The sequence below is a fragment of the Vigna unguiculata genome, chromosome 8 (genome assembly GCF_037176805.1).
Source record: "Vigna unguiculata cultivar grain cowpea cultivar isolate G323 ecotype 2 chromosome 8, ASM3717680v1, whole genome shotgun sequence".
In the NCBI taxonomy this organism is placed as follows: Eukaryota; Viridiplantae; Streptophyta; class Magnoliopsida; order Fabales; family Fabaceae; genus Vigna; species Vigna unguiculata.
In genome coordinates, this window is record NC_140799.1 from 2,189,282 (window position 1) to 2,332,365 (window position 143,084).

Genomic DNA, 143,084 nt, shown 5'->3' on the forward strand with positions numbered 1-143,084 from the left:
TATTCATTGTAACACTTGTAACACTTGTAACACATAGCTCGGGGGTGAGCAGCTCGGGAGTGAGCAGAGGTATCCACCACAAGTGCAAGCATCCGCTGAATCCGACCAAATTATATGTATCCGGATGAGTCGAGTCGAGTCTTAGTGTTTTGATTGGAAGGTCATAACATGCTTGGATGATGTATGTATATTGGACTGTGAAAGTACATCTGATTGCATGATAAAACTAATTTTGGCTCTAGCTTACCCTTCTGTTGTTTGTTGTATGTTCTGTGGTGTGGTCTTTTCTTTTGTAATGATCATCAACTTGTTGATGTGAGCAGAAGTGAGAACTCCCCGTAATCATCAAGGTAATGGAGGTTCCGCTGCATAGTCTGCTTGGATTGGATCTAGGTTTACTTGGACTTTCCTTTAGGGCTATGGCCCATGTACCGCTGGTCTTTAGGCTTAAAATTCTAAATGTTGATGATTTATATTTTATACTTTGTTATGGCATCGTATGTGCCCTTTTTTTATTCGGGTTTTCTCTTGGATAATCGTGGGGAGTAGTGTCTACACTCCAGGACTTTGTTTCTAATACTATTTCACGTGACATTCTTTTAATTAGCGTTATTAATTAAATGGGGTGTTACAATTTCTACCTTTATGATCAACTATAATTAGTAACACAATTTCAAAAACTTTTTTTTTCTTGTAATACAACATGAGGGTTTGTCTTGTGAAAGCTAGGTTGAGCAAACCCACCATTAATGCACCTACTACACGTAAAGCCCGAAAAAAAAAATCTGTTTTGGGTCGAAGTATTTGTTTAACAACTCTAAGTAATAACAAAACATTAAACTAAGAAATTAAATGAAATATAAATTAAATTATTGAATATTAAATAAAATATTAATAAAACCGAATGTAGGATGTCAATATAATAATTTATATGTAATCGGTAACACATTTACAACTAAAATATCGAAGCTTTTGGTGATCTAGTAGGGAATCGGCGGATTCAACTTTGCCTCGAAATCAATTCAAAACCACATAATTGATTGAAACTAGGGATCCAGAAAAGTTGAAATTTCGAAAGAAAATTGAATTTGAAGATAAATAAACTACAGACAAAGAAAATCAACTTATAAAAAAGAAAAACAATACTCACAAAATAAAATTTCATGAGAAGAGGATTGTTTACAATAATGTTTCGATACAAAGGATATAACTTTCAAGAAAAAGAAAATATAGTACCACGTTAGGTAAATGACATTAGAATTTATTTCTTTTATAGTACCAACTCAATATTCACAACACAAATGATCAAATTAAACCGATACTTGATTGAAAAAAACATATATTAAAACAAAACAAATCAAAACTTAAATATGAGAATCAAAATATTAATTGAATCTATAATAAAAAAAACAATTTAAATTTAAATTAAAAATAAATTTTATTTCATTTAAATAAAATATCACAATTCAAATACATATTGTGTGATAGCAAAATATAAATAATAATAATTAGAAATAAAAAAGATGATGGTTGCTATTCGGTGTTACGGTTTGACTACCATCATGTCCTTGAAATTTTAATGTATTACGTCATCCTATTATCTTATAATTTTTTTTTTTTTATGAAAAAACACACATACCAATTTTAATTTTTCGTATAAAAAGTATATTTTAGTGAACAAGCTAATTATTTCTATTCACAAATTTGGCACTCTATTTATTTTATGGAATTTTAGTCTGATCGTTTGTTTCGCATGCATTTTTTTATTTTTAGGATTTAGTTAATTAAATCTTTTTTGTTGGATTTAGATTGATATATTGGATCTAATGTTTAATTAGAGAACAATAAAGTTCTAAATTACCTCAACCAAAATAAAGAAAAAAGCATATGAATTTCTTTTAAAAGTTCACTAAATTATAAACATTTTGTCTCTAGTTTTGAAAGTTGCCATGGGATCAGACAAAAATGTTTCAAACTACATAGTTTTTCTCATAATGTGTGACTACACAATGTGCTAATTTAATAAATTTAAAAATAATTCACTCATTTTCTCTCATAATAACTATAATTTTAGTTTTCTAGAAAGAATAAATTCAGTCATCATTGAACAAAAAAAAATAAAAAAGAAAGTATATTGATTATTTTTTTGAATTTATGAATAAAAAACTTTATACAACAAGAATAGTTTTAAGAAGAAGAAAAAACAGTCTAAATTGCATTGTACTGTACCTAACAGTCTTAATCAAGTTACTAACTAACATAAAATTACATTATTGAAGCTTGAAAGGTATCATCGAACGGTGCTCCTTGTACACATGGATGGACCCAATCCAACGGATACCATTTTGTCTTATATGAGTTGGACTCTTTCAAACCATTGGGCCACGGCCCAACTTGAAAATCACATGCATGCTACGTGCGCCACACGAAAGCATGCCATGCCATGCTACCATTGGTTTTTCTATGATTTCTTATCTTCTGGTTAGGAATTATTAAAACGAGTTTTAATTTTTAATAAATTATTCATATGCATAATTAGAATACAAATCTCTATCAATTATTTATCAATTGAATTGAATTTTGTAGGTACTCTTACGTAATTCAAAATTAGAGTATCTAAATTTATTTTAATTTGTATTAAAATAACTTTATGTAAAAAAGTTAGACTAAAATAAGTATATATTTTTTTTAAACCTCCATTGAGTTAAAAGATGGCAAAATTGAATACTTGGACTACAACACAACATTATAGTATTGGTTGTGACGTGTTGATTCTGACGTTTGATTTTATGTCTGTGATATCACATTATTTGACATTGCCACACGTTCACACCTAATAATCAATATACATTATTTATTGTCCTTTACTTGATCAACATTTTTACATGGGATATTACGAATAAAAAAAAACACGTGCTGATATTAGACAAACTAAATTAGGGAACAATTTTCTTACATAAAGAAATAAAATAACTTTAAAATGTTGGAATTATGTTTTTTTTAATTATCAAATAAATGGAAGTAAAAATAAATTTCATAACAAATAAGCTCATTGTTGCATGGATTCATCAAATGGTCTAGTTATAATAGAAATATTCATATTAGTATAATATGGATGATAACTTTTTTTTTTTAAATCAATACACGCAAAGACAAGATGTATATATTTTTTTAGTCTACTTTTTTTAAAAAATAATAAAATATTTTTTATATTTGATAATGTAAAATAAATTTATTATTATTTTTACTATCATCGTCGGTTTAGTTTCATTTAGAAAGAAATCAATCTAATCTTTAAAAAAAAACATTTTGTAGTTATGTATAATTGTTTACTCTTTTTTATAATTAATTTATATTTATGTAATTATTATTTTAAAATTTATTTTATTGTTTATTTAAAAAATATAAATATTTATTTTCAATAAAAGTCTAGTATAATTTAAAAGTAATAAAAAATATAAGGTTGATTTAGGATAAAAATTAAAACCAAAGGTGAGAGAGATTGGAAGTTCAATAACTCTAATAATATTTAAGAGATATAAAATTGATTAAAAACTTTGCAAAAAATAGAAAAAAATTTATAAATTCAACTCCCAAAATAATAAAAGCTAACTATTCACATTTGGTAATAAAAAAGAAAAAGTTAGAAGTAATGACTATTAATTGTAATTTATGATATCAGGATAAAAAAGTTAATGTAAAATATTTGTACCTTTTCTCTCTATTCTTCTCTCTCTATATATTCATGATAAATTTGAAGTCTTGATAATTAGCATCATTTTCGTAAAATAATATATTTGAAAATTTAGTGTTTTAATTAATTTATTACATGTTCTAGAGGAAAAAAGATATTTTATTATTTATTATAAAATTTTAAAGTTTTCTTTATTTATTGTATTATGTTTTAAAATTTTATATTTAATACGACTTAGATAAATAAAATATATTCAATTTTAAATATTTAATCATTAAAATATACGTTATTTAAAGACTGTGTAATTTAAAAAAAAGAGTATCTATTGAAGTAATATTTCACATTAAGAATTTTTAAAATATTATTATTATTATTATTATCAAAATTTATTAACTTTTTATCATAAGAAAATAATTATTTACTTGCACATAATAAATACTTTACATTAAAACATCAATTTACCTATACTTTGCAAAATGTTCCAACAACCTTGTTATATATATATATATATATATATATATATATATATATATATATATATATATATATATATAAGAATGGTATAAATTTTACGGTGTAGAAGGGTAGAAATTATATAAATCAAATAATTACTCACTAAAATTTTACAATTAATATTCGACAGTTGTATTATCAATATTTATTACCATTTTCATTTATCAAAGTATCATTATTTATTTATTTAATACAAATGCAAATGCATAAAGTTGAAATGATAACCATATTTAAAAAAAATGTTTCAACATGAAGATATTAATATTTATTACTATTTTTATCTAGTATTATTTATTTGACCACTTCAAATCCTATTTTAAATGGAAAAACAATTAGTTCTAAACCTTTGTTTACATGTATGAAGATTGAGTATGTAAGCAACCATAATGTTATTTGTTTGAACTTGTAAAACAGGTGTTCCTCTTGTAAATGACAAGTATGATGTTTGAAATTTAGAAAAAAAAGAAAAGAGTGTACAGAGTGGACCTTGTAAGTTTAGTTTATGTGACAAGGTAGGTTCCACTAACTGTTCATCCTTCTTGACCCTTTCTTGTTCTTTTCCTCACTTGTTCTAATTTTAGCTCCAACTTTTTCTCAATCTAATTTTAATTTTCACATTACATTTCCTCCTCATGATTTTTCATTGATCATTAATATGTCTCTATTCTCAATCATCAGTTTTGTTTCTGCTTAATCCGGGTATTTTCCTCTCCTTCTCTTTTCTCTTCTTTCTCTTTTGTTTTTGCTTCTTTCTTCTTTCTCAAACCACCATTAATCTGTTTTCTTCCTTTTCTTCATACCCTCTTTGGCCCTTCAATTCCTCCCCCATCCACTGTTTGCATGTTCATCAACACTGTTACAAAAAAACCATCTTTGTTATAATAACTTTTTTGGTTTGCAAAGTTTTGATTAATGTTTTTCTGTATCTGGGGCTGGATATAATTGTTTCCAATACAATTTTCTTGCTATCTATTGCCTTTTCCATAAGGTTTTTGTTTCGGTTTCTTTCTCTCCATTGACATATACATGTACCACAAGAATTTACAAATTTCATCAGCCCAGTTAAAAATTGGCGAACTTGTGTCGGATGCATGGTAATTACTACCTGAAATGTTAGTTTTTGTGTGTACCTAGGTTGTCTTTCTTACAACTTTCTTCGCGTGATTGTAATCTTGATTTCAATGTCAACGTGTCTGAAACGAAAGGATCTTTCAGTTTTTCATGCATCATAAGATTCTGTATTTCTATCATTGGTTGATGATGTTCAAGCACGATTGATATGATGGGTATGAAAAAAATGAAGTAAAGATTACATATGGGAATCGATTATCATTTTACCGCTTTTCTAGATGCTGTCAATGTCGTCATCACCCTTGAATTTGAAACCTCTGCGTGATCATATTTTATTCTGAATCTGATTGAATTTTCTGAAAAGGTTGTTTCATTTTTTTGTCACTGATTGATTCTTCATCATTTTCCTTTTAGATGCCTTTAACTCTTCCAGTTGCTTCTTACAAATGGAGGACGTTGAAGACAAGCCACCCCCAGAAACCTCTGTAATAATGGCTGAGCAGAAGCCGCTGGTAGAAACCCCTGAAGAAAACAGTGAAGTGATGATGGCTGGCACTGGTTTTCCCACAGAGTTCTCTGACTTAGAAGTGTCCCTAAATGCTTCTAACGATAAAACTATTGCACAAGTTGAACATCTTCCCACAGGTGATTCAGCTTCTACTCCTGAAGCTACAATTCATGGAACAGAAGAAACCCACCAAGAAGAAGATATCTTTAACAGGCAGAAGGAAGGAGTTTCTGCTGTCACTGCTAGCAGTGATGTTGATAATAATCTGATGAATCCCTCAACATCATCTTCTGAAACAAAAGAGTTGCAGAGTGGCTCCATAGAACTAATAACAGACTCACCTCAAACCATGGTTGCTGATGTTGCAGAAGATAATTCAGCTTCAACCTCAAAAGGTTCTGTTCATGAAACGGAACAAAGCAACCAAGGAGCCATGCCTGCAAATTCTGAAGCTGGAAAATTAGAAGATATGTCAAACAGGCAACAGGATGGCAGTGATGCTGATAATCAGATGGAGCCCTCAACTTCCTCTTTTAAGGAAAAAGAGTTACAGAATGTACCTCAAACAGTGGATACTGATGTTGTTGAGGAAGCTGTTGGCTCACATTCTGTTGCTGCTGGCAATGATGATGTTGATAATTCTTCTGAAAAAATAGAGTTGCTAAACGATCATAAAGAGCTAAAGATTGAACTGCCTCAAACCGAGGTGGAAGCTGTTGAGCCACCTGCTGCCAGTGATGAGATGGCTTCCTCTTCTGAACAAGTAGAGTTGCAGAATGATGAGGAAGAACAAAAGACAGATCCTTCTCAAGACAATGTTACTGATGTTGCTTTGAGAGGTGATGATTCACCATCTGCCAGTGATGATAGTGAGATGAAACTCTTGCAGGATGACCAGAAAGAACAGAAGACAGATCCATCTCAAACCAGTATTACTGATACTACTGTGGGAGCCACAGATTCACCTAGTTTTGTCAGGCAGATGACTGTAAGAAGAACCCTAATTGATACAGCTGCTCCATTTGAATCTGTCAAGGAAGCTGTTTCCAAATTTGGAGGCATTGTGGATTGGAAGGCTCATAGAATCCAGACAGTGGAGGTATACATGTCTTTCATTTGCTTAAATTTTCCAACTTGTTAAAATGCATTAGTACAAATATACATTTCTATACAACTCTATAACTTCTTGAGGAAAGAGTTCCATTGGAAGTTTTTCTTGCCATTATACTATGTGAAAAACCAAATAGTTTTCTTCAAACATGGAACAAAATTTATTTATACTAATGAGTAATGACTATGGTAGCTTCATGAACTAAGGAAAATCGGTTTTAACTTCAGTTTTTCTGATATACAGAGACGCAAACATGTAGAACATGAACATGAAAAGGCACAGCAGCTGATCCCGGAATGTAGAAAAAAGGCCGAGGCTGCAGAGAAAGAGAAAATGAGAGTGCTGCAGGAGCTGGATACCACTAAGAGACTAATAGAAGAGCTGAAACTGAACCTAGAGAGGGCTCAAACAGAAGAGCGTCAAGCAAGACAGGACTCAGAACTTGCAAAGCTGAGAGTGGAAGAGATGGAGCAAGGCATTGCAGATGACTCTAGTGTTGCAGCCAAGGCACAGCTTGAGGTAGCTAGAGCAAGGTATTCATCAGCTGTCACAGAGTTAACATCTATAAAAGAAGAGTTGGATGCATTGCGTGGCGAATATGCATCATTAGTTGTTGAAAAAGAAGAAGCTGTGAAGAAATCTGAAGAGGCTATTGCTTCATCAAAGCAAGTGGAGAAGACGGTGGAAGACTTGACTATTGAGCTGATAGCAACAAAGGAGGCACTGGAAAGTGCACATGCTGCACACATGGAAGCAGAGGAGCAGAGAATAGGAACAGTGATGGCAAAAGATCAGGATTGTCTTCTTTGGGAGACGGAACTTAACCAGGCAGAAGAAGAAGTCCAGAGTCTGAACCAGAAAATTTTGTCTGCTAAGGATCTCAAATCTAAACTGCAAGCAGCCTCAGCTTTGCTGCTTAATTTGAAAGCTGAATTAAGTCTTTATATGGAATCAAAGCCTGACCCAGAAGGTGGTGATGAAGGAGTCTCCAAAGAAGGGCAAGATAAACCAGCGAAGAAGACACACAGTGAAATACAAGAAGCAGTTGCATCAGCAAAAAAGGAACTTGAGGAGGTAAAGCTTAACATAGAGAAAGCCACCACTGAGGTAAATTACTTGAAGGTGGCCGTAGCCTCGTTAAAAACAGAACTTGAAAATGAGAAACTATCTTTTGCCTCCATGAGGCAAAGAGAGGGAATGGCTTCCATCGCAGCTGCATCTCTTGAAGGTGAACTGGAGAACACTGTATCAGAAACGGCTTTGGTTCAGATGAAGGAAAAGGAAGCGAGAGAGAAAATTGCTGTGCTACCAAAGAAACTACAAGAAGCAGTTGAAGAGAACAACGAGGCCAAATTGCTTGCTCAAGAAGCTCGTGAAGAGTTGCAGAGAGTGGAGGAGGAGGCTGAACAATTGAAGGCGAGTGCAAGCACATTGCAGAGCAAATTACTAGCAGCAGAAATGGAGATAGAAGCTGCAAGAGCTTCTGAAAGGTTGGCAATAGCAGCAGGTAAAGCATTGCAAGAGAGTGAGTCACCTAAGAGCAGCAAAACTGAAGTGGATTCATCCAATTGGGTGACACTTTCAGTGGAGGAGTACTATAATCTGAGCAAGCAAGCACATGATGCAGAAAAAGAAGCCAACATGAGGGTTGCAACAGCAAATTCTAGAATTGAAGCAGCGAAGGAGTCTGAACTGAGAACCTTGGAGAAGTTGAATGGTGTGACTAGAGAAATGGCTGCAAGAAGAGAATCTCTGAAGATGGCGATGGAGAAAGCTGAAAAGGCGAGGGAGGGAAAACTAGGTGTAGAACAAGAACTAAGAAAATGGAGGGCTGATCATGAGCAACGAAGAAAAGCTGGTTCAGCAGTAGGCAAAGAATTGGTTAAGCATCAAAGTAGTAAAAGTTCAGACGGTATTCTTGAAAGACACAAAACTCATCGTTTACCTATGCCTCTTCGTTACTTTTCCAGTTCAAAGTCTTATGTACATTCTAACGGTGGAGCGGCGGTGTCATCGCCGGATTCCAAGAGCGGAAAGAAGAAGAAGAAGTCATTCTTCCCATGGGTTTTGATGTTCTTTGGGAAGAAAAAGTCTCACACAACACATTCAGGGTGATCCACTATGGAAGAAGATACATGCATTGTGATGCTCCATTACACTTATCTGAACATGTGATCCTTTTGGAGATTATTGAAAACTATATCACACACTTGTACATGTTAGTCATTGCTGTATGTATGGTTGATTGCATCATACTCCATCTCTCTGAGAGAGAGAGAGAGGACTGTGAATGGTCTTCAACTCACCGATTTATGACAACATGAAAATAAGCTCTTCATCACTGGTGAGAAAACAAAAAATAAGATCATTCTCTATTGTGTATAGGCTTCTGATATATTGAACCTCCGTGTAAAGTTATGTATCAGATTTCATCAAATCAAGAATTTTGAGTTTGAGATTTGAATATGAATGGCACATTGGAAACATGTCATTCCACTCAGCTGGTACAAGTAGGAGAGATTCTAAGGCTGCGTTTCAAAAGGTGTTACTTTGAATGGCACGTAAACACAAACATACACTACATGGTTCCAATTCTCTTCTTTTTAGTAAGATGGTCTTTTTGGATCTTTCTGATGAATGGAAAATATCATCGTTTAAATGCCTTCTTCATCTTGTGAACTGCTAAACTAAAATGATGGTAAATATCTTGTAAGCATTGCATTATTCTTACAAACAAAGCACAAGAACTGAACTAGAGCATCTGTAACTTAATAATTTTCACTAAACTTAATAATATGGGGAAGTAAAACAAGATAACTAATTGCGTCGATATTAAAATGTGGATTATTATATTTGATCCAACATAATCAGAAGAAAATATATTAAACTAATATGGTAATCAAACCTTTATGTTTTTAGTTCCAAAATTTGAACTTGAAATCTGGATTTGTCTCTGTTCATTAGATCTTTGATTGATGGAATAATACTTAGTTTTGCAGATATGACCTGTTGTCTCTTACATCTTTGTCTTCTGTCTTTTTTTTAATGAAGTTAGCTAGTTCCTGTTACTTAATCTTTGTTCAAATCAGTTTTTAGTTAGTCATATTTTCATTCTAAATAAATATTCTCCTTTTATTCTATTCTATAGTAGAAACGATAATACAACAGTTTTTTTCCTGTTTGTATTCTTTTTTTTTTCTCTCTTTTTAACAGTGATACCTTTGTTATTCAATATATAAGAGTTCTTCGCCTAGCGAGCTCTGTTTCGCATCTGTTTTCTTTTCTTTGCCAAGATTTCTTTTTTATTTTCTTTTCTGTTCTCGTTTTTGTTTCCTGTGGTATAGATTTTGCAGCATAACATCAGATTTTATTCTTGATGTGATGTTATATCATAGTCATGTAAAACATGATTCTCATAATTAAATTTAGATTAGGATATAGTACATAAAAGTAAAATCATATTAATTATTCATCACATTTATTTACATTAGAAGTAAGGTTCTTATTTTATCATAACATCATAAATAGTTGTAAGTTTAATCGTGTGATTGATGATTGTATTTAAACTGTGTTCATTAGACAATAGAGTCTAATGTTTTTCCAAACAATTATTCTATCAACATCATATTTTCTTCATCTCTCCTACCCGGCCACAATTGAAAGTCACAATTTATTTGTTCTAATAGTTTTATTATAAAAATTAAAAAGAAGTTATCAGTAAAAAATAAATAAATAATTATAGTAAAGTACTTGTAAGGTGGTTTAACCTTTTTAAAGCAATATACATGATATCTCTGAAATAAGAGATGCAGAGAGGACAGAACATCATAAACCACAAAAAAACATCATAAAAATTAAATATTTACGTTTACTTCTTTTCAAAAAGATACATATTTGTATTTATATTCATACATGCATCTCAAAGTTTCAACATTTTGATTACATCATATTTTCAAATTTTGGTGAACTGGAATAGTATAGAAAAGATTAACGTGTCAATATTACTAAAAGAAAAACTAATGGTGATTGGTACGGTGATAGAAATATTTGTGTCTCATAGAGTTAATAAAGATGATTCACGTCGTATGTCACTATATTATTTTGTCATGCATGATTTGAATTTCCACCTTCATTTTGTTTCTTTCCCATGTCTCTTCACTACGTGTTTTACAAATAATGTAAGAAAAAGTCATAAAGTTTGTTGGTTTTTGTTGTATTTCATGAAATAAGAGATCAAATAAGGTTTTTGAATTTGTTTCTTCTCTAATTTTAATGAATGAAAGTTCAATCTCTGGTTTTTTTAGACAAAAAATGTTAAGCAGAATCTTTGATCATTTAGATGGTAGGTCGACTAAATTAGAGTTGAAGGTTGAAGCAGACATGAGGTAAAGATCCAGACTTATTAACATGAGCTGAAAGTTAGAATAGATTAACACATGTTAAAGGTTAAAACAAGTCTGTCATATAAAATATTTTATATACCTAATGTTAAAATAAGTCGACTTAGACTTAAGTTCAAAACGTGTTGATCAAATCGAATATTGAATCGAATCGGTTCAAAAACTAATGGTCGAAACAAATTGATTTGAACTGAAAACTAAGATGAATCAACCATAATCAAAAGTTGAATCAAGTCAGGTAAGATAAAAAGTTGAAAGCTCAAAGATTCAACAACTTTTTTTTAGTCAAACCATAAAAAAAATGGGTGTTAAAACAAATCAAAATCATGCTTTATCTAGACAACTTCTCCATTCATATAAAAGTCATATTAGACTACCACAACTTCATTTTGGAAACTCTACATTCATAATTGCATGAAACGACAATGTAAACACGATTTATTCATATACAAATTTTTTTAAAATTTTGTCCATTTCAATAATTTTGATGCATATTATCCTACCTTTCTAGCATGCACGACATCAATGTTTTGTGGTCATTCTCACTGCGATTTGAACATAATCATATTAGCTTTTATTGGCTCCAAGGGTTCAAAACAAGAAAGTAAACTTTACTGTTCAACGCATGTAAGCTATTGAGTAGAAGTAGCAGTTTGAATAAGAAACGAAAGAGTGAGTAATGAAGAAAGGAACAGTACAAGATAATGAACCAATTGACAACAAAATCAATTTAACTATCGGAAGAGAAGGACAAGTTTCACAACACCCGACCCAGTTAAAGCTTTCACTGTGCCGACAACATTGCAAATTTCGAGCTATCAGCCCCAGAAATGTGTACGAAATAGATTTGAAACTCTTGTTGCCTGATAGGCAGTGACCCCTTATCAATATCGACAGGGTGTATGCTGTGCGACACAAGGAGATGGAGATTTCTCCTAGTTTATAAGGATAGACCATAAGAGATATAATATATTTGAATTAAAATGAACCATGTATATATGAACCCTCATTCCTTAAACAATAAACTTGTATTTTTATCAAGGTTAGAATGTTTTCAATTTCTAATCACCGCAATTTCGCTAAAGAATTGTTCGACGTGGATCATTTGAGTGCCACCATAAGCTCAATACAGACTTAGTGCTAGCACCCTAATAATACGTTTCATCAGTGAAATTGCATAATGGTTTCACTCCCAACAGGAAAATGAATGACAGAATAATACTAGTTAGTATTTTTCAGCACCACCTAGGTCACAATAGATTATAATAACAACTGCGTAGATCTTGACACTGGAATGTCATTTGAAGAAAACTTAACTGTAATATATCGTGCGGAAATAAGATAAAGATTGATAGAAAAAAAAAAACATTAGTAAATTTGGTTGATAAAATTAGCATTAGCAAAATCACTTATGTAGCGTGTAGACACATGATATAAAATCCAACAAATAGTCAGAAACCAATGCATTGATCCGAGAATTTATGGCAAAAAGAATAGAAAAGTGGTTGTAAACAATGCATGATGTACTATTTTCATACATAAAACATCGAATTACAGTGCAATAAAGATATGGCAGATTTGCGGGACAATGTAAATATACTTCAATATTCAGAACAAAATTAAAATCATGAACCGCCTACAACCTTGGTAAAGATGATCCATGTATTACCTAAAGATATATAATTATATTCCTGAAATGTTGATGCTATCTATTTTGGTTGACTGCATCAAACGATAATTCTTACAATCTTAAGTAGTTGAAAGCATCTCAGCTCAAGCATCTCAGCTCACAGCTTGGAAGGCTTTGGGAAGATATCTGGAGTAAATTTTTGAGCAGCACTCAAACTTCCCTTAATCTTCATCGCACCCCTACATTCGTTCACCACACATCAAACACATGAATGCATTAACAAAGAAGAAAAAACAACGAAAAGTAAATTGGAACGAAAATATCCATTGAAAAGTTGAACCTCATGAAAGCAATCTGCGGATTCATCTTTCCCAAGGCAACCTTAACAAAGTCCTCATCCTTAAATGAAAAGGTTGCATCAGGTTTTCCTCCTTCGTATGGCCCTAAATACACACAAACCCAATAAATACTCATACAGGATAGTATTGTCAGAGAACGCAATAAAATTTAGTCAAATCAAGTAGAATTGTCAAAATACAGTTCTAAAAAATCCTCTGATTTCCAGAAAAAATACATTTCAAAAAATTCACAAGGACAGTTTAGCAATTAAACTCTATAACGATGAAACTACACAGTCAATTTACTAATCAATGATAGGTGCGACTTTTAATGTAGTTAACACAACAAATTGTACATAACAATTCGTCCATAAAATTTTACACTGGAATAGACTGTTTACTCAAACAAAAGTTCAAAGCTCTAACAAGTTAAGATAGTATACTATGTTCTGTCTGCTCTTGTTACTTATCACAAGATAAGGCAGCAAGCCTCGATACTCATCACAAAAGATGAGAGGAAAATTCTACGATCCTGATCTCCCTCCGTAACCCACAGTGCCACAGTGTAAAGGTGAAACAGTGCGTTTGAACGAGTTTCTCGAAGAATTTCAAAGATAAAAATAAAAAGAAAAACCGAAATTAGTTTCAACTTAAATTAAAATGAGTTTATGCATCAATTAATTTGTAGAAGTTTTCTCTTCTTTAGTTTGTGTAAAATTTAATTTGTTAACTTCTGGAGAATCTCTTTTCATTTTCTTCTCCTTATTTTTTCACCATAATCAATACGGTGAATACTGTACATTGATTATCATTGAGATCACAATACATTGCATGCATAGCAGCAACATTTTATTTCACGTCTGAGAGTGAATTTAAAGGTCCATCGTCATGATTCGGGAGACACGTGCACGTCTCCGATTGCAATTCATATCGAAAACCTAAGTATAAACAAAAACAATTGAAAAGTGAAAACGAAAGAACGGAAGCATGCTAACCTTTGGTGACCTCTCCTTTCTTGAGATCAACGGTATAGACGACCTCATCGAATCCAAGTTTCTACAAATCCAAGCCATTCAACGAGACGGTAATGCAATTCACAACAATTAGGTTAAACGAAGAGTGAGAAGAAGGAAGGTTACCTTCGGAGCAATGTGAAACTGATAAACGAGTCCAATTTTTTCCGTGAGCTTTTTGCCAGCGTCAGTGGCGATGTGCTGCTTCATCTGCTCCATAATCGCGTCGGATTTCAGGTTCGAAGAATCCGCCATGGCTTCGCGACGCAACAATCACACGAAACCTACCAGTTCAAGTTTGGTTTAAGTTCGGGTTTGTTGGTTGGAGGAGTGGGACCGGCACCATCTGATTTCAACTTTCCAGTAACCTCTGCATTTATAGTCCTCTCCCTGTTTCGTTACGTTACGGTGTTGTGCATTGAAAGGATTAGACATAAAAGCGTTGAACAGTTTTGGACACTGTTGTAATGAAAGGATAAGAATGGGTTCGGGAATGAATGAGGCCCATTTAGCTCACGCGTTTCCATGTGGATCAGATAGATCCATACTCTGCATTAATTATATATTATATTATATTATATTATATATTCGTTTATTTATAGATTTTAATTTTCTTAGTTTAAACTAAAATATTATTATAAAAATGTTTATGCTAACATATGTTATCCACTCTTAATATTGTAAATTGAATCTCTAATTTAAAGAGGGAGATTTGTACATCTTCCCTCTTTAGTTAACGATTAATAATAAAAAGTACCTTATTGGAATAATAAAAAAGTACCTTATTCGTACATTTCAAATTATCTCTTTACTTATTTTTTTACTTATTTTTCTACCTACGTATACCCTTTTATTTAATTTATATTTTTATCTTATTTTCAAAAGAACTTACAATGGTTAAAAGTAATTTATATCTCAATGTAATTATTCTTGTAACATATTTAACTAATTGGATCTCAGTTTTTTATAAATAAATATTTAGGTCTAATTTTAGAGAATGAATAACATACCAATATACATGTTTTAATGCATTGAATGAAGTATTGTAGGAAATCTTAACCTTAACATGAGATGATAGATTGTTTAAGTACAAGATTAAGGTGTAGATCTTAACTATTTACAATACCAAATGAAGACTCTCTTAATTTGTGATACCTATCTTGTGAAAAATTTACATATAAGCACTCACAAATAAAAATGTAAGTAATGAGATCTTTGTTAAATACTATACTATTGTCTCCTTAAGTATTGTTTTTTTTTTTTTCTCTCTAAGTTTTAAAATCATCTATCTCTAATATGTTTCAATGCATAATAATGTCTACCACCCTTCACCCCTTCATCTTCCTAATCTCTCTCTTAAGTAAGTAGTTCATTCAAATCTTTTTATTTATATTTTCATGCCTTTGAAGAGCATAAACAATCATAATGATTTTCTCTTATATTACTACTTGTAATGGACATCATCAATTTGTTTCCTTTTTTATTCCAACTATTCTTTTACTTTTAGATATTTTTCTCATTCATTTTATTGATAAAAATAATTTTAATTATAGGAAAATATTTGTCCCAAATTTGTTTTCTTTTATAGTATAAGATTTTTTTGTAATTATTGATATTTTATTGCTCTTTTATTTTAAATATTTTTTTCCAAATTTCTTTTATTTCATAGTATAATATTTGTTCACCATTAATTATTGATATTTTACTATTTATAATTTTTGTGTTAATTATTTCATTCATTTAAATTTAATTGATAAAAATAATTTTAATTAGAGGATAACATTTAATCCAAATTTATTTCTTCTGTAGTATAAGATATTTTTTTCACCATTATCTATTGATATTTTATTACTCTTTCAATTTTTGTGTTAATTAATTAAGTAATTAATTTAAATTTTACTGGTAAAAATTATTTTAATTATAGGAAAATATTTATTCCAAATTTTATTTCTTTTATAGTATAAGATTTTTTCACCATTATCTATCGATAATTTGTTACTCATTTAATATTTGAGTTAATTAATTAATTAATTCATTTAAATTTTATTGGTAAAAAATATTTAATTATAAGAAAATATTTATTTCAAATTTTATAAATTTTATTTCTTTTATAGCATAAATTTTTTCACCATTATCAATTCATATTTTGTTACTCTTTTAATTTTTGTGTTAATTAATTAAATAATTTTAATTACAGATTTATTCCAAATTTATTTTCTTTTATAGTATAACATTTTTTTATCATTGATTATTAATATTTTATTACTCTTTTAATTTTTAATTAGCATTTGATTCATTTTTTTTTTCACTAAATATATTTCAATATATGTGAACTAAATGATGTTGATTCACTTTGACGAGATCATATAAGTTTAGGAGTGATAAAATGGACTGGGTCCAACAGGACAACCCGTAAAGAAAAAGGTGAGTTGGGTCAAGAATTTTGGTTGGTTAATCCATATTAATCTGGCTTGTTTGGACCGTCAACCTTTTGGGCTGTAGGACGGGTTGACGTTGGTTGGCCTCTCAATATCAAGTAAAACGGGTTTGCTGCCTGTGGCCTGTATCAATGTTTTTTTTTTTTTTTTGCTTCTTCACTTTCATTAGTAGTTAACATGAATAATGAAATCCAAGTTCTTAAGAGTTTATTTTCATGAATGAATATGTGATTTTTATCTCTATATATTAATGTAGTGTTCTGCTCTTCATCTCTTATCTTCTAATCAATAATTGATAGGGGTGGAAATATGGGTTTGACCCGACGGGCTGGCCTGTCTCCAAAAAAATGTAGGGTAGGCCAAGACATTGAGCCCACTAGCCCGCATGAGTCCCACCTACAAGAGCGCACAGCTCGTACGGCTGGACCGTTGGTCTGCAAAAAAAATGCACTTGTATATATTAGTTACTTTCTTTCTAGACTTTTGCATGAACGTTCCAAATTCTTGTATGACTTGAAACAATAAATATTATGTATTTTTGAAAGTGCTAAAATTTGAATAATACATTGTGTATGTTAAAGTACAAATATGAATATGATGAAAATGTTGAGTTATCAATTCATCATCCAACTTTCCAAAGTTTTTGTTTAATTTTATGAACTTGTTAAAATTTTCCAATTAATTGTACTTATGCGGGATGAGCCATAATTTTAAATGCGGAGTAGGCCAACTAGTCTGCCTTTTGCAGGCCAAGTGCGAATTGGGCATAAACGGCCCGAGCTGGCACGCATTGCCACTATCCCTAATAATTTAGTAGATAATCAAGTATAAAAAAACAATTTTTTTTCTTTAGAAAAAAGGATAAACTAAACGAACTAGTCCATTAACTCATCAACCTAACACAGGATGGGGTGAGTTCCAATTTCTGACCCGTACTATGTAAACGGGTTAACCTGTCCGGACCTATTTTCAATGCGCCAAAAATGAGTCGGGCCAAAACGGGCCGTTTTGTCACCCCTGTATAGGTTCCCTCCTTTAAGTGAAACTCATTTCGGAAAGTTAAAAAAAAAAACAATATCTGTTACAAGTGTTAAATAAACAAGTCCGTCTCATTAGTACTTTTGAATGCAATATCAGTTTCTCTAGTTTAGAACCATAAACAAAAGAAAGAAGAAAAGAATACGGGAGATGGGTGAGTTTGAAAAGAGGAGGAGACAATATTTCATGTTCAGAGGACCAAAACCTGACTCAAAGAAAACAAGTAATATATAACAATGGGAATCAATTGAACGACAAGGGCAGGTTGAGGTCCACCCCATATTATTTGGGAGACTGGTCCTCATAAGTCTGATAACAATGTTAGAACACTGGTCCCCATTAACAAAATATCAAAACATTGCCACAAGAGACAGTACAAGGAGAAGCCTTCATAAAGCTGCCACCAAGCTCATGTAGCTAAGTCCTGCCAAGCTCCTTCACCAACACAACTACTGCAATATCTATGTGTTGCACATGACTCAAAACAAAATATCAACACAGAAAAAACAAAAACCGAAGGATCAGTCCGACCTGACTTATTAGTTCATCTTGTACATAGCGAGTTATGATTATCGATCGATTTCTGTTTGACGAACCAATCCAGTTGTGTTATTTTTGACAAATCACAAACAAACTGGATTAAAAAAATCGGACCGAGTCGTTTTGTCACCCTATTTTAAATATATAACCGATGACACCATAAAAAATCAGTAAAAATTTTGCACTCATCTATCAACTACATAAATGAAGAACATGACCAAAGCCAGATATATGTTACATGTTACTTTGTCATGTGATCCAAACACGCACGTCTTATGTACATGAGTTGTTGGATACAAATTTTTTTCCTTAATTTGTTGCATTATTGCTCCCAATTTTGATTCTGAATGCACACACATAACTTAACTGCATTTATATGTAACAGAAACATATAAAAAGTATTTTGGCTCAAAAAGATAATTGAAACTGATATGCTTGAAGCGAGAAATACAGCAGCACCCTCTTTTTGTTCTTTGTTTGAGGGGTGGAAAATGATTAAGGATAGAGGGGTAACAATTGAAGTGCCCCAACATGGAAAAATAAAAATCAAAGAGTCAAACTAGAAAAAAAAAAAAAAAAAGATAAAAGGTTGAAAAGTGGGTTGCTTGTTCTTCCCATGCTACTTTTTCTCTAGCTGGTAGATTCTCTCCAACATCTAGCTGGGAGTCCATTCAGTGGCAAAGGAAATGGACCATACTGAATTCCACACTTGGATCCTACCACTTCCCACCTGTTCACACAAACACACTAATCACATATCACATTTATTTTTATCGACAAATATTAATGGTTAATTTTTGTTAATGAACATAGTTGAATCCGTAATTTTTTTGAATTTTTTTCTAAATTCATCGAATCAATCTTTTTTCTTTAAATTGTTAGCAGAAGATCGAACCGATTATCTTTCATTTTTATGCTACATGCTTTTATTCACATCTCATGTTACTAACATACTCATCTTCTTTTGTTTTCAATGTTAGTATATGTCCAAATTAACACTTATGGTTCTGCTTTATTCACCACTTGATTCATTTCCAAAAGCAGAAACTACACATTCTTGAAGCTTTTGTTTAGTTCTTCAACATTGCAATATATAATTAATAACAGTGGGGTTGATGTGTATAAACCTTATATACTGATAAAATTGTCCATTGGTGTGATATATTGATGCATGTAAACCTGTTATATCAGTGCCTATTTTACTTTCATTTCATTGTTAATAATTAATGAGTTAATTAAAATACAAAACAATTAGTGTATATAAAATCGTACCTTTTAGTTTTTATAAAATCGTACCAATGTTGTTTTAGAAAATTCAGCATTTCTCTTTTCTGACAGACATACTTTACACTCAATGACGCCCAGTTCTGTCATGTGAGGAAACATTATTACGATGATACGTGTAATTCTTCAAACAGGTCTCATGTAACTCAACCCTACCAGAGCAACGTGTTCATTTTTTAGCTCTTACCAGTAGGGTCATATCACCATGTTTGCTTTCAAGAAAAAGGTATATTTCTACTTCTGCACACTCAGATTCTCTCATCGTTCTTATTCTTCATTTTTTTTTTTTAATCTAACAATATTTATGGTTTTTTTTGTTACAGTATATATAATAACTATTTTAAAAGTAATAGATATTCTCTTTACAGTCTTTGTACGAATGCATATCATGCAAAAACTTGATATTTTCATATTCATCACATTTTTAGATTATGTCAAGTTTTCTCCCTCCACTTTGAACCTTATATGTCTCTAGAAAATAAAATGAATATTCCGAGTGATGTTTGAAAATGATAGTTTGAACGTTCAATGCAGAGACAAATCTTTGGTGGAGTTCTGGGGGCAATTGAAACTTTTTTATTTTTTCTTAATGTGATGTTTATGTGTTAATACAAATGTCTTCATAACTTGAAACTCAGTATAAAAAGTCAATCAATAATAAGAGTGTTTCCCCACAAATTTATATATCAGTATTGGTCCCCAACATAAAACTTTCGAATCTGTCATAAGAAAAAGTATCACTTTATATGCCAAATTTTGTAAATGAAGAGTATGAAATAACAGTTAACAAATTAAAAATTAGTATTTTGAAAACATAGTTAAATGTGTGAGTGATACTGAAAAATTGATTTTGGCTGTGATTTATATGGGCCCTTTTAGTCATTATTTTTCATCAGTTAGTATGTACTGCTATAGATGCTTTTAAGCTGTCTCTCCATGGTGTTAATAATAATAATAATAATCCGTATGATTATTCTTCTCTTTTTCTCTGTTTTTGGCATATTCTTCTCTACTAATTAAACAACAGTACCTAAATTTGGTGACCAAATGATGGATCATAATCAGTGTCTCCAGCTTAGCAAGCTCATTGCCAGGGCAGGCATGTACTCCACTGCCAAATGGCATGAAAGTATTGGGCTTTGGTGCAACCTATGCAAACAAAAAAAAACATAAATAGTTGTTCTTTCCTGTTTCAAAATGATGAAATGTCTTTTGCTGATAACATTGATTAATCAGCCTTATCCATGCATAAACCATTACTGTTTTTTCTTCCAGCAAATATACCTCAAACCTTGAAGGGTTGAATTTCTGAGGCTCCGGAAAGAACTCAGGATTGTGGTGAATATTTCTGAATAGAGGCATGGCTTTCCACCCTTTTGGTATTAAGAATCCTGTGGTCAGATAAATTCCATGATCAGACCATAAGTTTTCAAAACGAATATGTTTTCACTTTAGGCCTTTGCAGAATGTGGTTTTTTTAAGAGCTCATAATATGAGTCACTTTGCATGGTGCATTTTTGGACCCCTAAGAAAAAGTTTGAAATCTTGCATATATGTTAAATATTCTTCTTACCCTTGTACTCCACATCAGCTATTGCCTCTCTGAAAGGAAATGAAATAATGCTTGCCATTCTCAAACTCTCTAACACAACCTGACCAAGGTCACAGTTTACCATTATCAGTCACTTGCAACAAACTCACTCAACACTTACTTAAACAACAGGAATCACCACGGACTCAACACCTTTACTTTTTGTTTTGTTGGACCAATTGTGAATGTATAAGATGAAAGAACTTTTCCAAAAGTGAAATATATGGTTGCTTTTAATCTTGGAATATGTAAAATATATGACTTTTACTTAATTGAATAACCTACCTTGTGAGTGATTCTCATGTTTCTAGTCTGATCCCAACTCAGTGGTAGATTATTACCTTCATTAGACTTGTGAATAGCCTTCTGCTCTGCCTGCAAAGCCAACATTACCACAAATTATAGTCATTATTACTAACATAAACATCAAATACTACACACCCTTTTCCTCACAAAGAAGATAAGCTCAAGTTAAAGTTTCCTTTTTTTATATACCTTTACTGACTCCAGAAGTTTCGGTTCATCATGCAGGTACTTTACAACCCATGTCATGGCACTAGCTGTGGTGTCCTGAGCAGCAAAAAGCACCCCAATAATGTTATCTGCAATTTGGTCATCAGATAACACTTCTCCTCCTTCACCTTTCCAATTCAACAGACAACTCAAAAGATCCCTTTCGACCAACTTCTTCTCCTTCCTCTCACAGATAATCTCACTTATAATCTTCCCGAGTCTCTTTCTAGCCTACAAAGAACATATACACGTGTGTGTGTGAGTGAGTGAGTACCTTTTCATACTTCCATTCAACCCAATCACAGTTCTTGATGCAACTAATGTGATCCTTATAGAAAAACCTTGAAGTTGTAGTCAAAAACACGTCTTAAAACCTTCTAAACACAGTAATCAAGACATGAATTTGTTGAAGAGAATTAGTATTACTTACCAAAAGTGCTTTTTGGTACTGTGTTCCTGGAATGCAAGTTGGGAAGGAATTGTAACCAGCATCCACAATACGGTAATTCTTCTTTAGCTCCTCCCTCGAACGTGGCTCAAGATGGCCAAAAGTAGTGAGGATTCCAACTTCAAAAGAAATCTGCAAGAAAGCATTCAACGGTGGACCACTTAAATTATTGACCCTTATTACACCATACAGCAAAAGTATACATAAAAAAACGCAGAAAATGCCAGACTCACAGTGCTAGAATATGAATAATATAATAATGGATCCAATCATTCGTGCAATATAAAAACAAAACAACAGTGCATATATAATGTTGCAGGAAAAGTGAAGCTACCCTTTTCATTTCCTTAAACATGTTGATGACTTGACCATCACCCCAAGAGTTCATGCCAGATAACACTAAGGCTTCGATATGAGGCACCAAGTTGCGAAGTGCTTCAAAGGAAAGTGACCTCTGAACAAGCTTCCTCAGACGAGTGTGGTAGTCTCCCTGATGGAAAAACAAAGCAAAAGGACCAATCAAACGCTCTTTGCTTTTCGGGTATGTTGGTTTGAACAAGTGAGCTTGAGTCACTAGCACAAAGCGTGCAGCCTCAGGGCTGATCAGCATCACACAGGGACAACCCAGGATGTTGGTCTTAAATATCTCACCAAACCTAAAATCAAACATAGTTAATGTTCTGTCGTGTGCATTAAAATGTGAACAAACATAACTCCTTCAAGTTATGTTCAAAACATGAAAAATCACATCTGAACACGTTTTTCATGTAATGTAATGTAATATAATATAATATATATTATATATGCATGTGTGAAATGGAAGTAAACCTTTTGTGTTTGGTGGAAAAGTAGACATTTGGGTCTTGGGAGTAGAGTTGGAGGGTTTCTCCTATGTACGGCCAACCCATTGAACCTGGAGGGAGCTTTGCGGTTGTTTGGTTCTGAGGTTTTCTTCTGTTTAGTTTTGGTAAGAACATGAATGAAAATAAGGTAAGAAAAATGACAATGATGTAAGCGAAAATTGCATCCATTGAGGGTGTTACTGGACTCTCTTCTTTGGAAAGTCAAAATGTTAGGCTTTTCATATAAAAAAGGGAATAAAAGAAATAAGAATTGCAGAATAATTTGAGCTCTGCTAATTTGGAGTCATCAAGGGGGGGAGAAGCAACCTTATATAGAACAATAACACCACATTCTCATCCTTCGTGTTCATGTGGGACCGACCAACTAAGGAGTTAACTTTATCAACATAGAAGTGAGACAAATGTGTATGAAACCTCTAATGTTAACATAAATCTCATTAGTTTAGGTGGCTCATGAAAAGCGAAGGAGTGATAATAAAAAATAAAAAAATAGGTCGGAAAGTGAAAAGTGTTTGTATTGAGAGTACGAGAAGATAAATGAATGAAAAAAATTTACAATTGGTTATGATTGATTCAAAAGAATAAAAATAGAAGATGATCTGGTTATTTTGTATTCATAGGATCCAAATCTTTTGGATCATGCATATACTCTTTCTGTTATATCAACTTGTAGAATCTAATAATTAATGTGAAGAGTAATCAAGAGATTGGATGGTGAAACATTTAGAAGGTCGCAATTCTTATAAATTTAAATATCAGTCAAAATTTTATATAGAGTAAAAAGAAAAGTTGAGTGTAATAAAACAAAAAATACCGGTAAAGTTATTATTTTAAGTTTTTATGTCGAAACTAATATCAATTTTTTTATGTCAAATCATATTTATGTAATGCAGTATTATAATTATGTTAGTTTGTCTTTACCAGTGACTTAGATCTTTGTAATAAAATGTTGAATTGAGAGTCTCTTATATCTAAATGAGTGAGATAAAATATAAAATTTATTATTTCAAAATTTTGAGTCTCATGTCAAATTTGTTACATATAATTAGAAATTCATTAATTAATGATAAAATAAGATAATTTTATAATATAATATATATAAGTGAATGTAATTATATGATCTTAAAAATTATTTTATATAAATTATTTTATATAAGATTGAATTAGATTTAAAGTTTATATGTTTTGGATCTTTGTCTTATTATTGTTTACATAAATATAAACAAATTAGATTGGTTTGAAACAATTGTTCCTTTCATGATCCCGGCTTATAAGATGTGGGACTTTCAACACACCTCCTCACGCCGAGATATATTCATCTCGTGCGTAAAGCAAGAAAAATCCGATATTGGGTGGAACACAATATCTAAGAAAGTTCACTAGGATGACCTCTAACTTGGCTTTGATATCATGTTAGATGTGGGTTTTAAGCCTAACTCAACTCCACAAAATCAGTTTGTAAGGTGAGGATTGCACCCACTTATATATTGCGAATTGACTTTATGTCTAGTCGAGATGAGACTTCCGATAAGAATAGGAGAAGGTATGGCTTGAGGGTATTATTAGTCAGGGAAGATTGGGTTCTACTTATTATTTGCTGAAACCGGGGAAAACAATGATTTTGAAGGGTATTGAAGTGAGGTTTGAGGTGTGAAATAGGTATGGTTTGAGTTGAATGATTGTTTTGTTTAGATGAGAATGTGAAGGTTTTTGGTTAGGATGATGAAGATTTAAAAATTGCAAAGAGACAGAGTTGATATGACGAGATAGAGGTTGTAATAGAGGAAAATAGCATAAAAAGTTTGATGTTTTTGATGTTGTTGTTTGAAGATATTGAGAAGATGAAAAAGAGGGAGTGGAGTATTGGTTGGTGGTGAGCAGGGGCAGTGGCATCCAGCTAAGGAACCAGATATGGAATTCTTAAGATCTCCGAGGCTCCACTTCACTGCCTTCTACTTCCATCACCCTCCATGTCCCCACCTATGATCCTTCTCGGACCCACTTTCTTCTTCACTCACTCCCCATTTCAAACTTCTCTCTATTTTTTCATCTCATTTTTCTTTTTTTTTATCAATTAAAACTCTACATAAAGAAAAAATTAAAATACTCTTCTCCACCTTAAACTTTATTGTATCTATTTAGACACCGGAGCCAATATTTGTTTAAATACACATTTCAACCAAATATAAAACCATATGTAGTTTGATTTGTTTACTTTTCAACGTTAAAAAAATTAAACCAAACTAAATTAGTTGTTATGATTATATATATATATATATATATATATATATATATATATATATATATATATATATATATATATATATATATATCCGTGGATCATTAAATTATAATTATTATAATACATAGAAATATTCGTCGGTAATAAATTTGTTGGTAAAATTTGTTGATAACTTTTAATGTTTATTATTGATGGATACTTTTGTTAACAAATTCTAGTGATAAAATGGGTGCTAAATTTTTTGTTTGGGTTTTGACTATGTTGTTATAAAATCTGTTAGTAAATATAGTAGTAATGAATTTTATTTTTTAAAATTTGTTAGTAAATTTGTCAGTAATTATTTTTTTTTAAATTCATCGATAAATTAATTGGTAATTCAATATTTTGAAAATTCATTGGTACATATGTTGACAACAATTTTTGAAAGATTTGTATGTGAATTTGACGATGATTGTAATTTTATAAAATATGCCAATAATTTTGTTGGTAAATTTATCGTTAAAATAAGTGAATTTTTCTATTAAATCTGATAAAATATACGTTATAAATTAATTAGATTTTGATGAGAATAAGAAGAGGAGGAAGGAGGAAGAGGAAAAAGAGGAGGCAGTAGCAACAACAATGAAGGAGGAGGAGAAAGAAGACAAAGAAGAAAGAGAGTAGGAAGAGGAGCCAGAAGCAGTAGAAACTGATGGTGATGGTGAACTCAACAACACTGATGATAACAAACTTGATGACAATGATAATAGAGACTTGACAATAGTAACAACGTTGAACATGACAACGCTGGAACGATGAATACTATGACGACGATGAAGGAGGAGATAACAAAGAAGAAGAAAAAGAAAAAGAGGGAGAGGGAGAAAAGAAGAGAAGGAAGAGGAAAGAGGATACCGAATCTATACATTTTCACTAATGTACAAAATATATCAATAATGACCAAAAGATATTTGTCGATATTAATAATTAGACCATTAATAAATTTTTCTTGTAGTGTGAGTCTTTAGTTTAATTTAATTTCTTTTATTGAATAAATACGTCACATTAAACATTTTGAGGTTTCTAAAGTTAAGAAGTTATATTTTTAATATTCCATTAATTAATTAGAACAGAAAAATAATATTTAGAATGTAATAATGGTTATGGAAAATTTAGCATTACTAGTTTGTAACAGACAAAAGTTGACACCCAATGATACCGAGTTGTGTGATGAGAGGAAACATTATTATAAGGTTATGTGTACTTGATCAATCATGGTTGTTGGAAGGGAAGCCCACCATAGCAACGTGTTGATCTTTGTGCTCTTCTGGATAGGGTCCTTTATCACCATCTCTGCTTTCAACAAAAATAAAGCATATTTCCACTCACTCAGATTCTCTCCTCTCTCTACCTGCCAAACTCCACATCATCTTACTATTTCTTATTATTAAAAAAATATTCATCATACTCTTAAACATATTAATTTTTATATGTCAAAAGTTATACTTTCTTTGTTAAGAACTTATATTCAATCATTCAGATTTACATCAACTTTTGTATATAATGAATTGATTTTATTTTTAATTTTCACGTTAATGTATATACATTTTATCTGTGAGACTAAGTTCAATAATCATCTAATAGCAGGTAAAATAATAGATTCAACTCTCATTAACATAGGTTTTAACTCATGACTGTGATATTATGTTAAAAATTGAGCAAACCTAACTAAAATCCATAAAATTGATGTGGAGGTACGAGGTTAAACATTAATGGATGGTCGATGGTGGTCCAATAATGGGTAAAACAATAAATTCAACAAACAATAAATCTCATTAAGATAGACTTTAACTCATAACTATAATACCATATTAAAAAATGACTTTAAATCTAATTCAACGGCACAAAACTTCTCATCCTCCACTCGATGTAGAACTTCCAACCCTCTAGGTCCTTGATAACATTTTTTTTCATGACTTTCAATATTATTTACAATTTTTTAATACTTATCATAAACTTTAAAAATAAAATGTAGATTCTGATTGAAGTTTGAAAATGATAGTTTGAACGTTCAGACCAGAGAAGAATCTATTTGGTGGAGTGTTGGGGCAACTGCCCCCACAAACTTTGTGTATGTATATTTGTTAAAATATAATGGTTGTATAATTACAAATGTTTTCATAATTTCAGACGCAATATAAAAAGTTAGTTTATATTATATACGGTAGTTTTTCCACTATGTATGAGTGTTGGTACCACAATTTTGGATTTTGGATTTGTCTTCAAAATATCATTTTATAAACATATAAACTAATTTTAGTGAAATATAAATGTAAAAAAGAGACACTATCGATTAGTATATACTATTAAACTTAAATATACTGATTTATAACTAAATAACCATGTGTATAAATTTATATGGTCCATCCAAAAATCAGTTACTCTTAATTATAACTCTACAAGTTTATGAGAATAAAAAAACTCTTGGATGTAATACTTATTTATCGTCATAGGAAATTTTATTTATATCCAAATGAACTTAACTAATACATATGGATATATTAAGAGAAAATGTTAAATTTTTTAAAATGAAAAAAAAAATGTTTTACGTATTTCTCGAGGTTAAAAAAAATTATTTTCTATAGAATATAAAATATTAAATAAAAAAAACGTAATATTAATGAGAAAAAAAAACACAAGGCTTTTTAATTATGTTTTTTTTTTTAATTATGTGATTTAAGATCATTATTATGTTCTCCAAATTACCGTCCACGCTTTTGTCTTAGTTTTTCTAGAGGTACATAAATATGAGGATTTATTTATAAACTTAATATACAATTATTTTGAACAGTTTAAATGATTTTAAAAATTAACCTCATTGTTAGTTAAAACTAAAAAGAAAACTTAAAAAAATAATATATACTTTTTGGACACTAGTGCAAAAATCCATTTGACTTTGTCTAATATGCCTCACATTTAAGAAAAACGAAGTCCACAGAATGCGTTTTTTTTTTTTTTATAAAACTTTTAATGTTTAAAAATTGAGAAACTTTAAGAAGTTCACAAAATTAAGTAAAGATTTTGGGGAGCTAGATTATAAATTGATGATTCAACATTTTCATTATATTCATATTCATAGACATACACAATGTATTCTTTAAATTTTAGCACATTAATCTTTGCTAGATGTTGGAGAATGTTGTATTCTCTAGGTCTGACTAAATGAGGTAGAATATATCATTTGACTGACATATGATCACTTAAGAAAGGTTCAAAAAGTGTGAATTAATTGCACCAACTACCTTATGTCACTCGACCAATGCAGTTGTCACTCAAGCGAAGTATTGTATAGCTCAAAGAAAAGGTTGCAATGTATCTCTTCCTTGGAAGCATATAGCTCAAGTGTTGGAAAAAAAAAATACTCAAGCAATATGGCGGGTGGCTCAATATTATTATATTATCTCTAATGATGACTACACAAAAGGACATTTGATCGTCACACATTCTATTTGTTCCAATGATGATTAGACAAACAAGCGTTTATATATAATCTATTTTGTCTAGCAATAATAATAAGCAAATAGAAAGATATTTGAATATCACACACTCTATTGCTTTCAATGACAACTAAAAAGAAGGTTATTTGGATTAGGGATGACAACAAGGTTGAGATGAGTATGGCTAGTGCTTAACCACTACTCGTCTTATTGAAAAAAAATATTGTTCCATTTCTTACAATGTTACACATTACGTATATGTGAAAAAATATCTACAAATTTTTTATACTCTTATGGATATCCATGAAAGTGAGCAAAATTTTTAACATTTTTAAATTTTAAATAAAATTATTTAAAATACAATTCAACCAAAATTGCACACTAAAATATCAATGTAAATAATTTGGATTTTTTAAAAAATAAATTTAAATGAATTTCACTAAAGTATAACGTTTAAAAAAATCAACCCTTTTAAAAATAACTTCAATTTCATTGGTTTAAATAAAAAACATATAAATTCAAATTCTAGACATTTCTTAAAAAATTAATAATATTTCTCTTACATATAATTTTATTTTCTAAATTGAATTTAATAAAAATAGTCAAATAAAATTCACTAACAAATATTTGTGAGTTGATACATGGATATCCATAAAGGATATTCATTTAGTATCCATTACATATTTTAGTTGCATATGTAGGTATGGATTATTTTTGTTATCTCTTGTTTGGACATCATGTAAAGGTTCTCATAGTGACAAGATAGACGTCACAAACTTTGTCTAGCAATAATGACCAATTGAAAACGTCGAAAGACTCTATTAGTTCAGTTCAACCTGAAAACTAGACAACGAAACATTCTAATGGCACATATTTTATCAATAACAATCACATGGATATTCAAACCTCACACACACTCTTTATAAATTTCAATAACAACCAGACAGAGAAGTGTTCTAAGGTCACACACACTCTTTAACTATGATACAAATTTAATCCTAATAAACTATTATCGATGATTAATATATTTATAAACACTTTATTCTTTTGCATATATATACCTTATTAAAACCCTAAACAATTATGTTACTCTAACAAAGAAACAAAATTAATTAATAACATGTTGACAATGATAATAGTTAAGTGATATGTGTAGCATTGTCCTTATAAATATCTCTCAAAAATTTTCGTCCACTAAACTACCATAGTAATTGTTCAGAATATAGATTTCTGGTTGTAGTTTGACATGGTGGTGAAGACTTTTGTGAAGTTGAGATTATATTTGGAAGGTTAATGAATTTAGATTTGTTGGAATGGTGGTTGAACGTGCAGAATGATGCATGGGTGATGGTGATGGTATGATTCACATAGGTGTCAGGTTTAGATTCCTGATGTTTTTCTCATGGTTTGAACGTGTTAAATGGAGAATGGTTCAACGTGACAGGGTAATCTATGGAGATACTGAGGTATCAATTACAAGGAACACTTGTCACCTTCTCAAATCCTGTGATGAGGGCGTGGTCACCATCCACCCTGCACGTACCACTGCCATGCCACTAATTTTTCCCTCCACTCCCTGTTTTAGTATGTTTCATTCAACATTATACCTTCAAAACAAGAAAAAGTGTTCCATCACTTGCATGGATATACCTCAACTAATGAAGCAATTTCGTACGTGGGACCTCCTCTCACTCATCTTGCACCACACCAACAACAACAACATTAATTCATCGATGTCTCCACATGTTATAGTAACACGTTCAGAATACAGTATAAGTCTAAGTTGTGAAATATAGACCTATAAATTTATTTTTGATTTTGAGTTGAGAGTAATATCAATGCTTTATATGGTTGAATTCGATTTTATTGATGTTGTATCTTTCTAATAAATCTCTTTCTTCCTTAGATCTAACAAGTGGTGAGCCGATGGTTAATCTTAGTGATCGTCTCAGACAAGTACAATATCCCGTTAAAAGGAACGGTAAACAAGAAGAGTGTTTGGAACGAGTATAATATGCCGTGAAGGAGTGTTTGGAACGAGTATAATATGCCGTTAAAAGGAACGGCAAACGAGAAGGAATGTTTGGAACGAATATCTTCGAGGAATATGAAGACTAGTAAAATACCAATGTGTTTTTCTTTTCTAACTATCTATCGTCAGTGGGATTAGCATTACGATAATCACACCTTGTTTCGAAAGTTTTCTCTTTATATACATTTGAATTAACCTGATAGGAAGCTTCTGGGATTGTATTTTCACCGTTGTGAATGAATGATGTAGGAATCTTTAAAACAAATGATGGCCATGGTGGACTAGTGGTAAAAAAACAAAATATAAATTCCTTCAACGATGTTGATTATGAGATTGTACGAAGGAAACCCAAATTAAACATCATGTCGAGAACGAGATATCTTAAAGAAATGCCAACTCATCTCCCTATCTACACACGAAAAAAAAAACTAAACATTAATTCAAACCTAACACCAATGCTAAATTTTGCCTTTTTGCAAGCATAAACAACTCCTATTTAGGTGTGTAATATTTGTTAGGTTTATAAGGAGGAGTATCACTAGGAAGATACCGGTTTTAACCATCGGCTCTGATACCACTTGTTAGGTTTATAAGGAAGGGTATAATTGGAAAGATACAACACCAATGAAACCTGAGTCTAACCACATAAGACATTGACACCACTCTCAATCCAGAACCTTAAGACAATGAGTTTATGGGTCTTTTATTCTTATATAGTGCTCTACTTTCTCATTTCTGGTCAATGTGGAACTTAGACTCACATTTAGATTCCTAACAATATTGAATAAGAGGTTTATGATACATCAAATATTATAATATGTTTTTCGGTCAAATCTCTCTTCATCACACACTATATATTGTTTAGGTTGAACATGTTGTGTCCCTCTTTACCAGAATGATTATAAATTCTATGAATAATCCAAAAGATTATATATATATATATATATATATATATATATATATATATATATATTTTAGGTTGAAGACATGCAAACAGTTTTTCCTTTTTATTTTGAAATTTGTTTTAGAAAGAAGTCAACATTGCCATAATTTTTTTCATCTTCTTTGTGTCCTGTGTAAAGCTTAATAAAGATTCCTCAATTTACTCACCAAATCAAGACAATTCAAACAAATTGTTGGAATTGGATTGAAACAATTTACCTGGATACGTGGAATCAAACTAACAAGTGTGATGGTTGTTCTTGGGTTATCTGATATGTAGAAAGTGGTTTCATTCTATATATATTGATATCTTAAAATTTTTATTTTTAATGTATTTTTAAGTAGGCAGTTTAATTTCAGTTTTTATTTGAATTTAAAAATTAAAGTTAATAATTTTTATATATAATATATATCTATACATAAACATGATGATATGGGAGAGGTGTATTATTGTTGTTTAGCTTTGTCGTTATTGATTAATTTGATTCCAAAGCAGGAAAGTTGTTAGCTAAAGATTTGGTCTATATTTAGCATCTGGGAAATTAAAGAAAAGAAAGGATTATAATTTTGAAAGTTGAAATAATGCAGAGACTTAGACTTAGTGTGTTCATTTCATGGTGGCAACATGTGTTGGCATGTTGCGTCGCATGAGAGAGATAGGTTGTGACTGGTAAGAGCAGTGTCATCGTACATTGCCCCCTTTGTCTTGAAAGAGGATCCACCTTCATTCATTTTGTCTGCATGAAACGCTTCATCAGGACACAAACACCACATTCTTATGAACTTAACTCTTGTCTTCAAAATTATTTTCATTCCAACTTTCACTAACATTTGTACCATCTACAACCTGCCTGCCAATATATTTTTTCTTCTCCAAAACTCTGCATTTCATTTGATAGTGATATATCATAAGTTGAAGAATTTAGTCACTTTACGAATAATTTATGTTAAATTGTTCTCACAATTTTTTTATTTTGGTGATTAGACTTGTAAACTTAGCTATTTCCCATGAGTCTGTCTTAACTACCCTTGAATAAGTCTTTTTTTAAAAAGTCCCCAATTGAGGAGCCCAAAAACAATTAAAGCCTCTTCTCAAATGGGTTAGGATCAGGGTTAAGGTGAGTTTCATTCTAGTAGTAGACTTTAACTAAATCTTAAAATTTGGTTATATATTGAGCCAAGTCATCTCATTCCAAAGGCAGGTCAGCCTAGAACGAAGGTCGAGAAGGGTCATTTCAAATGAAAATTTGAGATGGACTCTCTCAAATTTAGGATCATGAAGGGTCGATTGGTGCTGAAGAAAGAGATGGGTTGGCCAGGACTAAAGGTCGGGATCAGTTGGCCAAGGTCGATGGTCGAGACGAGCAAGTACAGACCAAAGATCAATATGGGACGACCTGGGCCAAAGGACTAGACGGGGTTGAAGGTCGAGACAGGTCAGTTTGGGCCTAAAGTCAAAATTTGACCGAGTCAGCCTTGACCGAAATTTGGTTGAGTTGACACAAACCCAAATTCGGCTACACCATTAGTCGAAGGTCAAGACAAGTAAGTCTAAACTAAAGATTAAGAGGGGCTAAATCGGGTCAATGATCGAGACGATTATAGTTAAATTTGATTGTTATTTAATAATAGTTCAAAAAAGTAGTATTCTTCCGGTATCTACTTTTTTTTTTTTAAATTGTGAATGCTATTAAATAGGAAAACAAATTAGTAAATAACTAGAATAAAATGGTAGTTAAATTTGAATTTAAAATAGCCTTCATTATAGATTTAGTCTCCTAATATATTGGTTTGGTTCATATTGGTCCTCTTATTATTTTTTGGATCAATTTGGTCTCCTAATTCTTTAAAAAGGTTCAATTTGATTATTTTCGTTAAGTTAATGTTAATACCGTATTCGTACATGCCACATGTCATTTTGTGAAATTTTAATTTTATTTTTTTTATTTAAAAAAAATAAACTATCTCGTGTAACGTTATGATTATGTCATGTGTCAATTCGAGAAATTTTTATCTTTTTTACTTTTAATTTTTTTCAATTTTAAAAAAATTACCATGTGGTAAGTCATGATTGTGTCATGTGTCAAGCTAACAGTGGTTGTTTTAAATTTAGTCCCTCTATTTAGAATTTTGATTCAATTTACTCCCCCTATTTTTTAAATGATTCAATTTTGTCCTCTCAAATTTGAGACCAAATTAATAATTAAACTTAATTACAACTTATATATTCATGTTAAAATAATTTTGTATAATTTATACATCAAATCACTCCGTAAATAATCATGTTATGTTCTTCTTACATTTTTCCACTTGTAATTTTTTACACATGTAAAAAATAATAATTTGAATAGTTAGGTGGAATAATTTTTTACACTTTTTTTCGATTTTTCTATTTTAAATGTTGAAAATTAAAATTATTTTCCAAGTTGAAACATTATTAAAAAGAATTATCTATATATAGAAGAATGTAATCTCCTCGTATAACGCTTTCAAAATTGATCTAGAGAGGAAAAATAAACTCGTTTATTTAACATGTCTCTTAGAAAATCTCTGCATTACTAGGATATATATATATATATATATATATATATATATGTTTAATACCTGATATTTTAATTAAGTTTGAGAACAAGAATATACATGTAAATATTTATCTCGTCCTCATTCTCATATTCTCCCCATTATCCATTTGTTCTTGTTTCAATTATTAAAATATCCAAACTTACTAAGTAAGCTAAACAAATATATATATATATATATATATATATATATATATATATATATATAAATATATATATATATATATATATATATATATTATTCACTTAGTATTTAATTTTGTAATCTTTTTTTTCTTTTGCTACGCACTTTTTCATTCTCTCTTCTAATTGTTTGACTTTTTCTATATTCATAAAATTCACTCACATTACTTTTCTTCTTATCATAATCTTGATTGCATATTTTTTTTCTTTGTGTAGTTATGTTGAAATGTTGTATTATCAATTTCAGTGAATTAAATAGCTAAGAGACATTTGAAATATTTTTAAACTAAAATATTTTAATTTAATTTTCTTAAAAATATTTTTTAACTTTATCAATTTGAAATTTTGTATTATTAACTTCATTAAATTTTCTTCAAAATTAATGGATGTATTGGTTTCTCTCAAATTTTATTCATGTATAAGTGCATATATGATTCTCATATTTAAATTTATACAATTATCATTTATTTCTAAATTTTTGGCGTGAAATTCTTTTGATATTGAATATTTGATAATATCATTTTTTTATTTTTGGGAATTTTTTATTAAAATTAATTAATTAATTTTAAAATAATAAGAAAGCAGGTATGAGCACGAGTATGGATATATTTATTACCCGATAAGAATGGGATAGAACAAATTGTATGCTCGTTAGGTATGAAAATGAAGATAGGTAAGAATTTTTACTTCAAAGATGGGATGGGATAGTGAAATTTATCCCCGTCTCACCTCATCCTGCCCTATTGTTATCCCTTATCTATATCAAGTTCAAGACCTCTAATAAAATAGTATTTAGTAATTGTTTTTACTATCCATATTTAATAATATGAAAAAACAATAGTTAAACATAATTAGTTATTACAAAATTAATTTCTAGTCTTGATCTTTATAAAATGTTTTCTTTGTTTTAAATCCTTATAAAATTGAAATAATTATTTTAACTTTTGTAAAATATATGAATTTTTATTTCAATCCTTATAAATTAACTTTTTTTGAATTTTTTTTCTTCCATATTTTCAAATCATTATAGTTAATCTTTAATATTCATTCTGAGATGGATGTTTGCTAACTTATGAAATGTCAACATATTTTAACCATAAATGTTTTAAATATCGATGGATTTTGCTAATAAATGATCATCTATTGATAATTTTTTTTCTTTTTTCCTTGAATCCCTTCCAACTTTGTCATTGCCCATATCATTATCACCTTTTTTTCCTCCAGCTTATTTTCCTCTTCCTCCTCCTTTTTTTTTCTTTTTCATCTCTAATTAATTTATAACAAATATTTTGTGGGATTTGGTGAAGAAATCGATCCTCATTTTAGTGACAAATTAACTAATGTAAGTGATGAGATTACAATTTTTTTTTAAATTCAATTATTAATTAATGTACTAAAAGGTTTAAAAAAGATAGTTATCGAGAATTTTTCAAAAAATTCAATTATCGACGAATTTTATCACGAAATGGTGAAAAGTCAAAATGAGAATGTTGAGAACCATTTTACATACAAAATTTATTGACGGATATTTGTCAATAGTAAAAATTATAAATTACTAATAAATTTTACTGACTTAATTTATTGACAGATGCATTAGCGAAGAATATTCTTCAATATTAAAAATTCTAATTTGCTAACAGATTAAGATTATAAGATCTAACTATAAATTTTGTCAATAATTTAGCAATTTCTTGTAGTGCATGTTCTAACATTTTTCCAATTCATTTTTTTCCTTTAGATTATGTTACCTTAGGATGACCTTTTATTGTTGATGGAGAAGGAATTTTCTTAGAGAATCAACCACTTTATCCAACATTACCATTAGATGTTCCTTAACACTGAACCTAATTGGTCTTTTAAGGATAATTAATCAGGAAGATACAATATCAATGAGATTTGAGTCTAACTCACATAAAAGATTTCACACCACTTTCAAGCCCAAAATCTTAATAAGTTAATAAGTTTATAAGTCTTCTTCCTTATATCAAGAAAACAGATAAATCATTCACAACTTTACTAATATATGTTGATGATGTATCAGCATTACAAGAAAATCATTAAATAACAATCAATTTTAGAGACAAAAAATAATTAGTTGTTATAGTGATTAATTTATATATCAATTTATAAACTAAAAATGATTGGTACCTAACGTAATTTTTTTTCTTATGAATAAAATATTATAATTAATTTGTGAATTAATGTCTGAATTAACCTCTAACATTAACTACCAAAGAATGAGTGTATGAATTAGTCTCCGACTAATTTTAGATAACAAAAATGATTTTAATTAATAATGAAAAATCATAACTTATACATAAGATTTGTTATTTAAAAAATTTAGACAACGAATTGAAAAAAAAAAAGAGTTATAATCATGATTTGGATGACTATGAGCTAAACTATAAAAACAAAAAAGCATTTTAAGATATTAAAACCAAATTTCACTCATTTACGTATATATAAAAACATATTTAAAATAATGCAATTTTTACTTAACGCCCTAAATTTGTTGACTTTTTTTGTTTTTGGCAAAAAAAAAGAATGATAAAGCTATATCAAAAGAAAATAAAAGGAATGTTGGATGAAAAAACAATAAAGGAATGAAAATGACAAAATCAAGGGACAAATTCTATATAGTCATGCAACTTTGTGATATGTATTTTATTTTATTTTTCTTCTCTCTCTTTTGGTGAATGATTTTGTAATATTTGTGAAGTGATGAACTCAACAAGTATCTATTGAGATGAGAGTTTGGAATTGAAGGAGCATGATGATGTCGATTCCACCAATTAGTAAGATGAGAAAGATATAGTTCATAATTGTAAAAAGATTGTGTTGTGGTTGATAAAGCTACAAGAAAAGACCCTAATTTTTTTTATTTTAATTTTTTTCCAAATCCTAAAAGGAGAAAGATAAATCTAAGGGACCCAATTAGTTGTGATAAAGAATGTAGCATATGGCACGAACCACATCTCTCTTAAAAATTATCGCACATCACCATTTTTTCCAGCTGGAAGGAGGCATCTTGTGATAAAGTTCATGAATTATTGATTCAATCTCATGAAAAAGGAGAAGAAGAAGAACACGACATTGCCATGGCAGCCACCAATAGTTGACAATTTGGATAAAAAAATCGAACCACATTTTTTCTTCATACATTCTGTGGTTGTGCTGTTCCACAAAATGGACTTCATTAACTATTACTTTTTAATTATCATCATTCATGTCGGTCGTGAGGTTATAAATAGTAATTTTCTTCATTCAAATATTTCATTTTAATCATGGATGACGTGTGTTTAGATTTCTTTTCTCCATTATTCACTTATCTCAAATTTTATTGTGCATGAGATATTTAGATTAGAAGGATTGCATGTGCTTCAATAGAGTAGTATACTAGAGAAATTGCTTTTCAGAGACACATAATTTCAAAACTACAAGACTGTTTATAAATATGTATTTTAAATTTAAAGTATTTTAGGCCACTATTAATAGAAATTTTCATATTTCTTTTTGTTTATTTTATAAAATTTAATGTTGTCTTGTTCATACTACAAGAAAATCGTTGAATAATGACTAATTTTAATGATAATAAATAATTAGTTAATAATCAATAGATACTAATTTATAAATTAAAATTATTAGTAATTAAAATAGTTTCAAAAAATTATAATTAATTTTTATTTTGATAATTCTATCTAAAATAGTTTCTTTTTATATATTGATATTTAAATTAGTTATTGACATTAATTATTAAAATTTTAACCAGTAAAAAAATTAATTTTTAATTAAAAAATTAATTTCCAAACATATTTTTTATTATTAAAATTAATTATTATTTAAGAATTTTGTTGTATAATATAACATCAACTGCAATAGGATTTTCATTTAATTCTTTTTTAGGTTTCCTGTCACAGTCTTTATAATTTTTACTTCACTACAAGAGTTTTATAAGATTTATATTCTCATTGGTGGATATATATTTGCTAGATAGATTTTTTTTGGTAAAAGTCTCGTTATAAGAATTATTATAAATTTTGACACGATACTTAAATCATTAACGTTTTTAAATTGAATTTTGATTATTAATTATAATATAATAATTATTTTAATTTATCTAAATAAATACAATAATTAATTAAGTAAAAATTAAAAAAAAATATTTATATAATTAAATATGTTTTTAATATATATATATATATATATATAATCAGTTTTAAAAATAATTTTTCAAAATACAAAGTTAAAAAAAATTAAATATAAAATCTGGCAAGTTGGCTTGCAACTGACATGGTACTTGAGAAAGTGGATGAACATTTTTATGTTATGACAGGCTAATTGCGGGTCGGGTTAAACCAACCAATTGGGCCAATATGCACACCTCAAATAAAACAAACATGAGGGACTAAATCAGACTCATGCAAAGAAATATAAAATAAACTTCTTAAAAAAATACAGAACAAAACATCGTGAGTTGAAGTATATCATAGAAAATAATTCAAACTAGTAAAATGAGGAAGATATTCAAATCATTTGAAAGCTACTGTGTCAAATCCAAAATTAGTAAGCTTATCAATATATATGTAAGAAATCTTAGTCATTATCGACTTATAAAGTTACATACATTTTTCCATCTTCCTTTAAATAATTTTTCATTCTTATAATAAGATGCTGAATCTTAATTTTTATGGTATACAATTATATAAAAATCTCAAATATAAGACCCAAATTAGTCTTTACGACTTAATATGTATAACTCATACAACGTTTCAAATTACTCCACTTGCTATTTCATCTTTTGTCATGTACTTTAACAATCTGCCAAAGTGTTGGTCTTATAGGTTTGCAATTATTTTAAAACTCCACCTTTATGCCAATATAAATATATATATATATATATATATATATATATATATATATATATATATGTATATATATATATATATATATGAGGCACCTAGTGGATAACCAATCACTTGATTTTATATTTGATACATTAGTTACCAACTATGAACACTACTTTTTTTTGACAACAACATAAAATTGTAATCAAAATTATAAAAATCGTGGTCTAAAGATTAGACCACAACTTTTTAAGCGTGATATAAGTAAGTGTAGATATAAGTAATAAACAACGATTTTTTTTTAGTATGACAATACTTTTAAAATCGTTGCTTAAAACTCTCATAATAATAGACAATAGTTTTTGAGATTGATTTTAGATCTCACCAATATTTTTAAACCACATTTTGACAAGTTTTGCTCATATAGTTTAAAACAACAGTTATATAATCATGGACTTTTATGATATTTATACAATATTTATAAAAATGTTATTTATTATATGTTTAGGCCACATTTATTTAGCCATTGTCTAATTTAATGTGGTCTAAACTATAAAATGTTGTAGTGAAAAAAAAAATTTAGTCACCGCCAAAATCAACGTTAAATGAGTTAAATCGGTGACAAACATCTTTAACCACCGAAATAGCTATCGAAAATAAGTAGTGACAAAAATCCTAGTCGCAAAACAGTTAGTCACTAATTTCAAAATAGGTGGCTAAACAGCCATTGAAATTATGGTCGTTAATCAGTAACTAAAAATTTAGTCACATTCAAGTATTGAAGACCAATTTAATAACCAAACTTCCGATCGTAAATTCGATCTCTAATAAGAATAAAGTTTAATTTAATAAAATAGTTTTTGGTAACAAATAGATACGTTTTTTAATTTGATTCATATAATATCGGTGACTAAATTAGTGACTAAAGTGATAACTAAATCAATGACTAAATTGGTGGCTAAATCAACCTGCTTATATTAAATTTTCTACCTACTTATACATAACATATTATTTCACCAAAATAATTTCAAACTTTAGCATTACAATTTTTGTAAGAGATATGAACAAAGTGTGATTTTTTAACCACCATAATACGGAAAATCTACTAATCTCTACCTAAGAGTATGATTGACCATTCTTTTCTTTTAATTAAGTTTTTTATCCATATAACTTAAGTACAAAATATTTCTCAATAATATCAAATCTAAGTATCATTAGCATGCTAGTAATTGTCATTTGGATAACTTATAATCATTATAAATCATTACTTTTTTTTTCTTTTAAGAAAAAAAAAGTTATTCACTCATCATAATCAAGTCTTTATAATGATATTTTGTGATTACATGATAGAATCATTATCCCATTTTTTTTATAGGAGATGCAAACTATATCCATTTGATGTGACCACACAGAACAACTTACTGTATTAATTAAAGAATACACAAAATATTACACAGTACTTTTATTTATATTAATCATGGAGCACTATCAACAGATAACTAATTTATAACAAACTATATCTAGATAAGTATCTAACTCTGGAATAGAATTTTGGTCTCCTAATAGTGATTTTATACCATCAATGTATCTTTTCTTTTTGTAGAAGAAAAAAAAAAGCAATAAAGATGATGTTAGAGTTGAGGTGAAGAGTGTTTTGAAAAGTGAGATATTATCGAAAATGAATGAAGAGTAAGAGGTTGTTCTGTTATTTACGTCGACCATGGTAAACATTGTTATCTTGTTGAACCACGTTTTGCGGCTACTTTTATGCAGAGAATATGAAAAAGGACATGGTAAGTGTGCTTTACAACTTGAATCCACCCAAGCAGCCATAAATATTCTTAGCTTCATAATCCACTTTTAATTGTATAGTTGCATGCTGATACAAACATCAATTTAATTGTTAGAGTTATTGACTTTATAAATCATTACTTTAGTAAAGATGTTACAGAACATTGTTCATTTTATTTCTTGTATTATTGCATTTTATGTATACACACTAAGGACAAAAGATAAATAAAACGAATGATGTTTTATACTACTTCTATTCATATGGGTAGGATTTAGAAAATGGATAACTAGAAATTACACTCTTTAATCATATTAGAATTGTTTGAATCTACATTCAAGGTAATATCCCTAAAATTCCTTTCACAATGAATATCATGAATTTATGTTTAACTAAATTATCTTTATTACATGTACTAATACTATATAAGAAATGTGTTTTCTAAAGATTTTGGTCATTGGTTGTGGTGAAAATTGTTTAACGAGGAATGTTGATAGACCAATACATACATATATACCTGTAGGAAATGAAATGTATGCAAGGGCTCCCACAGTTTTTTAATTTTATTTTTATATATATTTTAAAATTCTATTTATATATTATTATTTTAAGTTATATATATATATATATTATTTTATTATTTAAAAAATAAAATAAAGATAAAATAAAATTTAATTTGATGGACATTGATTAATAAAGAGATTAGGGTTCTGTTTCTGAATTTTTTTCTAACTAGCAATCAAGAGAGTATGAGAATAAAAAGAAAAACAAAGAGACATATTGGGAAAGAGAGATTGGAAATCAGAAAGATTAGAAATCATTGGAGAATGCATTCTCATAATATTCTAGTATGATTTATTATGTACATTAAATTTATGATTCTCCCATTAGATATTTCTCTCAAATTAGTATGAATCTTAATTATAATTTTAGGGGTTCATTTATGAAATTGGCATAAACTCTAATTATATTTTCTCCAAATTCCAAATTATAAAATCCAGAGATTTTGTGATTTTCGTTGCTGCATATGATAAAATTTGTAAAATTTTATGAATGTATTTTAGGTTGCATTATGAATACCGCTGCACGTACTGAATTAGTTGAATAATCTTGAACAGAAATAAATATTAGAATATCCATGTTACATAAATTCAATGAATTAGTAATTGAAAAGTGTGTGAATCACGATGTAAAAATGGTTTAAATATAGGAAATGGAGATTTTTTTTAAATTAAAAAAAAATTATATATACAAATTTAATTTGGCACCCTCTAGAATTTTTTCTAAGTTTCGCCACTGAATGTATGTATCCAAAAACACTCATTAGTAGACCATGATGCAAAGCATAATTATGCAGATTATTTTTTGAAGAAATTTTACATGAAAAATTTGTAAAGATATGTGGTAGACAAACGATACATTACATTGGTCATACTACAATAAAACTTAACTATGTTATTTGAGTTATTTGTATTTACAATTGGACTATGTCTTGATATTATTTCCTTTTATCTTTATTATCACTCTAAGTCAACTCTAGAATATGGTACAATTGTCAAATTTTAATAAGTTAATATATAATGAATGACTTGAAAAACTCATTCTTCTTTCATTCATAAGACTTTGACCAAAGTCTTTATTTCTATAGAGCTCAAACTCATTGTCAATAGTTGATGGATCCTTTCTTGATTAACTACTAATCCCACAAGAATTTAATCATGGCAATAATCATTCAACCAATATCACGAAGCATTAGATGTTTAATATCAAAGTATAATAAACAACTTGTCAATAAGGAAGTTATATTTTTTTCTTCAAAAGAATTTTTCATTGAAAATTTAAAGGTAATATTAACCAATATGAATTCTCTTTCGAGTTGGTTCAATAATACCATTTATATGTGTAATTTAAAAAATGAGATCTTTTAATATTTACCTTATATAAAGACCACTATACATATTAATCTATCCAATTTAATGATGTCTTATCCTCAATAATCATATGATCAAGAATACTTTTAAATTAAAATTATATGAGACTTATTTTTTATTAGGCTTAAATACCTTTTTGGTCCTCATTTTCGTAGTGTTTGTTGCGGATGGTCCTCTTAAAATGGTCCTCATTTTTACCGAATGTTTAGAATGGTCCTCATTTTTGCAATTCGTGTTTTATTTGGTCATTTTCTGTAACGTCGTTTAAATCATTAACGGAACATTGTACAGGTGGCACGGTTTGTATTAGGGTGTGTTACGTGTACTATACAGGTGGCTAATTAACGTTAATCTCTCAATTTAGGGGAAATTTCTTTATCTTCGTCTTTCTTGAGTTCAGATTTGCAGAGGAAGCAGCTAATACTTGCCATTTCATCATTGGATTGTTGCACTCTTCATTTCAATTTTCTAGTTAATCATCATCAACGAGGTAAGTGGGTTCAGGGTTTTCTGGGATGTGTTTCCTCGTGGGTTAAGGTTTTCGTAATTCTATTTTTGGGTTTTTTGTCTTTCGATTGTTGTGATGTTCTGCATAGTTTCTAAATTACTTCCATGATTTTGTGTAGTTTGTGTCTGTAGGTGGGGTTCAGTGGGGTATTATTTTAGTTGGTTTGTTTGTCGGTTGTCGATGTTGGTGTAATGGTTTCCATTATTTTATTTGTAATTGATTGTAACAGTGGTCCCCCATTGCGTTAAAGTAGGCTTAATAATACATCTGTTTTATCTGTTTAATTTACTTTAGGGCAATGAGTGATGATAAGTTCAATGTTATTGTCCACCACGGTGGTGAAGTAGAGGCCCATGAAGAGGCTGCTGAAGTAGAGATTGGGGATGCCAGTGGTCTGAATAGTGATGTTGAAGTGGAAGGTGAATTTGAAGTGGACATCCTTTTCCAAATCATTAATCTGCCTCATTTGTGTCATGACATCCTTTTCATCAACACCATCATTTGAAAAAGTTGCAGCCCACATTATTAGAACCACCACTCTGCAAATCAATAAACCAAAAATTAAAACCAATTTATTATTAACACAAAAATAAAAATAGATTGTACCCAAAATTTTCTACCAATATTCTTTGGAGTTCTTGCCATCCTCAAAGCAGTCATCTCTCTGCAACTACAAATCGGGATTAATTCGTTTCTCGTTGAACCACCAATAGTGCACGAAGTGATACAACACGGTTGCCTCCAACGATTACAACCAGAGGTAAAGGAAGAAGAAGATTGCAGCAATACCAATTGGGAATGGAGGAACAAGATTGCCAAAACTCACCAACTGCCCAAACATTCCCTACCAAAACCCTAGCTCACTTATTTATCCCCAAATATCTAATTAAGTCACATGTACAGTACACGTAATACACCCTAATACAAATCGTGCCACATGTACAATGCTCCGTTAATGATTTAAACGGCGTTACAGAAAATGACCAAATAAAACACGAATTGCGAAAATGAGGACCATTCTAAACATTCTGTGAAAATGAGGACCATTCGCAACAAACACTACAAAAATGAGGACAAAAAGGTATTTAAGCCTTTTTATTATTATAATCTTTATTATAATAACAAGCCTTTAATTTTAATCCAAAACCTTATAATATGATATCAATAAATATGACAATTAAGTAAATAATAATAATCACCCATGGTTACAGTAAAAGTTGTTGAACAATCTTTTAGTAACAGTTTAATCTCTCATTATTAAAAGTTGCTCATCGATCTATGTAAGATATTAACCACTCAAAGTTGCACTAAAACTTATACGACAATCTATATTAAGAGTTAATCTCTCTAAGTTATATTAAAAGTTATGTAATAATTTATAAAGCGCTGTAAATTATACTAAACATTGTACGACCTTCTATATTTAAAGCTTTAGTCACTCTAAGTTGTGCTAAAATATGAGCAATGTTTTATATCAAAAGTTTTTTAATAACTCTAAGTTGTACTAAAAGTTAGTACAATGATCTATATTAAAACTTTAATCACTCTAAGTTATACTAAATTTTGTACAATGATATATAAAAATTTTAATTATTTTATTGTACTAAAAGTTGTTATATAAATGATTTAATCGTTCTATTGTACTAAAAGTTGTAACAGTTTATATATAGTGTAAAAACTCTCATATATAAAGGGCCCCATAAGCACTCGATTAATGCTAAAAGTTGCTCTCAAATTCAAATTGATCACTAGTTTATTTTCTCAAATCATGATATTGATCATCGTATATTAATCATAGTAGGAAACAATGACTACTGTTGAAAAAAGTTGAACACTCATAAGATGGATAATCTACTCACTGTTAATCACTTGTTTGATCTATTTTCCTCCTTTCCTTTCTGACCAACAAGTTGAAGATTGACATGCTTATTTACTTATTTGCTTTCATGGATGGTAATAAGAAACATTCTCAGTTCTAGCAATTTGCTCTTCCTAATTTTTTATTATCATACATAATAACTAAAACAAAAATTACTTTAAACAATAATATAAAAGTGTGACCTAAACTTTAGACAAAACTTTCTAAAATGAGTTTAAATCACACATATACAATTTTTTATTTTAATTTTGGATAGATTGCTTATACAAAGTTCAATATAAAAAAAATTATATGTTTTCAAATCATAATATTACATAATTAGACATCATATAATATCAACACTTCAAACAATATTCATAAGTAAATATTCATAATTAAATTCATAATAGATATCATTCTTACATGTATTTCAATGTTAGAATTCAAATTCAAATTACATAATTAAAATATCTATCTTCAAGTCATTACAAAAGATGAACCTTTCAAAGTTAAAACTAAAATGTAATATATATAAAAAGAAATTTTGGTACATATCAAGTTTCATATTAAAGGCAATAACAAAAATTCCTATATTTTCTAAGACACATTTGGACATACATATATACATATATGAAAGGCCATAACATAAATCCCTAATTTTTCTGAATTCCCTGAATAAAATAACAGAGTATAGGTTAGAACATACCCTATGATGCATTTATAAAAAGAAATGTTTAATATATTTTTCTCGATGCTTTTCTTTTTGCAAGAAAATTAGTTAATGCAAAAGCAACAAAACCAAACTTGGAAAGTTACAGGGCATACTTCTTTAACATAATGTAACCTGAAAAAAATAAGAATGAGTAAGATCAAGTTAGAAGTACAGAGCTCAGTAATATAATTCCTCATTTATTTTATGATTTGTTACTCATGACACCACTCTCCTTCCCTCTCTCTGCTCTCTTTCAAAAAATTCATTTGCAATCCCAGAAACTCTGCCATTTTACAAATATTCTCATACTCTGGATGTGACTTATCCCCTGAGGAGAAACTATGCAAATATAAAGAATCAACATCAGAAACATCCACCCAACTAAATCCCACTTCCTTCTTTACTCCCCTCCCTCTCATCTTTTTTCGCACTTCAGCAACTTTCTCCCACTTCCCTTTCTCAGCATACATGTTTGCCATTAACACATATGGACCTGAACTTGCAGGATCCATCTCTACCAAAGTAGCAACAACTTTCTCGGCCATCTTCAGATTCCCATGTATTCTACAAGATCCAAGCAAACTTTGCAACACAGACAATCCAGGCCCTCCTGGAATCTGGTGCATCAACTTTTTTGCCTCGTCTAGTCGTCCAACACGGCCCAACATGTCCACCATAATAGAATAATGTTCAGAGGTGGGCTCAATTGAATGTTTCTTCACCATACACTCAAATACTCTATGGCCTACATCAACCATGCCCTTTCTACAGCAAGCGGCCAAAACAGAAAGAAAAGTGATGGAGTCAGGACTGATTCCTTCCCTCTCCATCTCTGTGTACAAACTCATCACAGCCTCAAAGTCTCCATGGCGAGCATAGGCAGATATTATTGCTGTCCAAGCATACTGGGTTCGTTCAAGCGTCTCATCAAACACTCTTTGAGACTCAATAATGTGTCCACGCTTGCCATACATGTCAAGTAGAGCCCCTGAAACAGTTGGGTCGGTGTTTAAACCAAGTTTGAGCAAGTAAGAATGACAACGTTGCCCATGTTTCAATGATATATCTTCAGCAGCAGCAATTGCATTTAACACACTACTAAATGTATACTGGCTGGGTGTTATCTCCTTTATAGCAGACAAAAATGTACAAAAAGCTTCTTTGTACAAGCCATTTTGAGCATACCCTGAAATCAATGCATTCCACGATACTGTTTCACGACAATTAAGCTCCTCAAAAATCTTCTTTGATTCTTGAATGCACTCAAATTTGGCATACATGGTAATAAGGCTATTGGAGACAGTTTGTTCTGACAAAAAGCAGCTTTTTATGCATAACCCATGAATCATTAGACCTTCTGTCACTAAATTCCTGACTGTTACAGAATGTATTAGTCCTATAAACGTAACATCATTTGGATATACTCCATCAATTCTCATTGCATTAAAGAGAGACATTGCATCTTCTTCATCAATAGAAATCATTGTCGTCCAAGACACTACATTCCGATTACTAATGCTCTCGAAAACAACTTTGGCATCATTAGGGACCTCACATTTAGAATAAGTTGACATCAAAACATTGCAAATTGACACATGTGTTCCATATCCAACTTTCTGGGCCAAACCATGTATTTGCCTCCCGAGCTTTAAGTTTTTCATGTGACCACAAGCTGAAACCGCACCTGTAAGTGAAATATGGTCAATTAATATATGGTTACTTAACATGTTGACAAACAATAAAACTGCTTCCAACCCATAACATTCCCCTTCTTGAGCATACCCTGAAATCATTGCATTCCACGAAACCAAATCTCTTTTGGGCATTTCATCAAACACTCTCCTAGCCTCATCTAACATTACCCCCCTTGAATACATTGTTACAAGCGCATTCCCAACAAAAACTTCACAACCAAATCCACACTTAACCACAAGAGAATGCAATTGCCACCCAAATAAAAACCCATAATCACCCCAACAAAATGAAAGAGCAGTAGTATATGTCACCTGATCAAAAACTATCCCACGAAAATGCATAGAACGTGCAAAATGCAAAGCATCCAAACTCTCCTCAAACCCAGAAAGCACAGTATTCCAAGACACTATGTCAGGATGACTCAAATTCTCAAATACAAGCAAAGCCTTCCAGAAATTCCCAGATTTGCAGTACATTTTCATGAGAGAATTAGACACGGAAACAAGTGAAACAAACCCACTACTCACCAGGAGTCCGTGGATTTGACATCCGAGTTTCACCTCTCCTTTACATGCCTTGAGGGACAAGCCAAGGGTGACCTCGTCAACATTTTGAAGAGAATGCAACCGAAACTGGTCTGTAAATGCAGCAAGAGCTTGAAAGGGAAGGTGGTTGTGCAAATGGTTGAGCATGGAACAGTTAACCGAGGCAGCATTTGGTTGGTGAATAAGGTCGAACAGGTGGTGTTCATGTTTGAGTGCATGGAAGAATTTGAAGCCATGCTTGAATGATAATTGTGAGGGCACTTTGTGGAGCATTTTGAGAGGGTATGGCATTACTATAAACACAAAAACTTGAAACTGGTTAAGGTTATCAGATGCTGGCACAACACTGTTACTTCACAGAAACAAACGAGTTTGAGTAACCACTTGCACACACCGCTAAAAAGTTCTGCAATAAAACACATTTACACACGAGAATTCAAATGTTAGTTACAGCCCCATTTAATACAAAAAAACCAGTAGAATCGAGAACCAGGATGTAGTTTCCATCTTTCCTTCTATTTCCAACAGAATAAAACATAACCAAATATTCCACCCAAACAACCAAAATGGAAAACAGAGCACACAACACACAGACCATTCATTATTTTTAATTTCAAAACACAATACCCCAAATCCAGCATTCCAATCCCACTAAATTCGAGCATTCCAGTTTCTGCTCCCTTAGAACCCCAACAAAGGGCACATCAAACAGTTTATTAGGACAATCTTTGTGAACTAGCCTTGGTAGAGTTTCATTCTCCTTTACCCCATGATTCATTTGTGAACCAGCATCCCCACTACCATGGTCATGAACAATTAATACAGTTCCATTCCATTACACTCACAAGCAGCCTCAGTATTCTCTGAATTATGTGTTCCCTTTAGAAAAGTTTTATTTGAATCATTAGAATATAATCATAAAACCCTTCCATCGATTGTTATTTGACTTGGGAAGCTAATCACAAATAACAGGAACTGACACAATGGTTGTAATCTCTAGAATCATTATGCTAACTTGAAATCAGGGGAAATGTTGATTAAATAAGACCTGGAACCCACACTGCATAAACAGCACAACAATAACACCAAAACCCTAACCACATAACGAAACAATAACCTTGCTGCATCATGGCGTCGCCTAACTCGCCGGAGATGCTGATGAATCCCCGGGCCACAACTGCGCCGAGCGAAGGCGGGGTCTGCAGAAGGAAACCCTCACCCCAGAGCAAAGTGAAGGAAGTTCCCCTAAATGCTAAACCCTAGCTACCATATGCAGATGGGGCCATTCGTGGTGGAGAGTGGAGTGAATAACTTGAAGAAGGAAACCAATAGAATGGATTGAAAAGGGGCGCCAAAGACCGGAATGTTTTTGGGTGAGTTTAGTACAAATTAGGTTATTCATGATAATCACCAAACTTCTAATTATTATAAGTTTTAATTACTTATAAATTTAAATATTTCAGATTGAGTTTTTATTAATTTTTTTAGTTTTTGAATTTTTTATATTTTTTAATAAAAAAATTTACTATTTAATTTTTTAAATTATTTACATAATGTGATTGTTAAATTGTCTCATCGTCTTGTTGATTTGTTTCACGTTGAGAAATGTGTATCTTGTTTTCTTATATTTATATGTTAAGAAATATGATATTTTATAATTAAGACACGTCACAAATTTAATAAAAAACTTTTAGCATTAATGGGCATGAGATTAAGATGAACATACTTCTACGTAAAGAATACAATGCTCAACACAACGTCTTTCGTCCTTTTACATTCACTTCTTAACATAATGTCCCTTAAATGAAGCAGAGAGAAATAAAAAACACATGGAATCAACTTTAAAACGTAATAACTAATCTCTATCGTCACCAGGTTTCACTTGTGATGAGAATTAAGCTTTGTCTTCCATTGAAATCCAATTTCAACCATGAATTGAGGCTAGGCATGCAATTCCCTTAAACGAATCAAAGATAAATGTTTAACACAAGAAATAGACTTTAAAACACAATTATAAATCAACTTTCTCACCTAGGTTCAGTCGCGATAGATAACCTAGGATCATGTTCTTCGATTCAGTTCCAACTTCAATGACGACTTCAGATACGCAAGAAATTTGAGGCAAACGAAAAAATTTTGAGGGCACACGAGAAATCTTAGATTCAGAGCACACTGGTTAGGGTGTGCAAGCAAACTTCTGTGTGTAGCGATGAAGATTTATGATTGAGCCTGACGACTTTAGTCCACACCACAAATTTGCAGCTCAAACCACACGATCTACGCGATCTTCAACTCATGGCACGAGATATTCAACTTAGGACACGCGAAAATGTTGGGGAAAATTGACTGCAAAGATGCTTATGGCTGCGAGAGTTTACTAAAGAAGTCTTTTCTATGCAATTAAAAAAACATGTTTTAATATTATTTTGCCTTTTAAAATTTTATGGGGATTAGTAGGTAATATCAATAGGTAAGAAATAAAATATTTACCTGCTGACGTAAATACGATTACATACGGATAAAATCCTTCAAAATTCTTTCCCGGTTAAACACGTTAAATTTATATACAGACACTACTGCCTATAAATCATGTGCGCTGAAATAATACACTGATACACACTGAAAAATATCGATAAGTAAATCTGTAAGTAAGTCACAAATTACATAAAAAATATAAGGATTATAATCCGTGTGTGATTATAATTATCAGTAAATACTAACGAATTTCTTGTAGTGACGGTGAAATTGTCGCAAACCTAATTAAGGATTTTGCAAAGAAGGAAATGAAAAAAAATAACTGATGAGTGAGGCTTTGCTTTGACGAAAATTGAATTTCAGAATAGTACCGAACTTGGTTTTAGATAATTTGATTCACATATGATCTGATTTTATATCTTTGTTTTTACTTTAACTATAATTTAATATTATTTTATTCTTTAAATTAAATAGTTATTTTTATATAATAAAAAACAGGAAATACGATAACTTCAAAATTAGTGAACTTGATAACAAAAATCAATTAATAGTTTAGATGTGATAAAAGATCGACAGGGTATAACAATAAATTATAGTAGTATTAATGAATTAGGATTATTAACCTTTTTTTCTTGATCAAAATTCATTTTGTAACTCATTTCACAATAATAAATTATGCATAAACAGCATAATTAACTTTGTAAATGTATTCATGTGTTTTATATAAACAAAATACGTGCAAATTTAGATTTTTACGTCAAATTCATTGAAATTTGAGACAGGTAATTAAACTAGAATTTCTTTGTGCAATTTATTAATTCGAATCAATAAATAGGATATTTATTAGCCCTATCTCTTTAATGTTGTACATCGATTAATTTTTGCCATAATCCCTTGTCACGTTTAATTTTTTTTTTCTGCCCTTCATTTCTCAGTTCAAATATCTTACATGTTCTTTGTTGTTTTTAGTATACGTTAATGATATTTTTCTCAGTAGATTAATAGTCATAAACATCAGACATGTTTCGCAATTAAAAAATGATAACAAGGTAAAACTTTTCTTGGAAAAGGAAATATTGTAATCTAACCTTTTATTATTGTATTATAATTATTTTTACCGGAACAAATTACTAGTGATGTGTATCTAAACTTAGAGATAGTAATAAAAATAAAAATGATAACAAGTTTTTAGTCGATGGATAAAAAAAGAAGGAAAAATACTGAAATTAGTTTGGGTCAGAAATTCACAAAAGTTTTTTCATGTATGTACAGACTTCATAAAGAGAAGCCAAAAATCAAATGCCCCCACAGATTTTTATGTCAGACACCAACAACTCTACAAAACCCCAAGCATGGGTATTCATAAACAAGTATTAATTTTATATTAAATTTCTGGGTACAATATTATAGCATGTGCAATTTCCTCAGAGAATCTTTTTGTTTCATAGGAATCGATCATAGTAGTAATAATTCCCTGGTAACTCCGATGCTAAGTAAGAACATGTCATCCATAAAAGTTACAGCAAATCACATTTCTGATAACCCCTCGAATTTTAAGTGACTAAAGTATTATTTTGCCCCCTGAAAATTTTGAGACCAGTCACGTTAGTCCTAAAAAAAAAACCAAAATCACATTGGAAAAAAAAATTATAAGAACACCTTTTTGTTATCACACTGGTCTACTGTTAGTTAAAATTCCTTGAAAACTACAAAATTATGAACAAGACTCTGTTGAACAAGAGACCAACAAAATTTTGCAGTTTTTTTATGAATTTTAAATAACAAAAAAGGGTGTAATCAAAAGTATTTATCAAAAAGTGTGTTGATAACATGTTAATGTTTGAAAAAGGGAAGTCAATCAATTTTAATCATCAATTAGAATTGATCGACATTTTTAAATTTTAGGGATTAAAATAGTTTTTTTTTTTTCATAGTTGAGACTAACGTGACCAACTCTAAATCTTGCAGAAACAAAACTGAGTTTCACTCTATTTTAATCAAGCACAAACAAAATCCTTGGTAAAATCTCCACCAGAAGAAGATTTTCGGTTAGGAACCATCTGAAAAAGCAATTTGAAATGGTCATAACTCTGCTCCACGCACATGAAATTCTGAGATCCCAGGCAAAAAATAGTTATAATATAAAATTATATATTACCTGATCATTGTCTTTTGCATCAGTTAAAGATCTCTGTCGTTTCCCTTTGCATTTTTTATTCTGCTTTTTGCCTTTCACTTCATCATCAACAAAGTTCTGGCCTGACATCTCTGCAAGGAACAGATAGACAAACTAAAATGCTTCAATAAATGGAATAACACTTGGAATCCATAAAATTAGAACTCAACAAAAAATAAATAAAAACACATCAATGTGGGTTACGCTAAGCTTTCTCAGACAGTAAAACCAAATTTGAGGATGATATTTTGGAAGGAGAAGAAGATTGTGGGGTCACCTGTGTCACTAGAAAGCATATCCTTATGGCAGACACGAGATTCACACAAATGAAGATGTCCTGAACCAGAGGGAGTTCCTTTCCTTTGCCCTAAATCAACAACTTTGCTTGAAGTACTCACACTTTCTTGAAGGGATGGAGCAACTGTGCTTCTCTGTTTGCTTGAAGATCGATAGTGCTGAATCCATGGATTTTCCGCCAAATCATGACACTGGTTACTCCTACTCGTTTGCGGATTCACTCTCTCAAAATTGATTTTTTGCCAACACCCACCACGAAGCACCTTGAACTGTTACAGTTCAAAAGAAAAAAAACAACAACAACTTAGTCTTACAAACTGAGTTTTCAATTCCAAATTGATATACATGGTAAGCTAATGGATGTTTGATTTTATCATAACAAACTCAGAAATGGTGTCTATGTTAATTACTGATTGACAAATCTTTGAATTTACATATTTATAGTGATGACATTCATGAGAACAACCAAATCCATCTCAAGTGAGTGTAGAAGAAATTGAAAAGGAAACCTGGCCAGAAGTGGTAGCAGGGTCACCGGAAGTTCCTTTGAGGGAAAAGGAAGCTTTCATTTGCTTAGAATCATATAACTGATTAACAAAAGATGCTTCTATGGACTTGATATACATGCTGTGTTTCTCATCTGTCCATTCTGCAGCCATTGTGGGTTCTATCTCTCTAATGCCCTGATACATATACATATTAAACCACAAAATCATGTTAATGGAATACATAGTGTAAGACTAATTTGCAAATTAAAAAAAATTCAAACAAAAAATGTTTGGTTGAAAGGAAAGGAAAACAAAACAAAGTTCTCTACATTTAGTGTTTTAATTGTTTTTGAAGAGAATGAGATTTTTAAATTTATAAAATAAAGAAAAGGCTTTCGCTAGTTAAAACATAAAAAATAAACTTATTACATCGTTTAATTTTTGGTAAAGTCATACAAACTTTGTGTTAGAACATATTTGTTAATTTAATTCAGAAAAAAAAATTATATTATATGTAGTTAGTTGTTTATAATTTCACAAATATTAAAATGTTAAGCGCACTTATTTATTCAAGATTTCAGACAGGGTTACTTAAGATCAAAGTTCGTCAATTCATTTTCTATTTAGTTTTCATCTTTTGAAAATACCCAATTAATTAATTAAATTCATAAAGTAAACATAACATGAAACCAATGAAACCAAGCTCTTGTTTAATCATACATTAAATACACAACAAACTTTATATTGATATTTATTTATGAATAAGAGTTGCGTAATGCAAGTTGAAACCCAAACTTCACTTAATCACAACCACTTAAATTTCAGGGAAAACAATACTTTTACCAATAGCCAATACCTCCAAAGTCTCCGATTTAATATCTGAAAGACTTTAAATCATTAATGGATTTAAATAAAGACGATTACGAAATCTCCACCATTTAAATGTTACTCGTAAAAGGAAAAGAAAAAAGAAAAAGTTATTACCGAATATATATCAGAATATTCTTCATTGCAGATCAAACAAGCAAAGCATGAACAGATTTTCTTTTTTCAAAAAAAAAAAAAGTTATAGCATCCTTCATCCCATCCATAACCCTAGAGAATATTGCAAGAGTTTCTCAGGAGAAAAGAAGAAGAAGAAGAAGAAGAAGCAAAGCCGTGTAAATTAAGAAACTAAAAAAGGAAGAATAAAAGTTGAGGTACCTGAATCGGGTTGTTAATGGAGTTGAGGAAGGTGGATGAAGTTGTTGGAGCTTCTTCTGGCGTTGTGGTTACTCTGAAATTGTTCTTCATCTTATATGAATATTTGTGTGTGATATTTTCGTTTGCAATGGGAATTAGAAGGTGAAGGAATGAATGAATAAGAGGAGAGAAAGGGGCGGTGATGGTGAACAAAAAGGGAATACAGTTGTCTGCGCTTTTACACGTGTCATGGGGCCAGTCCATCGCCACGTCACCGTCAGGCTACATTAGCATGGAAGATATTTTCGTCTCTCAATCCAAAATATCTGTTATTTTCCTTCCTCACATTGTTTATCTTATAAACAAAATTCATATTAATTCTTTAAATATGAATGTGTCACTCACATCAACCACAGTTCTATTATTTTGTTGCACTTAAAAATCTACCACCCCCTTCCCCTTCCTATTCTATTCCTTCCACCATCTTAGATATTTTATTCCTGCGCTTCTACTTTTGGAAACTTGATTTATAAGAAATCTGATATTATCTTCTCCTCTTCATTTTGGATTAAGAAATTCAAGGTTTTGTAGATAATCATTTGCATGAGTCATGTGCTTTTGTTTGACTTTTTCGTTTTTTTATTTTTTATTTTTACATTTTTAATTTATAAATAAAATAATAAAATCTACTCTTTTCTTGGAGTGGGGGTAGGGTTGGGATGGGATGACGTATAATTTTATCTTAAGTCAAATTATTTAAAATTGATATATGAGAGAAATAATTAGGAAAAAAAATTATATCATATTAAAAAATGAGTAACGACAGAGGAGATATCTGTGGGCCGTATAGAAAACAACGGAGCCATAGGACTCATCCCATTCGTTACTGGTAGCTGAAAACCAAGAATGAATAAATGAACAAAATTATCAAACAAAGATCACGAGATATGAAATGGGTCCGTAGGTGAAGGAACACATGATGATATGAAGCATCGTGCTGCAACATCGGGATCCATTTTATGCCTGGACCATGATGCTCTTCCCGTTCAGTTTAAGCCTTTGGTTGGATCTGTTTCGAGATATACATGATTATGTTTTTTCAGAAATGTCTTTTTCGAGAACAATATACCTTCTTTTACTAAAGAAAAGAAATGTCGGATTTTGATAAAAAAAAATCTACCATTTGTTAATAATATTTTTTTTAAAAGGTATATACATACAAAAATATCTTATATCCTGTTACATTATCTTTAAGATATTTGTACTGTACCTGCATAAAACAATTAAAATTATATCTCACTGTCGTATATACCCTAAAAAACTAAAACACTTCCTTGTTATAATTATTTACAAGGAAATGGATATAATGACAACAATCTCTTTTAATTTAAAATAATATAAAAAAATATTGATGAGAATGAAAAGTCAATTTAATTTTATGATAACTTCAACGTTTTCATGTACAAAAAGTTTATGTATCTATTCATGGCTTGTAGGAATGAAAATAATGTAAAAATAGCACTCTCAAACATCAACAATATCAAGAAATTAATAAAACAAAGAAAATATGAGAATATTTTAGGTTTAACTTTCCAATCACTTTAATAAGAATAACTTTCCAAAATACTTCTGTCAACAATAAAAACTTTCACAAAGTAAAAAAGAAAACGTTCACAAAGTTCTAATATACCCTATATTAGAGAATAGCTACTTAATAATATTATTAATAATATTGGAGCATGGCTACTGATTAATATTATTAAGAACATATTAGTCACCTGAAACAGTCAATATATGAATTCAATCCCTCAACTTTCTAAAAAATAATTTTCTAACTTTTAAGTTACTGAAGTAAGTTTTACCAATTATATTTAATCCAGAAACCAAATATTACGATTTAAGGACATATTTAGGGCAAGAAATTAATTTAGCACTTTAAAATTTAGAATTTTAGTTAAAAGAAATATAACTTTAAAAATTTGTGAGGGTGAAATCAAATGTTTTGGTCAGCAATTTTGAATCGAAGTGTTGAAATCACTTCACTTACGGTGCTGCTGTTTGATGTAGCCATATGCTCAAACAGGTTTTTGACACTCCTAGAATTTGGTTTTCCTTTTTCTTTTTCTGAAAACTAATAGTTAGTCAAGATGGAGATTTTTGCACTTTGCTCCAAACTATATAACTATATGAGTACCAGTAGAATGTATAAAGTCAAGGGTGTGACAATCTATATACTAAACACAATATTGGTTGCAAAAAAAAAATTGATCAAAATATTTGTATAAAAAAGAGAAAAGAAGTAATAGACACAAAATTTTCATTACTTGACAACACCATAAATGCTTGGATTTCAGGAAACTGAAAAGGTTGTATAGCAACGGTCTGACTTCATGTCAAAGATAATTATCATGTTTATGCTGTATAACTGAGCCTCATGGTATTAACCTCGCCATGACTCCATGATGACCTTACTCCATTATCAGATCCCTGTAATTGAATTATGAACCTGCTTGCTAATATTCAGTCATCTACAACCTTCAAACGCCAAGCATAAAGAATAGAATACAAGTTCCAATTAAAGTAAAGCAAGTTAGTTTGAATCAAGCTTCTGGCTTCTGGTCAGATTCTGGTATGACAGTATCTTGCAAATCAATCCGACCTGCATAAACACGTCACATTGTACATCAGTTGTGATAGATGAGTCTTAATTATATACCAGATTATTGCTACAAGTCAATATTGGTGAGACCGGAGGAAACAAAGCTATACAAATACTGCAGTCTTAATTTGTCAAAGAATATTTATTCTCCACTGAGCCCAAAGAATGCGTGCATGTCTTGCATATGCGCATTAAGAATAGCTTTTCATACCTATCAAGGTAAGCAATACATTGTGTGCATTAAGAATAGTTATTCATACCTAACAAGGTAATCAACGAAGGGGCTTTTGATGATTCTTTTTCTCTGATAGCTACATCTGCAAAATATTATGTAAAATCGGAGGATTAATGTTTGAATGCGTGTAAGAAAAGGCAGATTTTAAGTCAGAAAGTATCTTTCATGTTCTTGATCATCCCAAGGTGTGTTTTTTTAGGAGTATCTTCTTCGGGTATGCCTACAATTGGGGGATCATTATTCCATTTCATCTTATGCCTTTGAATGGTGAAGTTTATCTAGATAGGAAAAAGTATTTTTTTTGTCTAAATTAATGTCATAACCAATGTACTTCCTCAGATTTTATCGTAGTATCAAGTAGATTTCGGGCGTGTAATTACAAAAATTAAATTATTGAAATAATTTATTATTGTAATAGATTATACTCTTCTTTGTTCGGACAAGCTTGATGAAAAGTGGCCGTAACATAATTAATTTAGTTTGATTGTAACAAAATAAATCAAATCATAAGAAAAAGGATCATGAAACTCAAAAGACGAAAAAATTGTTAAAAACTGATTATAAATTATGAATTATCAGATTCCTAAAAAAATTTTACAAATCTCAATTATTATCCTAAACATACAAAAAAATCCCAGAACAGCTAAAAACATAAAAAATATCTTCCCAAAACATGCTCTTAGATGTCATCATTCTTAAATCATCATCTAAGTTTTGTTATAAAATAATGTAATCAGCCATAAAAATAATGTAATAACTGCCAATTCTGAAAAAAGATGAAATCAGCCAGCATGATCCTTCCTCCCCATTTAAGTTTTGTTAGTAAATATTTTCAAGTACCACCCTGGGATTTCAGCATGAACTGTACCAGCTTTCTTACTTCATAGAAATTTAAATCTAGGCAGTCACTAAGAGGATGAATTGCCATAAGTTGCATACCTGAATTTTCAAGAGATGTAAGAATGTCCGACTTCTTAAAAGTATATCCAATGAAATTGTTATCTTTGGATGTCAGCATCTGCAAGAGCATCATTAAACAAAACAAAATGTCATAAGCATTGCAATTTTAAATAAAAAGTAAATTATTTCTCAAAGAAGCTGAAACATTCAGAAGATAACAGATATTGTTCAAACAAAAAGACAACAGCAGCCATGCTACATCTGAAAAACCGTTGAAGCAGAGTTTGAAGAGAAAAAATCAAGACAATAAACTAAAAAATTTCATTAACTCAACAAAGACCTTACTTTGTTTGAATAAAACTTTATAGTTTACTGAACCAGCAGAGTATACACTCCTCCTAACCAAAATAACATTAAGACAAATTTTTGTCTCCAAACTCAGAACAAGCGGTGTACTAACCTATGAATATCAGTAAATATAATAGGAGACAAACATACTTAAAAAAAGAAATCAATCAAAGTTAATAGTTAAAGATATGATGCAACGAAATGAAGTTTTTTGCTATGTTTGCATTTTTCCTACACATGCACATACCTATGTTTGCCACGAAGCACGTAAGCTCTTGCTAACAAACTTGATAAATTACAAGCTTAAGAAAACAAATTACCTTCCGCCAAGGTCCAACAGTTGCTGTTACGGATGGTGGTCCATCTACCTGTCAATGATTTAAATCACTGATTTAGGTGTGTTTTAGAGTCATGCGACTTTAGAAATTATAAAAAACAGAAGACATATATAGCCTACACGGCTCAATTTTGAAAATTACTCTATCATTGACTCGTTGTAAATGATAACAAAATGAGAAGGTGTGGCGGCCAAATAACAATCTTGGAAAACCCCAATCAATAAAAGATTGGGGAAACAATTCTGAATAAAATATTAAATACTATATAGCCAGCATATACTTTGTTACTTTGAAAACATGCCAATCTCACAACACCAGTTTAAAGAATCCCTCCACAACTCCCAGCCAGTAATTTATATTGATATTAAACTATTTTTATATACAAAGAGACAATTGGGTCGTATGCTTGTTCCCCATAAAACCGAGCCTCCCAAAAAAAATGTGAATTTCATGTTGGGCATTTGGTATAGCAGACCTCTTTGTCCAGGCAAGAACCCTTGTGTAGAACGTATAAACAGTAGTAAGAAGAATAGTTTTTCTTTATGATGAAGATGGACATAGAAAGTGAGAGAGCTCATATAATTAAATCATTAAGGATACTATTGGATACTCGCATTCACTACAGATATAGGTGCAAACCTATCTTGGAAGCTGATTTTGTAGAATAGAATTAAACCTAAATCAACTATCTAAGATAGTATTATAGCATATCCTAATGAGATTTGTTGGACTTATCATGTCACCTATCATCACTACCCACAAATATTTCCCATGCTTGAGATGTTCAGACCTAAATGTGAGAAATTGTGTTGGAAATCTCATATCAACTAAAAATATTATCAAATTATAGTATATAAGTGCAAAACTTGCTTTACAACCCATTTTGTGGAGTTGAGTTAGGCTTAAATCCACTTTCTAAGAGATACTATCTTGCACATGCATAATGATGTTTCATTTACATTCATCAAATCTTTGGTAATTAAATAATTTTGGAGCCTACAAGAAATTATTATTTATGAATAAATTTGACTCATTCTCAATGCATAAACTTTTATGTAATATATACTTACTTCAGGAAACTTCTCAAAATTTTGAGTATCTAAATCCCCAGTGACTGTAGGTTTATAAGCAGCTTCTAATTCATAAAGCATGTCCCACTGAACACCCTTGAACCATGGATGAGCCTGAAAAATCAAGTGCAGATTTGTTAAGAGAGGACTTATGCAGATTATCAGGGCATAAAAGTAACAGGTACTTTCAAGACACAACGTTGAAACATTCCCATAATACATAACCAAGTTAGAAATAAGGTTTATTCCAGTATTTGAAGGAATTGTCAAAAAACACGGGCTACCAGTAAGAGTTGTCACCTTTATTTCTTCTACTCCTCTTGTTCCTAGTCTTGAGTCCACATCACATAGCAACCGATAGATCAAATCCTTTGCTTCTACTGATATCTTAGGTTCTTCTGGGAATTTTAGGCATGTTTTCCAGTTAACAATCTGGCACAATACAGAAACGCTGGGTCATTATGAAAAAAAATTGGATATGAAGAAAATAAGAGAATCAATCAATCATAATACCTTACGGCAAGCCATCCTTGGATCGTCAGAACAAAATGGAGGATACCCAATAAGCATCTCATACATAATTGCCCCAAGAGACCACCAATCACATTCTATTCCATAGCCCTTCTTGAGCAAAACTTCAGGTGCCATATAATCAAGAGTTCCAACAGTTGAGTACGCCTAACAGGTGTACAAGTTCGTAAGAATTAAAAGATTTCATATATCAAACAAAACTACCACTTAATATTACACCTCACAAAAACTAGTGACATAATAAATACGAAATATCTAGAGCATTTTTAATTGGTTGTTGCCTTTATTAATCTCTCCCAGAAATATTTTGATTATAAACTGATTTGACAAAAAATAAACTGATCCAACACACATATAGTCATTACTTCATACATTTTTTACTATTTGTCTATTATGCCAATAAATAGTTAATACCCACTAAGGAACGTGAAATGGGGTAGCGGCATACCAATGCACGTCGATTACGTTTCCACTGCTGTAATTGCTCCTTTGGCATCAACCAAGGAGAGGCAGAATATCCTTCAGTTTCACTGGTTGATTCTTGACTGGTAAGATCTTCATTTTCCAATAAAATTGTTGAATACTTATCGTCAAGAGGCTTACATAAGCCAAAGTCCGAAAGCTTCAAATGACCATTTTTGTCCAGTATCAGGTTATCTGGTTTAATATCCCTACACAAACAGAATATCTTGGACTGAGTATAACTATACTTATTTATCTTTCTAGAGAAAATTTATTTAATCACAAAATTTGAAATCCTTCTCCAGAAACATTATATATTTTTATCACCTGAAGATTTTCTTAACATTAGTGACAATCAATCCACTGTACCATAGTTTTATATTCATCATTCACAATAGCATAAAAGTGGACTACATCTGAATATAGTCATTTGCAATATGAAAAGATAAATATAAATTGCATCACATGCTTTCAGTAAGTTGCAAGCAACTAAAAATACTGTTTTTTGATGATTTCAGACCAAACAGATATCATTGTTAGACCAAGCAATAAGCCATGTTGAACCATATAAATGTTCTTGGCCCCACTGCTTGCAGCCTCTTGTGCATAAATAGGCTACAAGGTGAGGATACTATCGGCTGCCAATAGAACAAAAGCTGAACCGTGTGATAATAGCCACATACCTATGTACATAGTTGTGTTGATGTATCGAGTTAATAGCAAGAATGCTTTCAGCAATGTAGAAGCGAGCAACGTCTTCAGAAAGAATATCTTCTCTCATTAACAATGTCATAATGTCGCCACCAGGTAAATATTCCATGATGAGATAAAGGAAATCCGAATCTTGGAATGAATAATGGAGTTTTACTATGCATCTGCTATCAACCTCTGCCAGCAAGTTTCTCTCAGATCGAACATGTTCCACCTAAATTATATTGATATCATGATATCAAAAGAAGCACACAAATTGAGCCAAAAGTCAGAATAACTCCTAAAAATTCTTTTGTCTACTTGTATTGGAACTTTTAATCCGTAACATAATTGAACCCTAAGTTCAAAGAATATGGATGTTTTTATTCCATTTTTTCTCTATTATGACAATTGTAATCAGCTGCTGGAAACAGCAGGAAGGTATACGGAAGAAGCAAGTTGTTTTCATTGTAAAATGCCTTCTCAACCAAGGAAAATGAGACGGTCACAAAACCTAAAGTGGATACCTACTGACCACCACTTTGTTTTTCACTAGACAGAAAGTTGAAATAATTCTGCCAACCAACTAAACAGGTTAACCATTCCAAAAATTACATAAAATAAAAAGCATTCCTATTGTAGTAACTAAATAACAAATAAGTGATGATATGATGCAAGCTAGTTCACTTAATGTTGAGTGTAAAATTCTAATTTTACCAAATATATAACAAGAGTCAAACCATCATACCTAAAATCAGTTTAATTGGGAAAAAAATTGATGTAATCAATTAAATGGAGGAAAACGCCAAAGAATTGTGAATTTCGAACAAGGCTTTCTAAATTGCAGTTGCGATCCCTAACATGGCAAGAAATTGCAAACAAATATTGACAATATGGCCACAGTTGCTGTCAGAAAGATCCCCCTTGACCTTACAGTTGAAATCAAAGTGACAGAGCATTTTCCAAAACCTTGATTGTAAATTTTGCTTGTTTCATGCAATAACTTGTACGATTATCAAGATCAATCAACGCATTGACGTATAATGCACTAAGTCTGGCAACTGGTACCTGTCCGCGACTAAGCATCTCTGACTTCTTCAATTTTTTCATGGCAAAAATCTCTCCCGTACTTTTAGCACGACATAGCCTCACCTATATTTTCTCAAAGGTATCAATGACCACACCTTCAGAAGGAACCAAAGGTTTATGCAGATTATATTTGCATACCTCACCAAAAGCACCTTTCCCAATCACCGTCAATTGTTCGAAGTCGTCGATTCCAATTTTACGTCTCTGAATCCTCATGTACTCAGTTTCTCGGCGCTCCAAGTTCCTCATCATTTCCTCCTTCTCCTCAACCGGTATCTGAGATTCTTGCACTTTCCTCTGCAGCGCCCTGCGTCTGAAACAGAAAGCAACATAAATTAATAAGGTATACAATTAGGTATCCACTTAAACCATGATCAATTCAAATCATGTCATATTATCTTTACTAGTAGTAATCATGTATACCAAACTCTAGATAAATCATTAGACATACATAGTAATAATATCACAATAATCAACATCAACTTAACTTTTTAAGCTTCAACAATAATATAGTAGTACTTCAATAAACTATCATCATTAACATAAACTTAGTCTCCAACTCAACAAGAAATATTCCACCAAATCAATGAAAATTCATTTCAACGTTAAAATTATTAAATGCTGCGTGTGTGCGTGTGTGTATAAACATGACAATTCCTGTGCTACGAGCTACGAGACCCTATTCTAAAAACAGAGTAATAGAACGAAGAAAAGAAAAACTCTCATACAACGTTGTCGGTGAAGGACATTCAAATACGATAAATCAATCCTGACAGTTCAGAATTATTAAATGAAGCAATAGAGAAAGAAATATAGTATAGTAGTGAATGAGGAATGAATAGGTAGGTGAGAGAGTTAGGTGACGTAGGTAGCGTAGTAATAGTAGTAGAACCTGTCTTTGCGATCCTGCAATCCTTGGAGATAGTTCTTGTAATGATTCTCGATGAACTGCTTGGCGGCGGCGGCTTTCTGCCGAGTGACCGGCGAGGAGACTGAAACGTCGGGGCCGGAGTCCAAATCGGCGCGATCGTGCCTGAGGTTAATGGCGCCGAGCCTCACGGTTCCGTCGTAACCGTCCATTCGGATCGGCGATCACGAGATCTGCGACGCCGTGCTCGAGCGATGTGACGTGCGGAGCAAGGAAGAATATGCACGCACGCGTCAACGGTTATGGTGGATGCTAGTGCCGGTGCTGTAGCTGGTGTTGTTGGCGTGAGTGGGCAATGAAATGAACTAGTACTTGCCAAAATGCTTCAAAGCTGTAGCAAGCTGTATTATAACTCTGAGTTGTCGCTTCTCCACGTCTTCTTCCCTTTTTCTTATTTTTTTATTATTTTAAGTTAACAAATGTTGCGGAAACATATTAACTATAAATTAATAATAACTATATATTTTATAATAATTATTTTGATATTTATAGTTATGGTAATGAATGAATGGTATGGTTATGGTGACATGAGATGAAGTGTGGAATCTTTTGGAAGCATTGTGCATCCATGATTACTATATAATCTGATTTTGACTTTGGGAATGAAAAAAAAAAAAGAAGAACGCTATTGTCGGCGGAGATCCATATGCATATGAAATGGAATAGAATAGAAAGAACGTAAAGAAGAGATTCACCTTCTTGGAAGTTTGCGTGAAATTCACGCATTCAGTACACCACCCTTTGGAGTGGACCCTAACCCAACCCAACGCAAACCCTTTTTTTCTTTTCTTCAAATCTTCACAAGGACCCTCCCTGATTTTGGCACACTATTTTTTACCAATAAATTTATTTTCTTTTCATTTTAGCTTTTTAATGGTAAAATAATAAGCCGTAGTTAAAGTTCAGGAGAAAATGAAATAAATAAATAAATTTAATAAATTGGAAATGTAAAAAAAAAATTGAGTAATTATTCAACCTTCTTTGATGTATGTTAATTTGTACTAAATAAACGTGTTATGTAATGTGTGTAAGCATTTTTTAAATATGTGTGATATTATATTAGTAGGTAATGATATTGTAATATTATTAAGTTAATATGTAAAATAAAATTATATTTATTAAAAGTAAAGTGAAATATATCAGAAAAGATGAGAAAATAACCGTTGATAAATAAAAAAAAAAGATAAACAATTTTATAAAAAGCTTGTAAAAATAATAGTCAATTTTAAAAAAATTAATAAATTATTATATTTTAAAGGATAAAATTAGTATCTTGAACACAAAAAATAAAATCTCTTTTTATATATCGTTAAAGATATAGGATCGCTCTCTTCGATTGTTACTAGTCATACATCAATATTCAAGCTTGTTTGGGAAGAATGTTCAACATTTCACTTCAAAAACTAATGCTTACCATTCAGTCATAAAAACGTTATATGGACCATAAGAAAAGCATAACCCAATTCTATTTTAGCCCGTTTACTGATGGATTGAATTTGTTGATGGAAGCTGTAATAATTTAGTTAAAACTGTGTTTTGGTGAATTAATTCAATTTTTTCCCTTAAAATACTATATTTCCTAAGTGTAATGCAAATTCCAAACATTAAGATTGAGTTTCCAACTACTATGTATGATAAATATGTATATGTTATGTATCAGCTGATTAATTTATCCAAAAATAAAGATAAAAGCAAATATGCATTATCATACATAATTGGGTTGAGGTGATATGTTCCTAAAAGTTGGGCTTTTGGTGTAACTTCATGGATGCTAATGATGGCAATAGTGATTATTCATTTAAACATCTAACTAAGAGAGATTATATGGTTGTACAAGATCCAACCACACTTTAGTAATGCATCACTTCAAAACTTCATAATTAATGTCGTTTAACTTTTAATAAATTTTGTGACTGGAATACACCTTACTAATCACCTAATGTATTACAATTAGTTATATATATCCACAAAATACATAAATTAAAGAATTACAAATTAAAAGTATGTAAATCTACTCCTTCTATTCATTTTATAACAAATAGGTTTCTAAAGTATAGTTATGAAGTATATATTCTCCGCTTAACTTTTTATGATGTCTTCTATTAAACCTTCAAAATACACTAACATACACTAACGTCGATATATTAAACAAAATTAGTGTCCATCAGTATATTTGAAAGGTTTAGACACTATAAAAAAATTCCACAGAGAATCCAAATTTATAGTTGATGAGTGGTGTGGCAGTTAATTGTTAACTTAATGCTTGGTGTAGCTAGCTCATTGTCTCTGCTATTTGCATCTTGGGAAGGTGCACTCCTTCTGTACTTGTATGGATGCTTTTGACCAAAAAGTTTGATTATCTGCACTCCTCTTTGTAACTGTGACAATAATATGTAGTTCATAAATGTTTGTGCTTTTCTTTTAACAAAGTGAACAATGGTTGCCAATAAACCTATGACAGCAATGGTTCCACAAATGCCAAACAAGCCAAAGAAAGGTTGAGGACCAAGTTGTTCGTTTTGTATGTTGTTGTTTGTGGATCCACAATTAGTTGTAGACAACATTTTCTCTTCTAGTTTTTGCACTTCTCCACTTTCTATGGCCTTTAAGGTTGCTCGAGATATGTCAATTGCCAAACTTGAACCTTTTGGAAATGCCTTCATCAATGAAAGAGAAAAGACATAAGAAAGTAATGAATTGTCCACTAATAAAAATTACTAATCACATGACTTCAACCTGTGTCAAGATTAACACCATTTTTAACTCAAAACCAAACCTGGTGACAATGAGTTTATGGTGTCTAATTTTTCATTTCTATTTAACGTGTACTTAGACTTACATTTGGATTATTTTTAACGATAAATGTGACGAATTTTGAAACTAAGATGTAGGATGATGCATGTATATAAGGAGATGATGAGAAGAGAAACTCACAAAGCCTAATCCACCAAGCTTCAAGGTAGGTCCTGCTTTGATGTAGCCCTTGCAATAGGTGGCTAGGAAGACATCAGCATGAGGGGCAATGGTGAAAGAAGCCACAATTTCTTTGTTCTCAAAGGCTCTTGGGAAATCATGGATGGAGTCAAAGACCCTGATATTCTGTGGCTGGAATTTGAGTTCATCAACTAAGTAATGGACCAAGAAAGTGTTCTTGTTGCATCCTATGATTGCATTTGTCTTCAGCAGTGTTTGTATATCAGGCACAGCTGGTTCAAGATGGGACACTGTCATCATGGATGAAAGGCTCGCAGTAAAACTTTGAGTCACTATCAGAATAGCAAATAACCAAGGTGCTAGCACTACTCTGGCCAAGCTGCTATTCACAGGCTCTCCTACATATCACAAACATTCGTAATTTAATTCTTTTTCTACAAAAAGGACTTCATTAAGGATTTTGATGAATGAGAAATGTAGGTAACGAATGAAGGTTTGATGAATTGTGAGAGAAATACAAAGGAGTTTAGAGTGTCATTAGTGAGACTTACTGTGTATGAAGAATAACGTGGTGACAGAAAACCAGAGAATGGCCCCTAAACTCTTCAACTCCGAATTGTTTTCACCTTCAATGCACCAGATTACAAATGCTATGAACAGATGCATTGCTGCCATTAGCATCCACATTTCTTTTGTGAAAGCGTCCATGAACATCCAAGTTTCTTTGGATCTATCTGGCTTTACTTTCACCACCATGGCTATGCCAGATTCAACATATGGATGACTGAATTCAGCAAATGCATATCTATGTTCCACCACTTGTATATCCCCCACAGCAGCATCAAGGTACTACATTAACACACATCATACCAAGATTATCATCAATTATGTTCCAAGTTCCAACACAGTTATTGAGAAGTTTTTCTGAAAAAACTTCTCAATAACAGATATCAGCATGGATAATGAATTTTACCTTATTGTTCACTTGTTCAACTATCTGATCGTAAGAGCCATAAAATGGCACAAAAACAAAAGGCAGGTGATAAGGCAGACGTTGCACAACTGATTCAAACACATTGATTGAGAAACCACTGAATTGAGTTTCATTCAGTCTCTTATCATGGCTCACATTCACAAACTGAGGACATGGATCAACAGCAGGAACCCCAATTTTCAAAGGCTTCCCTTCACTGCTATTGTACACCCAACCTTTTGGAACTGTTTTCAACCCACCAGGCCAATCCACAGAACTCAAAAGCATTCTAGCAGAACCAGCACTATGCTCAACAAGGCTCTCACTCAAACCAGACTCCATTGACCAATATGCTAACTCTTTGTAACCTTTTCCAACAACATTTACAATCTTAAACGTTGGTGGTTCCGATAACATTCTGCCTTTGAACCTTATCTTCCCACTAAGACCCTCGTGATCACTGTGCAAAATACTTTCTGATAAGGAAAAGTTTCCTTGTGAGCTCTCCAAGGCTTTGGCAATGGTCCAAACAGCATCATAAGCCCTAAGAGAAAACACACTCGGATGCAATCTTTCTTCCTCAGGGTATTCCAGTGCAAACTTTCTCCTAAACATGAACTTGAAACGTTTGAACCTTTCACTCTCTTCCATGAAGTTGGTTTTGCACCCCATGACACCTTGCATGTTGGAAGTGACAGAAGAATCGAGGGAATCAAGGTGGTTGGCTACATCATCTGCAATGATCCACACTGACCCTTTTTCCATCATCCCCATTTCCTTTGCTTTCTCAAAAAGCAAAGTGGCAAACTCCAAGGAAGATTGAATAAGCAAGAACACCCTGTTGCTCTTGCTCTTGAGCCTTGTAAGCTCTTGTTCTATGATCTCGGTTGGGTTTGAGAGAAGGGCCATTGAAGGAAAAGCTACATGGTGATCGATTTCAGCATTGACCTGACGCAGAGAGTAAGAGAGTGTTGTCAGAATCTCTGAATGAGAGGCAAAGAGGTTGTTGTGTTCGTAAATTGCTGTAACCTTTCGCCAATGGAATTGGTGTATGATGGATGCGGTGCAGTGCATGTGGAGGGTGACATCATGGCCCATTTGGATGAAGTGTGGCAATGGGATTGAAGCTATTTCTGGAGTAGCTGTTGAGGTTAGAGATATGATAGGAACATCCTTTGAGTTTTCATCCATGGAGAGGAACATCGTTGCTACATCGAGTTTTGTTCCTACGACAACTTGCACTTGTTTGCTGTTTGCAAGATCTGTGTAGTTGCATGAAAAAAAAAAATGGAACACATGAATCCTGAACAAAGTGTTCATAGGCTTTCTCCGGTTACTTTGAGAAAAAAATGGAATATTTATTTTTGTTTCTATACATTTTTTGGATCATCCCTTTTCATTTTAAAATATGAGAAATGTAAAAAGTATGTTTCAGAATATCCATCATAAAATTAAAAAAAAAATCCAGGAATTTCTTAAACTGAAAGTTAGAAAATAGGATTATATATTTCTTTTAAAAGAGATTTATATTTATCCAACTTAATTTCTATTTTTTTTTTCTGGAAAATCATGGAAGTACGTAGTAGTAGTATGTGGGACATATGAATTCCTCTTGTTATATGTGATTGATCAAGTTGGTCTGATAATTAACTTTTAGTTTAAAGGAAAATGAGTTACTTTTTAAAATCATGAAATTAAAAAAATATGAAAATCAATAATAAATTTTGAGATTACGTTTGTTATCTCTCATCTTACTCGTTGACATTATTAAGAGCTAATAGCTTATCATTTATAAGTTTATTTTTGAAAAAAATAAAAAAACTGAACTGTTTGAGATGAGACAGCTTTTTTTAGTACTGCCTTGTTTATTAATAATATGTTCAATTAACATCAATCTGATAAAATCTTTGTAAGGTATACTAAATCGATCATTTGAAAAGGAAATTTCACTATTTTAGCAGAAGAACCCTTGAAAAAAGAAGATGAACCGCCATCTTTTAGTTAATGAATGATTCAGATTTTTCAAAAGTACGACTGGTTTAATTTTATTATAAAAATTCTCTCTACTTATATTATTTGATTTAAGAATATTTCAAATATGAGTTATATAAAATAAAAATGACAAAGTTATATATTATATAAAAGTTTGGTTTAAAAGTATTCCATGCTTATTATGATAATTATTTTTATGATAATGATTCTGATTATATGTGGTCAAATCAAACACAATAGTTTCTTTTTTTTCTAAAATTTAAACTCTAGCTGCTTTCTAAATTGAAATGAATATATTTTTGTCATTTAAGTTATATACTTTTATTTTAAGCATCATTAACTTAGGTTGTATTTGTTTCGAATTTGGAAATTTTTGTTTGATTTTTTTTTGCTGTTTTTTTAATATACCTTCATAATACATTGACTAAGACTAATTTTAACATTTTAAAATATATTAAAAAAATATTTAAAATATTAAGAGTATATTTTTAATATTCAGTAAAAGACAATAAAAAAAACAATAAAAAATGTGGACTCGTTTGATTTAGGCCAATCCCACATTTCAAGACACACTGAACTTCAATCCTACTTTTACAGATCATTGGCGTTGAACAGAGAAATTCAAACTCATCTACTAAAAACCTATTATACATATATATCATTAAAATTAATTTTGAATATAATCGTTAATTAACTAAGTAGGAGTATTCGTTTTGAGGTTGAAGTAGATGATTTAGTTACAGAGGTTGAGGTTGAGGTTGAGAAGAATGTGAAGTAACTGAAAATTACCCGCAGCGAACATAGTGGGAGATGATGGGTTGCGATGAATGTTATAACTGTAGTTCAAGGCAAGCTCGTAGCAGCTTTGTCGATTCACATCTTCAATTGCAACTTCCATTGCTATCTTCTGTTCCTTTCCCACTCGAGAATTCAACTCTATGGCTGCTCCAATGTTCACAACAATCTTGAACTTCAACATGGAGCACTCGTCTATGTTGCTCCTTTTTATCTCATCATCATTTGCGTTAGCAACAGCCTCTGACCACACGCACAGAAGCAGTACTGCTAGTACCAACAATAACTGAAATGGAGACATCGAATTGTTCGAACTTGGTGGAACAAGTTTAACTATTATTGCTTTAGCTAGCTATCTGCAAACTATATATGGAATAGCATATTAAGTAATGCCATATGAGTGGAAAATAACTTTTTAAAATTCCTATGCGTATAATGCAGTTAGTTAGTCCAGGTCTTATGCTTTTGGATATTATCTGCTTAATAAAGAAACCATTATTGCGTATGAGTGTAGTCACCATTGTAGACTTTTACCACAAAATGTATATAAATATCTGGATTCCAAAACTTCAGCATTTTGTTACGAAGATTTGACTTTGCATGACAAGAGAATTGGTCATTAACCTTCGTTGTCCACTCTGCTTCCTCATTGTTTCTTTCTTTGGCTGGAATATGCATAAATTCAAAAGAGCATCGTCATCATCAATTTATTCCATTACAAGTAACTGGTAGGGGTTTAATTGTTAACAAATGTCTTGAAAATAGTATGAAAAAACATTTAGGAAGTTTTCAAATCATTTTACAATAAATATTAAAGATTATACTTTGAATAGGAAAACTAGTTTTAATTTTTAATTAGTTAATTTCTTTTTCTATCAAAGTAACAACAGTGCATGTAAAAGTGGCTTATAAATCTCTTGAGCACTTATTCTTGGATTTGGTATTGACATTAATGTTAATAAAAAAAGTAATCTTTAATTTTAACTTATGAAAAAATAAAATTTGCATATTTTTTCTTCATGAAGTAATAATCTTCAGAAGCCACGGTTACAAGCATGATACCTTGGTTCCTCCAAAACAAAATGTAATTTCAACCAAGGGATAAAAAAACAAAATCCTAAAAAATATAGGTTACAAGTATTTACAGCAGGTAGACCAAATAACTAAGATGTCAGTTACAATAATACACCCAAAGCATAGATCAAAAGCAAGCTTTTCGGCTGGCTGACTGCATTATTTTCAGTTCAATGAACACCCAGGAGGATCCTTCCTATTCTAAAACTGTAAAAATACAAGAACAATGACACGTTATTGAAGAACCAAACGTGCTTTTATCCTTGAGCGAATTTTCTGCAGAACTGTCTGCAATCGGTTATGCTGGCGATAATGTGAAAGACTAGGTAAGAAATCTTCGCCTTTGGCTCCTTCACCACCGTCTGGAGTTTCACGTCTAGCAAGCAGCAATGGAGCCACCTCGGGCAAGAAATCAATACCGGCCAGGTGCTGAGCCCATTTGTAAGGACGTGAAGTTCTATCGCCATTAAACATTACAGCATCCCCAACATAGAGCTTAGCTGACTGCATCGCAATCCAAACAAAAACAAATGGCATATAAATGCAACGGGGATAGAATAAACGAAAGTTGCAGATAGACAGATTAAAGACGCATCAACAAGTAAACAAGATGCCCTTACCTGGTGAGGAAGCTCGAGACCTGTGTCATCAGGAAACAAATTGCTTAAGATGTCATTCTCAGGACCAACATTAGATGCTTTGATCCCGACACATATAATATTCAACTGCATCATGTACTCAAAATTTAGAGTAACAAGTTTAGCAGACTCTAAATCAGAGACTTCGTCATCATAAATATGGAGATTGACTGTAAGTGGGTGAACTTGAAATATTCCTGGTTGGTCAAGGCTCTCCTTGCCTTGAAACCTCCTTGGCCTTTTACTCCGTCTCTGACCATCTTCATCAGGTTCATCATTTTCCAATTTCGGACTCTCTACCGTAGTGGAAATGCCTGAGATAAAACCACAAACAAACAAATTAAGAAATATGGCAAATATTAAAAGTAACAAGAGTGAAAACCATTGATAATAATGTATAGGCAGGGCCGAGATATACCCGGCCCAAGGAAACCGTGGTATACTCGGCCCAACAGTGCAGGGGGAGGAAGCATGGACTGATACGGAGGGGCACTTAGGAAATCCAAGTGGAGGGTGTGGTGAGAGGTTGGCGCAAAAAAGGGCTGGGAACATCTCATCCAGACGGTAGAAAAGGTGGCCCTCGGGCTAATAACAACAACAAGACAATTGCAGTCATACTTTCAAGGGTATTAGGCCATCGTTAAATCCAATTACCCAATCTACAAAAGTGTTGAGAAGGCCCGACTTGGCAAGCCGGATGGTAGGATGGGCCGTAGAGTTATCAAAGTACAACATCCAATGTGAGGCACGTGAATCCATCAAGGCACAGTGCCTGGCCGATTTCGTTAACGAGTTAGTTGGAGTTCCCGATCTGAATGAAGGGGCATGGATCCTTTCAGTGGATGGTTCCTCTAATGGAAAAGGGGGAGGGGCCGACATTGTGTTACAGGGGCCGAACAATTTGTTGCTGGAACAATCTCTACGCTTTGGCCTCAAACCTTCGAACAATCAAGCAGAATATGAAGTGTTGATAGCATGCCTACTCCTTGCTGCAGACACGGGGGCCAAGGTCCTCACGTGCAAAACAGATTCTCAGTTGGTAGTGGGGCACTTAGAAGGCACTTTCCAGGTGAAGGACCCTCTTCTACTGCGCTATTATCATGTGGTGCAGAGTATGATGAGTAAGTTTAGGACTGCCAGTGTGACGCATGTAAGCAGGTCCCAAAATTTTAGGGCTGACTTACTCTCAAAATTGGCAACCGCAAAGTTGAAAGGTCAGCATCGCACAATGATTCATGCCACGCTCAATCATCCCACTGTAACCCTGGTGGATAGCAACGCTATAGAGGGGGCAGGGTTAAAAGATGTGGGATGGATGACTCCTATTATCTAGTTCATCCAGAGTGGAGAGGAGTCAGGAGGTGACAACCCAACCATGCGAAAGAATGCCTCCCAATTCATATTAATTAGCGGGGAATTGTATAAGCGAAGGTTCTCAAACCCTCTTCTGAAGTGCATCACGGACCAACAAGCCCAGTATATTCTTGAAGAGTTACACTCGGGAATTTGTGGTCTGCATTCTGGGACAAGATCCATGGCGACTCGAGTCTTGCAGGCTGGATATTATTGGCCAATTGTAAAGGCAGACTGCGACAAATACATCAGGAAGTGTGTAAAGTGTCAGCAACATGGCAATATGATACATTTAAAGCTTGAGGAATTGCATGGCGTTACGTCCCCGTGGCCATTCGCAAGGTGGGGCATGGACATCTTAGGGTCATTTAGTCCGGCGAAGGGACAGGTCAAATTCCTGCTGGTAGCAATAGATTACTTCACCAGGGTGGATTGAGGCGGAACCTCTAGCTACTATTATAGCTCAACAGGCACAAAAGTTCGTCTGGAAGAATATCGTGTGCAAGTTTGGAGTTCCGAACACCATAATAACTGACAATGGCAGACAATTCATTGACAAAAGTTTAACTGAGTTCTACAAGGGACTCCATATATGCCATATTACTAGCTCGGTGGAACATCCACAGACAAATGGCCAGGCCAAAGCGGCTAATAAAGTTATATTACGGAAATTGAAGAAGAGATTAGGCAATGCCAAGGGCAAATGGGTTGATGAGTTGATAAAGGTCTTGTGGGCTTATCATTGCACCCCACAGTCTACAACGCAAGAAATGCCATACAACCTGACATATGGGGTTGATGCGATGATCCCCGTAGAGATAGAGGAACCCACCCTACGGAAGAGTCTGTTTGATATTCACCTTGATGAAGAAAGCATGCTCACAAGTCTGGACCTAGTCTAGGAACACAGGGACCATGACTAGTGACAATACAACTCCAAAGTTAAACCTAGAGCCTTCCACTAGGGGGACCTGGTGTTGTGAATGGCGAGTGCGGCTCGAAAGCATGAAGGAAAGTTTTTGCCCAAATGGGAGGACCTGTTTTGTGTCAAAGAGGGGGCATACAGGCTGGAGCACTTCCTATTCCAGCAACCTAGAACGCGTCACACCTCAAGTTCTAATATAGTTGATTTGTTTGGTGATTGTTTACGGTACAAATTTTCTATTTAATGTGTGGGTTGTTCACATGATAAACAATGTACTCTTTCCTACCTTAATCTTTTTTTCCTAAGGAGGATTTTGGTCAAGAAGATTTTAATGAGGCATCGTACCAATAAATACAATATTTTTCACCTTCCTTTATCCTATGATTACATTTTTAGCACGCATGTGTGAATAGATCATCTCATTTCAATCGGATACTTTCGAGCACTTTTTGTCAATGGGAAAGAAAGCTTCATCCAACGAGATGATCCCCCATTTGTATCAATGGGAAAGGAAACTTCATCCAACGAGATGATCCCCCATCTGTATCAATGGGAAAGGATGCTTCTCGCTCAAGATGATCCCCCCATACAAACGTCAAGGAATCAATGAAGGAGACTTGTTATTCAAGACATCTCATACTCCAATGCATTTATAGACTCGACTGGCACCCAGGGTTGAGTACAACTAGGCCAATGAATAAGTCGACATCATCACAGCCATTTCCAGGCCGACCATATCTCAACCAACTCTCGTAAACACCTTCATGTTGTGACAGGTAGGTACCAAGGACCAAGCATGACAGTGGTAAACAAGTATACGCGTGACAAACAAGAAACTAAGTGCTAATTCCGTACATAAAGACTAGAGTGCATCAATACAGTACATACGGTACATACCGAAAGAGGGTGACCAGAACCCATACAGTTTGTTACATACAACATTAATAAGAAGAAATAATAACCTAAAGAAGGAACACAAGGCTTCATCAGGCGTCTGGGGGAGTGGCGGGTCTCTCTCGCTCATCTAGGTTATGAGCAAAGGTAGCAAGGGGGATGTCCTCAATGGCCATGAAGGTGCCATCGTGCATGTCTTTGTCAATGTCAAAGCGCTCATCCTCGGCATTTATATTGTAGAAATGGGAAGCTTAGCGTAGACCCTTGTAGAAACCCTCTTCATGTTGGGACATCACATATCCTTTTAGCTGGTAAATCCTGCCCAACGCTTCTTTGTACTCTTTCTTAGAGGCCGCTAGTTCTTCCTCTATTAGCTCCAGAGTGGCCTGTGACTTTTCACCCTTCTTCTCTAAGTCCCGACAGTGCACCTTCAGGGCATTGCATTCAGACAAAAGCTGAGATCTCTCATCCCTCACATTTTCAAGCTATAGGGACATTTCCTGCATCTGCCTGTTTGCCTCGGCCAACTCACTCTGTAGGGTCTTTATTTCAGCTCCCAACTTGTTTGCATCGGGCAGTTTGCTCAAGACTGTTTCCAGGTGGCGGCCCATCACCATGGCCCTAGCCTGAAATTCATTTAGCACATACAGTACAGTTTTTGCGTGCAGGGCCGAGACAATGTCAACTTCCTCTGCCGAGAGGGACACTTCTATGCCTTCGCTAATCTTCAGTTGGGAGTCAAACAGGGTTACAAAGGAGTCTGGCATGCTTTCATTTGAAACACTTCCCCAAGTCTTCTTGGGTGAAGGAGGTTGAGGGGTACTAGGCTTGGAAGGGCAGTCCTTGTGCTTGCTTTTCTTCTTTTCAGCTGGAGGGGGCAGCAAGTCACCCCTCTGAGCGTCAGATTCAGTACCAGAGCGATGGGAGCTTTCACATGTTCTTCTTTTTTCCTTCTCTAGTCTTTTTCTTCTCAGCTCGAGGAAAACTTCTCTTCTGGACGGACCAGCAGCAGCCATAATATCTGCAACAAGAAGCAAATGTTAACTAGGATTATTGGTAGATCAGTTGCATACAGTCAATCAAGCATACATACCAAACAGATCATCTCGCGGATGGGAGGACCTAAAATCCCCAATAATTTTCTTGGAGGAAAGTTTCTTGGGCATTTGATCCAGGTACGACAACACATACCGATCCTCCGAGGTAAGGCATGTTCTCGACCAGTTACGGTATTGGGTCAGAATTTGGGTCCAGTAGAAAGGAAAATTTGGCTCACCATTGTCAAAGTAAAAATGTTAAGCCTTAACAAACCTTATGACTACTTATAAAACCTAGTCTTAAACTTTTTAAAGGACTAGGTATAGGACTTTAAGAGGCAGTGGTGGCTTTGGCCCACTAGCAATAACCAACTCTCCCGGTCGGGTGCAATAATATTGTAGGAATACTTGGGGAGAAGGTTTCAAGTGGAACACTCGATAAGTCTGATCGCGTGGAGGGAAGCCCAACTATTGGGATGTAGTTGGTTGGGGGCCATGTTCAATACCCTCAAGACTCCCATTGTGAAGTCATCCAAGGGGAGGCACACATGCAAGTTTGTTACTAAGGTCGAGTACATGTAGAAGAAGTCATGAGAATGACCCTCTCGGTCGTGACAAACACTATCTCCACTCTTGGTTCGCTCTATGCTTACAATGTTTTCATCTACAGTGCTAGCTATCATCTCCACTTTATTGCACAAGGAAGCTACGGCTGAGGACTTTCCGAACCTAGACAATGGTAGTTTCACCCTAGGATCTACCCATTCGTAACCCGGGTGGCGTAGGACCGAGAAATCCTCAGCACCAACAACGTGGTTGCTATCCCTCTTAGAGTTTGCGCTACTAGTACAATGGGATACATTCCACTCTTCCTCTGAATAGCAATGCCTACTGGAAGGAGAATAAACAGAGGAGGACGACATACCTTGGGAGTGGCGACCTACGACTATATCTCGGCCGGGGATGGTTCTCCTCTCAAGCAAGCACGTGTACCCTAACATAGGACCCTACCCATATTTATAGTGGTCCTACACTCTCTCATGCGTAGGCATCAACATCGTTAGATCTCGCCACATCCAAGGGTGGCACGACTTTTCGTACTGCCATCATGTCAAAGATCTCGAATACCGTGCATACAAGACCTTTTTCTTTTCCCATTCAATCTTTTATGCATCGGCTTACTAGCCCTACAAAGTACGAGGGAGTGGGAGATCACAATCAAGGCTCTTTTATTACTTCGTGCAGTGCAAACCTAGGGGGCTGGTATATAGGCAGGGCAGGGATATACCCGACCCAAGGAAACCGTGGTATACTCGGCCCAACAATGTAGGGGGAGGAAGCATGGACTGGTACAGAGGGGCACGTAGGAAATCCAAGTGGAGGGTGTGGTGAGAGGTTTGCACAGAAAAGGGTTGGGAATATCTCATCCAGCATGGCCTACTACTACTCGGCCTAGTGGGCTGACTACACCCCGGCCCAGATGAAGAGGCAGATGAATATGGCTTAATGTGGGAGTAGGCAGCGCAATTTCAGGCGAGATATGACGGTGTAACGGTACATTCAAGTCCAAAGCAGTTAAGATAGGATATTCATGATAGAATATTCAGGGGGTTTATTACCATTTATGAAAGAAGGGCAACGACTATGAAAGCAATAAAGTCAGGATCGAAACCAGGTAGTATAAAATTAGGTCTAGTATTAAAAGGTAAAGGGACGAATTCAACTAAGTTTTAATATACACATTCCATTGAAGCATTACTGACTTGAGCGTCGGAGTGCCTGCAAGTACCCCACCCCCGGAGCGCAATCCAGGAGTGACTCAAAGGCGAGTTTTAGGAGGAGGAGGCAAAGGACAAAAGGCTCTTGAGACAATTTGGTTCCGATCAAGAACAAATAACAATGGTACTTTAAATCTAGTAATAAACTTCTATTCGTTTACTGATTATCCGGTGATTAGTGTTGAAACTATTTAATAACCCACTGTAAACACCAGCTAAATCTCAGATAATATATAGGAGTGATATTCAGGGGACCGGAGTTGAATCACCTACGAGATACTGAAACATTAAAGTTTATAGTCCTGCAATAGCAAATACACTGAAGCTGCAAATAATACTGGATAATGGATAACATAGATTCCAATTGATAAAATGCTAGAATTAACACATCAACTCTAAATTACCAGTGTCCTTGTGAGCTTGAATGTGGGCAAAATTTTGAGCATCTTTGACACTTCCTACAATCTCCACATCAATAGATTCTCCAAACGCCTCCTTTTGAGCCAACAGTTGTGAGTAAATCACATAAAGAGGTGGTGGAAGCAACTCTGCTGAGTGATGCCGCTTTAGTTTCTTAGTATGCTGAACTCCTAGTTGATTTTGCACTGGCAAGGATGCTTTCTTTAGAGACTTGAGATGTGAAGGGAGGCTAGACAAGAACTTCTTTCGGTTTGCAATTGTCTCCAAAAGAGTTTTCTTTTTCTGCTCCAGTTTGTCATGAAGCTTGCAAAGCTCTTTGCGCTGATACAATACAACATTGCAAATATAAGTACAGAGACAAGTTGACACAGGGCGCCCCCATCTATTTACCCTCCAATCCTTCTTTAAAAGAACATTTTAGCTTGTCAATACAAAACTTGTGCCGGAAGCAAAACCATTTATGACCACAATAGTACAATTCAACATTTACCAACATCTGAAAATCAAATATTTCCATTCTCTTGGTTCCTTTTTTGGACAAAAATTAGATTCCATAATAATACTGAGACATAGGTAAATCCTGGAACTTGCCAAACTACAATATCCCAAAGTTTCTTTAGCGTATTAAAAATCTAATATGAAGAATCGAATACCCCAAGAGCACAATATATTAAGTGTAGGCTCAACATAGCATACATTAAATTTTTCTAGAGTGCGTACAAGGTTTTAAACCGCAGCTGCAATTTCGAAGTTATAGTCAAAGTTTTAAGATTGTTTCGCCCGCAACACAACTACAACTATGTGCAATCACGATTCAATATTATTGTCACGAATTTTACGATGCTCATGACCGTAACAGGATTGTAGTTATCGTCACATTCACCGTATTTATCCCCAATATCAAGGAACACAGCGATACCGCAATTGTGGCCACATTGACAGCACTCATCCACAAAATCCAACACGCAACAAAACAGTAACTAGAACTTCAAACATTTCCAACTCCTAAGGCTTTAACAACTCTTAACCATGTCTGATTGAATAAAAATAGGCAAATGCAACTCACCTGAAACAACTCAAAATTGAGTCTCTTCAGCACGAGATTATGTTCACTGTGGCTACACAAAACGGAGTCCTTCATGTCCTGCGGTGCGTCACGAAAAAACTCTCCCTCCGACACCACCTCAATATCAGGATACTTGGACTTGAAATCGTTACACGCCTTTATTGCCTTCACGTAGTGACTCTTCTCGTACATCAGGTTCTGAAGCTGCTGCGTGGTGAGTTCCAGAGGCGCCTTCGCACGCTCAGTTTCCGTTCTCGCATGCTCCTCCTCCAACAAGATGGAGCGATTGGCCTGAAAAGTGAAACGCGCGTTAGTTAGTTCCGTTACGACGTCGCATTGCGAAGATAAAACCCTAGCGCGTGAGGAACCTGGCGAAGAGTGACGAAATGGAGGAACGTTTGAGTGAGCAGCTCTCTGAGTCGGAGAGTGAGGAGCGGTTTGGGTTCGGCATGTTTCTTCAGAGCGATAATCTCGGCGACGGCGTTTTCTATTGAAGCTTTCGTTTTACGCAACGATTCGTGCGGAGACTCCTCTTCCGAATCGCATTGTCGTGGGGAATGCGGAAACATTTGCTCGTCACCGACGCCGTCGCTATTGGAAACCGGAACGACAACCACCTCCTCCGTCGTTTCGCCGTCTTCCATTGTTACTCTATGCACCGGTAATGGTTTCACCGTGGAGAGCGTGTTTGAGTCTCTAAGGAAATTGAAATTGTGAGTGATTTAGAAGTTTTACGCTAAATTACGATTTGTACTTTTTTTAATATAACATCATATTTAGTTTATATTATTTTTACTTGATTTTAAACTTGATTGAAAATACTTTAAAATATGATTGTGGAATATTATATATATATATATATATAATTGAAACTAAAAAATTGTAATTAAAATAATTTATCATAAAAAAAAATAAAGATTTGATACTTAATTCCTCGGTCCCACCACGATTCCGCGACTCTGATTTCCCCGCTCTTCGGAAAATCAAGGGGACTTACCGAAATCAAGGGAACTTACCACACACTGCCCCATTTCCGTCCTCGGCAGGAATCGAGCACGCGGCCTTGCTCTGATACCAAAGGATGAGCACGCAGCGCTAGCCACTAATAGATAATGTTACTAAGGTTTATTATTTAATAAGGTGGAATTTAGAAGATAAATGAGAAGAGGAGTGTTAACAATAAATAAAAGTAAAACGGTAGTTATTGGGAACAGTGGACTAATTGGCTGCAATAAATAATGTAAGAAAAACATGTTTGATAATTAAATTTTGATAATTTTTTTCATGTTATTTTTTTAAGTAACTTTTTATTTTAAATTTTTTTATTTTTTAATATTAATATTATTAGAAAATTTTATCTCAAAATATAAAAAAATTATTAAAATTTAATTATCAAAATATTATTGTCAATAATATAACAAACACGAAGAAAACATTTAAAATAGCTCGTTATTAACCGTGTATAATAAAGAAACAATGTTTAAACATCCAAAATTTAATTTCAAAGTCATCTTTTAAAAGAAAAATGAAAATTTTTAAACCGAATTTTATTCAATCTTATTTTCTTTTCGAATTAACTTTTTAATAAAGAAATTCAAATTTAGTAAATTTTAATTTTCTTATTTATTTAATTATTTAATTAATGTATTTTAATTTCTAACAAATTCAAAACATTATTTAAATATCAAAATATTATTATTGAAAATATCTTATAGTTTATATTAATTAATATTATTTTATGTCAAAGTTTTTTAAAGAAAATATCATTTTAATTTTGTAAACTTTTTTTTTTCTAAATTTACGTTAAACAAAATTATTTTCAAGAAATATAACATAACACCAAACTAAATTCATGGAAGGTCTAACTAAATCAATATAGGTCAAAGTCAAGTAAGAATAATATGAGTCCAAGTCGAATTTAGTTAATATGAGTTTAATTTGATTAAGACCATAAAACCTTAGGTCGAGGCAAGTTTGCCTAAGCCTAAGTTAAGTCAAATTAGCTTGAATCTTAATGAATAGAGTAAGTTCGAGTAAGTCAAGTTGACTTGAGTCTATGTTGGGTTGAATTAAGATTGATCCACATTCATTTAAGTTGGACAAGGTTGAAATTGGTCATAGTTTGATTAAGACCATGTCAGGCCTAACTCGATCAAGACCAAGTTAAGTAGAGTATAGGTTAGTGTATGTAGGTCCCACTCCACGTTAAGTTAAGTCAGCTCAAACCTATATTAATTTGAGCTAGTACAAACTCAATTGAGTTAGGTCGACATGAGTATGTTAAAGCAAGTTAACATGGGTTCATGTTAACCTTAGTTGACTTGGGTTGAAGTTGAACTCAATCGTGTACAAGTCAAGTTTAGTCAAGATATAAACATATTTAATCGAAAAGAATTAGGTCATGACAAATAAAATTTGGTTGGATGCATCTCGATTTGGACCCAACCAAGACAAGGTTAAATATTATTGTGTCCAGCAAGATCATGATAGGTTAAGACAATGGATCATGGTTATATTATACCAAGTTGGATCAATCACATAGGTCAAATTGAGTCTACTTGGATAAGATTAAGCCAAATTGACCCAAACTCAGGTCAATCCAAACTATCATCAAAATATGAATTTAAAAATATAAAAAAATAAAATTATTACTTTTTAAAGGGAATTTTAAATTCTTTAATTTTAAGTAATTCAATTACTATAATACAATTCCAAAATTCCAATTTCTTTTAAATTTTCTTACTCAAATAACGTGTTTTATTATAAAGCATTTTAATTTTTCTAAAAACAATAATCGAACTCTTAAAATGCCTTACTCAAACTACAAGATATTATTGCTTTACTTCTTTCACAAAAGTCCACCTTAGGGATTCCAACGAAAAATAAAGTAAGTTTGATCAGAATTTATTATGCGTAATTTGATCTTTATCTCTTTTATTAAGTTGGTTTTAGAAGGTTCTGAAGACATAGAGACATAGAGATTTGTGATTATTCTAGGATAAAGATACATTTATGCCAGTTTAATAGCACAAAAGTATGTTTACATAAATAATGAGTTTGGTAAAAGAAGTAGAATCTTGACTTTAAATCTAAACAAACGTTACAAATTAAGAAAAGTTAGATAAGTTTTTTATCAGCTTTAGAATGAATAATTTAAATGTAAAGGTAACATGATGAAAATATTTGATTTTATACCGAAATTATATTACTTGAATTAATTCAAATAATTTGAATCTTAAAATTAATCTTTTGTTTAAATTGTATATTTTAGTAAAAAGTTAAAATATTTTAATTGTTTCGATTGTTTCGAGTTGTTTTTATGTTGAAACAAAGACATAAAAAATTGAAAAAAAAAATTCCTCAATTGAAACTTCTTTCATGTTATACTAGATTTCTAAATTATGCAATTGTGCGAGTAAATTGTACGTCACCAACTTATTTTTTCCTTTTTTATGGAATCTCCAACGGTCCTCTAACTCGGTGAATATTCAAATTCTGAAAACACTGTTACGTTCGAAAAACAAAAGAATGCCACCACTATTAAATATATTATTGTAATTTAAAAATTATTCCGCAAGATTAAATAATATCTGATCATATTATATAAAATCACAATTCACATGTTTTTTAATTATTTAGAATAATATATAAACACATAATCATCTGAAGTGTATAATTACATAGAGTTTAATAAAATAAAAATTTGATGTAATATAACAGGCAGGGAAAAAGTGGTGATATAAAGTGAAATATTTTCCATTGTTGTCCATGCATATAAACACTGTTCAAATTATTAATTACACGTGGATAAATTAAATACCCTTATAAACATAATAAGATTTTTATTTTATTTGAATATACTCTATAAATTGACTTCAGTCAATCACAGATAAATTAAATTAACATTTCATTGAATACCATTATATAAATATGTATTTTTCATATTTTAAAGAAAGTTATCATTAACATTTCATTGAATATATTATCATAATTGAACAAATATTTCACAAAAATTAAATATTACAGAACAAGATTTTTTAGTTTATTTAAATATACTCTATAAATTAATTTCAGACAGTCACAAATACCCTTATATAAATATATACTTTTATAGTTTAAAGAAAGTTTTCATTAACATTTCATTGAATATATTATCATAATTGAACAAATATTTCACAAAAATTAAAACAAATTAAATATGACTAACGTACATAACTCGTTATTTATCACGTTTATATGAATATATTTTTTAAATATGAATGATAATATATTAGTATGTGATAATAGTATAATGTTATTAAATTAATATATAAAATAAATTTATATTTATTAAAAATAAAATAAAATAAATATATAATTAATTATTAATTAATAAAAAAAATAAATAACTTTATAAAAAATAAATAAAAATAACTAACTATATTATAAAGGATAAATTTGACCTTATGAAATACGAATATAAAAGAGAAAATCTCTTTGTATAATATATTATAGTGTTATAGATAAAAAATAAAATTTACGAAAATTAATTTGATAATAATATATATTATAGATTATTATATTAAAATTATATGGTCCTTTTGGACAAAAAGTGGCAAAAAATTATTTTAAATTTCTGCAGTATATAAAGGGGTTGCTTAGTTTGTGAAAGAAGAAGGAACTGAAGAAGACACTGTAACCGCTGTGACTCTTCTGTACCTTTGAGGACAAAGACATGATCATCATGGATTCCGGTTACGAAGGTCCCGCTATCGAAGCCCTTGGTTCTCTCTTCAAGGTCACGCAAGTCTTTCTCTGGTTAGTTCTCACTCACTCACTCACTCTCCCACCCTTCTATTCTCTCTCTTTCTTTATTTTTCTTGCACTCTTAAAAATAGGTTTTACGTTATTACCCTTTCTGGTTTTTGTAGGGACCGTGACATTCAGGTTTCTTACTCAATTGAACAATTGGTAACGCTATTTTTTTTCTCTTTCTCTGTTCCTTTTTCTGTTTTTTTTTTTTTACTGAGACATTTATCTCTTTTGAATTCTGATGCGTGTTAGAAATTGGCTGACAATCACGGTTCTGACTCTGTTCCTGGCAAGTTCTTCTGAACCTTGGTGTGGTATTTTTTGTGCGTGGTGGGGTTTATTTATTAATTGTTAAAGAGATTTTTTTTTTCTGTTTTCCGCAGAAGAATCTACCGGCCTTGTTACACCCGAGAATTTGGAGCTTAAGAAACAGCTGAATGAATTGGGGCTTCCGCTTTCCTTCCAGTCGAACAAGGAGGTATGCATACATATTAATTATTTTGGCTGAATGGTTTAGTTGTTTTTGGATTCTCTCTCAAGTGAGGAAAATATTCGGGGTATAGTTTTTGTTTGGACAATCAACTGCTGATATCGTGTTTGGGAAGGGTTAATTTTTTGCGAGATTTTAGCTGTTTTGGATTCAACAGTATATTTGAGATAATGGCTGAAATCTGTTTTAAGTTTTTTTCCCCTGAAAATAAGTAGCTTTTATGCATATGAAAATTTGTAGCTTTTTGATTTTTACACGATAGTTTTCTTTCCCTTTTACATTGCAGCAAGTGACATTAATATTTAGGGATGAAGTAAACCCCTTAGGCAGGACAAAATTAGCTTTTTCTTACCCCTAGCATACTCTTCTCATGTAAATGAAAAAAATTGAGTTGTTTCTCTTCCAAACTAAATTTTTGATCTTAAAACCACTTTTGTGAGTATCTGGAAGCTTTCCTTGGCCTTGGGCTAACACCCTGTCTTCTTTCCCTAATTTTTTGTAACAAAAAATCTACTGTGTTAACTTTTCAATCAATGACTATAAGTATATACTTTTTTTTTCTTCTAAAGTGTACCTCTCATTTTATAGTAGTGAAAATCCAGTGCACAAGCTCTGGCTCCCCCAATAAAAAATATTACAGCTTAGGCTCAGTGTTGGATTAGAAAGTAGGTATGTTTGTCTTTTCATCAAACTTGACTCGTTCTGAAATCTTAGCTCACTAGTTTTCGAGTTTGATAACGAGCTTAATTAACCAAGGCTCAACAAATCAGGCTAAGTGGCAGGCTTGAACTGTTGCAAAATAAATTTCACCTTTTCTCTTACATAGTTAGTTTTAATACGAGTTTAGTGATGCCACAACCAAATGCTTACTTAGTTGTTAGCTTGTGAACCTAACTTACTAACATGGTAGTGAAAGAGATTTGGCTGGTTCAGACATTGTCAGCCCTGGTTCTGATTAAGAAATAGCGAAGCCTAGATTGAATTACAGAAGAAAAGTTTAAAGCTATATAGTTCATACCTGTCTTTGTAATAATTTCAACAATAGTTGTTGTTGATACAGTGGTGATCTGAACAAGTTCTATGAAGGACATGATTTTAGTTTTCTTATATCAAATTTTCTTTTGAATGAGAGCATCCCTACTGGTACTCCTCTCTACCATTCATGTCCTGTGCTGTATAATTCCATTATTACTTTCTAGATTGCTATTGATGATATTTTTGGTCTATCTTGTTCTAGAAAAAAGGATCATTAAAAGGAAAAAAAAAGGGTAAACGTTCGAAGCATCCTGATACTTGTCACAACCCTGCAGATAAAACCCTATATGAAACGAGTGTGGAGGAGATTGTGTCTCCTGCAAAATTTCATGAAGAAACTAGTATTCCTTTATCTTGTATATCAATGCTGGGCCAAAGTGAATCTACTTACTGTGAGGGTGCCATGGATATTGATATGACGCAAAATGCCTCTTGTGAAGTAGATAATTCAGCCTGCTCTACTGGGTTGGCTAGTGGTGTTTCCAGGGAGATAAACGATGATAATATAAATCAGGTAGCAGCTAATGACGCTCAGGATGGTGGCTTTTTAATCAGTAATGATTATGTTGATTTGAAAACTGCACCTTTTTCAGATTCTGCTGAAAGCCATTTGACAGGTGCTGGTGTCAATTATTGTGGGGCAGAATATGATGAGTGTTTGATAGACAGTGAATGTTTAAAAGTTTCACCGACTGTTGGAAAAAGTACAGATTGTGAGACTACTTGCAATGACCACAGTGATACCACTTGTCTTCCACATGTTATTGAATCTGAGTTGCTTCCTGTGAGCTCAGAAGGTATTGGATGCGACAGAAATGATGTTTCAAATAATTATGCCGTGCTTGGAGACTGGATGGCCTTCTGGGATACTTATTATAAGAGAACGTACTTCTACAATATCAGCACACACACTTCTACGTGGGACACACCGCCAGGGATGGAACATCTGGTAATCGGTGGGTGTACTGAATCAGATGACAGTGAAACTCTTAAGTCTTCAGAGGGGTGTGTAATAGAAAATATCACTAAAGCACCTGAGGAAACCTTGACTGAAGAGAACATGGAAGGAAAGCAACATGAAGAGTGCGTTGTTGAGATTGGAGTTGCCGCTGACAATTTGGTCTCTGATATCACTACAAATAGTGAAAACCAATCTCTTGATCATTCAGACGAGTGTCTTGAGAGATGTAGTTGCAATTGTGGAATTTCATGCTGCTCAGTATCAAATATGCCAGATCATATTATTTGGTAATGTTTGCTCTAGCTCTAATTCAAACAAATGAAATAAATTCTAAACTATCATATAATCATTTTGAAAAATATTATCTGTTTAAAGCTCTTCACATTGCAGTGTTAGGTAATTGTGTGCACCTTGTATAAATGCTAAACCTTTATCTTATATTTTTCTGTCGTCTAAATATGTCCAATGGTTTTTTTCCCAGAAAGATAATGTAATTGCAAAGTTGACGGCTTTTCAATTCTAGAAAAACTAGAAGTGGTTAGGAAATATCAATGGTTAGCTCTCCAGAAGTCCAAGTTAGGTAAAAACGGTCAGGCTTAAATGATGCAGCGTAGGTCCACTCATAGCTTATATATTTTTTATTAGATGATTAGGGATGACAAAATTAAAAATGCCAATCTCAGGCTTCTAAGGGGAGGCTTGTGACTGATTTATATCTCACAAGAATTTTATGAGTGTTGTTGTCTTAAGTTGCCTTTCTGATCCTTTTAGCAATCAATGTGCTTTGCAGCTCTAATGATAGAGGCATTCAAGTAGCACCAGAGGTTAATCATACACCCTTGGAAAACACAGTAATCGATATGTCTGGATTGGAATCTAAATGTGACCCTTCCACATTAAAATGGGGGAAAAAAGTAAGAAGACAAAGGCAGAAGAAATTATGTAATGAAGCTGAAGGTTTGTGCCAACACTTCATTCGTGGTAACTGCTTCGTTATTTGGCCTTTGCAATGTGGTTGCTATTCTACTAAATCTCATAGCTAATTGGATCCAATGTTATGACAATACTTTCTACTAGGAGTAAATTATGTTAACACTTGATACATTCGTATGTGACAGCTTTGCTGTTCTGAGTCAAAGGCCAAAAATTCTGGATTGGTGCTTGTTTGATTTTGATTCATAGAAACTGATTTCCTGTCATTATGGAACATATTAATGCCTAAGTATAGATTTTGCGGAATAAAGGCATCGTGTTATTAAAAATTGATAGATCTTGCTGCTGTGTTAAGCTGTATTTTTTTTTTTGCAGATCTGCACTTTCAAGAAATGCCTGAATCATATTCTGCTACAATTGCCAAATATTGGTGTCAGAGGTATACTTTGTTCTCTAGATTTGATGATGGTTTAATGATGGACGAGGAAGGATGGTTTTCTGTCACTCCAGAGGCTATTGCGCAGCATCAAGCAATACGTTGTGCTAGTGACACGATAATTGACTGCTTCACTGGTGTTGGTGGGAACTCTATCCAATTTGCACGACAGTGAGTACTAAATAGTAATTGCTCACTTCTTGATATATTATATTGTAATTTTAAATTTTGTCTGTTCTGATGAACAATGTGTACGGAGTGGTTGTTTCAACAACACATAAAAAAGTTCTGTATTTTTCCAAAGAAAGAAAATAAATTAACATTTATTATGATTAATCTGTTCTTTTAGCAACATGAATTTCATTAATATAACTTAGAACAAGAAAAACATTAAAGATGCCCTTGGGTTTGTTGTTATCATCTCATTTATGCATACCTGCCTCCTTCTGTTCTAAGTTACTTTGGATTTTGTGTGATGTATCTGGTGGGGCTACCTCTTAGTGCCTTCATGTTCAAAAGGGTTAATTTATGGATGCAATATCACACTTCATCTCGAACACAAAATAATACATTTCTAGTTGGATTGCCCACCTAGTGAATCCCATATTTAACTCTTAGAACATTGTGTTGCCCTCATGCAAAATTTGTTAATGTATATATTGCATGATTATAGGTGTTATTTGAGTTACCAAAGGCATTCACTTAACATATATTAGCTGATTAACATATGTTCTTATTCTTCTCTCTTTGGTTTATTTTGTGCTTAGTATTCCAATTTATATAGTCTAGTAACTACCAACAACAAACTGTTAATATTCATTTCATTTTTACTGTTAACTACAACTGGATAAAGACATAATGATTCTTACCATTTTTTTTTCTAATCAAGTTATTCTGGCCTGATTGTTAGTTTTATTCCACTATGAAACAATGATTTTGTTTAAACTTCCACTATTTAGTCATAATGTTGTAATTTTGGTGAAATGATTATGACTCTGAGAAAACTAATCTTTAAATATAAGTTTTGATCTCTAATTGACAATGACTTGATATTACAGTTGTGGGCATGTAATTGGAATCGATATTGATTCGTTGAAGATTGACTATGCTAGGCATAATGCTGCTATTTATGGGGTGGTTGATCAAATTGACTTTATAGTTGGTGATTTCTTCCTCTTGGCACCAAAGTTAAAGGTACTGAAATTTGCATATTACATGCTTTGGGGGATGTCAAGGCCATTGTTGATATGTAATGGCTAGGATGCTTCTTTTTGGATTCTTAAAATGAATAATAAAAGCATTGAACGCAAGCTAGAGCAAAACTTTTTTTTTTGACAAATTGACAGTACATTGTCTTGCAGGCTGATACCGTTTTCTTATCTCCACCATGGGGGGGACCTGATTATCTCAAGGCTACGACTTATGACATGAAGACAATGCTTAGACCTCATGATGGGTAGGTACTTGCTTCCTTTCTGTTGTAGTTTTTAAATTTTATCTCCCAGTTTGATTTCTGTTTTCTTGGTGCAAAGATACGTACGTTTTTACAATCTCATTTTAACTTAAAGCTGCTCCTGCGTAGTCATACACTGTTTAGTGCTGCAAAGGAGATTGCTTCCAGAATTGTCATGTTCCTTCCAAGAAATATCAATTTCAACCAATTGGCAGAGTTATCTCTGTCATCCAGTCCACCATGGTCACTAGAGGTAATTTCAACGTCTTATCTGTTTGATGTGCTTTGTTTGAAGTGTAATATATAGATAACCCCTACCTCTTAAGGAAAAAGGAAAAAAAGAGCGAGGGACAGAGTGAGACAATGTCTTACCGGGGTTGAGAGTATTTTATTGTTGATAGTTTGATTGGTATCTGTTCGGTAAACTATTGAGACGAAGCTATGTTTTATATGACTAGGTTATTGTATTTCTTACAGGCCTAAGTGGTGTAACATAATACACAAGAATATGGGTGTACACATTATAATTGATTATCAATGCTGCATTATCTTCGTTGTTCTTGTGTGAAGCATAATATAACCAATAGGCGGTTTATATCATTGTATTCTTTGGTGGCTTCTTAAATATCTATCTCTTGAAACTCAACCCCTTCCTCTATGGTGGTTCTAGGTGGAGAAAGTTTATTTAAATAACAAATTGAAGGCCATCACAGCTTATTTCAGTGATACAACAGTTGGAGGGTGGTAGGTTAAACATACTAACTTCTGCTGCATATTAAATTAAGGGTACTCATCCCCTCCGAGGAGGAAAAGATAGACAAAGGGAAAAAAGCAATGAGGTGGTTTGTAGTTGTGCTCCTGGTATTGATACTTTTCCGAGGCATTTTTAGCTTAATCTTCAATGTAAAAGCTGTGCATACTGTATTTACTCCCTCCCCCAAATGAACTTGTACATATGACCTATGTAACACTAGATATACAGATAAAGTTATTTGGGAAAGGTTTGTTGATTGTGTAATGATGGGGAAGAGAATAGTTCCTTCCACAGGTTATAAAGAGGGATTTCTTAGGAGATGTTCATTATCCATTTCATTTCAGTGATTTCAGTGATTAGGACGGCCTTTGGTAAAAATTCTTATAAGAAAAAATAAAATAAAATAAAATTGTTAATTTAAAATTAAATTTTGTTAAGATTTATGATTTAAGAAAAATAAGTTAAATCACTTTCACAAATCAGTTTATGCATATATACAGGAATTTACTTTTCATTTTATATTGTTTAAAAAGGTATTTATGATAAAGTTTATTCATACTAGTTGTAGTTAGGTCTCATGTTTTGGAGGTTGGAATGTTGCTTTTGAAAACATATTTTCATACTTGTATTAATGATTACATTTCTTGAGTTAATGGGTATAGTTTTGTATATATTATATTCTTGAGATTCATGTCATTTATATTCCACCTCTAGTTATTTGTTTCAAAATACATCTTAATCTAAATTTCTGCACTTTAGTTCAATAAGTTAATATGTAACGTTGAGATTAACAGTAACATACTATTTGTATAAACTTGATTGATCTGGTTTGTTTTATATATTAAATTTTTGTTTTAAGTTTTTAGGTTTGCAAAATGAATCCGTTTCTAAATCTGTTCTCTGCATGACTGTTCGACAGGAGGATCAATCCAGAGAACAGGGGTTCCATTGTAAATGAGGATAATTTTCCATTCCATCTTATGAATCTTTGCTATTTATGTTCAACGAATTTAACCCATCTCAATACCTTTACCCATAATTAGTTATCATTTTTGTCAAAATAGTTGCATATAGCTTTTCTCATTTTGCATGGTAGATTCAATCATTTAGTGATCAGTGGGCAAAATAAATGACCATCGTATGGTAGGTAACAAATACCTCTCAACCCTTAATGAAAAACTCCATTTTCAAAAGCATTTAATACCCCTCGTTTACAAACTTAATAGATAACAATTTTTTTTTTATGTAAAGTTATATTAATATATTTAACTCTAAACCTTAAAAACATTAATTACGCAACAGTGTAAAATTAAATTTTTCCAACACTTTAAGATTGGCCAGAATAGCATTAGTAGTTTTAGCCTTGATCCTTTTAGATGGAATCAGAATGACATATAAGCCACAAGTCGGATTCACGTTACCAAGTCTTGCTAGTTGTATTTATCGTACTATGAACTGTATTTCTTTATTCAGCTAATAATTAATTAAGCCAGGTTGGATGTGTACTGAAGTTTCTAATTATCACCAAATGGATGCTTAAGTTTCACCCATAACAAATATTATCAAATGCTCTTTTGCTTGCAACTGCTTCAATCTTTCATGTGTATAGCTGCTCATAAAATTGACCATCTATTTGTAATCACACAACTAAGAAATGTAATTAGTAAGATAAATGTATAATTTTAAGATCTTAATTATATCAATTTTTGCTTTGTTTGAAAAAAAAAATGTCTGCATCACATGCAAAACTGTGTCTGCTGCATAAAATTAGGAAGCAAATTATTTTATTTTAAGAAAAAGTAGAAAGTAAATTTAATTGTAAGGGTTGAAATTTTGTCGGGACCGAAAGATATGGTCGGCACTTGTTTACTCCACTGTTGTTTTCAATGGAGACACCAACTCAACACTAAATAATTTTTCTTTTTCCCTTTCTTGTCTTTTTCTTACTAATATGCCAAATTTACATTTTAGGGAGCATGAGATTATGCTCCCCACCCACCCTATTTTCCCACTCCCTCCATCATTATTTGCTCATATCACACTTTGCCATTTTCAATCTCTCTTTTCAGTAGCTTTTATTAGAATATTGAGTGGCTTTATATAGTTTTTGTGAATTTATTATGCATTTTTAAGACAATTTTTTTCAGTACTGTAAATGGTACAGTGGTTAGATATTTTGTGTTCACATGTTAAAGACATGATTCCTCTAATAAAAAAAGTTTTTTAAAAACTTGTCATATCATCGTAAAATTGAGTGAAATTAATTTATGGTTAACTGAAATGAAAAAAAAAAAAAGAAACAAGGGACTGAATAAAAAGTATAAATCTTGATTCAATAATTTTTTATTTGAATTTCAAAATAAACGAAACTCAATTGTCTTGAAATTATTTTAAATGAAGTAAGTATCTTCTGTTCTGCCGGTTATTAATCTATTCGTGATTCATGTACATTGAACTGTCTATTTAGAATTTTGGGGTATAACCTCCACCTGTTTCATATTATAAATAAACAAGATAAAAAGTATGGAAGACCATGATTAAAAAAAAAAAAACTAGATGACAGAATCTAGCAATAAATAACTCTAAAGACTATTAAAATTTAAATCTTATTGCAATCTTCCAATCTACAACTATTAATAATTAATAATAGTTATTAAAAATACATGCACTACAGCGTATTTTTGTCCTTAATAAAAGATAATAAATTTATAATTATAAAAAAAACATAAATATTTTTTATAATTTTTATTTATTTTATAAATAATTTTTTAGTATAAATATTTATTTTATTAATTTTAAAAATTAAAAATTTTAAAAATTAAATAAAAAACACTTAAATTTGAAAAAAAAATCCATTAAATGATAAAATTAGTAAATAAATTTTTTATTATTAAAATTTAAAAAAAAGAAGTGAACATAAAAAGAGTGATTTTTTTTTATATAATAGTATAGATAAAGATAATAATTTAACTTAATAACAAATAACACTAGAAAATTAATCAAATAAATGAAAGATGTTTTTGTTAAACTAAAGTAATTTAGTTAAAAAATTTGTTAAAGCTAATTATAACTAGCACCGAATAAACATTTTAAATAATAATTTGGTCCCCTCTAGCTAAACTTTAATTTGAAAATTGTTCAATAAAGCTATCACCCAAAAAGTAATGTCACTTTAACTCAAATAGTGGCAATCATGTAGGACCTCCAATTGCCTTAAGAAGGACAAACCGCACTTAACTCTAATCATGATTATCACACTCTTGCTCTTGTAACCGTGAAATTCGAAAAGTTAATAATACCCCGCACAACACTCAAGTAGGTACTTCCGAAGCAAAAGGTAAATGGACTTTATAGTAACTTCTCCACCAGTCAAACAAATTTCATGGTCAAGTCATTTAGCATGAAAAGATAAACCCCCACTAATAATAGATTTAGAAAACATGCAACAAAATTTTCACTTGAAAAAAATTAGTGTCCCTTTGTATGATTTGACAAAGACGCAGGGGTCTGTGTCCTTAAGAATTGGTTGTATAATTAAGTCACTACCTTTCTCGGAGTCAAACGACAGTGACATCTTAAAACTCAATCACACCAAACAATCCTTCGTTTTCCTTCCCAACAGTGAGTAATACCCGCCATATTTACTGCAGAGTGAGTGTGTGTGTGAGAGTGAGTGTCAGAGTGAGACTGTGCTTCTCTTATTCTCTCTTTCTCTCTGCCAAATGCAAATGTCAATGCCATACCATTCAGAATGAGAGAGTTAGGGTTTCAAGAACGTCGCTCGTGGAGGCGTGCCGGTTCGCGAAGAGGCGGCGACACCAGCCCCGACTCCGTCATCTTCACTCTCGAATCCAACCTCAGCCTCTTCTCCTCCGCCTCCGCCAGTGTCGATCGATGTTCCTTTGCCTCCGACGCTCACGACCACGACTCCTTAGTCTCCGAAATCTCTCTGGTAAACGCAACACAATGCTTTGCTCTGTGATATTAGTTGTCAAGTTGTCAATTGAAATTTGGAAATCTGAAATGGAGTTTGTCGCGGTTTCATTGCAGCATTTGGCGGGACAGGAGCATGACGGAGATTTTGCTCATAGCGAAAGCTGGAGCGGTCCAGATCCGGATCTGGATCCTAATAACCGACAGCATCAACGACGTGGCGATGCAGATTTGGATGCATTACACAGAAAACATCACCAAAATCGTTTCTATGGAAAAGGAGAGAAAGCGAAAGGTGCTAACGGCATTATTTTTTGTTATTCTTGCTATTATTATTAATTTGTTATTTATATTATCGTTATTATTGGTGGTGTTGTTATTACCGTTATTATTGCTATTACATTAACACGCATTTGCGTTTTGTTGGTTTAAAAATGAAAAGAGAAAAAAAAAATAAAGTGAAAAAAATAAAAAATAAAGTGGACTCACCGACTCTGTTGTTTTGTTGATGTACTTTCTGTATTGAAGTCCAAAAGGAAGAAGACAGTGACGGTGGTGACACTGAGGACGGGAATCAGCCCTTGGAATTTGATTCTGCGAGGAACTCTTTTTCTCTGGCTCTCAAAGGTACGGAACCTACGAGATTTTCAACTTTCCAATTCAAGCATTTTGGTTTATTTAATTCTCTGTTATTTTTATTTTGTTTATTTACTTTTTGTGTTACTTAAAGAGTGTCAGGATAGGAGATCAAGATCTGAGGCGTTATTGAAGAAGCACGATCGGCGAAGGCCTGCTTCGTTAGATCTGAACAATGCCGTTGGCAATGGCAATGTTTCTTCGCCTCGTTTGGGATTAGGGGCCATGAAGAAAAGCACTGTTTGTTCTCGAAGGTCTGGCTCTGGCTCTGCCAATTTTCCTAGTCCTGGAACGCCTAATTATCTTCACGCTAGTGCTGCTATGCAAAAGGGTTGGTGTTCGGAGCGAGTTCCTTTGCATACGAGTGCTGCCCGCAAGCAGGTTGGTGCTGCTCTGTTGCCTTTCAACAACGGGCGGACTTTGCCGTCCAAATGGGATGACGCTGAAAGGTGGATTCTGAGTCCCGTTTCCGGCGACAGCACTGGGAGGGCCTCGCTTCCAGCGCCGCAGAGAAGGCCCAAGTCCAAGAGTGGGCCACTTGGCCCCCCTGGCGCTGCTGCAGTTGCTTCCTATTCCTTGTATTCCCCTGCGGCGCCTTTGTTTGACGGTGGGAATTCAGGGAGTTTCATGACGGCTTCCCCATTTTCTGCTGCTGTTAGTGTCTCAGCTGCTGCTGACGGGTTGATGGCCAGTTCCGGTGGCAGTTGTGGGGCGGTCCCCACCAGGACTGATCCTTGCATGGCACGCTCAGTTAGTGTCCATGGTTGCTCTCAGATGCAGAGTCAGTCATCATTGCCTGCCCAAGGTTGTTATACATATTATATCATACTATATTCTTTACAAGGTTTTAAATTCTACGATCCTTCACAATGCTGGCAATTGTGGCTGAGGCAGCCATAATTGTGGTTGCATCGAGTCAGAGAACTTTGGCATTGTGGCCGAAACTGTGATCAAGAGATGTTTGAACCTTTTCTGGCTTTGGGTTTGGTGAATTATGATTTTGTTGACTTAATTTGTCGGTGGAGTTGTGCTTGAGAAATATCGTGGTCTGCGTGTGTTCAATTCAATACTATTAGATCCATGTGTTTCAAGGGCGACCCTAACCAATTTTAATTTCTTGATTTGTAGTTAATCCTCTATATTCTGTGAAGGCCTCGTACGTACTGTGATATTTTGTAAAGATTGCTGTTGTTTTGTGGTTTGAGTGGAACACACTGTTTCTGTTGATAACACTAGTGATGCGTGTCGATAGTCGACGTTTTTTGCTTGATGATGACATGCTGGTCTTATGTAATCGCAAATGTACTTCTGTGCTTATGATGCGTCATTTTTTAATGTTTCCTTTAACTTACAGGGGAGAAGTTTGATGGTTTCAAAGATGCAGGCACCAATGTATCGCCTGCTATTTCTAGGAGGGACATGGCAACCCAGATGAGCCCGGAGGGTAGCTCATGCTCGTCTCCAAATTTGAGGCCTTCTTTCTCTGCCTCTACTCCACCTTCCCTTCCTCTATCAGAGTTCAAGAGTTTGCCTTTCTCTAAAATGGATGTTAGAGATGTACCGGTAGATGAACGTGTAACCATGACAAGGTGGTCCAAGAAACACAGGGCCCTATTCTCTGGCAGAGGCTCAGAAAATGATGGCAGCTGGAAAATTAGAGAAACGAGCAGTCGATCTTCATCTTGGGACATTACTGAAGGTTCAAAGACTGTGACAAAGTATGTATAACTTAGTATGGTATCGATTTCATTAAATTTATCTTGTAATAAAGAAAAAATATTCTTGACAACTTTAAACTCAAACTAATGATCATATAAATAATTTGATATTAAGTAAGAAGTGAGATTTTCCCTATGCTTTCATCCAAATGGTACGTGTTACCTATAAATTATAGTTCATGATGGTATCACAACAATTGGAGTTTGTGGAATTTGTGGTTATTGATTTGCTAAATTAGCTATCTTATTGGCAATTGAAATTATTTTATTAAAATGATTAGTGTTCAGGAGTTGTCTTGTTAACAACCTCTCTTTATTACCTTCTAAAGATTGACCATCGTAATCCAATTCAAACTAGAAAATATATATGTGAAGTATTTGATATAACAACTTTGTCCCTGAGAAATGTCTTTACTGTATAAGAAATATTTATGTGAACTTTACATTGTATCTGAAATTCCATCATTTTGTAACATGTCCAGGGCCAAAAGGGAGGAAGCCAAAATCAATGCATGGGAGAATTTGCAAAAGGCAAAAGCTGAGGCTGCTATACGGAAACTAGAGGTTAATTTCTCATGTTTTTTTTCTTCTTGGCAGAATTTTAACAGGATACTCCTCTTAAAAATATTCATCAATTATTTAAAAATTAAAATAGTCACTATAAGTAATTTGATGCTTTAATAATCAAGTTGTACGGACTCCTTCATTGTAAATATATATATATATTTAAAGGGAATAAAATTCCTAATTTCCTTTAATTTTTGGTATTTGATTGTTTTTTTTTTCTTACTGGTTATCCTCTCTTAGCCGAATTTCAGCCCTAATGATTTACACTTACTACCATTAGTATAGTAGCTCTGATCAGTGATCTCGGAACATCCCTTGTCTTAAAACGGTGGACAAGTTTTTATCTATGTTGGTTGTTTGATAGGATCATGACGTATTAAAGAAAACTTCTTCATGAATGTTGTGTCCTAAAGAAAGTCATTTTTTGTTATTCTTTTCTATCTGTGGCCCAACAAATTATTACTAAAATTTATAAAAGAATAGTAAGGAGAGTTAGAGATAAAGAACATAATTAAATAGATCATGATCTCATTATTTTTGCTATTTCAGATGAAGTTGGAGAAGAAGCGAGCATCATCAATGGATAAGATTATGAACAAGCTGAGATTAGCTCAGAAAAAAGCTCAAGAAATGAGAAGTTCAGTTTCCACCAACCGGGATCATCAAGTTGCTAGAACTCCTCACAAGGCTATATTATTTAGTAGAGCCACTCAGATGGGTTCTTTGAGTGGTTGTTTCACATGTCATGCCTTTTAAAGCTTCGCCCGCATTCTTTTTCTGTTCAAATGAAGCTGGGTAATTTTTTCTGTAGCCTTGTAGTAGTTTAAAAGTCAATTGAGTCTTTGATTAAGCAACAAACTTTTCAAAACAGATATGTTCCTTTTGTTTCCCTCTTTAATGAGTAATGTGATATCCTTCTACTATCTTGTAAAGAAAGTTTTAAATAAAAAGTAAGAAAATTAGCGGTAGAATGTATAGAACTAATCTTCTTTTGTGTTTAAGTCCCGGCTTCCCTAGAGTTTTGATAGGCTCAGGCGTATTATCCCTAATCTACATACCGTGGAAATTTTCTCTGTTTATATCCTTGTTCATTCATTCCTATGTATTTTGATAAAAGGTTGTTGCTTGTCTTACCAGGATTCAGAGTTCAGAAAGATTTAAATGTAACTTCTGTTAACTAGTGAAAGGTGGATAAAACAGAAGCAGCATGCTGACACTTTATGTCGTTGCGGTTTTGGAATGAATGAAATAGCAGCACCTTCTAAAGATATCCGATTAAATCAAAATCCCCTTGTACTCTCACCCTTGGGAATTTGAATTCAATTATAAATAATCTATGTATGTACCTAGGCCAAACTTTAGAATAATATTTTCTTGCATTTTTTTTTTCTGTTGACAGTTTGCTGTTCAAATGTAATCTCTTATCTATCTGCAGATAGTTGAACGATAAATTAACCTTAAATCTGTAATCTAGTTTTTTTCCTTCACGAAGTCGCGGATGGTTCAGTTCGTTCTTCGTTCCTTGTCAGAATTATGTTTGTTTCTTGTTGTAGTCGTGCTAATTTTGCCTCACCGAGACAAACACTCGAGTGAATTTGCTATTTTGCTAGTCTATTGTATTTGGATAAGAGAATGAAAAGAATGGGCTTGATTTTGTGGTATGTACCAGCATATTTTGAATTATTAATATGATTACACCACAATTAGTGGAATACAACTTCAGAGTAATTGTTCAATGACATTCCAATATTGGGTGTTTATTTAGTCGCTGGCTACACAAGCTTCGATCTCAGTCAGTCTTGGAATCTTGCGAGTTTTGAGGTAAAGTTCCCAACCTGGTAACATTGACATAATCTGGAGGAAGATGTTCGGGTATTCCTGGAATCATGCATCCAAAGATCCTCATTATCGTCATGAACCAGTTCTGAGTATAGCTTTCACCTACTAGGAGGGCGGGAAGAAATCCTCTAATAAGCTCCCAGACTGCGTTTAGCAACTTGGGTATGACCCAGAACACAGAAAAATAGTTCTTGTTTGGCTCCTCCTCTAGAACCTGCATGGCAATACATTACAAAAAACAGTCAGAGTATATCAGGTTTGGTATGGTAAGAGCAAAAGGAAACTCAATCATAGACTTCACCTGCCCCCGGTAGAAGCTGTTGAAGTAGAGGCAAGGAGCAAAGTGTTTATAGAAGAGGTTTTTGTCATCGTAAGGGACCCTAGGCACCACATCATTGCAGTAAACATACCTCTTGAATCTCACATTATACTTTCTGAGCTTGTCCTTCATGAACTCCCCAAACTCATAGTCCCCAACTCGTGGCTGCCCAAATGTATAAACCCCTTCTAATTTCTCCAACAGCGATGTCTCCTCATGTATTGTGAGAAGAGCAGCAAAGAGAATGGCCAAGGCTCCTCCCAAACTGTGGCCTGTAAGTATGAATTTTGCATCCGTATTTTCCTTCAACATTGTTCTGAGCTTCTCTCTGATTGTATAGTAGGCGTAAGAATAGGGGTTGGTTTGATCAATCTCTTTGGGCCATCCAAAATTCTTCTGAAGACCCAATGCTTTCATAAAGCCAACATGTATCCTACCCACATTGGCAAAGTTGTACCAAGAGAGATCCACATCTGTTCTCCATTGGTCTGCATCAAATGGCTCTGTACCCCTGAATGCAACAACAATCAACTTCGGTTCCGACTTCGTATCTTGCAATATGATTGCTTTTGTCGACCACTGCTCTTGGTAATCTGCATCCCATCATTTCCAATTGAGCTAGATATTGTTGTCTCAATATAGAGGGGAATAGATAAAAGCTTAATTGCAAATTATTTTACAATATATATCTTTTGGTTTTCTAAATGGACGAAAACAACTTAATTTTCCAATTTTTAAAAAAATATTTTATTGATTGAGCTTAATTCACCTTTAAGCATTGCCTCAATTATATATTGGAGCTTACCGGTATCACTATTGTCCATAGGACTAACTTAGGTTTTCCAACACGCCCTTTCATATCCAAAAGTGTTGGGCTTGGAAATGATAATTTTATGGATCTAAGGAGGTTCTACTCATAATATTATTTATATATAATATTTCTGGTTAATTTTAGATTTATGATTTTCCTAATATATGTTTTGAGTTTGATAGGTGTTAACAAGGTGAATGATTCTTTTAATTGTAAGATAGGAGAATCAACTCCTACTCTGAATTATGATTTTTATATTGTTACATTATTAAATAGGAAGAGTTGTACACTAATTATTATTTATAATTTTTGACCTTAAAGTAAGGGTTTGAGGATTGGGTTGGGTAGGATGTCGATAAATCTATTATCCAATCCACTAAAACAAATATCGGATTGAATTAGATCAATTCAATTCATACAAGAGAGATAGTTTGGATTGGGTTAAATCATAAATGAAACTCAATTCAATTTAATTGGATTGAATTAAGTTTGGTTGAGTCATTGGATAACCCAAATCTAATGAATATTCTCAGTAGTCGACCCAACGATTAGTATAAAAATGAAAGTGATAATGAGTTTGATTTTTAATTGGACAATTGTTAAGAGAAAATTATTGTAGAGTTCATTAATTATCCTGGGACATGGATTATGTAAGTTAAGTCAGTAACAATCTTACCCTTTTAAGTAAAAAAAACAATGCCCTATAGCGGTTAACCAAAGTAAAAAATAAATAAATGCTATCAATTGAGAATTTATACATTATATTCTGGCAAGATATCTCTAATTAATATATAGAACTTAGGTTCTTTCAAATATTTCTTTTCATTTTTCTAAAGTACATGTGCTTCTAAATAGATTCTAAAAAAAAAAGGTTAAGTGGGAAGCAAAGTGTGACTGGTAAACTTTGTCCCATTGTTTTTTCTCTTAATAATATTAATAATTAGGTTCAAGTTTGATTAACTGTGAACGAGTAAAAACAAGCTTTCAAAATTTAAAGTTAAACGCATCAAATTCAAATTCCATGTTAGGAGTCAAATTTAACTTTTAGGAGAAGAAAAATGTTGTTCGAGTTTGATGTACAATTGAGCCAGTCAAATTTGAACTAAAGTTTGAGCTTGAGTTCATAAAATATTTCAGTACTTGGGTTGTTTATTTTCTGAATTATATTTATTTTAAAAAATATTCCGTAACTTTTATATATATATATATATATATATATATATATATATATAAAAGGAAAATGATATTTTTAGTGATGTGATGTAATGATCTAATGGTGACCGAAGTAATGAGTTAAAAATAAGTCAAAAAAAGTGGATTAAAGTATTATTGTACTATATATAAAATGTACACTTTCATGTTAAAATTAAAGGGTGAAAAAAAATACACAACAATGATCATATATAATTCGTAAATATTTAGTCATGCATGTATAAATTACATAAACCCGAATAATTTGTGAACTATATTCATGTTTTTGTAACTAAATGAATGAATTTAAACAATTATGAACTAAACTACAATAATTTATGGGTAACTCAACTAATTACGCCATTATTGTAACCTTAGTATAATATGATATATAATATAGGAATCATGCCAATATTTTATGAATTAAATGTTTATGTTCTTCATATATAATTGATGCCAACCACTTTGATATTGCTAGTTTAATTTTCTGATGAAGAAACCAGCTTAGCAAACATATCTATATTTCTAGTAACAATATTGAAAAAATGTTTTATCTATCTGCAAATTTTCGTATCTTCTAAGCAAACTTTACAGAAAAAATAAAGAGGATTCTTCTTTATACGTACCGTTCCAGAAGCTGTGTAACCCCAAAAACTCCATCTGCAATTATATTAAAACAGAAGAAAAAAAAAGGGTAAACCCTACATCAAAATCACCAACACTAAAACCTAGTTGAAATATTTTTGTCAGTAAATAATTAACATTTAACCTTAGATTTAAGTTCTCAAGATGGGAAACACTAGTAGAAGTTAATCAAAAAGTATTTTTTTAAAAAAAAAATATTAAGCCTTGGTGAAGTTAGTAAAAAAATTAATTAATTTGGAAAGAATAAAGAACTTACATTCCAATGATTTTGCACTGCGTTACAAACAACATTTTCATTTTCGTAGGACAACTTTGAAGCCATCATTGAGAGGGATCCTTCGTATTTGGCATCATTTTGTTTAATGTTTTTGTCTAAGTCAACTCGTGTGTCAATGCAACCCACCACAGATAAATATGATGCTGATGATTTTTCTGGTATTTTCACCTTTCCTGCTTCACAAATTTTTAATTTATAATCCTCACGTGCAAACTATCATATATCAATTTAAAAATAACTTCAATAATATATGTTCATACCATGTTTCCAACTCATAATATATAAGCCAAATAAATAATTTATGAAACACACCTTACGATTCTTACAAAATAATTTAACCATATTGCTCTTCTCCCAATCATATTTATCACAGGGGAACAATCCTATTGGTATTCGGTCAAGAAGAACCTTTGGTATCGCTCATGGCTTTTTTTTTTTAGAGAAAAGTCGTTTAGGAAAATATTACACGAATATGAGTGCGACTACATAAGAAAATAGCACAACTTCTAACCTTAAATCTTAAAATAATAAATTTATAAAATTTTTTATACGATACTCAACTTTATCACTTTATTTAATAAAAGATTTAAATTCACTTGAATTCTCAACTTATAATAAATGGTTTGGAATATAAAAAAATAAAAATGAGAAAATTTTGACAATTTTAAGGGAACTAACTTGATGTTTGGAATAGTTCAAATGTAAGTCAAAGTTTCACATTAGATATAATAGACAAAGTTAAACACTATATAACATGAAAAACACATAACCCCATTGTCTTAAGGTTTTTGAGTTAAAAGTGATGTCAAATACCTTATATGTGTAAGACCAATGTCATATGAATATATATATATATATATATATATATATATATATATATATATATATATATATATAAAATCTCAACAGTGGTATCAGAGTTGATGGTTCGGAGTGACTGACCACATAATTATAACACAAAAAAGGATCATCATACACCTAAGAAGAAATATACCATATGAAAAAAAAAACTCACTCTTAAAGGAAAATTGTTGAAAATAATCCCATTGTATTAAGATTTTGAGTTAAAACTGATATCAAATATTTTATATGTATAAAACTAATGTTATATATACAGAATCACAGTCTCTCAATATAACTCATACGATATGAAATATATGAAATATAACCCCAACGCTCAACGACCTGTAAAATCTCCTACATATATATTCTGAAGTTTTAGATTGAAAAGCTTACTACCCAAATAAAAATTAGTGAAGAGAAAATAAATTATGCTGCTGTATGGATTATGAATTACCTCTTAGAATGTTGAAGAAGAGTCCTTTGAAACCTCCATTCCATGATAAAAGATTGATCCAAAACTCCAACATGTCCCCGAACCTTTTCAAGGAGTTTCTTGAGGCAAGAAGGAGAATCTGTGCCACAACAGATGTGAAGATGAGCCATCTTTGTCGAAAATATTCTGCTTCAACCCCTTCTGGGCACTCTATGAATCTTCTATTGCTCAACTTGGAAGAGAACAAGAGGGTCCCAAGATCAAACACAGTTGCTTCTTCTGGCTTAAGCAACAGATAATTGACACCAAATAGATTTCTGGAACCCATTGCTTTAAGAAATGGCAAAGACAAAGAGAAATGTTGTTGTGATGTGTGTGTCAACGTCCAAGGCACAATGTAGCAAATGAATATCACATTTGTGTTATTATATACACATTTACTCAATGTCTTGGTTAACATGTAATTAATACATTATTAATTGCTACTTGTTAATTACAGTCAGAAAACTACGTGTTTTTTGTCTGGATGCGACTTTGAGTAGTTTAATATTTTAAAGGGAACCCTAGATTTGAGAACTGTGTTTGAAAAAGATATTAGAAATAGAAACTTTTCCTTGAAGTAGTGAGACGCGTTATCTACCAAAAACTAATTAATAGTAAATAGATATAACTTGTCGTAACAATAACACAGACAGAAAGAGATCATTAAATAGAGTGGCATGTGAAGGAAAAGACCTTTATATGGTATATGGTTAATGAATAACAAGAAGTTAGTTTTTAATTGATTTTTTTTCTCTGGTAATTGATGTGAGTTTTGTAAACGGGTCCAATGATCCGGATGGGACCGACAATCCAAACAGGTTTAATGACTTGAACGAGTCTGACAATTCAAATGAGTCCGATGCCCCGAATGGACCCAACGATCCTGACATGTCTGATGACCAGGACGCATTCGACTACCTAGATGGACCCGATGATTCAGACTGGTATGACGATTCGAACGAGACTGACTATCCGGACGAACCCGACGGTTTTGACGGATCCAATGATCCGGACGGATCTGATAATCCAGACTGTTACGGTGTATGGATATTTTGTAACAATAATATATGATTAAAAAAATAAAAGATAAACATTAAAATAAAGTAGTAGTATTAAATATAAAGTTGAGTGAAAGAAATATGTAATTAATGAATTAATGAGTTGATTTTTGACTTCAACACTTGAATGGGGGTTTTCCCAGCAGTTTCTTTTAGTGGGTTTTTCTTTTGTTGTCGTTTTCTTAATGAATGCTAATGAGAATGGCAAGTTGGAACGGAATACACGTGATTATACACTTTTACCAATTCCAAAAACGTGGCTTTTCATCACTGAACTAGTTGCTGGTTTACAATGACAACTTTGATTGAATCCATATAGATAAGATTTTTTTTCTTCTCAAAAACTATAAAAGAATGAAAATAATCTGCACTATTCTTAAAAGAAAAAATTACATTAGTAGAAAATATTTGAATGGACTAAATAGGGATATAAACAATACCTGATTTTTAAATCTCAAAATGAGAATAAAATGAGTGTTTACATATATTCATCTTCTTTTATTTTAAACTGTTAAAACAATTCTAATTTAATTTATATTTTAATTAAAAATTATGTAATTATAGTTTCTTTATTATATATATGTATTTCTTTTATATTAAAATCTAAATAATATTATTTTTTTATATTTTTATTTTAGTAAAAAAATAATTAATAAATATGTAGATAAATAAAGGATACACTCACTACTAAGCCTAACTCAGTCTCACAAAATGATTCTAATAGTATGTTAGAAGTGAGTTTTAAGCTTAATTCAATCCCACAAAACTAACTTATAAGATAAAGTTTACACCTCACTTATATACTATGAAATTATCTTATCTCTAGTCGATGTGAGACTTTCAACACTATTTAAAAAAATTGTATAAAACCAAATTTCAAATCCATAAAAACCAAAAAAATAATAATAATAATTTGAAATCATGATTTTCTATTTTAACTTTTATGAGGAGAAAAACTATTGCGTGTCTCTAAGATTCCTTGTATTGTTGGTTGATATTTTAATTTTTGTCTTATTATTCTCTTTACCCCAAGCTTGCATACATCCAGTTGAAGTTGTCGGGTTATAAAAATTTTCCCAAAACTTGCACACAATTCAGCTTGAGGTTGGCGGATTATAAAGAAATGAATTTAATTATAACTACTTAAAATGTAAAGCAACGTACCTTTCTTCAAGTCATAGAATAAACTTAACCGTTATTACCGAGGACTCGAGGCAAGTTCTTTGGACATGTGGTTAGATTTTAATGACTTCTATATACCTTCATGCTTTGAGCACCGAGAAACAAGGAAAGATTCACGTGTAAAAGGCTCTTCGACGTACTAGTCACTAGAATAATTATGATATTTTGTAAAAGAAAATAAATATATGAGAGTGTGCATTTTTTCTGAAGAGTATAGTAATATTTTTAGGATTTTTGAATCCAAATGTGCATGTGATAAATATGGCAATGTGATATCAAATAAGTAAAATAACGTCTTTCTTTAATTACTTAATAATCATAATAATATTGTGCCAACATATCTATTTATATAGATTATTATGCAAATATGTAGTATTAAGGAATATTATGAAATATTTAAACTACCAAGATTTGACATAGTTATAGTTGATATGAGAATATTAAATATTGTGGAAATATCTTGGAATATCTTTGACTATAGTAAAAAAGACACGGTGACATATTTTAAAATAAGTATTTTTTTTTTACATTTGATATTCTTTATTGTTAGACGTAAAATTTGTGTCAAAGAGTCCGATATAAATGAATCTTTTTGCGTCTGATTATAAGAGATTCAAAGAAAATGAATTTAAAATATTGTTTGTAATTTTTCTTCCTAATTTCTCCCCAAACACATGCGAGGGGGCCCTTCGTTCTTTTACGATGACAACCATAAGTATTATTATAATTATAATATAACCTACTATTGTATTATATTTTACTTTATTTCTTTAATTAATTTTTTAATCATTAATATTAATGTTGTCGTTGTAACATTATTTATTTAATCATTAATTATATTTTATTCAAATTTTTCCTTTAATTATTCTTACTATTATTTAGTCGATCATTATATATTTTAATCAATTATTATTGTTATTATTATCACGTTAATAATATTAAATTTGTTTAATATTATTATTTAAATTAATAATTATATTTTAATAAATTATTATCGTTTATTATTACTATTTATTTATAAATTTTACTTTTGGATTTATTTTAAATTGATTTTTTTTATTATATTTATTATTTTATTAATATTAATGATATGTAATCCTATATTTTATTAACTTCTCCCGAACGTACTTATATATTAGAAATTCACTCCATTACATTGTTAATGTATTAATTAATTTGACATGCATGTTTTTCTTTAATTTATTTTATTAAATAAAACAAAAATGTCTTTGTGAAGTTTTTACTCACTCGTACACAATCTTATTTCTTAGAAGGATTTACCTTAATATTTTGCAAAGCATCTTTACAAAGATAAACTAAAAATGTTATTCTTCATAGATAATTTGGTTGTTAATAAATTGTCCAAGAATGTCAAGCAAAATTGGCAGTAGACGAAAATAATTATATAATTACCACGAAATATAGAAATGTCTGATAATTGACAAGAAAATACTAAACCATAATATCAAAGTAATGAAATTCCGGAAATGACAATTCATATAACTAATTATGTAAGTAATTGAATTCAAATATAGAATCAAATGTTTTTCATTAGCAAGTTATTGATATGGAGGTAATTCGTGAATTAAGTTATTTTGTATTATTATGGTTGTATTAACTTATTTGTTTTCGTTCTAAGTTATTCTATAATGAAAATGTTAATTGTACATAGGGATGACAACGGGTCAGGTCGGGCACGGATAGTGTCTACTACCCGCAACCCGACCCGCCACAAAAAATTTGCCCGTTACCCGTCCATTTATCTGCCGGATATCCGTTTAAAAAATATTCGCGGATATTTTTAAAACCCGCGGGTACCCGTGGATACCCGATACCCGTAAATATTTAAAAAATTTATATTTTATAAATTTTTTAATATAGAATTATAAAAATAAAATATAAATTAAATTAAATTTTAATTATAATTAAATTTGACATAATAAAATATACTGCCAATTTTAATTTTAATTAAATTTAACTTAATAAAATATAAATTAAATTTTCATTTTCATTTTTTTGCGGGTAACGGGTACTCGCGGGTACGGATAGTATGATACCCATACCCGACCCGTTTATAAGCGGGTATTAAAATACCCGCTACCCGCGGGTATTAACTATCCGTCGCGGATATTCGCGGGTACGGGTATTTTTGCCATCCCTAACTATACAGTTTTGAGAAAGGGAAAGGTTAATTATAAATTATACTTAAATGCTCAATACATTTTGTAAATGCATAGTATATTATATTTTATAACAAATTCAAAAAAATATTTCTTCAACGTGTTTAGTTCAAAGAATTGTATATGTAGCATTCAATTACAATCTTTTTAAACACATAAAGCAACAATTTCTTTTTTGTGATGGCTAAATTTACCTTCATTTTTGTAATTCTTTTCCATCATTAAACTATTTCTTCATTCTGTCACTTTTTTTTTCAAGAAAAAATCCATGTTATTAATATAATGTTAGAGACATGAAAGAGAATATTACAAAAATTATTCTTGAAAAAATTCATTTCAGTTAATACGCCAACTTGACACATCAAACATACAAATAAATATTGTTTGTTTATGTACTTTTACTTTGTGGATGTAACAATTGACATTTATAGATATTTTATTTTATAGTAATATATATACAATCACAACATTGTCATTGACTTTCCCAGTAATATTTGTTATTTAAAAGACTTTTTGTGTTTATAATATTTTATGTTTATTGTTATAAAACAATATTGTTTTGAGTTTTAATTTTAGCATTATTAGACATGAAGATTACATATAAAGGAATAAATAGTGAATAATATAAGCAACAATTACCTCAAAACAAATAATAAGGATAAAAAAGAAATAATAATGAATAGATAACAAAATAAATACGATATATATATATATATATATATATATATATATATATATATATATATATATATATATATATATATATATATATATATATATATATATATATATATATATATATATATATCAAAAATATTTAGGGTGTGTTCACTTGTGAAGATTGATTTGAGAGAGAGGGAGATGATCGATTTGAATGGATTAGAGGATAAAATTTGTGTTGTTCACTTTAAGGGATTTAGAGGTGAAAGTTAGTGGGTTTAGAAGTAAAATTTGTGAGTGATTTGATAGATATGATAGATTAAAAATTAAGTTTAATGAAAAGAAAAACAAGATTACCAAATTGCCCTTTATTTTAAAAGTAATTTAAAATTATAATTAGATAAGTTAGATTCATTTTAGAAAAAATATTAAAATGAATAAATTAAAATAATATATTTTAATAAAAAATGTTTATAAAAAATTTTAATAAAAAATTTAAAATTAATAATAATTTTTTAAACTTTTTCTTTAAATCAATTTTGAAATTTTTGGTATAAATTATTTTTGTAAACATAATTTCAAAAGCCATATTTTTACATTATTATTATAGTTAAACTGAAAAATAAACTAATGACATAAATGTAATCTACTTGATATGCCCTCAAATCATGGCATACAAGATAGTAGGGCTGAGCATCGGGCGATTTGGATTGAGTTTGGGTCTAACCTGCTCAATCCAGTATTATCCATAGTTAACTTTTAACAATCCATTCCAACCGTTTATTTTATCGGATTGCGCAAATACGGTTAATTACGAATTCAGAGATTTTCGGACAGGTTGGTCAAGTTTACTTATACTAAATCAATGGATAGAAGAGTGATGACTGAATTTAAAATCAACAAAAACAAATTTCCAAAGATAGAAGAACAACATCTGTAATTTCCAGAAAACCAACAAACTTCAAGAAAACCAACAAACTTGAAACTGAGAAAAGAACAAGAAAAAAATAGGAAGATGAGAATCCACAACACTTGAAATGTTGTCTTTAATATTGAATCCACATCCCATGGTCCTTATCAGCCATTTCACCCAAAACTTGATTCTCAACCCTAACCTTGTGTTTGGATGGAGCATTTCAACAATGCTCAGAAATTGAAATGCTTTGTATTTGAATTGCTTGCAATTAAATTCCCTTCATTTTCTAAATAACTTGTTTGGATAAAGAAATTAAAATACCTTACATTTCAATTTCTTGTTTGGAAAAAACAATTGAATTTCTTGTGAGATAAAATTCGGGTCATCGGGCCCGTCGACCCGTTTATGTTGTCAGGCCAGCTTGGTCTGTCTAGGTCGTTGGGCCCGCCCGGACGGTGTGGGTTGTCGTGCTTGACCGACCTGTTTGAGTTGTCAAGCCCGCTCGACCCGTGTGGTCATTAAGTCACCCGATCTGTCTAGATCATCAGACCCGCCTGACCTGTCTGGGTTGTTGGGCTTGCTCGACCATTTGTGTCGTCAGGTCGGTCTGATTCGTTTGGATCGTATGGCCAGCCTAGCCTGTCATGTTTGTCGGGTTTGCCGGGTCCGTTTGGAATTTAGTCTACAGTGTGAGGTTGTGTGAGAAGAATTTCAAATTTCACCTTTTTTAGGGTATTTGAATTTCTTCTAATTTAGCTAATTGAAAAACTTCAAAAAAATGCATGCATTTTAAATGCTTTTTAATTTCTCTATCCAAACAAAGCATTTCATTACAAAGAATTTCAAATTCTCCAAATAAATGAATCACCCTCTTGAATTGCCTCATCCAAACACACCATAAAGGTGAGAACTTTTGATGAATATCAAAATTCTGCATAAAGCATAGATAAAACATACAAGAAAGACATTATTTTGAAAGGAGAAACAAGCATCAGAAGCACAAGTAAACCCTATAATCATACACAAGCCTTGTCTTTTTTCTACCAAACTCTTTTTCTCTCAATCAACAATGGTAGAGCGCAGAGGAGGCGGTGGTTACGACAATTTCAGGCATGACTTATACTCGTTTTACCCGCTTCAAATTACCCATTTATACCTGAATTCATACTAAACCGACTGCTACCATTTTTTTTCCGGTTTGGTCGGGTACGATCAATTTAGAATTTTATGCTCACCCCTAGGAGAGAGGATTGGAAAATAAAGGAATCCCCCCCCTCCCCCCTCTTTCTTCCTTTCCCTTCTCCTCAAATCTGCTGAAGTGAACAATTACATCACCTTCAAATTAGTCTACTGATTTTCCTTCTCTATGAACAGTAAATATGTCAATAAATATGTCCAAGTGAACATAACATTAAGAAGATTAAACTTTGTGAATTTGCCAATAAACATATAATAGAGAACTTAATTGTGTACTTTTATCAATAAATATACTTTGCATTAAATGAGTGTACATCTTCTCGTGCATTGATTTTGACACAAACATTAAATGAATGTTGTATCCTCCAACACACATTTTACAACCTTTGCCAACCATAATAGGTATATGCTTTTATCTTCTTAACAATTTTGCAAATGTCTTAGGCACAACTTTATATCTTGCAATAAATATCTTTGGACTTCGTCACTCTTCTCACACACCCAACTTTTCCATCATTCCAAAAAACTTTGTAGATGTGTTATGTGTAGAAGCTACATAACCATATCAACACTATCATAACACCAACTCATGTTCTTTTTTTCTCAACCTCATTGAAAAATAATTTTAAAATATGTATGAATAAAAAACTAAAAGTCATCTTGAATTACCAAAATTGAAAATTAATTTAACATATATACATTAATTTTTAAAATCCATGCTTTGCATAGGTAATACTAGTACATTACAATTGAAACCATCACAAAGTGCAAAATTTTTAAACATCAAAAAGAAATTCAAAAAACTAACCAAAAATATAAATTTTCAAACACTCTATAGTATGACACATGGTTGCATAATAACATGACAATGTGTTTTCTTAACATGTATCCACTTATTTTAGGAATGGCAATTAGGGCCTGGCCCGCAGAAAAAACGCGGGGCGGGCCAGGATAGTGAGCCCGCAGGCCCGCGCGGGCTCGGCCCGCATAGGCCCGCGGCCTGCGCGGGCCGACCCGCAAGCCCGCATAAAATTAAAAAAAAAAAACTTACACTTGTGTATATTAATTACTTCTTTTATGGACTCTTGCATTAACATTTCAAATTCTTGTATAACTGGAAAAGACAAGTATTATGTAATTTTTAATGTGCTAAAATGTAAAGAATACATTGTGTATGTCAGTATGAATATGATGAAAATGTTGAATTATCAATTTATCATCTAGTTCCCCAAAGTCTTTACTTAATTTTGTGAACTTCTTAAAGTTTCCCAATTTTTAAACATTGAAAGTTTTATCATAAAAAAAATAACAAAATTAAAAATTTAAAAAAAGTGGGCTAGCCCGCGGGCCCGCAGGCCCGCGGGCCAACGTATATTCGGGTTGGGCCAGAGTATGCGACCCGCATAAAATGTGAGGGCGGGGCAGGCCGGCCCGCGTGTGCGGGCCTTATGCGGGGCGGGCCGACCCGCATTGCCACCCCTAACTTATTTTATCTCCTATTTTTTGAATTTCATTATTTTTAAATATTCAAAATACTATACATATTTAGTTATACATAAGTATAGATATTTCTTTCATATTGTATATTTATATAAATATAATTATAAATATATATAAAAAAGTTAAAATGATAATAGTATCATAAAATGAAATAAAGTAGTCATGATTTTTATATTGAAATTTAAAATAAAAAATATATATAAAAAAATGAATAATAATAACGTAATTTGAAATATATAAATATCTAAATAAAAATATTATTTTTAGAATGAAAACAACACAGTTAAAATAATTAAAATGATAATAACAATAAATTTGACATGTTTTTTCTATTAAAAATTTAGTACCACCATGATTTTAAATTAAAAGTTCAAATAAAAAATATTTATAAAAAGACAAACAAATAGTAATAACATAATTTGAAAAATATAAATATAGAAATTAAAATAAATATTATAACATTAACCAAATAAGATGAATTACCACTTAACTACAATTATAGATAATAGATTATATATATATATATATATATATATATATATATATATATATATATATATATATATTTTAAACCTTTCAACAATCAATAATAATTTCATTGAAAAGAAACAACTAAATAAAAAATTTACCAGTTAACTATATCTATCAAAAGATGTTTTACATAAAATAATTTAAAAAATGTGGTTTTTATAAAAAGATTTAATTGGGGTTCTCACATTATTTATGTTTACTTAGTCCAATCTAAAAGACTAAAATATTATTACCATATTAAGATCTGGTTTTTTTTAACCAAATGTTTTTTTATATGCTTAATTTATTTCTTAAAAATAATCTGGTGTGGAAAAATTCTGTGTAAAGACATTTAAGAGTGAAAAATAAAATAAAATAGAATAATTTTTCTGTTGATTAAAATTAACTTTTGAATAAGTGAAAAATAAAATTTTTAGAGAAATTGTGTAAAACTTTCTATAAAATCAGCTTACGGATAAACTAATTTTAATGATTAGAAAAACTAATTTAGACATTTTCATATTTATTTCCTGTAAGTATTATAAAGAAAATCGTTCAAAAGTCGTAGTTCAATATTGTATAACGTAACTTATTTTTATTCCTAAATATAAATATGATAGATAATCTTTAAGAGTCCATCATTGATAATTTATTTTTTGATTTCTATCTATAACTCCGAATTAAAATAAAAAATTATGAATAATTTTAAATTTAATTAAACATTTATAAATATCTTACTTTGTTTATAATTGTTGTTGTAAAACATACTTATCGATTTAATACTAAATTATTAATTAATTAAAATATTTTAAATTATGCATTTAAAACATTATAGTAATTATTATTCACTGTACGCATTTTAAATATATAAATATTATATTAGTAGGTGATGATAATATAATGTTATTAAGTTAATATATAGAATAAAATTAAAGTAAAATATATCAAAAAAAATGAGAGAATAATGGTTGATAATTAGAGAAAAAGAGAAAAAGAGAGATAGACGATTCTGTAAAAAAATTTGTAAAAGTAACGGTCAATTTTAAAAAATTTAATAAATAATTATATTTTAAAAAATAAAATTGGTATTTTGAAATGTGAACACAAAAGAGGGAATCATCTTTATATATTGTTATATATATTGTTATAGATAAATAAATTATGAAACAATTTTTTAAGGAAATAGCATGAGTATTAATAGAATAATTAATTGTAGTGCTTAATATTAACATAAAAAAACTAATATTTAATTATTTTATTTTATATTAAGTATAATTATATTTATTAGATCCAGTCCAGCTAACAACTATTATGTATTTAATTTTCTATCAGTGACTGAAAAATTGAAGGTTTCTTTATTCTATATAATTTAAATTAAACCAATTAGTCAACTAATGCACACAAAAGCTTCGGTTACACATAATTTATTGATGATATTTATTAATTGAACAACATAATGGAAACAAAATACACACAAGCCTTCTTCTTCGATGCTGATAGCATTTGGGCTCATGCTAATCCAGCCCAGAATGTGGGTATCATGGCAGTTTCTTTCTGCATCCCCATCTATTTCTTTTTGTACCCTCAAATAATGTGTAATTCGGAATGTAAGTTTTATATTTCAGAATATATAATTTAAAATAAAGCTCTTATTTTTGTATTTTAAAACATACCATCTGAAATGAAAAAAAATTATATTCTTAAATACATAATTCATAATACATTTCTTATTTTGTATTCTCAAATGTATGAACATAAAACAAAAAATGTCGAATAGTACATTTTAAAATAAAAAAAATTTATGAAATTACAGGTCAAAATTATGAAGGTGGGGGAAGAAATGGCCTGCTTCGAAATGGGCCTATTTTCAGTGTGGTCATTCTTTAGCCCAACTGTGTGTTGTTGTGATTTTCTAATGATAATTTCGAGGTTTTTGGGATATTATTGACCTAAATTCAAGGTTGATATGCAAAAGTTTCTTCACTCTCAAATTTAGTTTTTTAATAGGTTTCTTTATTTTTTTTAACCTAATGTATTAATATATTTTCTTTTTTAATTTTCAAACTTAGTTTTTGGCAAGTCTCAAATTTATCAACAAGCCAATATATTATGGTGAATAATAAATGGGCTATAAATATTGAATTTGATACAAAAAAACAAATGATTTCCCTATTGTTTTGCATTGGCACTTTACCCCATACCACACTACTCTTTCACTTTGACCACTATAAATAAGTAAATAAATATGCTTTTCACTTTTATGATTTAGATATTAAAAAAATCTTCACTGGCCACTTATTGCCCACTATGATTTTCAAGCAACTTTTCAGTTTTTTTCTCTTTTTGACCTTCCATCTTTTCCTTGCAAATTATGGTATCTGTGCCCTCTTAATTAACAAAACAAATAATACAGCTGTAGTTAACGGCAATATTAAAAAATCCATAAAAAAAATGTATGGGAAATTGAATTAGTATAACTTTTTCAATACAATTGATGATAAGAAAAAGTACAATGTACATAAGTTAAATTTGTATACATTTTTTATATAAGTTTTTAATTAACGAAAAGAATAATTTTGTAATTTTTTATTATTTGATAAAAATCTTTATAGAGAAACCTGTTGGTGTATGAATATAATATTGGTTTTGTGGAATGGGGAAAGGAGGTGGAAAAGTTGTAAGTAAAAATTTTGGTGGAAACTTTTGAGGGTCAATAATTGAATTCAATCACCTGGGCACGTGAGCAGAATGAGGTTAAGCGTTAGAAAAGCCAAACGTGGAATCTAAACGTAAAAGTAAGGGAAAGAAAAACTGCAGCAGCAGCTATAGAGTTAGGTGTTCTAAGTAAAAGTGATTATCACACTGCCACATCATGTTCAAGTTTCAAAACTCTGTTACCATTCTAAACTATTTCTATAAATATTTAGAAATATCTCTTATTTTTTTGACAATGTTATTTATTGTAACTTGTAAGAGTGGATGAAAGTTTTTGAGAGAGTTTTGGAAAGGTACAAAAGGTAAAAGAGGAGACTTATATTCTCTTCTTTCACAAGATTCCATACATATATTTAAATTCATTTTATTGAGAGAACAAAAACTATAACATATCACCACTTTAATCTCTCTCTCTCTCTTTGCTTTGAAATTGGAGATATCTTTCTTGATTACATAATTATTCAACCCAAAACCATGGAAAAATTTCAACTTTTTCTTTTCTTCTTCTTTTTTCATTCTTTGGGATGGTGAAAAATGTTAACCACCAAACAAAAGTCAGAAAAGAAGGAAAGTGTTTGAGTTGGAAGAAGAATTGCAAAAAATGGCAACACCAACAACAACAACAACATCAACATGGTCTTTGCTCTCTGCACTGCACTCACTGCACCTTCTTTCTCTTGTGCTCTCTTTTAATTGGGTACGCGCCATCACTGTCAGAAAAACCTGAACTCTTTCTCTGCATCACTAACACATATACGCACAACAACACAATAAAATCTTAAACACATAGAGTCACGGGTTTGCCTTGAAAAACCCTTATTTCACACTCCTCCACACAACTACTTACAGACACTTATTCCCTCACACGTTTATGTCTCTCTATACTACTTTTTCTGTCACCATCATTTTTTAGTTTCATTTTTATATTTCTTTTCCACTCTCCCAAAACAAAAAAAGACAAGCCAAAGAAACCACGTTAGACAGAAACAGCATCGGTTTCTCTCTCCCCTCCTTTATAGCACCATTCATTCATTCCCATGCTCACTGTCTCTTTCTCTCTCTGATCTCATCTTCCTTCTGTCACTTCCCTTCTCTTGGCTTGGCAATGGCTCTTCTACTTGATAACTGTGAGAGCATTTTGCTCTCTTTGGACACACACAAATCTGTTCCTGCACCTTTCCTTACCAAAACATACCAACTTGTCGATGATCCTGCCACCGACCACATCGTATCTTGGGGCGAGGACGACGCCACCTTCGTTGTTTGGCGGCCCCCAGAGTTTGCCAGAGACCTTCTTCCCAACTACTTCAAACACAACAACTTCTCAAGCTTCGTTCGCCAACTCAACACCTACGTATGCCATTTACTTCAAACGCAACAACTTCTTAACTCGACCTTAAAGATGTTACATTTTGTTTTTTCATTCTCCTCATTAACCAACTTGCTCTTGCAATATTTTGCAATAGGGTTTCAGAAAGATCGTGCCTGATAGATGGGAGTTCGCAAACGAGTTCTTCAAGAAAGGAGAGAAGCACTTGTTGTGCGAGATCCACAGAAGGAAAACCCATCACCAGCATCAGCAACAACAAGTGCAGGGCATGCACCAGCAGCATCAGTTTGGACTCAACGTTCCCCCTTTCTTTCCCTTCCACAACAGACTCAGCGTGTCCCCTCCGCACGACTCGGACGAGTTAGCCAATTGGTGCGACTCGCCGCCCAGTGGAAACAACATCGTCAACAACAACAGCTACAACACTGTCGCTGCACTTTCTGAAGACAACGAAAGACTGAGGAGAAGCAACAACATGCTCATGTCAGAGCTCGCACACATGAAGAAGCTTTACAACGACATCATCTACTTTGTTCAGAACCATGTCAAACCCGTGGCTCCAAGCAACACTTACCCTTCTCTTCTACTATGCAGTAACAACAACAATAGCATATCATCACAACCCTCTCACATAAACAACGTTTCAACAGTTCAGAGACCGGTGAAACAGTTTGTGGGGTGTTATTCCAACAACAGTACTAGGCAAGCGCGTGCTGTGAACTCTCCCACTAACAGCTCCATCACCATCGTTGAAGATGAACCTAGCAGTAACAGCTGCAAGACCAAGCTTTTCGGAGTGTCTCTTCAATCCAAGAAAAGGGTGCACCCCGAGTACGGATCTAACAATCTTCTAAGTTCAGAAACAAATAAAGCCCGTTTGGTTGTGGAAAACGATGAATTGTTTGGCTTAAATCTCATGCCCCCTTCAACTTGTTAGTCATAACTTTTAGACGAATCTTGCCATTTCCTTTTCAATGCTTCTTCACATATATGTATAAATATGAAAAAATATATATAATTTTTTTCTTTGATTTTTAATTTTTGAAGTATGCAACTGATGTTGATGGATACGCGCGTGTGTGTGTGTGGAGGCTATATTGTATTGTGTATCTATCATTTTGGCTAATATTTTCATGATGAACAAGAATGATTGTAGGAGTTAAAAAAGAGAGAGAGAGAGAGAGAGAGAGGGAATGAAGCAATATAACTGTGGATTTGAAATTGAAAAATGATATGCATCAAAATTAATGGAGATGGTTGGATTGAAACAAGAGAAGTTAAAGGAAAGTATAAATGTTCAACAACTGTGGGTGGTGCAACTCATTGGGATGATGAGAATTTTTGTCTTTCATCGGGTGAAGTTCTTCTTTTTATGTGCATGAGTGAGTTGCATTAATGAGAAAGAGGGAGTTAATGATAAAGAGGGTTCTTACAATTTTCTTGGGGAAAAAGCTGAGGACTGAGAATGTTACAGGCTGGCCGGAAGTAAAAAGATACGATTTTTCTCTCTGGGGCTTTTCTTGACCAAGCCCCATTAATGGCCTCCGTGTACGAAGTGAGGAACACGAAACCAAACACTTTGCATCGCAATTCAAAAACTCATGAAGTGACGGGTGATGTTACAAAGATTCATGTTATTATTATTATTATTATAAAGGACCTGACAGCAAATGACAAAGTAATATTCATAAAAAATCCCATTAGTAGTAGGATTTGTTTGTGGATGCTATCATTGTTCTCTCATTAATTTATACATCAGACAATAATTCATTAACAATTAGAGATAGTACTATGATTTCAAGAAAGAAAAATAGTTATGTATGATACTTTCGATGTTGTTGTTTTTTTCACTTTTATCGTTATATATGTCTCGTGTTTCAGAAAAAAGAAAATTAAATATTAGTTTTGAGTAAATTTTAAAATTAGTTTATTTTAAAATTTTCAACTAATTTAATTTTTATTTTTTAAAATACGTAAATTTAGTTTTTTTAATTAAATTTTGTTATGTTTATTTAATGATTAATACGTATTTAAGGATTATATTTGAGTTATTTATACTATTTGACATATTTTTTATTTAATATTAATTTAAATACTATTATGAAACGTGTTTGAAATGTCAAACAAACTTCATAAAATTTGATTAAAATAACTAAATTCACGTATTTTAAAAAAATAAATAACTAAATTGATCTAAAATTTTAAAATGAAGTAATTCCGAAATTCACTGAGATAACAACATTTTTAACCCAAAAAAAATATTACCCACAAATCATTCAATTATAAGAAATAGTTTGTTTGACTTCTTGTTTGTGAGAAATAAATACCAAATAAAGTAGTGGGAGATAAATAAAAATTAGAAATAAGTGACTTTTAATATTTAAATATCTTTTTATCTTTATTTCACTTTTATCACATATTTATATTAATTTTATTTTCACATTTGTTATGAAGATCGGATTAATTGGTTTAACTACACAATTTGATCTAATGCCCATCTATTACAATCAATGATTTTACTTTTAATTGAATCGATTTAAAATCCGTTAAACCAATTAAAAATTTGTTAAAAATAAATTCATAGTATTTTACTTTTCTAAAATATATTAATAAAAAATTCTTGGTGGAGTGTTGTTTTATTTATTTAAAAGTCACAAATTGAAGTTTTTTTTCAATAACTTTATTATCTCTACAAAAACTAGTAAAAAAAGAGACATTTCATGTCTCTATATTTTATTAAGAGAATAAAAAAAAGATAATGATAGTTTCCATAAAAATAGTAGATGCTTCACTCTGTTCTGTGTTGTTAGAAAAGGTTAATGATTTGTAGTGTATTTTAATGTTAATATAGTTGCCTTTAACATAGGAGAGTAATTTATATTATTTTTTAATTTTAAAATTTAATTAAGGGTAGAACAAAAATATAAAGATTTCTAATATTTATTATTAAAGTGTATTGTGATTTTAACATGTGTAATTACTTTTAGCACAAAAGTAGTTTATTTTCCTTTATTTTATTTTAAAACAGAATTGAAATAAAATAAAAATATAAAATGTGTGTACCAATAAAGAAATTTCCATTATGCATAAATGTAGATTAATTTGTATTGTTTGGAAGTAAAACTTGTAAGGCCATTAATTTTGTTATTCTTTTCTGTCTAAGTTCTTAAGGACTGTCCCAAAGTTGGTTGGATCTAGGGATGGTCCAAGAAAGGGAAACCATATCCTAAGTCTGTCCTAACACACTCCTCTCCTCTTACTTTCAGAAATAGCCGCTTTACTCTCCTCTCCTCACCAAAACAGTGCTCTGCTAGGTTTGATCTCCAGCCTCCGTCGAGTTCGTTCAAGCTCTTTTTGCTCAACGTAAGTTACCCTTCATCTCAGACCATCCCTTCCTTGGCATGATTTTCGTGTTTTCCTAACTAGGGTTCTGTAGTGAGCTCATCTTAAGTTCTATTCTGCTATTTTTCCAGCTTCTAAGTCTCTTCTCGGAGCTGTTGCGCACTACGTTTGCTTGCCAAGGTCCCGTATTAACCCCTTTCCAGGTACGGGAAGCTAGGGCTCATCTGTCTAGGTCGTTTTCTGCTTGTTCTACTGTTATTGTATGGTTCTGTGGATTATATGCTACTATGATGTGATAAGAATGTCGTTTGGCCTTTGGGTTTGGTGTATATGTATCTGTTGTGTGAATGAACAGTGGCGGGCATTGGTTTTCTCGCCCAAGCGAGCATGCCTCGCCTAGGCGAGACTAACAAGGGACTCGCCCAAAAACTTCTGCACGAAGGGTCACCCAGGCGACTTGGTTTCTTTCTGAGCGAGACGTCGCGGAGCCCACTGTTCCCTTGTCGCGCCCTCGCCTAGGCGAGATAGGATTCGCCTGAGCGAGAGGGTCCCTCTCGCCTGAGCGAACCTTGTTAGTTTGAGCGAGGCAGCGGGCAAGTTTGATGTTGTTGTTGAATGGCTCACTGATGTGTGGCTTACTTGCATGATTTAAATGCTTTACTAAAAGGGTTACTTGATGATGGCATGATTAATATATGAGTTTGAGATGGAGATGGTATGTTATTTTATTGGGTATGAATTGGAAGGCATGAGTTACATGATTTGTTGCTTATGCATGATATTGATGTTATGAAAGTTCTTGATTGGTGGGTGAGGCATGTATAAAGTATGAGTAGGGCATAATTCCAAGATTCTTGTAGTGAGGGATCTTGGTGGCGCCTCATCTGCTGGACGCAATTCCATGGACCCTCTTAAGGGGACCCTTTCGCTTGTTTGTATGGTTGTGTGTATGGTTTTCCCCCTTTGCAATGATCGTCAATTCTATTGATATGAGCAGATGTGAGGACCCGAGGCAGTGGTAATGGCGATGGAGATGCTACAGCTTGATGTCCATGGGCGGGTATGGGCTTACTATGAAGCCCTCAGCTGGAGATGTTTATTATCTAAATTTATCTTTCTGTAAGAGAACCAATGTTGTTGTGATTTATGTGTTTTGGGTTAGGCAGTGTAGTGCCTCTTTCTTTCGTTATGGATATGTTGGGGTACTGTGTACGCCATACCCTGTCTTTCCGCACTCTCTGAATATTTAATATATGTGGTGTTTATTTAAATTGATTTTTATCTATTTAATTGGGACGTTACAAAACTTATAACTTATTTACTTTCACAAATACTTTTGAATGTCAAAATTTATTGAATATGATATTTATTACTATATATTAATATTGTACTTGTTCTTGGAGGCTTAAGATATGTTTTTGATTGGTCTCCACAATTATTCTCAGTCTTTCTTTATAAATTTGATCTTTAATGAGATGGCTACAAAAATTGATATCAACTCATTAAAGATCAAATTTAGAAATAATTATATTAATATTTGAATTGTTTATTAAGAAATAATTATGAAACGAAAATTTTGTATTTAAGAAGGTTATACAAGTGATTCCCTCTTTGAATATGGTTTTGTAGAAGTAAATGAAAAGAAGTTAGAAAGATGATAGAAAATGGTATTTGTTATTTAAAAAAATTGAAGGTGAAGGGAAAGGTAAATAATAATGAATAAGATAAAAGTAAAAGAAATTGGCAATGCCATAATAGATAATAGTGTTGTTCTTTTGTTTGGTTTGGCAGCTTCTTGTGCGGTCTCATGCTTCCCACTTCAGAAACTCTCTAACCCTTTTGCTCTATTATTTATCTTACTGTCTTCTCTCAGCGCCTGACATGGGAACACAGCTCCTACCTTTCTTCTTCCATTTCATACCTCTCACTCTTCCCACTCTCTTCTTTCTTATTTTCTTTCTTTCCTTTTGTTCGGTATATTTAATAGTCTCACATTATTTAGAAGATGAGACCAAACACAGTTAAAATATTCTTTTCTTCTTTTATTTTTTGAGATATATTTTAGAGACAAAACTATGAAATAATTTTATATTTCAAAACATATAATTCTCGAAAATGCAGTTGTTAATCCTATTTGTTGGTTCTCAAGTGGATATTCACCAAAATTCCACATCGAGTAATATGAAAAAGAGAGTAGCAAAAAAAATACTATAAAAGTAAATAGTTGGTTTTGAAGTTGTCACCACAACTCAATAGGTCTCTTGGATGTATGAGGGGCTTGAGTAGTTGTTTGTCATTAGAGAGTTTGCAATTTTAGCTAAAAAAATTGCACTGAAGGGTTTGCAATTTTGGTCCATAAAAATTACACTGAAGGGTTTGCAGTTTTGATCCATAATAAATTATATGAAAGTTTACAATTTTTGTCCGAAAAAATACACTTGATTTATAATACTTATTGTTGAGTGTTTGTGTGTAATTTCCCAACACTATTCGTCAAATTTGCGATAAATACACCTTAACAATCATCAACTCATAAGATAAATATACGAGTTAAATTTCTAAACTTAAATATAAAATTAGATTTAGTTATTATTTTATATTTTCATATATTTTAAATTTCAAAATATATTTTAACCTAACAATATTAATTTTTTTATGTTAAATTGTTTTATATTGAGATTTGAACCGATACATCTTAAATGATATAAAAAATTCAAACAAAATCTAAATACAGTTCAACATGTCAAAACTTCTTACACAATTAGTTAAAATAATTATATTTATCTTCTTTAAAAAGCTAAATATTTATTCATTAATTTGGATTGAATATGATGTTCTGGAAAATCAGTGGGTAAAATGAAGAACCAGATAGAGAGAGAGAAATTGGTTGGTGTCATGGTTTTAGACAGTGAGTAATGTGCGTATCCACCTTCAAACTCTTACAACATAGTATTATGGTTTGTTGATTGGCTTTACCAGACCAGATTTAGACCTAATTATGTTACCATGAATGGATCATATAAACCTAAGATTAGGTGCCTCCATCTACAGCTACGGCGCGTGCAGTGGAACCCACACTCACTTTTTTTTTTAAGAGTAATAAATAAATAAAAAGAAATTAGGAGAATATATTTTCCATTTAGGAGAGAGTCATTATAACAAAGGTTTAATAAATTTATAGTTGTATTTTTTTAAGTGAGGTTTTATAAAATTATTTTTGTCTATATATTATTCTAAAACTTTATACTTGTTAGTTTTTCTTTTAACTTAACGAAGTGTTATATAGATAGACTCTCTAAACTCAAATTTAAAATATTTAATAATTAAAGAAACTTAATTAAAAAATTGGAAATTATGAATATAAAAAGAAAGATACTTTTCTCTCACAAATCGTGAGCATCTCTCTGAGATCCAATCCAGCTCTGCACAATGCATGTCAGTGCTGATTACCAAAATTTTACCAAAAAACAAAACACCTCTCATTCTCACTTCACAGGATGAAGAAGATGCCAGAAGATTCCATTCTAATTTTTGGAACCCAGAGAAAGTGAAAAAAAAATCACATCATCACATTACCACCGCCGCACCAAATTGCATCTCAATTATAACTTAATTCAAATCTTTGTTTTTAGTCACAACAGTTTATTTTTTAGTTCAACTCAAACTTTGTCTCTCTTCTTGTTCAAACAACTACACCCTAACTTCAATCACTAACACCATCAAGTAATTACACTTTAGTAAATGATTAAGATGATTAACGAGTTAAAACTTTAACTTGTGTATTTTCTTATATTTTTCGTTAAAAATAAACTTACTCATTTTTCCAAAAAAAGTCTCAAATATGAGTTTTATTGTAAGGCCCACTTACTTTACTACCTTTATTTGAAAAGATTGCCCCAAATAAGTTGGGTCTAGGGCTGGTCCATAAGGAACCAAAGCTCCTAAACCAGCTAAAACACTTTTATTCTTCTCACTTTCAGAAAAATATCCTCCTTTGTCTTAGAACAGTAACGTTCCTCTGCTAGGGTTTGGGGTTTATCCAAGTTCAACTGAGTTCAACCCATTTCTTTCACTCACGTAAGTTACTTTCGATGCATACTCTTCTCTTTTAGTTTAATCTCAGTGCTTGCCGTTAGAGTTACTCGTAATAATCTCGTGTTTCCTCTGTATTAAGATTTTCAGCTCTTAAATATGCTCTTGGAATTGTCTTGCTCATTCGCTTAAGGGTCGGGGTCGTTTTGACTAGCTCTTTCTAGGTAAGGAAAGCTAGGGTTTATGTTTTTAAAGTTATTTTGCCGAATTTTAGTCTGTTGTATGGTTGTGATGCTTGAATGAGGTTGTTGGTCGAATGTTTGATTGATGTGGCGCTATTTGTTTGCACTGCACACTTTTCGTAAAATGAAGATTTCTACTACGTTAACCGTTGGATCGAGCTGAAATTTTAATCCTTAACACATAATTCTTGACTTTGACCGGTCGGATCTTTAATCGGAGCTCTGCAGTGAGAGCAGTTTTTATCGCAAGGTCACTGAATTTGTGTTGTTGACAGCACTGCACACTTTTCGTAAAATGAAAGTTACTACTTCGTTAACCGTTGGATCGAGCTGATATTTTAACAACTGATCCTTAACACATTATAATTTAAAAAACAAATTATAAAACTCAACTACAATATAAAACATAATCATATAGTAACGATGCCTCGTTATCTCACACTTCATATTATTCTGTTAACAGATATTGTATTCAACTTTAAACAAGGTAATAGAACTATACATTTTTCTATTTAAACATTGTTTATTTAATTTATTTTTAGTCAATATAGAAGTTTTAACTTTAAATTCTTGACAGAATAAAATAATGGGTGAAAAGAGTAATTAGAAAAAAATATGACAGATGGGTCACCAATTTATTGAGTCTACACTGATTTAATTAAGAAAAATATAAATTATGTATTAATTTTTGAGCTCCCAATCCATTATGTAATTTAAAATATGTAACACGAAAAGAATGAATAGGATAAAAGATATAGAGACAAAAATTTTTAAGTGTCTTTGGTGAGAAAAGAAAAGAAGTAATTAGGTGCAGAGAAGCTACCTTTAAGTAAGTTTGTGTAAAGAAGTTACCTTTGGATAAGTATATGCAGAGAAACTACCTTAGAGTAAAATTTTTATTTCTCATCTCATATATTAAGATTTTTTCTGTTATTTATTTAAGTACCATTAATTATTATTATGGAAAGATTTTACTAGACTACGTTCATATATTTTTCTTTCATATTAAAATTTTTTCATTATATAAAATTTGGTGTTTGCTAGTTCGTTTTTTATCTATATATTATGTGTTTTATTATTTTACATATTATTTTTTAAAAGAAAATTTCTTCTGAAATTTGCTCCCGCTTGTTTGTTTGTTTGTTTATTAGTTAATTTTAATATTTTTCCAACAAAACATACAGAGAACCTTTATTTCTTTAACCTTCTACAACGATGACATTCAAAATTCCTGTTCCATGCCACGAAAAACCTACCACCAAAGCTCTTTCTTTTCGCACTCTTTTTTGTCCCTTCCACTGAACCTTTTTTTTAAAAAAAAAAAAAAGCCTTTGCATCTATAAAATAATTAAATGTACATAGAAATAGATGCATGTTTAGATCAGAAATCTAAAGCATAAGACAGAGAAAGACAGAGGCAAACTTTGTCGTTGATTCGAACTAGGTTATAGCTATACATATACACATGACATGGGAGATTAGTTCAAAAAAAATCTATATATATTCAAAGTTCCTTCAAAAGCTTCTCTTTCTATACACACTCTACCATTACTTAATTCGATAAATTGCACTCTCATAATCGACAAGAACTACACTTTGTCTTCATATACAAACATGTGCCTCACCCTAATCACATTTTGCTACTCATCCAGATTCACAGTAAATATTAATGGCTTTTCTTTTCTTGTGATCTACTATAAGCAAAATTAACTAATTTTATTGTTAATCAAGAAAACTAGCTAATGTAAGTCAAATTTATTAATCACGTTTTAAAGTTTTTTTTATAATTATTTTTAAAATGTTCTTCACTGGACTTTGGTATTAATAATGTTATTGGATATATAATTTCAATTCAATCCGCAGGTTATTTTTTAAACTATAAAATTGATTAGAAAGGTAAAACGGTTAAAATTTAGATATATAACAAATGTGTTTTTCAATAAGTTCACATACACGATTAATTGAAACAGATTTAAAAGGCCTTAGTTAGCCATAATTAAGAACTCAATTCAACATTTAAGAGACTTTTAACGATGCCAAATAGTAAAAAGAATATTAATCTTTAGTTTAGAAGCATCTACATTTAATATTCAATGGTTTGTTTGTCAGACAGAACTATCTTCAAAGAAAGATACTTTTTTAGGACAACAAAGTTTGTAATGCATGCGTATACATTTAGTATAAATATTTTAAACAAAAAGAGAAATACTATTCATTCTAATTTTTGCTTTTGACTTGTAGGTTAAAGTATTTCTTTGAATTAATGTCTTATAATTATATTTTCCATAATAATAATGATTACAGTAAATATTCGGTTAAGTTCGCACTCATTTAAATCCACATCACCTAAATCTACATCACCTAAATCCGCATTTGATAAGGAAAAATTCTCAGATGAATAATTTTGTGACTTATTTTCAGTTGTAAAAGTCATTTGACTTTATATTTTATTACATATATGAATAAAATAAAATAAGAAGTTTTTCTTATAATATATGTATTGTATCTATCATATATTTTATATTTCTCATATTTTCACAATTTCTATCAATTTTCAAGACTCATACTATTTTATAATATAATTATGTGACTTATAATACTTATAATATTTTATATTGTAATATGATTATTAAAATTTCGTAAATCCGCATTCCAATTAAGTCTGCATTAAACGCTCAAGATCAAAATGCGGACTTAAAGGAATAATGTTTACTGTAATGATACGATACACAAAAATATATCATCCTAATGGAAACATTGAAAACTTCGTGGAAGAATTAATGTTCATATCTCATCCTAATCGAAACATTTGATTTTCTACACACATTCCTTGCATTTTATCCCCAAGAAAATGATTCTAACATGCATTAGAGTTAACGTTAAAAAGTGAGAACAAGAGAGAGCTTTCCTTTTCTATATCTTCAATCACTTTTTTTCTTCTTCTTCTTTTCTCTCTCTCTTTTCCTTTCCTTTTATTTGTTTTTTTCTTTCTTTATGTCTTTCTTAAAGTTATCCACACACGACTTCTATGGGGACAAAAGATAGACCCTTCTATTTATGCGATAACATGAGATACGTTAATGATAATAGAACGACCAAGAAGTGTTCCTTTTTTTTTTCTTTCAAATTTTTTCTATACCATATTACTAATCATGCACTTACACAAAACACTTAACTTTTTCCTGATTTAACTTAAAGAAAAAGCAAAGGAAAGTGTTAGGTAGTCCATTTGATTTGATACTGGCCTAAGAATTTCACCAGTTAGCTTAAAGAAAGCTAAAATTTGATGAATGATCAAGAACATTAATTCTCGCGCATGCATGGTCGACCTCACATGTCTTATAGTGGGACCCTTCTTGTGTTTCTTATCACTACAATTAAGTCTTAACGTTCACTTGCCTTTAACATGATTAACCAAAAACTAATATAGTCACCCAATTATCTTCGTAACCTACACATCTATCATTCTTAAGCTATAATTTTATATCTCTTATGAATCTTTCGAGAAAATAATTCATCCGAAAGATAGACGGAATACTAATAAAACTCAAGTTGGTTTTGTTATGTTAAGAAGTCGACTTTTAGTCTAATTCATGTCTTACCTGATCGATGTGTGATCTCTAATATTTTTACCTCATACTAATATATATAGTACGAGACTAAACATAAATGAGTGATACTCTAATACCATCTAACTCATGTTTTATCTGTAGTTGATGTGAGATTTTCGATGTATCCATCTTATGCAAAGTCTTGTCTTTTTGAAGAGAAAAACAAGAAGAGTCAGATGACCACACTATTGGCATAGCTAGGTAGGAGGAGGCAATAATGGGGAACATAAAGTCTGTTGGATCACATGCATTTCGCAATCTTTTTCTTCTTCTTCTCCTTCTCTTCTTTTGATAATGTGGGTGAAGCATGTTTAAAGATAGAAGAAGAAAAAAAAAAGACAATAAAGATGATTACTAAGCAACAAAAATGAAAAAGGAAGAATATAAGAAGAAAGGGGTTTCATGCATCCACATATATATTCCACTACACTGTTTCAACACTGAAGTGATGGATCTGCTGCAACGCTACCTATTTTCTCCAAAATCCAAGGGATATTCTGTGAGCTGATGAACCACCTTCTGGGTCCCTCCTCATCATTTCAAAGACCCACCTTCATAACTTTGTAAGGCATATCCTTAAAGTGCATTTTTTTTTTTCTGATATATGTATATATATTCATATATATCATGCATGGCATCCAATAATGCATGCATGGCAGCATCTGCATGCACCATGTTTATATAAATTACATGGATAATACCCTAACTCATATCATCGTATCAGTTCTCGGTAAAGAAACAAAGATATCGCAGTTGGTTTCTTCTATTATTATGTCGTGATAGGGAAATCATTGAACTCCTTGATTGCTGGGAATTAAAACACTAGTTTTTCAAAGTCATCATCATTCTTTCAAGTAATGATATAGTAATTAGTGTAACTATTAAATTTAGTTTCATTTTTTCATTTATATTTCAATAACTTATACTTGTTTATATGAAGAAACCATAACAAAAAAAACTAAGGATGCATAGGAAAATTAATAAAATATTGCAGGAAGTGCTGTAACCATGTTTATGCAATTAGGAAATTATAGGAAAACCATTTTCTGAAGTTTATCATTTTCCATAATATATATAAAATAATAAAAAAAATATGTTATTGCCACCTAGATTTCCACTAAATAATAGCCCTTCTGGCTAAGTCAATCATGTCTGATATAAAGTTCTCTTTGCCAACGGAGATGTGTGTCAGAAGATTAATTCACGGTTTGCCTCAGTTCCTTAAATACTTCAGAACATTTATTTTCTAATTATAGTGTTTCTCTGTAACTATAGTAAATGTGCTATAGGAGATTTTATTTCATGAAATTAAAATTCATAAATGTGAGATCATTTTTATTCTGCAAAACTGACTTTTGAAAGTTGAATTATGTCCAAATTTAAATTTTGAAATAGCCCTTTACTTAGGCAAGTACTGCATAATGCATGTTGCAGAAGTGGAACCACACCAGCATCTTATTAATTATTATCACTCGTTTGGTGTTGGCTTTATTTGCAAACAAAAGAAGAAGCTGTTTTCATGTCCCACTAAACCCATATATATATATATATATATATATATATATATGTGAGTGTGTTAAAGGAAAAGCATAAATGGCTGCAACAATTAGAAGGATATCTGAGAAAGCTAGTTTTAGACAGTGGACACAAGCTAGAGATACAGAAATATTGCTTTCAGTGTTTCAGCTTTAATTTGAAACAAGAAAAAAATAATACTTCAAACAAAAGACTCTGTAATTATCAGAACTATATGTACGTGGATATCAAGGACAACAACTTATATATACCGTATTATAGTAACAGAAATTATGCAGAATACATATATTTGACTATTTCTTTTGTTTACTGTGTACATCAGCGTTGGTCATGAAGGTAAAAGAAAATTTTAATAACTTCTTTGAAGCCTAAATCATACTTTTTGTTTGAGGATTTATTTTATTTCAATCAGTTTTGTTTATCTGAAATGGGGTCATTTTCAATTTTAAGACACGATTTTTGAGAATTTTCTAAATAAATTTGCCTAGATGAATATAATGAAATCTAGCATATATGCTTGGAGAAAAAAAGGGTTATGAACATACTGAAATTCATATGAAAAATATGTTTTATGAACAACTGAACAAAATTAACTATGATAGTTTTTAGTTTGTCGGTTGTCAACTGTGTTTTTTTTTTTTCTCAATTTTACTTTTTTAATAATTACTTTTGTTTGGAGCTATAGATTTTACATAATGAATATAAGTTTTAAGTAATGAGTCAAAGAATATCGATTCAAACTTAAGATTGTAAACTGTAATTAAAAGCTTTAATTAGAAGTAATGTTGTGATTTGACCAAGAAGAATATTCCTCTATACATTTTCATCTTTCATAAACAAATTTGGATTCTCTGCGATGTTTTTCTTTCTACTTTTTTTTTATTTTTAAAATATATTGATAAATATTTATTTTGATATTTTAAAATATATTAAACTTTTTTTAAAATATCAATAATCATATATTTTGAAGACACGGTTTACTTATTTTTAAAATATACTGATGAATATTTATTTTGATATTTTAAAATATATTAAAAAAAAATTTATAGTAACAATAACCATGTATTTTGAAAACACAATTTCTATGACAACACTAAAAATCCAGTACAAAATTTACACAGTTTTTATGATAATACTAAAAGAATCAGTATAGAATATGGACTCTTCGGATAACTTGGTGACAGGTGCTTTTATTCTAACTTGTATTAGTTTCTGCATAATGCAGAAAAGCAGTATAAAGGCACTCATTAAGCAATAATAATAGATATAGATATATGGTGCAAAAGAACAAATGTTGGATTTACATGGAATGAAGCTTTGCATCAGAGCACAATATCCTTGGAAAGCAGAAGATTGGTACATGCTTCAGTTTAAAGAGGGAATAACTTTGACTGCAAAACAACAGATATATAATGTATTCATTGCAGTCCGAAAATAAAATGAATGAGCTGTTGGATGCATCATATCAGTGCTAAAACAGATAAAAGTGATACAAAGTGGAAGGAAGCAAGTCTAGAGAAAGCTGACCTCAGACCCCACACACAGAAAGAAGAAAAACAAAAGAAAGTGTGAGATTGCATGATTGAACTTAACTAAACACTCTTCATTCTCCAAATCTATTCATTATTTTTGCACAATTTTATAGTTTTTATCTAGGGTTTGGGAGAAACCGATTAGTGTTCCATCAATATCTGGATGTGTTTTACAAAGAGATGAAATAAGAGTTTAAATTACACATAAAGATCGATATTAGTAAGAAGTTAACTTCAAGTATAATTCGATTTTATAAATTCAGTTTGGAAGATGAGATTTGCATTTAATTATATACCGTGTATCTGTGTTATATCATCGATGTGGAGTTTCCAACAATCATTTTTAATTCAAAATTCTAAAACAAAGAGTTAAAGAGTCAATCATTTTGTAAGATGAGATTTGCACTTAGTTATATACTATGTATCTGTATTACATCATCGATGTGAAACTTCTAACAATCAATTTTAATGCAAAATTCTAAAATTAAGAGTTAAAGAGTCTTTTTTTTTTCTTTTAATGTACCATTTAACTTTTTCATCTTTACTAAATGTATATGATTTAAAACTTACACTTGAATTTCTAGCTTTTTTTAAATTTATTTTTAACAATAGAAAGACAATTTTCTTTGAATTATGTTAGATGAAAATATTGTTTTAGTTTTAGGAGAGATGAGAAGAAAAGGCAAGGCAAAAAGAAGGAGGTGGAGTGAATAAAGAATGCAAAGAAGAAAAAGAGAAAGTGGAAAGAAAAGGCAAAATTGTTGTAGCATGAAAATGAGAGGATTAAGAAAGAGATTGATTTTGCGGTGTGAAAGTGAAGAAGAAGTGGGAATGATTATGATGACAATAATAGATTAATAGTTATAATCATGGCCCAACAATAACACTTTCCTTTGTCATCTCTTTTCAAGGCATGATTAGAAAAAAGTTCATCAATCTTCTCCTTCAAAAATCAAAAGTGTTAATATACCAAAAGAAAAAGTGTTACTTTCCACACCCTATATCTTCTTCCTCTTAAACTTTTCTCCATGTTGCCAAACGCTATTAGACAAAAAATTAACTAAGAGGAAAAACTTTCCCAATATATATATATATCTTGAGTTAAAGAAACAAAACAAAACAAAAATAGTTTTACTTTTCACTTACACATAAAAAATGTTAGTAATGCATTTCAGTAAAAGCCTTTGACCAGAATTTGAAATGACTTTAAATTAAATATTGAATTTATTTATCTTCAAAACTAAAAAAATATTCATAAATTTTGGATTCTAGTTCTTAAAATAATATTTTGCTACTTTTAGAAGACATTGTTCTCATCTCATCACCACTGATACTAACATTATCATTTTTTTTTCTAAATTATGGATTTTATCGTATTATTTATACTATTATCTCGACATTCCACACACTCTCTGAATAAAATTAATAATAAATGTGAACAGCAATATTATAAAAAATAAAGATATAAAATGATCGTTAATTAAAAAAATAAGATGTAACAAATGACAATATTATCTGATAATTAAAAAAATTGAAAAAGTATCATCATTGTTTTCTTCACCTTTCATCTTTCCACCACTTACATAACTTTTAACACAGTACAATATTTGTATGAGAAAACTGAAAAACCAAATAAAATGAGTAAAAGAACGATATTATATTGTGATTCAACAAGGAAATAACCAAGTGTGGGCCTTGAGTTTCCTGTAAGGAAATTTCTTCCTGCACCTCCCTTTTTTCTTAAGGTACCTATGAAATTGTAAACCTCATTTTATTCCTGTTAAACACTTTAACAAATCTAAAGATCCCCTTCACTCTTAAGTCTTCGTTTTATTACTGAATCGCATAAACTCTAACCTTACCTTCATTTTTATTGCTTAGAAACTTTTGGAGTCATCGTTATGAACGTCATTTCTTGACCGATTGAATAAATATTTGTTTTATTTTTTTTATTTGGGGATGGGTTAGGTGGTTCGGAGCATGGGTGATATGAAATCTGGATATGCATGTTTTTGGAATGTATTTTGAAAGGTATTTTTAAATTTATAAATATTTTTTTTAAATATATTCTAAAAATTACATTTTGAAAGGTAATTCCAAATTTGGAAAAAATTTCAAAATGAATAGTTAAAAACATAATTTTTTGGAATGCATTATGAATCGTACATTTTGAAATATAAATTTTGTATTTTAAATTAGACATTATGGAATGTAAAATTTATATTTTGCATTATACTATCAGAAATGTAAATTTAATTTTTATTAATTTGAGATTTTCTTTTAAGGTATTGCATTGTTGAATTTATACATGGAATCCCATTATTAGACTAGAGTTTCAAGTGAAATTGATTAGATATCTTACATAAAAGAGTTTGAAAAGATGATGAGTGATGATGAATTGGTTGAAGGAGACTATATTAGATTTTTTATGAGAGATTTGGTATGTATAATTTGTTTGATTTGTGTAATAAATTTGTCATGTAATGTTAATAAGTTGTCATATATGTATAGGTATTTGGTATACATGATGACTTTCTTGAGTGGGTGCATATTGTTGCATTTCAGTTTGGTTTTGTCATTGTGTTTATTAGATCTGACAAGGCTAATCTGACAATCCATAAGAAACATATATATCTTGTTAGGTTGTGAAGGGATGGTAAGTATAAGACATTCAAATCTAATTTGCAGCCAACTATAACTAGAACAAAAAATATGATTGTCCCTTTAGGTAAATCTGTTCACAATGCAAATGGGTGGAAATTGAAGATAATATGAGGCGCTCATAATCATGGTTTTTCAAAGACATTATTTGGTCATCATATGCTTGTAGATTAAAACCTTATGAACATTTCATGGTTGTTGATATAACTAACAGTTTAGTAAGACCGACAAATATATTGCTTACTTTGAAAGAAAATAATGATGACAATGTCACAATAACAAAGCAATTGCAAAATGCAAGATATGCATTCAAGAGATCACTGAAGGGATTTACAATTGAAATGCAACAACTAATGATGTTGGTAGAGCCTGACAAGTATGTTCATTGGAGTATATGCATAGAAACTATAGAGGTTGTTGAGTGCATTTAGCATCATATTCTTGATGGACACATGCATATGAAACCAACATATGTAGATTGTTGCTTAAGATAATTGATGTGACATCAACATGATTGACTTTCTCTGAAGATTTGTTGTTATTAAGTGAACAAGAAAACAACTTTATTTGGACTCTAGAAAAACTTAAAGGGGTTTTTTTCACATATAATGTGTTCTTTAAAGTCATTGTTAGTGATAAAGACTCCTTTGGTAAATGTTATCGACATTATCTTTCTTGAAGTTTCTAACCTCCTGTGACGGTTCCACATTAATAAAAATGTTAAAGAAAAGTGCAAAATGTCAATGAATTCTATAGGGCCAAAGGATGTTATAGATGTATGGGGAACTATTATGAAGTGTGCAAATTATGACTCATTTATTGCTTGTTGATCGTTTTCAAGCTCTTTATACACAACCATTATTTTTTTAATATGTAAATGACTTATGGATCATTCCTCACAATGAAAAGTTTGTTAGGCATGGATGGACAAGGTGATGCATTTAGGGAACACAATGTTATAGAGATATGTTTGTATGAGTGCATGGATTCTTCATGATGTAGTTGTAAAAGTTAGTTATAGTACCTATTTTTTTCATCATTTGTAGGGTTGAGTCTGTCCACTAAAATTTAAAGTGAGTACCACAAAATAATGAGATTAAGATATCGTTTCAGCAAAGTCTATATGTTGTGGGCCACACTTTCAAGGTCAGTTTGTGTAAAAGACTGTGGGCTTTAAGTCTAAATATGCTTTGATGCAAAATGTTGAAAAGTTTGAACAAGTTAGACATGTTGAATTTGATAGTGAATGTTATGGTTACGTATGGCGGCAAACTCATAGTTTACCCATGTGAATTAGCCAAATATGAATAGAGAATCATACCTCTCAGTGCAATTCATATTATGTGGATCAGATTGAGTTTATCTGATATATCATCACAAAATCTCAAAGTGAGTTGTCTATTCAATAAAAATTGATCTTATTTTGAATTGTTTTAAGGAAGTTGACATTGCAAGGAAAGTGACAATCAAGCACAAATTATGTGAAATGCATGTCAAAACAAAACAAAGAATTCACAAGTGTCTGTTATAAAATAATTTTTTTACAACAGTGTCAACCTTCATATTTTTTATCATGTTGACGCCTTTTATTCTATGAATGGTAGTTGTTCTACAAAGATAGTCACACAATCGAAGGCAAAGGTGCAAGTTCCCATGTTAAGACAAATAATACTCATGTTGTCACCCTTATATTATTAATGTGAAGGTTAATGATCATTGTGTGTATTGATATTGTTGCCTTATTAGGGATGGGTGAAAAGTCATGGTCACTTGTTCGAATGAATTTATTTAAGGAATTGAGTCAATGACATGATGAACATGCAACAATATTAGGTTTGTATGAATGAGTTGAAGAACAAAACAAGTTTATGCTAGTGGAAAGAAGGCATTAGTAAGTTATTTTTACATGTTTGAAGACTAGTTCAATATTTGGTAACTTTAATTTTAAAAACACTTGTTCAATTCGATGTAAGCTAATATAGACAAGTGAATGACTATACATAACATGGGATACATTATTACTAGTTTGTACAACATCTCTTAGTGTTTCATAATTAACTCAACATTACAATATTCTCGTTACAAAATAAACCACCTTAGATTATCACCATCACACAAAGACATGTCTAAAGTTCACATTTTGTTCAAGTAGTTTTAATGAGTTATTTTTTAAAAGTTTTTACATAAAATAAATATTAATTACAACATGTCTCAATTTACGTAGATGAAATTGCGAGACAATTATCCCATAGTAACTGTGAATATGTTATGATTCACATATTAATACCATGAAGCTAAGTTGTTGTCATCCATTTATTTTAGTAGGATACAAACAGTAGTACAATTATTACAGGTTAAAACTAATATGTTAATCTTGCAAAGAATTGATTAAATAATTGTATTGTCAAACATGACGTGACTTATAATATATTTCACTCATTATCATATATACTTAAGCCACTTTAATAAAATAACAACTTCTATATCATCACAATGATTCCATACTACAAGTTCCTCAAAATATAAATAAAATGAAAACAACATCCAGAAATGATATCTTATACAACACTTAAAGGTACAAAACAAGTCAAATTTAGCTACTATGTTCAATGTGTCTCCCACATCCATTACAACAACATCTAATACAAATCATTCCCCCATCGATGACACCACGGGCTAACTGTAGTATTGTCTGGGTCCCTTCCCATGCTGGAGTGCCTTCAGTCACATCACCACAATCAATCATCTTTTGTAACACATTCACGATGCGATTGAATACGTCCTGCATTTATCAAAAACCAAACCAATCGATCATACAATCACATTAAAAACATCATGGTAAATAAACAATGGATATATATGAACTAAATGACTTACCGAACAAGCGTGCTCTTGTTGTGATGGTGTGGGTCTACCTCCCTCATCTAAGTTATGACAATGTTGGTGAGGTAAGACACTAGGTCGACCTTCCTCTCCACTCGGAAGTATGTAGGGGTGTGACACACTCCTATACCAAACCATGTAATCGCCAACACAAGCAGACGCTGAGGTAGCTGCTACCATCCCTGTCACTAGGTGCTCTGCGAAGTGTAACCATCGCTCATCAATGACACTCATGTCAGCACTATCAATAGTCGTGGGGGATCTCGGAACAGTCTGCTCGTACCCATATTGTCGCAACACTCGCTCCGGCATATGACGATGCATAGACGCACCCAAGCGAATGAAGCCAGAAAAGAGAGTAATTGACTCAAAGGGACGAGTGATACGATGAGCTTCATAAGGGTTCCAAATGACCCCGGCATGGGTAAGATTATCTAGCTGCAACCTAACCGCTTTAACAGTAGAGTTATGTCGTCCAGTGACATATCGTGCAGCTCGCGGCTGAACTTCTTGATAGGTTGGGACGATGTCTCTGTTTCCCATCCCAAGAAAGTGTTCATATATCCAAGCCTGTAAAATTTTAAAGAAAACATTCTAACCTCATGTGTTTAGATAACCAAAAATGTTAAATTTATATTCAAATTGTATATCATTTACCTGGACAAGTGTGGCATAACCACCCAATTGTTTTGTCTGTGCAAAGCATGCATCCCCTAGCTGCTCGTACATATGTGTCAACGCGGCGGCTCCCCATGAATATTCGCCACACATCCCCATATCCCTAAATAGTGGTAGGTATGACACGCTAATGGAAGTTGCACTCTTATCAACAAATATAGTGCATCCCACAAGATGTAACAAGTATGCTCGTGCAGCACACTCCCAACGTTGCTGGACACACGACTCCTCGTAAACCTCTCTTAGCCAACTAAGTCTCACGTGTGTCCCACGACAATGCCTCATTTCTGAGGTTGCATCTGCCTGCTCAACCCCTAGCAAGTCCACCAAAACTATTGCGGCAGCGGCAAATTCCAACGGCACGTATGTGCAAAATTGCCCCACAATAGAGATATGAAGCAGTGTTGACACATCATCTAGTGTTATGGTCATCTCACCAACAGGGAGATGGAAGCTGTTTGTGTCTCGATGCCACCTCTCCACAAATGCTGATATCAATCCCTTATCGGCCGTCTCATAACTTATGTTGGACAAAGGCAACAAACCAGAATTGAGTACATACGTCTCAATATGAGGATGATAAATCCCGAATTTACTCAATTTACGACCATGAGAGACTAATTTCAATTCTCCTCGATCCTAATAGATACATATGTGTTATACTATTTAAAATACAAATCATCATCAAAATAACATCAAAGTCAAATTTTATACTAACCTCGCCGTTCCATAATTTATACGCCACGTGATCTACATAACTAACTAGTAAAGAAGGGTCTGATGGTCCTCCAAGAAATTCTTCCTTCTGCTCATTTCCCCCTGTAACAAAAGCCACGGGATTTGCATTAATCTCTTCGACAACTTCTGCATAGTTTCTTCTACAGGGCAAAGACGTAGACCTCTGCTTCCCTTCACCTTGGTTTGCACCACTTCTCGTGCTATATAGTATAATTTTCATATCAACAATATTAACATTTTATTAATCAAATTATTGATACATAACATACATTTGGAATGTGTATTTTGGAGCATATTTTTTTTATTTGAAAATACATTTCAGAATGCACAATCCCGAATGCATCTCACAGAAAAAATGTATTTCAAAAATACGCATAATTAAATTTCAAACCACCAATGCCATAACCAACGTCCGCACCCCCCAAATTGGATAAGGAAATGCAAGAATTACTTCTTCAACCGATCACCAGATGCAAGAAAACGTTCACAATTCCTGCTCTAAAAGCTTCTCACCGATGAAAACGAAGGGGTGAACATGGTGAGGAGTATGGACGTTCAATGAGAAGAGAATAAGGAAGTGGGAAGGGTGAATGAGGTTGCATGTTTTTATTAAATTTTTAAAAGGGTAAAATCAGATTTGAGTTTTATGGAGGTGTAAAGAAGTGTAGGAAGAAAGAGTCTCATTGTCAATTGGCCTCCAATAAGTGGGCTTGGACCTCTTTCATTTTCATAGTTTTTCCTTCATGCACCGCCACAATTTATAGCAACACCTCTACAATTGTTAAAATGATATTTTGCCTTTCGTAATAATGAATTCCAAATTATCTGTTCTAGAACAAGCTCCAGAATCTTTAGAACATGATTTCTAGAACAAAACTTTTGGAATAAGATTTTCATAACGGAATTTTTAAAACAAGTTTTTTAGAATAGAATTAACAAGCTTTCTAGAACATATGTGATACCTTTTAGAAAAGTTATCTAGAAAGAGTTTTTTTGAAATACATGAAATGCATTCTAGAATGAAGTTTCCAAAACAAACTTTTTTCGCAGCACATTCTCTCTCTCTCTCTTCTTCTTCCTATGTAAGAGGGATGGTACAACAACGATGATAATGACAATATGTGGCGACAACAACAATGCAAAGGTAGTGTGATACACTGAGAAAAAGTATTTTATAATTTTTTTTTCTGTTAGTATGTGGGTACAATTATTAATAATAAAAAAAAAAACTTATTTTCATTTTAAAACCCATTAGTCAGGTCTATTAGATCGGTTTTATTAAATTTAATTCAATTAATAAAATAAATTCAATCTAGATTTAATCAATTAAATTGGATTGAAAAAATTTAAATCTAGTTGATCCTATTAAAATGGATCTAGATTATATGTCCAATATATGTTATTGGATCTAGATTTTAAAAAATCCAATCCATGACAACTCTGGATTATTTTTCATCTTAAGTATGTTAAGAACAAAAACAAACTGGTCTGATAATTTCTACAACATGCAAGCAAATTATGTATTCGGTAAAACTAAGCAAATTTAACAACAGAAGTCTGAATAGTGGCACTCACAGAAAAGAATCAATAAAGGGACATGTGACTCACAAGGATATATGCTGATGCATTCAATTGAATTTTTCCAAATTATCATGTCACGCTCTTTAGTTGCACATAGCTCAAGCTAAGCATCAAGGCTATAGAAATCCAACAGAACACACAACACAACAAGAGCACAAATCAGACACTCATATCAACAACTCTCATTTCAAGAGAAACAAATGGGAGCAATGCAAAACAAAGTTTGTAGAGAGTGAAAACTCCATTGAAGAAAGCAACGCAAAATCACTAACACATCAGTGAAACAGCATGTAACAGTTTAACAGCTAGAGTAAAGGTCAGAATAAAAATAAACAGAGCACAAATTGATATAAAAGTGAAAGAAAACAGGATCAAGCATTCAATCACCTATTTTCCAAGCTGCTCATCTTCTTCTTCCTTAGCATCAACAGCATCTTCACCCCATCCTCCTCAGCAGGCTCATCCACCTCCTTCTCAACCGCATGCTCATCCGTTTCCTCAATATAATCCTTTTTCTCAGGATGTTTTGGCCATGCGACATCGGAATCAAACTCCTCTGCAGATGGAACATGAAATGAGTCCTGAGAAATGCCAGGTATGAGGCTCCGTATGCTGCTCATCATCAAAACCTGGGAACGGTACAAGGCATCCAACTTCTGGTGAATCAATTGCTGATTAGTCTCTAATAGCCCAAGTCGATGAGGGACGCTACCGGGTACTGCCGGAGGCGTAACTCTCACTACGGGAGCACGAGTTTCACTTCCCATACAGTTTTTCAAAATGAACTGAGCATTAATAGGCTGCCGAGGTTTTTGGAAAGGTGGCTCTGAGACATCAACTCCTGCTCTGCGACAAAGCTCGGTGATAAGAGACGGGAAACTCAGCTGTCCACTACTGCCTGAGTTTGCTGTCAAATGAATCTCCTGAGCAATGATGGCTCCAACATCCATGGATAATCCAGCCATAATAGCATATACCATTTGGGATCTCCTCTCAGTGATATCTGAGGTGTGAGAACAAGGAGAAATGTTGGAATGCAGAAAAGACGTCCATATCTGCGCTAAGGGAACCAAATCGCCTCTCAAAATTCTCCGTTTGTGGCCCGCTGCACTTGTTACATAGTCTGCCCCTCGCTTGCACAGTTTTTCAGCCACCTTCAAGTAGTCTTTTTTCTTATTGCACCATTCAACATATTGACAACCTGATGGACCCAAATTTAGTTCGGTACCCAGGAAACGGTTAATGACTCGGCCACTATAGGATATCTCTTTGCCTCTGACAAAGCTTTTGAAGGTTGGTTCTCCTGCTTTGACCAACATTGCATTGGCATAGAATTCTTTTACAACGGCTACGTTTGCATGAGCCGCGTATTTCGTCAATTTGCTCCATTTTCGCCTCTGGAGCTCTTCTTGAAACTCTTCGTGTTCACCTGTTTGTAAAACAACCTTTCGTTCCGGTAATAAGTTCCGGTTCTCGACTACTGCATACCATTGTTGGTGATCTTCTGTAAGGAACCGGCGGGAATCAAAAGATGGAGTGCCTTGGGATTTTGAGATCTTCCTTTTTTTCCCAGGTGGCCCGGTTGGAGGATCCATACTGACAAAGAAAAAAACATAACAAGAAAACCAATTCTGATCACTAAAACAAAAGAAAAAAGGGAAAAAAAAATGGGAATTCACATTGCCAAGAGATCAAGAATTGAACCACGAACATGCATGAGCGAAAAAAGAAATTGGTTGCAAAAGTACACACACAGTTTAACCTCTCCGCTTATGGAATATGCATCACATATAAAAACAGGTGGTTTATAAAAAGGTAGAAACTTCGCAAGAAAAATGCTCACGATAAGGCATTTTATCGAACCCCTTGTGAGGAGGAACCAAGAAACTACCGATAATCAAACAATCACAAGCGCAACAGCAGTCACTCTCTACATCCTCCAATGTCATCATCTTAATGCATGATGCAATAGAAAATAAAAAAGGAGCAAACCCTAATCCCCATTATTCTCCGGAAAAGAAAAAAACATAAAAACCCCGACTTTAAAACGCAATCCATGACTCCCAATATTTCCAACGTTGAAATCAACATACATCCCAACCAGAAATGGAGAAAACCATAGCCAAACAGAAAAACGAGGAAAGAAAAAATAAAAATGTTGCTTACTTGAAACGAGTGAGTGGTAAGAGAGAGGAAAGGAAATAGCTTCAAGGGAAATGAAGCGCCCAAAGGGAGAGAAGAAAGAGATTTGAAGCACTGAGAAATGGGAAGCTCGCAGATTTATGAAAGTCACTTGGTGCAAGTGATTTGAAATATCGCTGAGCGAAAACGTTTTAGCTAGAGTGAACGGAAATTTCAAAACGTAGACCTCAGTGAAGAAGGACCGAAAGGGCCATGTTATGTTACAACACACTTATTTTATTATTTTAAGTTTTGCATTATAGCTGTTTTACAAATTAAAAACAATATTGATCATGTTTTTCAAGTTCTATTTTTATTTACATTTGGTAAAATATTAAGAGGGTTTAGTGATTAATGGTGATAAAAAAAGATATTTTAGGTATAATTGTCAAAGGAAATAGTGTATAAGAACGAGCTGAATTTACATTTTGTTTTGGAAAAGGATTAATTTATGAAAGCTTACATTCACTAAAAATAACATTTTGAAAAAGATTAGAATATTCAAGTTTAAATTGATTGAAAATAACATTTTGGAGATGAAATTTTTTTCATTAAAGAAAAACGTGAATAGCCTTTTGTCTAAGAAAAAGAAAATGTGTACAATCAAAAGTTTTCAAAAAATTATAATTGGCTTTT

The 143,084-nt window shown here is 31.9% G+C and overlaps 13 protein-coding genes across 27 annotated transcripts; 4 read left to right on the forward strand and 9 right to left on the reverse strand.

Annotated features, from left to right (window-relative positions):
• The first annotated feature begins 4,701 nt into the window (after window positions 1–4,701).
• On the forward strand, window positions 4,702–9,559 carry LOC114194352 (protein WEAK CHLOROPLAST MOVEMENT UNDER BLUE LIGHT 1-like). Of its 3 annotated transcripts, none has more exons than XM_028084517.2 (3): window positions 4,702–4,719; window positions 5,693–6,885; window positions 7,141–9,559. In XM_028084517.2, the coding sequence occupies exons 2-3, from the start codon at window positions 5,725–5,727 to the stop codon at window positions 9,010–9,012; spliced, it is 3,033 nt and encodes a 1,010-aa protein (XP_027940318.1). In that variant the 5' UTR covers window positions 4,702–4,719; window positions 5,693–5,724; the 3' UTR covers window positions 9,013–9,559. The 3 variants fall into 3 exon arrangements, with proteins under 3 accessions (XP_027940318.1, XP_027940317.1, XP_027940316.1); XM_028084516.2 differs by lacking the exon at window positions 4,702–4,719 and adding an exon at window positions 4,758–4,906; XM_028084515.2 differs by lacking the exon at window positions 4,702–4,719 and adding an exon at window positions 4,949–5,301.
• A 3,243-nt stretch (window positions 9,560–12,802) lies between these two features.
• On the reverse strand, window positions 12,803–14,707 carry SCP2 (sterol carrier protein 2). The gene is made up of 4 exons (XM_028083128.2): window positions 14,405–14,707; window positions 14,261–14,321; window positions 13,268–13,370; window positions 12,803–13,166 (listed from the first exon to the last, which is right to left on the reverse strand). The coding sequence occupies exons 1-4, from the start codon at window positions 14,531–14,533 to the stop codon at window positions 13,085–13,087; spliced, it is 375 nt and encodes a 124-aa protein (XP_027938929.1). The 5' UTR covers window positions 14,534–14,707; the 3' UTR covers window positions 12,803–13,084.
• A 3,988-nt stretch (window positions 14,708–18,695) lies between these two features.
• On the reverse strand, window positions 18,696–23,277 carry LOC114193627 (abscisic acid 8'-hydroxylase CYP707A1-like). The gene is made up of 9 exons (XM_028083500.2): window positions 22,959–23,277; window positions 22,465–22,786; window positions 22,113–22,262; window positions 21,665–21,913; window positions 21,455–21,544; window positions 21,152–21,230; window positions 20,863–20,969; window positions 20,609–20,727; window positions 18,696–19,024 (listed from the first exon to the last, which is right to left on the reverse strand). Exons 1-9 carry the CDS (start codon window positions 23,159–23,161, stop codon window positions 18,925–18,927), a joined length of 1,419 nt encoding a protein of 472 aa, XP_027939301.1. The 5' UTR covers window positions 23,162–23,277; the 3' UTR covers window positions 18,696–18,924.
• A 22,993-nt stretch (window positions 23,278–46,270) lies between these two features.
• On the reverse strand, window positions 46,271–50,950 carry LOC114194594 (Pentatricopeptide repeat (PPR) superfamily protein). 4 transcript variants are annotated; one of them, XM_085665614.1, is made up of 3 exons: window positions 50,361–50,949; window positions 49,447–50,286; window positions 46,271–48,735 (listed from the first exon to the last, which is right to left on the reverse strand). In XM_085665614.1, exon 3 carries the CDS (start codon window positions 48,618–48,620, stop codon window positions 46,302–46,304), a length of 2,319 nt encoding a protein of 772 aa, XP_085521740.1. In that variant the 5' UTR covers window positions 48,621–48,735; window positions 49,447–50,286; window positions 50,361–50,949; the 3' UTR covers window positions 46,271–46,301. The 4 variants fall into 4 exon arrangements, with proteins under 4 accessions (XP_085521740.1, XP_085521741.1, XP_085521742.1 ...); XM_085665615.1 differs by having other exon boundaries at window positions 46,271–50,286; window positions 50,361–50,950; XM_085665616.1 differs by lacking the exon at window positions 49,447–50,286.
• A 1,213-nt stretch (window positions 50,951–52,163) lies between these two features.
• Window positions 52,164–55,160, reverse strand: COR27 (cold regulated protein 27). 3 transcript variants are annotated; one of them, XM_085665617.1, is made up of 6 exons: window positions 54,969–55,137; window positions 54,750–54,860; window positions 53,787–53,960; window positions 53,258–53,546; window positions 52,963–53,072; window positions 52,164–52,864 (listed from the first exon to the last, which is right to left on the reverse strand). In XM_085665617.1, exons 3-6 carry the CDS (start codon window positions 53,934–53,936, stop codon window positions 52,802–52,804), a joined length of 612 nt encoding a protein of 203 aa, XP_085521743.1. In that variant the 5' UTR covers window positions 53,937–53,960; window positions 54,750–54,860; window positions 54,969–55,137; the 3' UTR covers window positions 52,164–52,801. The 3 variants fall into 3 exon arrangements, with proteins under 3 accessions (XP_085521743.1, XP_027938809.2, XP_027938807.2); XM_028083008.2 differs by lacking the exon at window positions 54,750–54,860 and having other exon boundaries at window positions 52,164–52,385; window positions 54,969–55,160; XM_028083006.2 differs by lacking the exon at window positions 54,750–54,860 and having other exon boundaries at window positions 54,969–55,160.
• Window positions 55,161–57,197: 2,037 nt separating this feature from the next.
• LOC114194618 (Protein kinase family protein) lies at window positions 57,198–64,520 on the reverse strand. Its single transcript, XM_028084961.2, has 12 exons — window positions 64,162–64,520; window positions 63,408–63,582; window positions 63,249–63,332; window positions 62,174–62,415; window positions 61,477–61,699; window positions 61,011–61,175; window positions 60,798–60,929; window positions 60,498–60,611; window positions 59,410–59,457; window positions 58,781–58,859; window positions 57,867–57,923; window positions 57,198–57,606 (listed from the first exon to the last, which is right to left on the reverse strand). The coding sequence occupies exons 1-12, from the start codon at window positions 64,347–64,349 to the stop codon at window positions 57,548–57,550; spliced, it is 1,566 nt and encodes a 521-aa protein (XP_027940762.1). The 5' UTR covers window positions 64,350–64,520; the 3' UTR covers window positions 57,198–57,547.
• Window positions 64,521–66,116: 1,596 nt separating this feature from the next.
• LOC114193921 (glutamate receptor 3.2-like) lies at window positions 66,117–71,297 on the reverse strand. The gene is made up of 5 exons (XM_028083909.2): window positions 70,886–71,297; window positions 68,105–69,366; window positions 67,683–67,980; window positions 67,132–67,529; window positions 66,117–66,854 (listed from the first exon to the last, which is right to left on the reverse strand). The coding sequence occupies exons 1-5, from the start codon at window positions 71,190–71,192 to the stop codon at window positions 66,417–66,419; spliced, it is 2,703 nt and encodes a 900-aa protein (XP_027939710.1). The 5' UTR covers window positions 71,193–71,297; the 3' UTR covers window positions 66,117–66,416.
• Window positions 71,298–71,938: 641 nt separating this feature from the next.
• LOC114194382 (THO complex, subunit 5) lies at window positions 71,939–80,811 on the reverse strand. Of its 2 annotated transcripts, XM_028084563.2 has the most exons (5): window positions 80,445–80,807; window positions 80,077–80,367; window positions 78,995–79,331; window positions 72,586–72,917; window positions 71,939–72,469 (listed from the first exon to the last, which is right to left on the reverse strand). In XM_028084563.2, the coding sequence occupies exons 1-5, from the start codon at window positions 80,718–80,720 to the stop codon at window positions 72,200–72,202; spliced, it is 1,506 nt and encodes a 501-aa protein (XP_027940364.1). In that variant the 5' UTR covers window positions 80,721–80,807; the 3' UTR covers window positions 71,939–72,199. The 2 variants fall into 2 exon arrangements, with proteins under 2 accessions (XP_027940364.1, XP_027940366.2); XM_028084565.2 differs by lacking the exons at window positions 71,939–72,469; window positions 72,586–72,917 and adding an exon at window positions 75,704–76,796 and having other exon boundaries at window positions 80,445–80,811.
• Window positions 80,812–84,740: 3,929 nt separating this feature from the next.
• LOC114194776 (S-adenosyl-L-methionine-dependent methyltransferases superfamily protein) lies at window positions 84,741–91,249 on the forward strand. 7 transcript variants are annotated; one of them, XM_028085188.2, is made up of 11 exons: window positions 84,741–84,873; window positions 84,987–85,026; window positions 85,120–85,156; window positions 85,251–85,345; window positions 86,595–87,640; window positions 88,144–88,334; window positions 88,662–88,893; window positions 89,781–89,916; window positions 90,084–90,178; window positions 90,291–90,428; window positions 90,846–91,249. In XM_028085188.2, exons 1-10 carry the CDS (start codon window positions 84,791–84,793, stop codon window positions 90,424–90,426), a joined length of 2,091 nt encoding a protein of 696 aa, XP_027940989.1. In that variant the 5' UTR covers window positions 84,741–84,790; the 3' UTR covers window positions 90,427–90,428; window positions 90,846–91,249. The 7 variants fall into 7 exon arrangements, with proteins under 7 accessions (XP_027940989.1, XP_027940986.1, XP_027940988.1 ...); XM_028085185.2 differs by having other exon boundaries at window positions 90,305–90,428; XM_028085187.2 differs by having other exon boundaries at window positions 89,835–89,916; window positions 90,305–90,428.
• Window positions 91,250–94,477: 3,228 nt separating this feature from the next.
• LOC114194191 (Remorin family protein) lies at window positions 94,478–99,293 on the forward strand. Its single transcript, XM_028084289.2, has 8 exons — window positions 94,478–94,881; window positions 94,980–95,157; window positions 95,391–95,489; window positions 95,593–96,303; window positions 96,853–97,216; window positions 97,699–97,780; window positions 98,333–98,578; window positions 98,921–99,293. The coding sequence occupies exons 1-7, from the start codon at window positions 94,681–94,683 to the stop codon at window positions 98,537–98,539; spliced, it is 1,842 nt and encodes a 613-aa protein (XP_027940090.2). The 5' UTR covers window positions 94,478–94,680; the 3' UTR covers window positions 98,540–98,578; window positions 98,921–99,293.
• A 120-nt stretch (window positions 99,294–99,413) lies between these two features.
• LOC114194192 (triacylglycerol lipase OBL1-like) lies at window positions 99,414–104,528 on the reverse strand. The gene is made up of 5 exons (XM_028084290.2): window positions 104,163–104,528; window positions 102,845–103,038; window positions 102,570–102,603; window positions 99,924–100,534; window positions 99,414–99,836 (listed from the first exon to the last, which is right to left on the reverse strand). Exons 1-5 carry the CDS (start codon window positions 104,467–104,469, stop codon window positions 99,573–99,575), a joined length of 1,410 nt encoding a protein of 469 aa, XP_027940091.1. The 5' UTR covers window positions 104,470–104,528; the 3' UTR covers window positions 99,414–99,572.
• Window positions 104,529–116,675: 12,147 nt separating this feature from the next.
• LOC114193441 (heat stress transcription factor B-4-like) lies at window positions 116,676–118,469 on the forward strand. The gene is made up of 2 exons (XM_028083244.2): window positions 116,676–117,455; window positions 117,568–118,469. Exons 1-2 carry the CDS (start codon window positions 117,207–117,209, stop codon window positions 118,366–118,368), a joined length of 1,050 nt encoding a protein of 349 aa, XP_027939045.1. The 5' UTR covers window positions 116,676–117,206; the 3' UTR covers window positions 118,369–118,469.
• An 18,379-nt stretch (window positions 118,470–136,848) lies between these two features.
• On the reverse strand, window positions 136,849–142,664 carry LOC114194505 (uncharacterized). The gene is made up of 6 exons (XM_028084772.2): window positions 142,434–142,664; window positions 140,655–141,863; window positions 138,667–138,886; window positions 137,928–138,587; window positions 137,265–137,840; window positions 136,849–137,169 (listed from the first exon to the last, which is right to left on the reverse strand). Exons 2-6 carry the CDS (start codon window positions 141,860–141,862, stop codon window positions 136,981–136,983), a joined length of 2,853 nt encoding a protein of 950 aa, XP_027940573.1. The 5' UTR covers window position 141,863; window positions 142,434–142,664; the 3' UTR covers window positions 136,849–136,980.
• Window positions 142,665–143,084: the final 420 nt, after the last annotated feature.

What these genes read in the sequence shown, in the direction of transcription:
- LOC114194352 (XM_028084515.2), top strand. An exon ending in ATAGAATCCAGACAGTGGAG is followed by an intron (nt 6,886 to 7,140) that starts GTATACATGTCT and finishes TCTGATATACAG; the next exon opens with AGACGCAAACATGTAGAACA.
- SCP2 (XM_028083128.2), bottom strand. Translation starts at nt 14,533, where the DNA reads ATGGCGGATTCTTCGAACCTGAAATCCGACGCGATTATGGAGCAGATG. An exon ending in GAAAGGAGAGGTCACCAAAG is followed by an intron (nt 13,371 to 14,260) that starts GTTAGCATGCTT and finishes GTGTGTATTTAG; the next exon opens with GGCCATACGAAGGAGGAAAA. An exon ending in CCGCAGATTGCTTTCATGAG is followed by an intron (nt 13,167 to 13,267) that starts GTTCAACTTTTC and finishes GAACGAATGTAG; the next exon opens with GGGTGCGATGAAGATTAAGG.
- LOC114193627 (XM_028083500.2), bottom strand. Translation starts at nt 23,161, where the DNA reads ATGGATGCAATTTTCGCTTACATCATTGTCATTTTTCTTACCTTATTT. An exon ending in AGTACCAAAAAGCACTTTTG is followed by an intron (nt 21,914 to 22,112) that starts GTAAGTAATACT and finishes TGTTCTTTGTAG; the next exon opens with GCTAGAAAGAGACTCGGGAA. An exon ending in CATTTGGTCACCAAATTTAG is followed by an intron (nt 19,025 to 20,608) that starts GTACTGTTGTTT and finishes TTGTGTGAACAG; the next exon opens with GTGGGAAGTGGTAGGATCCA.
- LOC114194594 (XM_085665615.1), bottom strand. Translation starts at nt 48,620, where the DNA reads ATGCCATACCCTCTCAAAATGCTCCACAAAGTGCCCTCACAATTATCA.
- COR27 (XM_028083006.2), bottom strand. Translation starts at nt 55,058, where the DNA reads ATGAAGAACAATTTCAGAGTAACCACAACGCCAGAAGAAGCTCCAACA. An exon ending in CTGCTACCACTTCTGGCCAG is followed by an intron (nt 53,547 to 53,786) that starts GTTTCCTTTTCA and finishes GAACTGTAACAG; the next exon opens with TTCAAGGTGCTTCGTGGTGG. An exon ending in ATGCAAAAGACAATGATCAG is followed by an intron (nt 52,865 to 52,962) that starts GTAATATATAAT and finishes TTGCTTTTTCAG; the next exon opens with ATGGTTCCTAACCGAAAATC.
- LOC114194618 (XM_028084961.2), bottom strand. Translation starts at nt 64,349, where the DNA reads ATGGACGGTTACGACGGAACCGTGAGGCTCGGCGCCATTAACCTCAGG. An exon ending in CAACACAACTATGTACATAG is followed by an intron (nt 61,700 to 62,173) that starts GTATGTGGCTAT and finishes CTGTTTGTGTAG; the next exon opens with GGATATTAAACCAGATAACC. An exon ending in CTGTTGGACCTTGGCGGAAG is followed by an intron (nt 58,860 to 59,409) that starts GTAATTTGTTTT and finishes ATGCTCTTGCAG; the next exon opens with ATGCTGACATCCAAAGATAA.
- LOC114193921 (XM_028083909.2), bottom strand. Translation starts at nt 71,192, where the DNA reads ATGTCTCCATTTCAGTTATTGTTGGTACTAGCAGTACTGCTTCTGTGC. An exon ending in TCCCACTATGTTCGCTGCGG is followed by an intron (nt 69,367 to 70,885) that starts GTAATTTTCAGT and finishes GCAACTACACAG; the next exon opens with ATCTTGCAAACAGCAAACAA. An exon ending in TTGAACAAGTGAACAATAAG is followed by an intron (nt 67,981 to 68,104) that starts GTAAAATTCATT and finishes GTGTTAATGTAG; the next exon opens with TACCTTGATGCTGCTGTGGG.
- LOC114194382 (XM_028084563.2), bottom strand. Translation starts at nt 80,720, where the DNA reads ATGGAAGACGGCGAAACGACGGAGGAGGTGGTTGTCGTTCCGGTTTCC. An exon ending in ATTTCGTCACTCTTCGCCAG is followed by an intron (nt 80,368 to 80,444) that starts GTTCCTCACGCG and finishes TTCACTTTTCAG; the next exon opens with GCCAATCGCTCCATCTTGTT. An exon ending in GTCTCGAGCTTCCTCACCAG is followed by an intron (nt 72,470 to 72,585) that starts GTAAGGGCATCT and finishes ATTGCGATGCAG; the next exon opens with TCAGCTAAGCTCTATGTTGG.
- LOC114194776 (XM_028085185.2), top strand. Translation starts at nt 84,791, where the DNA reads ATGATCATCATGGATTCCGGTTACGAAGGTCCCGCTATCGAAGCCCTT. An exon ending in ATGCCAGATCATATTATTTG is followed by an intron (nt 87,641 to 88,143) that starts GTAATGTTTGCT and finishes TGTGCTTTGCAG; the next exon opens with CTCTAATGATAGAGGCATTC. An exon ending in GTGCCAACACTTCATTCGTG is followed by an intron (nt 88,335 to 88,661) that starts GTAACTGCTTCG and finishes TTTTTTTTGCAG; the next exon opens with ATCTGCACTTTCAAGAAATG.
- LOC114194191 (XM_028084289.2), top strand. Translation starts at nt 94,681, where the DNA reads ATGAGAGAGTTAGGGTTTCAAGAACGTCGCTCGTGGAGGCGTGCCGGT. An exon ending in TTTTTCTCTGGCTCTCAAAG is followed by an intron (nt 95,490 to 95,592) that starts GTACGGAACCTA and finishes TGTTACTTAAAG; the next exon opens with AGTGTCAGGATAGGAGATCA. An exon ending in CTGCTATACGGAAACTAGAG is followed by an intron (nt 97,781 to 98,332) that starts GTTAATTTCTCA and finishes TTGCTATTTCAG; the next exon opens with ATGAAGTTGGAGAAGAAGCG.
- LOC114194192 (XM_028084290.2), bottom strand. Translation starts at nt 104,469, where the DNA reads ATGGGTTCCAGAAATCTATTTGGTGTCAATTATCTGTTGCTTAAGCCA. An exon ending in CTTCTTCAACATTCTAAGAG is followed by an intron (nt 103,039 to 104,162) that starts GTAATTCATAAT and finishes TTTGTGAAGCAG; the next exon opens with GAAAGGTGAAAATACCAGAA. An exon ending in ACAGCTTCTACCGGGGGCAG is followed by an intron (nt 99,837 to 99,923) that starts GTGAAGTCTATG and finishes ATTGCCATGCAG; the next exon opens with GTTCTAGAGGAGGAGCCAAA.
- LOC114193441 (XM_028083244.2), top strand. Translation starts at nt 117,207, where the DNA reads ATGGCTCTTCTACTTGATAACTGTGAGAGCATTTTGCTCTCTTTGGAC. An exon ending in TTCGCCAACTCAACACCTAC is followed by an intron (nt 117,456 to 117,567) that starts GTATGCCATTTA and finishes ATTTTGCAATAG; the next exon opens with GGTTTCAGAAAGATCGTGCC.
- LOC114194505 (XM_028084772.2), bottom strand. Translation starts at nt 141,862, where the DNA reads ATGGATCCTCCAACCGGGCCACCTGGGAAAAAAAGGAAGATCTCAAAA. An exon ending in GTTATGCCACACTTGTCCAG is followed by an intron (nt 137,841 to 137,927) that starts GTAAATGATATA and finishes AAAATTTTACAG; the next exon opens with GCTTGGATATATGAACACTT. An exon ending in AACAAGAGCACGCTTGTTCG is followed by an intron (nt 137,170 to 137,264) that starts GTAAGTCATTTA and finishes TGATAAATGCAG; the next exon opens with GACGTATTCAATCGCATCGT.